The sequence below is a fragment of the Coturnix japonica genome, chromosome 1 (assembly GCF_001577835.2).
Source record: "Coturnix japonica isolate 7356 chromosome 1, Coturnix japonica 2.1, whole genome shotgun sequence".
Taxonomy (NCBI): domain Eukaryota; kingdom Metazoa; phylum Chordata; class Aves; order Galliformes; family Phasianidae; genus Coturnix; species Coturnix japonica.
Window position 1 is genome coordinate 69,846,783 of NC_029516.1, and position 125,116 is coordinate 69,971,898.

General features: G+C 40.5%; 6 protein-coding genes across 23 annotated transcripts in view; 1 reads left to right on the plus strand and 5 right to left on the minus strand.

Moving 5' to 3' along the window:
• Positions 1–14,614: 14,614 nt before the first annotated feature.
• Positions 14,615–33,930, minus strand: CASP2 (caspase 2). 2 transcript variants are annotated; one of them, XR_004308696.1, is made up of 11 exons: positions 33,672–33,930; positions 30,648–30,815; positions 27,948–28,023; positions 26,413–26,501; positions 24,913–25,089; positions 21,471–21,599; positions 20,929–21,019; positions 20,754–20,815; positions 17,330–17,479; positions 17,127–17,236; positions 14,615–16,554 (listed from the first exon to the last, which is right to left on the minus strand). XR_004308696.1 is itself a non-coding variant. In XM_015873712.2 (10 exons), exons 1-10 carry the CDS (start codon positions 33,819–33,821, stop codon positions 16,420–16,422), a joined length of 1,275 nt encoding a protein of 424 aa, XP_015729198.1. In that variant the 5' UTR covers positions 33,822–33,930; the 3' UTR covers positions 14,615–16,419. The 2 variants fall into 2 exon arrangements, 1 of the variants encoding a protein (XP_015729198.1); XM_015873712.2 differs by lacking the exon at positions 20,754–20,815.
• Positions 33,911–82,126, plus strand: LOC107319060 (rap1 GTPase-activating protein 1-like). 14 transcript variants are annotated; one of them, XM_015873596.1, is made up of 23 exons: positions 33,916–34,016; positions 42,276–42,377; positions 43,963–44,108; positions 53,745–53,838; positions 54,318–54,353; positions 54,564–54,648; positions 57,281–57,328; positions 57,977–58,015; positions 58,121–58,306; positions 67,377–67,480; positions 68,483–68,561; positions 68,876–68,929; positions 69,013–69,096; positions 69,340–69,440; positions 69,920–70,049; positions 70,307–70,462; positions 73,761–73,832; positions 74,023–74,109; positions 74,733–74,867; positions 76,332–76,478; positions 77,677–77,780; positions 79,963–80,079; positions 81,364–82,126. In XM_015873596.1, exons 6-23 carry the CDS (start codon positions 54,571–54,573, stop codon positions 81,371–81,373), a joined length of 1,731 nt encoding a protein of 576 aa, XP_015729082.1. In that variant the 5' UTR covers positions 33,916–34,016; positions 42,276–42,377; positions 43,963–44,108; positions 53,745–53,838; positions 54,318–54,353; positions 54,564–54,570; the 3' UTR covers positions 81,374–82,126. The 14 variants fall into 14 exon arrangements, 12 of the variants coding, with proteins under 12 accessions (XP_015729121.1, XP_015729082.1, XP_015729075.1 ...); XM_015873589.1 differs by having other exon boundaries at positions 43,999–44,108; XM_015873642.1 differs by having other exon boundaries at positions 43,999–44,108; positions 79,966–80,079.
• TMEM139 (transmembrane protein 139) lies at positions 34,849–39,314 on the minus strand. Of its 3 annotated transcripts, none has more exons than XM_015873775.2 (4): positions 39,229–39,314; positions 38,830–38,933; positions 37,702–38,010; positions 34,849–36,518 (listed from the first exon to the last, which is right to left on the minus strand). In XM_015873775.2, the coding sequence occupies exons 3-4, from the start codon at positions 37,947–37,949 to the stop codon at positions 36,110–36,112; spliced, it is 657 nt and encodes a 218-aa protein (XP_015729261.1). In that variant the 5' UTR covers positions 37,950–38,010; positions 38,830–38,933; positions 39,229–39,314; the 3' UTR covers positions 34,849–36,109. The 3 variants fall into 3 exon arrangements, with proteins under 3 accessions (XP_015729261.1, XP_015729244.1, XP_015729252.1); XM_015873758.2 differs by lacking the exon at positions 39,229–39,314 and adding an exon at positions 39,136–39,214; XM_015873766.2 differs by lacking the exon at positions 39,229–39,314 and having other exon boundaries at positions 38,830–39,129.
• Positions 82,127–84,833: 2,707 nt separating the features above from the next.
• Positions 84,834–93,926, minus strand: GSTK1 (glutathione S-transferase kappa 1). Of its 2 annotated transcripts, XM_015873737.2 has the most exons (8): positions 93,778–93,923; positions 93,350–93,431; positions 92,496–92,624; positions 89,989–90,089; positions 88,949–88,984; positions 88,069–88,185; positions 87,473–87,566; positions 84,834–86,277 (listed from the first exon to the last, which is right to left on the minus strand). In XM_015873737.2, exons 1-8 carry the CDS (start codon positions 93,841–93,843, stop codon positions 86,228–86,230), a joined length of 675 nt encoding a protein of 224 aa, XP_015729223.1. In that variant the 5' UTR covers positions 93,844–93,923; the 3' UTR covers positions 84,834–86,227. The 2 variants fall into 2 exon arrangements, with proteins under 2 accessions (XP_015729223.1, XP_015729232.1); XM_015873746.2 differs by lacking the exon at positions 92,496–92,624 and having other exon boundaries at positions 93,778–93,926.
• Positions 93,859–111,825, minus strand: LOC107319140 (antigen WC1.1-like). The gene is made up of 16 exons (XM_015873785.2): positions 111,759–111,825; positions 109,082–109,396; positions 106,723–107,031; positions 105,628–105,942; positions 104,619–104,930; positions 103,854–104,171; positions 102,808–103,122; positions 100,245–100,559; positions 99,622–99,684; positions 99,221–99,535; positions 98,987–99,022; positions 98,473–98,610; positions 97,606–97,701; positions 96,752–96,820; positions 95,694–95,846; positions 93,859–95,270 (listed from the first exon to the last, which is right to left on the minus strand). The coding sequence occupies exons 1-16, from the start codon at positions 111,823–111,825 to the stop codon at positions 95,164–95,166; spliced, it is 3,243 nt and encodes a 1,080-aa protein (XP_015729271.1). The 3' UTR covers positions 93,859–95,163.
• A 12,678-nt stretch (positions 111,826–124,503) lies between these two features.
• LOC107319155 (taste receptor type 2 member 40-like) overlaps positions 124,504–125,116 on the minus strand; it is a 1,321-nt gene continuing 708 nt past the window's right edge. The window contains exon 2 of the mRNA XM_015873803.2: positions 124,504–125,116. Within this exon, the coding sequence (XP_015729289.2) occupies positions 124,789–125,116 (328 nt within the window). The 3' untranslated portion in view covers positions 124,504–124,788.

The following is a 125,116-nucleotide window of genomic DNA, read 5'->3' on the forward strand; positions in this document are numbered from 1 at the left end:
AGGAGAGAGGTACAGTTGTTTAGTACGACTATATGGACTGTGTGGATTGAAGTGGTCCCCTGGCACACTCGACCACAGAAATTTAAATGCAGTCTATGGTGGGAACACTCAGGTGGGCATAGGCAGGCATTCGATGAGCAGCACTGCTCAGCAAGGCCCTCGTCTAGAACTGCAGCAAACTGTAATTATCAGTTCCTGCCTCAGAGCTTGCGTATAGAAGCTCTCAAGACGCACACCCAGCAGGCACAGGCTCACAGTCAATGCCCTAGTCACCGCAGCCACAGCCCCTACAAACGGGACTCACACACAAGCAAGGCCAACTCTGCGGATTATATCCAGTGTCGACCTGGCACGTATGAGTGCATCGTGGAGTTCGATACACCAAGATTGTACTATAGCTTTGGTTACAACGGCCGGCGGAAATAGCCTCTACCTGGTAAGACAACACTTCTATGGCAGCAGATGCAGGATACCTGAGCCTTCGCGATCACACGGTAAATAGTATCTAGTGAGAGGATTCAGGGAGAATCTTTGTGTTGCGCATGGGGGGAGGACTACTCCAGTGTATACACCAACCATGGCCACCGTTACATGTTTAGGCGACAAGTTCGTGCTAAGCAGCTTGTATACAGACACTCATAGTGGATCTTCAGGATCACCAAGCTGGGTATCGATATTGTGGGTATGGACCCTTTGGGATACGAGTTGCGATGGGCCCTTTCGTTAAGGACACTCACATACTGGTGCTCTTGTACAGTGTGACTCAGTCCTTATTTGCGACAGAGACGTTTGCTACTCGGTCCATCACACCGGATTGGTGTCGAGGTCTAGTCGCTCCTCTCATCATGGCATGATTTAGCAGCACGCTATCATGTGTGTGGGGTTGCTCAGGTAAAGACCAGTCAAGCAAGGTCAATTGCCAAGCACAAGCTCAAAGATATGGATTCACAGACGAGCAACTCCCACTACAAACTCCTTTGGGGCATTCCAGCCAAGGATACTCACTCGCGGCTTCAGCTGTAACATGTTCTGGCTACCATATTTGTGACGGGCACTAATTGGGACCATGCATCTGATTATCCCCCAAACAGATATTGGCACTAGGTTCGCTAGGAGTGGATACACGTTGCACTACATAATTGGGGGCAAATCAAGCGGTAGTTGATTAGCATAAACGCAGCTCTTACATTGCCTCTTTAGGGCCCCTCACTATGAGCCCTGCATGTCGAAGTCCACGTGGCGTTAGGTGGAGGCTTCTGACCAGGTAGATTTCACCGCACACGTGGCTGAAATGAAGTTACACCTCCATTAAAGCTGCTGCTGTGCCAGACATGCTAGAATCCAGTTCTGAGATGGAGTCAAAAGAAAGCTAGGGTGGTATGCACATGATATTGAATCAAGCTTCTTGTTTCCATCCCATTTGGCTCAAATGTAGGGCCAAGTTGCTCGTAGCAGTCTCATATCTAATTAGAGCCTCGAGGGACCGAGACTGGTATTCAGTATACTTGGTGTGAACCATCGCCCAGGGGTTTTGGTACCCCCCCGTGGAGGGTGTGGAGAGCCCTAGCTCAGTGCCCCAGACAACGAGTGGTTATCGTATGCATCCATGGGGTCGAACACTAATTTGGCGTCCCAAGAATCCGCTCCATACAATGTTAATTTTGGAACAGGGTAATGCTCCTCTGAGCACTTCCATGAATAGATCTACCGCATGTATTTTAAATCTATGAATCGACGCATACATGGAATGAACACTCTGAATGCGTCGTGGGGCAATAGAATTCGCAAAGCCAGCAGAAATTACCATAGTACTCTCAGGGGTCATCGATTCTGACACGAAAGGCGCACAAGTTATCACACGATTGATCACGCAAAATGCTAAGGAGATGCGTGGATAATTGAAAGGATGGCGTGGGTTTAGTGCCAATGTCTATAAAGGCGCAGCAAAGGTGAACGCAGGAGCCCCTCTGTGCACCCCAAACATGCTCAAGGGAAAATACTGGACAGTTGTTTCTTTATGAAGCCAGGTCCAAAATGACAGCTGGCACCAGTTCGCCTCCACTCACCATACCTTCTACCGAACATGGGGCCGAGGCGGGTGATGCAAGCAGGATTCTCTTATTGGAGCCGTACTCAGGACAAAAAGATTGAGCCTGGACTTAAGTGTCTTGCATTTCCAAAAACTTTAAATTTATATGACCATAAGGGACAAACCTTTATAATAACTGGACTAAAACAGAGACCGCAAATCCATCGAGTAAACGGACCTTTTCTGGGAGTATTTTGTTCCTGAGTTGAGAATATCTTTCGCTTTGGTAGATTTGGAGTAGAGAGGGGAATTGCTATTCGTTTGGTTCTTACTCTAATTACTTTTTACTATTATCGCAGGAACAAGGATCTTAGTGAGGTGGCCCTCTCTATCAGGTAACACGGAAGAAGATAATTTCTCATGGGTCCTGAGCAGCAGCAGGCTTTTGAGCAGATAAAACAAGAAAATAGCCCGTGCCGTGGCCTTGGGGCAGTACGGCGGTGGACAGGAATGTGGAAGAACATCCTCTACACTGCTGCTGGAAGAAGGGTCCCCTGGAGTTTGTGGCAAAGAGCCTCAGGAGAGACCCGAGGCCGACCCTATAGGATTTTGGAGTCGAGCAATAAAGGTCTGAGGAGCGCTACACTCCAACTGAGAAGGAGAATCTTAGCCGTGTATGAGGGGGTGTGGCTGCTTCTGAAGTAGTTGGGACAGAGGTTTCAGCTTCTTTCTAGACCTCGCTTGCCGTAATAAACTGGATGTTTAAAGGACAGGTTCCCTCCACCATTCATGCTACTGATGCCACTTGGGAGTAAGTGGATTTCATTAATTACTCAACGAGCTCGAATGGGAAAACTCAGCCGTCCTGAATTCTAGAGTAGGATCATGGACTGGCCTGAGAGTAAAAGAATTGAAACCCCACTACAGAGAGGTATCACGTGCTAAAGAGGCACCACCATCAAATGAGCTACCAGAAAACGAAAGAAATTTGCCCTGTTCACAGACGGATAATGTCGTTATTGTAGGGAAGCATCGCAGATGGAAACTGCTGTTATGGGAGCCCCACACGGACAGTTTGCAGAAGCCACCGAAGGTAAAGGAGAATCAAGTCAATTCGCAGAGGTAAAGGTGTTCAGCTGGCTTTAGATGTTGGCTGAACGGGAGGAGTGGCAATGCTTCATCTTTATACTGATTCATGGATGGTGAAGATGCTTTATGGGGTGGTTGCAACAGTGGGAAAATTGATAATTGGCAACGAAAGGGTAAACCTGTTTGGGCTGCTGAACTGTGGAAGACATTGCTGCCCGAATAAGGAACATTGTTGTAAAAGGTGCGCCATGTAGATGCTCATGTGCCTAAAAGTAAGGCTACTGAAGAACATAAATAAACATCAGGTTGATCGAGGCTGCCAAAATTGAGGGTGGCTCAAATAGACTTGGACTGGCAGAACAGAGGTGAATTATTCCTAGCTCGGTGGGCCCATGAGACTTCAGGTCATCAAGGAAGGGATGCAACATATAAGTGGGCCAGAGACCGAGGGGTGGACTTAACTATGGAGCTATTGCTCAAGGTTTTCGATGATTGTGAAACACTGCGCCATAATTAAACAAGCCAAGAGGATGAACCTATTTGGGGGGAAGGGCGATGGCAAAAGTATAATATGGAGAGGCATGGCAGGTTTGATTATATCACCTTGCCACGATCTCGCAATGGTAAGCGTTATGTACTCACCATGGTGGAGGCAACCACTGGGTGGCTCGAAACATACGCAGTACCCCATGCTACCCCCGAAACAATATTAGGGTTGGAAAAGCAAATCCTGTGGCGGCATGGCACTCCGGAAAGAATTGAATCAGATAATGGGACCCATTTTAAAAATTCCCTTGTAACCACTTGGGCCAAAAATCATGGCATTGAGTGGAATATACCATATTCCCTATCATGCACCAGCTTCTGGTAAGATTGAACGATTCCAATGGGTTATTGAAAACTATGTTGAAAGCAATGGGTGGCGGAACGTATAAAAATTGGGAGAACCATTTAGCAGAGCCACCTGGTTGGTCAACACTCGAGGATCTAGTAATCGTAATGGTCCTAACCAATCCAGCTCCCTACGTACCGTGGAGGGAGATAAGGTTCCTGTAGTACACATAAAGAGTGTGTTGGGAAAAACAGTTTGGGTCCTTCCAGCGTCTGGAAAGGGCAAACCTCTCCGGGGTACTGTCCTTTTGCCCAGGGACTGGGTGCACATGGTGGGTGATGGACAAAAATGGGAATGTTCAATGTGTACCACAAGGGAATTTGAATGTTGGGGGAGTGCAGCCAATGATTCTCCTGTAGATATATAGGTAGAGTCTCAGAAAATATTTCAATTGTTACAGATAGTTTCAATTAGGTATAGGACTTAAGATAGAGTGGATCAATGTTAAGGAAACACTTTTCTCTATATACCTTAATTAGGCATTTCTGTAAGCAAGTTTTCCATCTGGACTCTATATCCTGCACTGGCCATGCATGTGTAGAGCACACATGGAAGAAGTATAAGTCAAAAGGAAATCTGCTGTGGTGGCTGGGAAAGGATGAGTGCACTTGATGTGGGGGACGCCCTACCAGCGCTGCCTTTTCCCCTCTACCGCTGACATGTTTTCCTTTTTCTGGCAGTTTTGCCTTTCTCAAATTAATAAATAGTAAATTAGGTTATAGGTTTTTGTTCTCAACTTAGGGATTTGTATGGAATAAATATAGATTGTTGAGAAAAAATAAGGTTTGCTGATTATTCACAATTATACATATGAGTGTGTATGTATGTATAAATATAAATGTAATGATGTAGAAATAAGGGGTGGAATGTCATGGTTTAATAATTTTGTAATTTTTGCTATCAGTATTCCACATCATAACATCATATAAAGCATGAATAATTTTTACTGAATCTGCAACTTATCAGAAGAAGACTACATCTCCCAGGGAACAACACGATAGGTCACGGGCTGGACTCTATATTAACTCTGTCGAAGAACAGACTGACGTCTTTCGGGTTCTGGCGTTCAGGGGAGTGTGTGGGAGCCTTCAGCCGTTCGCCTAGATTCACAGTAGGCCTCGTCGGTTCAGGACTCATTCTCTCTCTATTTTGCTTGATTCGTTAGCTCAATTTTCAATTCATATTGTATTATATTGTGTTTATCCTGTATTTCGATTAGTATTTAGTAAATAAGTGTGCCTCTTAGAATCGTTGCCGCTGTTTTCTTTTCCTAATTAACTTTTTCCTTTCGGCCTAGGGCCCCTCCGGGGCCCACGGCCCCCTGTCACGGACGCAGGTGGATTTTTTAGTTCAAAACCGTGACACTTTGTTTAACACATTATACTAAAAATCACGATACATACTTGCTGTGATGATGTCAGGTTTTTTAAGGTATTGGAAGTTAGGTGGTTGAATAGAATATAAACACAAAGGGCTATAGGAAATAGCACATCAAGAGTTAATAAGCAAGTTATACTCAGTGAGGATCTTGCTACTGAGAAAATATGAACTCCCTTTCTTTCCCAGGACCAACATTTTGGAATGAAATAGTAATTCATTAACTGCCTGACCCCTGGGCTTCTGTTTCCTAAGATCCTTCCAATATAACAGAGTGGGTCAGGGCTCACAAAGACAGACCCAATAGGGTCATTTAGGAAGTTGCTGGTACTGTCTCACAAACTTAAACTGTCTTGATTTACACTTCAAGAGTGGTGTTTCTTTGATACAGCTACACCCATGGGTAGCTCCATAGCCTACTGGTTAGTATTAGAGCGTTTTCCCACAGTGATGGAACAATAAAGATAAAGAAGGATGATGTGGAGTGGCTCAAGATTAGTGACTGAGGGTGAAAGATAGTAACTCTTGCAGACATTGACTGTGAACTTGTGGTAAAGGTCTATTAGTCAGGTTGCAATATCCCACATTAACTGGGCTGTAAGCAGTAAAGGCTGCCTGCCACAATGTACGCCTGAGTAATCAAGAGCCAGTATGCAAAAGACCTTGAACTTTCCTGTCTCCCTTAATCTCACTTTTCCAGACAGTCTTAATGTCTGGTCATTTATCTTTTGACATAAGGGCAGTATTCATAAGGTACGTATATAAAGTTATATAAAAGTTAAAAGAAAAAAAGGAAACTCTTTAGGGGGTCACAGGAGTAAGAGCACTCCAGACAACTTTTGAATGCCAGAGAAGAGACAGTCATAAAAAGAGAGAACACACAGCAGTTCAAGCTGCAACCTTCATAAATTACTTACAATTGTGAGCGGTATAAAAGGATAATCATGCTCTCCTTCCTGCACTAGTTCTGGTATGCCTGGCCTAAGCATTCTGGAAGGTAAATTGATAGAAAAACATTCATGATTTTGTGGTTAACTTCTACTTCTCTGTGTCAAGCTCTAAATGAGTTCACCACAGGTCAGGGAAGCAGCATTCAGAATCTCCTGCATGTGCCAGTCAATAGATCATCTCAGCTATAATGTACACCCTCACATGAAGAATTAACACATGTGCTTGGGCAAGAGGAGAACTTTACCTAGCTCTTGCTTAATCTTTCCAGTGGAAAGATTTTAATATCTATGGAAGAGATATGGTATATGCATATGTTGCAGGAACAGCTGGCGGAAAATCGGTGCCACTCCTATATTCAACTTACATCACCTGTATCATTATCAAATACAAAAGCATAATGTGCTATCACAGCAGTTAAGTCTGGGTTCCCAGGTTACTTAAATCACTTTATGATTGGTAAGCTTCTCAGTGGTAAATGAAAACAGTTTAAATAAGGAGATTCAGATAAGGTAGTGTCCGACATTAATAGTCTATGCCTGTCCTCTATCTGCACTAACACGACAACAGAGTTATTGTTGCATCATGCAGGTATTTGGAAGATGTTCTATCAATACTAACAGGAGAAATGTCAGCAGCATCTTCTCACTGCTTCAATAAATCAAACATTAACACTAACATTTATTTTTATTCAGTTTACCTCTGGTTTTTGTACAGATCACCCAAGCTGTTTGCTGTGATTCGTACGGATTCACAACTGTGGCCAAGGATTTTGTATTTGCTTTGCAATATTAAAACATTATTTCTTATATACTATACCTTGTATGCCACCTGCTGTACAACTTGGGCAGAAATCTCTGCATTTCAGTTTCCCTATTCCCTGTGGAGCTGCAGGTCTATGTGGTGGTTGCAAAAGCTTAAATCTTATAGCACTATAAGCAAGGATGTGTAGCCTGTGAGAAGAGGATGAAGGAGCAGCATTTGTTCACCCAGGAAAAGGAGTGAATGAAGCTGTCTGACAGTACTGAGGAGATAAAGCCAGACTCTTCTCAGACAGGCACCAGGAATGCTCTAGAGGTAACAACCGTGGCTTTCAACAACAGAGATCTATGACTGAGTGAGGAGTTGGACTGGGTACTTCAACAGGCTCCTTCTCATCTTACATCCGTCCATCTTCCATATATGACAATTTCCTATTCCCATGTTTTAAACAGCTACGGCAGATATGAACACCTCTCCTGTGCAGAGACAGGCAGAGCACTGCTTGATTTGTGGAAGAGATTCAGCTGGGCTGGATAGTACAGCTACAGACAGCACCTCATGGTTTGCCTCTAGGCCCTAGCATTGTGGTGAAGTAAATCTACATTCAGACCAGCCTGCTCCTAGTCCAGAATCAGTGAATACCATGTGTATTCCAGCTTCCTAAAGTTCCAAAAAATTAAGTCCATGTTATTTTAAGAAAAAGCTGGCTGTTACAAGGCCTGCTCTCATTTCTGCCTTCCTTAGCCATCCTTGTTGGCTGTCACATCACAGTGGAAATGTGGTTACTCGCAGAGCTTCTGAAACCAACAAATCCCTTAACTAGAAGAGATCTAGGCACAATCCGCCTGCACAACTGTTGGTCTTTTTTTTCTCCCAGTGACCAGCTGACATATAGTGAAGAGGAACTCTACTATGTCTGCATCGCAGATGAATGCCTTTGAACTGCTCAGTCATTCGTACTACATAGCCAAGAAAAGACTTTTCCGGCAGCAAATTTCTGACAAGGTAAGATTTGTGATCCCATTAATGGGAAGTGGGGAGAGAAATTCATGTTGATTTTCATACACGTGTATAGCAATTCACAGTAAACTTTGAAACAAGGGGAAGTAGAAGGCAATGCAGACGTGGTGGATAAGTAGTAAGCAAGCCCTTAACTTCTGCAGATACCGAATACCAGTTTCACTTACAGAAAGGCTGCAAATTGATTTCTTTCATCTGTTAGTTTCAGCTGAGGCTACTTTGTAAGGCAACATGTACTTCCAGTATACAAGAGGTGACTTCCTCCCAGCCCTTGCCAAGATTGAATATGAGAAGTTAAAAATTATTCCCTAATAACAGTAGGTGATGCTCCTGAGTGCCTGTACTTTCACTCACACAGCAAGTAACTGAAAACTTCCTTTTTTTCTTAACTACTGTCATGGTCAGGAGCCTATGCCTTGCCCTGTAGAGTATAAACCTGTATTCATCTGCCTCGTTTGCCATCTCTAGCTTTCGAATTAGCAGTAGAAATCTGCATAGATCTCGTGACCTCATTTGTCCAGGTCTCCTTGTCCTTCTAGGATTACTTTGTGTATGATTGATAATAACTTCAAAAAGAAAAAGAGGAGGAGAGACTGCCAAGGATCCCCCCGCTGCCTTGGGACAGCACAGGGAAATAATCACATGGGATATTTTTGGAACAGAATCCAATGGCAGTGACCTGACGAAGGCACAGAAAAAAAAACACAGCTGTGAAACCTAACACTTAGCTTCATATGTACAGAGAGAAGGAGCATCAGAGAAACAAACAGGAGATGAAGCAGAAGAGTAAGAAAAAGGTATTTGAGGATAACAAGGAAATGGTGAAAGAGCAAATGAAAAAGAGGTAATAAAAGACACAGAAAATAAATTTCTTAAAGAGAACATGGGAGAGAAACAGTTAAAAGACAGCAGGTATGTAAGAAACTGATTAAAGTGGCCATGTTATATAAACAAGCTGAGATGCTTTTATCACAGAAGGGGCTGAAGGGCTGGAAATGGCCAGCTGACTCATCAGATCTCTTATTTAGGCAATTTGTGGCCTCAAAGGCTAAGCAGCCATGGCTCAGTCTACCATCTCACCACTTCTCAAGGTACAAAGACTTTATAAGCAACTTCAGTGTTGGATTGTGACAGTGCAATAAGTTTTCTAAAACAAACAGCTATCATTCCTGCAGTCTTTAAAGCCAGGCAATGATCTACCCTTTCTTTGACTAAATGCCAGCATACCCAGAGAGCAGTGGCTTTTATATATGAAAACTAATGTTTGTAGCTAAAACTAATGTCATGTAACTAACATGACTGACTATATGGAGCGAATATTGATAATGATGATGCTTGATAAGAGTAAGTTCCCAAAGCTAGTATTTTAAGGCATAAATTGCTAAGACACTCAAGTCACAAAAGTATCTGGGATCCACTCGAGGCACCTGCATCCAGAATTACAGCCTCATATTCACTTGCTACTGAATCACTGTAACTGAACTTCATTTCTCTTGTTTCAAGAAATACTTTATTCTTCATCAAGGTTAGAGATTCAGCATCTACCTATCACTAAACCCTGATTAGATCCAGTAGTTATCTGCTCATCTTCCTGAGATGTGGAAAAGCTCAAATACATGATCATTATTAAAGAACTCCTACATTTATAGCCTCTATTTAATGAAACAGGTAGCAGCATAGTTGCCTTCTGATCCTAAAGTTTATCTGGGATTTGAGTGACTTGAATTCAACTAAAGAGCAAAACGTTTTGAGTTTAACCATGCAGACACTTAAAGGTCAAACAACTACCATTTGCTACAAATTCCTGTCCTCTTCAGAATCCATAAAAACTCTCATTGGGAAACATTTAAGACAAATTTATGAGTAAATGAAGACCATGGAATACATTGACCTGATTTCTTTCCTGAATAGATGCTTAATAACCTGCATATATTCCGCCAAAGAAGACTTGCCTTTTCCCAAGTTATGCAGATTATGCTCTTTGAATTAAGGAAATCTAATACTAGTCATGCCTTCCCACAAGCCTGCAGGAAAACTGGTACTAATCTCAACACTGACTAATCTAGTTCTAAATTCAAGAATAAATAATTGGAATGTCTAAAGACTCGTCAGTTTGTTACAGCTACAGAAGAATTACAGCCATTTTCCCCAAGTAGTATACTCCTAGTTTTTGCATCTTTTGCAAACTTGTTCTACTACCACTTTTGTAGAGTTTTGTTGCCATTTCCATACATTTCAGTACTCCATGCAATATGATCAGGTCCAGAGCCAACTCAGTTTGAATTTTTCATCTCAGCACTTGTTCTCCTTCCAGAAATCTTACAACATTCTATACTGTGCAAACAAGCCCGTGAAATACAATTATGTTGTACATTAGGCCCACAGTCCCAGTGTTCTAGTACTAATGTAAATTCATCCTGACACTGGGGATGCTACTTTGTGTTGATTAACAGAAACACAGAACAGACATAAAATATTTCACAGCTCAGGCCTTCCACTGCAATGACCGATTCTTTCAGCAGTATTTGCCAAGTAAGTAGCATTTTCAGTTGTGCGAAATACCAAGAGGTGGGGTGCTTGTGTTGTGTCTACATAGACCACTGAGAAACTTACCTTCATTATCTAACTCGGGATTTGAAGTCAAGCTGTCAGTTATACAAGGCCTTATGGTCACACTAAAGATCATAAAAGTCTTCACCTGCATGTATTAGTTCATATACAGGAGAAATACTCAGTCTTTGCCTCTATATTCTGTTTCCACAAGCAACTGTACAAACCCCTTAGTAAACCAGTTGTGTCATCTTCTTTATAGAAGACCTCCATGTTTCTTTGTAGTAGCCCAAAGAAGATAGAGATTTCATGTTTTCACACCTCCAATACAGTCTTGTCTACTAACATGGCTAGAAACTCTTTGCATGCTCTGACACAAACAGGCCACCATTTTCAGAGGCTGGGATTCCATTCATGCTGTTCAGTAAGCAACTTGCAGCATTTGTTGCAAATTCTTATTTCAAATACCAGATGAAGTGGTTTCTTAGATACAGTACAAACTGCTCCCTCAGCTTGTTCAGAGAATGAGGAATCACGAGGAGGTGAAATGAATCTTAGTTCTCAACGCTGACATAGTCAAATCAGGAAGTGAAGCAAACATCTCCAAATAAATATCCTTGAAACAAAGCAGTGCAAAACCCCACTAAGACATGCCTAGAAGACGCAAATAAGGGCATACTCTCATAGCATGCATTAACATTCAGCAGGGCAGAATTCTAAGAGTCTCTTCTGAAAGCTGTAACAACAGGTAGTGAGAAGTTTGAGACAAGGAAACCAATTCACAACAAGCAACTGCATTTCCATAGAGCTTTGCAGATCAGATGTCCCTACAAACTCAGCCCTAACTCTTTCTAACACATTTTTTCCTGATCTAGTGAATTCAGTCGCATATTTTTTTTCATTCATGGGGATTAAAGATGATTCCCATTTTCTTAATGATCAAAAGAGAAAATGGCCTCATTCTGTCTTGGAGGAAGGCAGTTCTGGGGCACGCGCTCATGCAGAACTTCCACAAAATCTTCCTAATACAAGCAGAGAAGGATATTTGTAGGTAAGAAAAGTGTTGACCCCTTCAGAAGAGAACAAATTATAGTGTAGGGAATACTCTGTCCTTCTGCAGGTATCGTACTCACCAGAGTTTGTTGGTATCGCAATACTTTTGTTGGAGAGGCCTCTCTAGTCATATCCCCAGAGACAACCTTTGCGGAGCAAGGGGCGTTCAGGGCAACGTCTTCCCTTCTGCTCTCCACTGCAAAATCATGGAGTGAAGCAGACACAAGGCTTCAGCTAAAATCCCACAGTGCACCCTGGGAGAAAAGGTTACTGGTGAGGGAAAGACAGAGAAGGGAGAGTGTAACCAGAGACTCCCTGCCCCCTCCTGTTCAATCTGCGCTTGGAAATGGCAGGCACTTCCCTGCTTTAATATCTCCCTGCTGCCCTGGCACTGGGACAGCTTAGTAAATTAACAGGAGGTAAGGTTTCCCTTCCCTTTCTCAGGCAGTATCACCCTTCTCTGCATTTAGAAGGGATCTACAGTGGGACCATAGAAAGAACGGGGGCTGATGACAGAGAGAGACTTTGGAAGAGAGGATGGAAATAGAAATGAGCAGAGTTAGAGAGAAAAAAAATCTTCCTGCAACTCGAGCAAAATTACTCTATAACTTACTTCAGAGGCAACTTTGAGAAGTGTCATCACCTGAGAGGGCAACTTCTCCCAGCAGTACTTTGAAGGCTATTCCTTACATGATTACATCAGGTCCTTAACATTTAACATAATCTGACTTCAAGTATACAAATTATTGCTGATTTCTGGACTACGGTATCTCACCAAATATAAACCATTTTCCTCCCAGTATTCCTACCGCCAAGAATCCTCATCACTGACATTACCAGCACTTACTATCATCATTTCAACTACTAAAATTCTCCATTTTCATTCTAAGATTTACTGCTCACAGAGGCCACCTCTCCTACCCAGCTGCCAAAACCTTTCCACTTGAGCCCAAAACAACAGGTTGCTGCTCTTTCCACAGACACCTGCTGCTTCTTTACCTCTGCTATCTGTAAAGCTTTTCATGGAAATGTATAAATTCTATACAACTAGATGAAGAAGACAGCAGCTTAGGATAACATCGTGACCCCCCCAGGCTGTTTTTCCCATTGAAGATATGCTTTGTAAAACTATTTCAAAGGTGAAAGCAGCTACTTCATTAAGGTTATCCAGTCAAGGACCTTTCCAATGAAGAAAGTGAAGACACAAACAGAAACACAGGCTTAACTGACAGAGAAGGCATAATGGAGATGAAGATAAGGCCAGAAGTCTCTTCTCACTAAACTGATTGGCCATTACGAAACTACACATTTAACTTTTGGAGAGTCAGCCTGGTAATACTGAAACAAAGTACAGGATGAAAAAAACTCTCTAACTTCAATGTGATGTTAGAAAAAATTCTTCAAGTAAAACTGGCAGTAGCAGCAGTGGTTGGCCTAATAACATTGTGTATGATTTAGTATTTGTTCCTAGTGAAAGCTACCTCCTCCAAGACTAATCCTGCAACTTCATTCTTTTCCTTCAAAAGAAGGGCATTTTCTGTATGTATACTCTAATGACATCATCACTTTGTAATGAAAATAATCTATCATGTGACAATATTTACTTTGCTTGTATTTCAATTTAGTGTACATCCTAAGTCTGAAGATCAGTAACTATTTTTACAGTCAGACCCTCTGCGTACCATCACTTTTTATAACAGCAAATGAAAACAAAAGCACTTCACAATTGCTACAACCATATTCCTATAGTGAGTTGCTCCACTAATTAGAATGATTATTATGTAACTCAGATTTGTAACTACATCTTGTGAATATCCCATTCACTGTTTTCACTCCTCTTTCATCAAAACAAAAAACACTTTTGACCTTATTCGTTTGGTTTTGGGCCAAAATATGAATGATATGAACTCTCTTGCTATTCCCACCATTAAAAGCATTAATTAAACTGTGTCAGTAGCTTAAATTTACTTATCTAAAAATACAAACATCTTTTTTACTACTAGTAACAGTTTCCTGCTACTGTAGAATTCTTGTATCAGCATTAGGTACTATTGAAAAACCAGTATATTTATTCATGAAAAGAGAGATGTCACAGCTGAGAGTAAAACAACAGCTTCTAGTGGATCTGAATATTGGGGTTTACTCTGGAACTAGTGAGAACACTTCTTACTTCATGTGCTCATTGGCTTCCACCCTGCATCACAAAGGTATGTGTATGGTGACAATAATGAAAAGATGATAGTGGTAAATAGCCAAAAGGTTATTTACAGGAAAAACTCACCCATATGGAAGCCTTTGGTCTGTGGGGAACCGCTGAGGCAGTCTCCATTAAGGAGCAATCACCAAGAGATGCTGCCTTAGTGGTGGTCAGCCCTTAAATGAGGTCTAGAGGAGGTGGAGTTAAGCTCCACCCCTTCCTGGAACACAGCTGAAATACTCTCACCTGTGCTCCCACAGCTGACTCAACACTTGCCTCAGATGGTTAATCAGAGGTTCAGGCTGTGATTATCAATTTCCCATACAGTACATTACCTAGATCTCAACTCCCAGAAGTAAGATCTCATTGCTGATTTCTAAGGGTGGGCCAGCTGCACTGCTACGTGCAGTAACCTGTCTTGGACACAAGAGATCAAGGTCTCTGGTAATAGTTTCCATGTAGCAATCTGATTCTCTGATATTCCCCTACATTCAACATCTTTCCTTGCTGTATCTTCATCTCCTTTCTGGGTTCTTCTCCCCACAAGCAGCCCATACTGGTTGCAGCAGGATTCTGCCCAAGAGTTCCAAAATGCCCCTGGAAGGTATTACCTTCAGAAATTATACAGAATTCTCCTCACAGAAGTTCTGTTTCTACATAGATGTCATAATCCTCCAAATGGATGATACTGCGCAGATTAAGCAAACAAGAATTCTTTATTTTAACACCTCCAGGCAGTAAAATACAAGTATATAAAAAGTAAATACCAAAGTGGCAGTGAAAACGCAAGTTGATGCAATCCTACTGAAATCTAGGCTTTCAGAGCAGACTACTTCATCAATCTACACAACTGTAAAATATTGCACCATTTCAAAGATGGAGCACTAGGGAAGGAAGTGTTTGTACTCCAGGGAGGTACAACAACCCCTGCAGTGGTTTCTTCAGAGTAAGGCAACAATTGGCAGGATTTTTTTTTTGTTGTTTTGTTTTATTTATCACATACTGTGTGTTAGATAAGTGCAAGATGTATTTTAATGCTGCATCTTTGTCAGCTGGAGAAAACATAGCTTTAATGTTCCTGTTTGGAACAACAGAAAAGCACATACCTAATTTTCCAGCCTCCCTCCACATCCCTTTGTGCTTCCTATTCATAATTCTATCCTGGAAGAAAGATAAAGAACAAACAAACGAACTTACACATTAAGAGTACTATGCCACCTTATTGCTTTAGAATGAAGAGGACGAGAATTCCAGTATACAGACCTAGTATATCAGAACTTAGGCTACCATAGAAGAGAATAATGCCCATCTCCCTGCACCACATCACATGGGAGTAACTGCAACTTGTAGGCAAGTATGAAGAGAACGCATGTGAAATTTCCAAACAAAGTGATGGATTATGCCACATTACTGAACAACCAGTCAAAATGACATCTGGCAAACAATATTTGCTAAACAGACAGCTTTAAATGATCATGGCTGAAGAAAAAAAACTCACCACATATCAGAGTAATAATGTGAAATTCTTCCCTTTTGAATGAAAGAGAAACAGACTGCCAGTGAAAAATAATCCAAGCAGCATGTTTAGACTATAAAGAACTGCCTTAAATACTTCCATTAAACAGAAGATACAGAAGCCCTCTCTACAGGGTTGCAGGATTTCAGGGATTCAGTTGTAGAGTCCAGTTTATAGACTCTTGAAGAGCTGGTGAAGTGTCTGAATACCATGCCTGTTGTGATGCACAGATACTACAGCAAACAAAATACCAGAAGTAATATTATATACAGTTGTTCAAGCCTAGACTAAGGGGGGCCAATCTAGAATTTCCTGATTCAAAACTGTTTCAGGAGCACCGATCTATGTGAAAAACAATGAGTTTCCATTTGTTTTTCAAATAACCTGGGATGTCTTGCAGTTCTCTTGATAACTTAGCTATAAAAAAAAAAGAAGTGCAAAAATGGACTTTAAGTGATCAAGGTGGACAGTAAATGTCAACTACTTAAAACAATATCCCATTTTAGAGAGTAGGATTCTCCTTCACTGTACAAAGGATCTGTCTGTTATGCAAGAAAAACTGAGCAGGAAGTGCTTAAAAAATAAAAGTATAAAATAAGGAGCATTTTATGAATCATATTCCTCTCAGAAAGGCTTATCTCTTCCAAAATTTGTATGGATAGCTTATTTCTCTTTTCACTTTTCTAAGAAACGTCCTTATGCCTCTTCCCAAAAGATATTTGCACTTTTTTCCAGTGCTGATCTCTTTTCAACAACATCCATACATATGGAATAAATGAGGATATTAGTATTTTAAACCCTGAACTGAATTAGATTACAAAGAGCTGCCACCGTATTTTAGTAAAAGACATCAAGAACTGGACTGGCTAAACATGAAAGAGCATTCCTTGCTTGGCATCTGATGTCACACCTGTGAGAACAGAAATGTACACCTCCATACTCAGTTCAGCTTTGGCAGTATCTCTCTTCCAATGGAGCTGGTAGGGTTATTTTCCCGGCACGTAGCCAGGAAACAGGTAAAGGTCCCGACAGAGTGTACTACAATATTCTGACATCTCCTTGCAGCGATGGAATTCTGTGCCTGGGGCATAACCTTCTCGTTGCTTGATTTGCCTGTTCACCTAAACATAAGATTAAAGAAGTACAATGATTGAAAGGATTAAGAAGACAAAGCGACATTGCTTTTCTTACTTAAAAATTATTGTTTATCTTATTAATTAGTTGCCAGCATACTGCCTTTCTAAACTACAGGGGAGATAAAGAAGTAAGGTGCAGCTCTAATTACTGTGTGCACACTGCAGTCTTCACTCTCCTCTCATTTCCTTAATCTTCCCCATACATGAGTAAAAGTGTTTGTGCTGTTACGTGCTGTGCCAGGTCAGGCCAAATCCACCTGAGAAAATAAACTATTTCTATACTAGAAAAGTGATTCTTGGAAAGTTAGATTAATCTTCTAGATTCACAACATGGCCAACACAAGTGCAATGGAAAAAGCCAAAGGAACCTAGCATTTTTTACTTCTATTAAATTCATGTGGAACTGTATATAATTATCTATCTAAATAAGGAAAGAAGTAATAATTTTGCTATGAATAGGGCAACATTTACTTAAAGTGTATATCAACCCTAGAAACTTAAAGAAATTGAAGGCTCTTCAGAAACCAGGCAAGTGTGTGAAAGACATTACAGCTGACCTTCACCAACATGTCAGCCACGTGAGTATCTCGGGAGTCCTCTGCAAACACAGTGGTGAGTGCTTCGATATACCAGGATCCACGCTTAGTGTTGCGCATGGCTGCAGTGCCTGAGAAGAAAGAGTATACATGATAAAGTTCCAGGGGAAGATGGACATATAGAAACTCTTAAGACCCTAAGAATTAGTGCTTCATTCCAGTACCTTTCAAACACGCATATCCACAGATCATATCGGAGCGTGTAGGCAAACGCAGCTTGAGATTTTCTTCCTTGTTTGCATCACTTTCCTCACAGCCTGGGGAATCTGACCGTTCTTTGCCATCTCTTTGATCCACTCCGCGGTCTGTCTCATCTGGTGGATATTGCAGCAATAAATAAGAGAGGGGGGGGAAAAAAATCCTGAATTACTGTTTTCCTTACTTTTGCACTCCAGTCAGCAATGCCACAACTGTTGTCAAGACGACAATTCCTGCATAAGCTGTTAGCTTTCTCAGCCTTTTTAAAAACTCATCTGAAAGCTCTTCTGCACAAACTAATATAACTACCAGCAATTGCTGAACCTGCTCAGCATAATGTGACGGCTAGTCTACATGCCAATTGAGAACTATAATTTTAGTTGCTAAGGTGTTATGGTGTTCTTGGAGTTATGCTAACTCCAAGAAAATACCAACCATATACCTCACCTTCAAAATTCTGACTATCAGAATACACACATACACATATATATATAATATAATATCACATACTTCAATCAAAATCATTTGATCAAAAATAATTTCACTCCAAACATGAGAGAAAGAGATCTATAGTACATGGAGATCTAGTTTAAAACCTGGAGAATACTCAACATCCTTTCCAGGAATCAATAGTATGTACTATGATGATTCTGGATAGTCTCAATTTGTTGTTTAATTGACACAGATCTTCCATCGTAATCTACACTAACAAGAATAGCAGTAACACTAACAGTCCAGCTATGTTGCAATAAAATAAAACTATATTTTACAGGCTTTCTACATAATTTTGCCCTTTTGGTCTTGTACTATAAGACAAAAATCTACTGTTCTACTTCCTAGCAGCATGGAACAGATTCTAGTTTTAGGAAGCCTAAGTATTCACTCCAGTGTTCTTCCTGTTATGATGACAGTAGGTCTCTGTTGTTGTGTTGTGCCTAAGAAATGTACCTGGATTTCTGAAATGGGTAGCAGCATTGCTTGCATACTGTAACTATGAATAGAAGAATGACAGTTCATAAGGCAACAAGATGGGTTCATCTCCTCAGAAATGAAAGCAATAATGGGAGGAGTGTGGTCATCTAACAGGTTACATGTATCCTATGATTCCATACCACAGTTCAAAATTTAATGGTGTTTAATTAATTGATTATGTTCCTTCCTCCTCTCTTCAAGGTAGGAATGGATTGTTTTTCTATTTTTAACCACACTTTTTCCTCTCCTGCCTTTTATCACACCTCTCCAAACCCTTCCAGTATCTGTCATGTTAAAACCTTAGACCACTGTTTACAGTGTATATAGATATAATAAGATTCACATAATTTCATAGTCAAGGTATATTATTCATACTATCATAGCATATAAAGTCAAAGCTTTTCTGATTAAAGATTCAGAATTAGATGTCTTCCTCATGCATTTGTCTCCAAACACCATTCCTGTCAACAATGTAACTAAAAAATGTAAGGCATTAACCCTGTCAAGATATTACTTTCCATATCAAGCTCTAATTTGTATCATCAATAACTGCCATCCATACATCCACATCATTAGAATTTCCCTGAAGCTCCTAGACCTTCTTTTCTCAATGGAGAATAACTGTAAACTGCCCATTTGTTAGTATTTACAGCAGTTCTTCATTTTGCTGAGTCAACTCCCATATGAAACACAGATGCTAAATGACTTTAAAGCCCCATTTTATGTCACAGTGAAATCTGACAAGCTGTCTTTTCCCACTGCTTTCTGTCACCATTAGCTTTCGATCTTTGACTTTAAGTGGGCTATTTCAATTCTCTAGCAGACACATGGCAAAGGTCTTTTGGAAATGAAGTAGATCACATACATTCTTCATATCTAAAGATTTAAAAAATTTAAAGCATGTCAATAATAGTAAAAAGACAAGGCTTACTATGTAAACTTAGGGAGAAAGAGTAAAACATGCCCTTCTCACTTAGCTTCAGCTGGCTCCAGCTAACTTGCATGGTTACACAGAGTCACTGATCTAATCTAATTTAAGTTGTCTACACCACTTATACAGCTGTTTAAATATATGTATTTTTAAAAAGAGCATTGGCTAATCTTTGAACACCGGTAGGAAAAGGTTCACTTTTTTGTTGACTGCTCCGTTGATTCATAACTTGCATTCCCTTCAGTTACTAATGAAGCTTTATGAACCAGGTTAAAAATGCATATTTAGTTAAAGGAAGACTTCTTTTTTCCTTCAAGTTGTTCAAGTATCAATCCTTCACCTATTGTAATATCCCATTTCTACAGCATGCTGCATAGCAAGCTTCTCACTCTTTCCCTCATAAAACCCTTATGGAAAGAGCATGAGAAGCATGGATGTTAACTTGCACAGACACTTTACAGTCAGATAAACCTTATTATCTAATTAGGTCAGCAGTCAGTTCTGGCTTATTAAGCTCATTTTCATGCTCTCACTAGTCTACGCATTCATGTTAGTTGAAGAATATTTTAAGGTTCAATAACATAAGGAATATCATCACATTACATTCATACTGGTAAAGATGCACATTACAGTATTCCCAAGCGCTTAAAGGATCAAATATTTGTGATGCCCACAATACTTTATGTAGACTTTGCATTCTTTGCTGCATTAGGATTAAACATGAGTAGGTAACAGGTGAATGAAACATGCTCTTGATTATAGGACAAACTATAAACCATCTAAAAATGGGGAAAAAAAGAGAAAGCAAATGCAAGAAACAGAAGAAAAGTAGAGGAAAAAGAATACATGCTAGAAAACAGAGCTTCTCTAGCACAAAATAAAAAAAAAATAATGAAAGCTATCCAGGACAAAACTACTCTTTGGAGAAATCCTAGTTTCACATATGAAAGTCCATATGAAGGAAGAAATTTGGTCATTTGCATATCTGAAGGGCAGGTTGTTATAGGCATGTTTAGTTACAATAGGAGGAAAAATGAATATCAGAATTAAGAAGAAAGCGATAGGAACGTAGATTGGAAAAATAACAAGTTTATGAGAATTAAAAGTCTGATAGTTGCATGTGAAAAAGGTTGAAAATAGGAGGCTGGTTAAAGAAAAAGAAAACAAAGAACAAATAGCAGCTAACTCTGATAGCTCATGAGACAACATCAGAGGAAACAACACATCCAGGATCAAGGGAGAGACACACACTCAGGCAAGGCTCAAATGCTAGTGTACCGCTTCATGCTGTGCTGTAATTTGAGACACTATAAGCCCCTTTCCCCTACTGTAGGTATAACAAGAGGAAGTCTTAATATATGAGTCGTATAACTCATATATAATAATTCATATATAATATATATGAATATATAGAGCTTTACGTCTCTGAGGTGCTCTGTGGTCTGCAAGTCAATGCACACACTTCATGCAGAGCAGAAGACACTTACAGAGCAACAGATGCAGTGGCAGCAGCAGGGCAGAGGGAGGTGAATATGGATCCCACTTACACCTGAGAGAAGCAAAGAGGAGAGTTGACAGCAAGTTGAATGTGAGGGTGTGCACATGTGTAAAATGAGCCTTAATGGGATGACAAATCACAGCTTCTAGTATTTAGGCACTCACCTCCCCGGCAGGCCTGAATAAAGAACATTTTGGGCTTATTCTGGAGATTGGGGCAGTTTGCATTGTCAAAGAGCCTGAAAGCTTCCTGCAACTAAGAAAAGAAAAAAAAAAATAAATCCAAATATTCTTTACTGCAGACCTCTGTTATCCAAACCCAGACTCACTTTGCTTCCTCATGTTTTGGTTATTACCTCACTACTCTTTCCCCTTTATCTACAAACTTACTGTGTGACAAACGTTCTCCCACCTCCCCACTCTGGGCTCCTATTAGCTTGAGGTCACGTGTTCTACCCGGTATGTGTATATGAAGAGAGAATGCAGCAATAACTTCTCATCTAACAAATACCTATGCAATTCCTTATCTTAAAGACTTTTTATAGCTATCGCTGCCATTTTCTTTACACAAGCTCTTATTTTTGCTTTTTGTTTAAAAAGAGGAACTCCTCAGTCTCTCTATCTCCTTCTGTTGTTTTTTTTGTTCCTCTTTCCATTTTCACTTTCCAAGATGTAACTTACAACACATCAGGACACAGTAAATATACCTGTAGGAGTTTGCCATCAGTGCCGTAAACCCCACCCTCTACACCGTGGGAAAGTAAAGCTACAATACAGGAATCTACATCCTGATGATCTGGCAGCTTAGAGAATCTCTTCAATGCACTCTCCATTTCCTGTAAGAGAGAAAAATTATTTTATGTTTCCCAGAGTTATATGGGGAAAATGGGAAAAAAAGGGAAAAAAACTGATCACAGAATGGCTTAGGTTCTAAGCTATGCTTCTCCTATTACAGAATAAACCCTACATGCCTACATACCTGTTCCATAATATAGAGGAAAATGTATTTACTCTTTCATGTATCATTCAGTTTTAAATATAACATTGTTTAGCAGGAATCACTTGGACTTAGCCCCACTAATACCTACTGTTCAGAGAAAAAGAAGGACTGATGAGGGACGTGGAGGTTGGGTGCTCTCTTGGGCAGAGCGACCACAAAATGGTAGAGTTCTCTATTCTTGGTGAAGTCAGGAGGGGGCCAGCAAACTGCTACCTTGGAATTCAAGAAGATGGACTTGGAACTACTCAGGACACTGTTAAGGAGGGTCCTTTGGGATTGAGTCCTGAAGGGCCCAGGAAGACTGGACACCCCTCAAGAAAGAAGTCTTAAAGGTGCAGGAGCAGGCTGCCCCTTGTGCCCTAAGATGAGCTGGTGCGGAAGATCGGTATGGATGAACAGGGAACTTTTTTTGAGGCTCCAGGTGAAAAAGTACCTCTTTTGGAAGAAGAGACAGACAGCTTAGGGAAGAGTACAAAGAAGCTGTGATTCATCCAAAGGTGCTGAGGGAGCTGGCAGTTGAGACTGCCAAGCCACTTTCCACCATCTATCAGTATTCATGATCAACCAGAGAGGTCCCAGAGGATTGGAGGCTTGCCAATGTGACTCCCACCTACAAGAAGGGTCATAAAGAGGATCCACGAAACTACGGTGATTGTCCCTCTCTACTCTGCTCTTGTGAGGCCCCATCTGTTGTACTGTGTCCAGGTGTGGACCCTCAGTACAAAAAAATATGGAGATTTTGGAAAGGGTCCAGAGGAGGCTATGAAGATGATCAGGGTTGGAGCACCTCCCCTATGAGGACAGGCTGAGGGAGTTGGGTTTGTTCAGCCTGGAGAAGAGAAGGTTGCGGGGTGACCTCATTGCAGCCTTTCAATACCTGAAGGGAACTTACTCCCAGGAGGGGAGTAAACTCTTGGAAAGGGCTGACAATAGCAGGACTAGGGGAAATGGTTTTAAGTTAAAAGAGGGAAGATTTAGGTTGGATGTTAGGCCCTGCCAGGCAGGGGGGTTGGAACTACATGATCCTTGAGGTCCCTTCCAACCCGGGTCATTCTGTGATTCTGTGATTCTGTGAAGGTTACAGATCATCTTGAGTGAGACCACATGGCATGTGCAGGACAATTTGAGAATCAGGTCCAGCCAGCATGGGTTCACTAAAGGCAAGTCCTGCAACCTGATCTCCTTCTATGATAGTGTGATCTTCCTGGTGGGTGAGGGAAAGGCTACTGACATCATCTGCGTAGATTTCAGCAAAGCTTTTGATGCTGTCTCCCACAGTATTGTACCGGAGAAGCTGGCAAGCTGGCAACCCATGGCTTGGACAGGTGCACTCTTTGCTGGGTGAAGAACTGGCTGGATGGCCAGGCCAGGTGGTGAATGGAGTTAAATCTAACTGGTGGCTGGTTATGAGTGGTGCTCCCCAGAGGTTAGTACTGGGATCGGTCCTGCTAATGCCTTTACTGATGATCTAGATGAGGGGATTGAGCGCACCCTCAGTAAGTCTGCAGATGTTACTAAACTGGGAGGAAGTGTTGATCTGACTGGGGATGGGAAGGTCCTACAGAGTGATTTGGACAGGCTGGATAGCTGGGCTGAGGCCAGTGGGATGAACTTCAACAAGACCAAGTGCCATATCCTGCACTTTGGCCATAACAACCCCAAGTAATGTTACAGGCTTGGGGCAGAATGGCTGGAAGATCGTGGGGGAGAAATGGGTCTGGGGGTGTTGGTCAATGCTCAGCTAATTGTGAGCCAGCAGTATGCCCAGATTGCTAAGAAGGACAATAGGATCCTGGCTTTTATCAGAAACTGTGTTGCCAGCAAGAACACTGAAGTAATCATTCCTCTGTACCCAGCTCTGGTGTGGTTGCACCTTGAGTACTGTGTTCAGTTTTGGGCCCCTCACTACAAGAAAGACACTGAGGCCCAGGTGCGCATCCAGAGAAGGGCAATGAAGCTGGTGAGGGGTCTGGAGCATAAGTCTTATGAGGAGTGGCTGAGGAAACTGGGATTGTTTAATCTGGAGAAGACTTGGGGGAGGACCTTACAGCTCTTTACCTGAAAAGAGGATGTGATGAGGTGGGAACTGGCATCTTCTCCCCTGAAACTAGCAATTGGATGAGAGGCAATGGCCTCAAGTTGCGCCAGGGAGGTTCAGGTTGGGTATTAGGAAAAATTTCTTCTCTGAAAGAGCAGTCAGGCACTGGAATGGGCTGTCCAGGGAGCTGGTGGAGCCACCATACCTGGAGGTTTTAGGTATTGTACTACAGAACATGGCTTGGTGTAGAAATATTGGTGGTAGGAGGACAGTTAGACTTGATGATCTTGGAGGTCTCTTCCAACCTTGGTGACTATGTGATTCTGTGACTTCTTCCATATTGGTCAATGGTGGGGGACACAACAAATATTGGAGTTGGCATATGTGGATTTAACAAAGGAGACAGCAACTACTGCTTTACAGAGGTTTTATACTAACACTGGAGTTTGGCTGGGATATTGAAGCACTTTAACAGATGCTTACACTGGTACTTCAGACACTGAAAGCCTTATCATAATGTAGTGAAAGTTGCCTGCTTGAATAAAACACTTTTTAGCAGGTTTTGTATCACTTGGTTTCACAGTGATTTAGAGGGAATAAGAGCAAATGAAGTTGGAAAAGGCAGCAAGTGCATACCTAGAGAAAAAAAGAATGCCTTAATTCAGTCAGTCATAAAATATCAATTTTCTTAAGGAAAGCACAGCCACTTCTCTAGCAAAGCAGACTGAAAGAGTGAAAATTGCTCCAACAGTTAAAGGATAAGAAAACTTAAATTTGCAAAAACTAGGTCAAATTTGTAAAGAATAACATTTAGAATAGTAAAATACTTTAAAAGGCTATCTGGATTAACTGGAGCCTGTTCATTTGCAGCTTTAACACACATGCCAGGTATGTTCTAGATCTTACCCCATCTACTATGAGGGGTTAGTATAGACTAGTATCTCTTCTGGTCCTTTGTGACCCTACTTTATGTCAAGCGTTCTTTGCTTTTCAAGCTTCTTTGTGTTTTTTTGGTAAGCTGTGGCACATTTTCTATTTATAAGTGACCATTTCCATCTCACCATTCCACTCAGCCATACCGGCTCAAATGTGGTAGTAGGATTCACCTTACCTCTGCACTTTGATCATGAAAGACAGTCACTCGATATCCAAGATGCTTGAAAAGCAGTTCTAGGGAAGCACAGTCCACATCTCCACCTGAACGATACTCCAAGTCCTTTTCACTGTTGAAATGGATATTGCTGAGAATAAGTGCTAAGCCTCGGGGCTCTGATGTCAGCTTGTATGCCTGAGAAGAAGATTCAAAATTGGTACATTTAGACTATGTGAGGAAATAACAGAGTCTGTGTATAACACCAGTCCCCATACACCAACTTAATTACTAATGACATGTAGGATTTCTAGCTTGAGAAGGCACAAAAACAGAAGAGGTAAAATATGTATTGGTTTGTTGTTTTGTTGTTTTTTATTTTAATACAGCAAATGTTTATATTGCAAAAGATCTCAAAGGCAACTGTTTCTGCAAACTTCCACAATCAATGATCCTACAACACTATTAACAGGATGTTGTAATAGCTTGCCTTATTTCCTGTTTTATAAGGAAGACATATTCAGCATTTCAAATTGAGAGTTAGCTCTTGCTCATGCTTTTCTCCTTCCACACATACCCCATTAGGGCCAAACAAGTTTTTTGTAATACTCACCAAAGGTCCTAGGAAAACATTACACAAAATTCAGCTTACATTTCCTAATTGTGGTTGGGAGTAAGAAGAAATATAAACCAGCCTGTGAGTGAGTGCAACTGCAGCAGCAGGCATCAATAAATCACTGATCTTCAAAGTAATGAGGATGACAAGAAAAGTTAATAGGGAAAAAAACTAATGTAAGAAGTGTGTCTTCAAAACCACTTTGCCCCTTCCACTCTACCAACGAAAAACTAATAATAAATTGGTAATAACATCCCCGTGAATTGGAAGTGAAATTTAATATTGAAGAAGCATATCAAATACTGTGTAACCAGACACAGATATAAAAAGAAATTAAGCTAGACTCATGCTGATGTTGGCAAATTAGGTCTCCTAACAGTTACAAAAAAAACAAACAAACAAACCCAACACATGGAAAATGTTTTACTGAATGCAGAGCCTGTTACAGATGAGTTAAGAATTAAGTTGTAGTGTAATCCTACTAACATGACTGCACTATCACAAAAAATTCTTTATTTTCTTTGAGCCTACAGCACCACAACCTATGCTTTACAAATGGAACAAACAGAAAAATAATTATGACTATCTACATAACTTCAGAAGATAAATAAAAGGATTAGAAATTCAGCTTCTTCTGCTCACTACTGCACAGAATCCTGATCTTATTTCTGCACCTAAGGAGACATTTCCTGATACAGCAGACAATTAAAAGAGCCAGGATTGTGCCTGTGAGCTGAAAAATAGTTCTAATATTGTATTTATTTGTAAAGTCATACATAAATGCCAAAACACTAACATGTACCTATAATGAATTATTTGCTTTTACTCAGTTGTAGGTAGTGTCTATCAGTTGAAATATCTAAATATTTCACCTGTGAAGGAGATTTTCTCTATTAACTACTTACTAAGTGCTGGTGATCACGATAGAATTCTGGAGTACAGTGCTTCACTGGAGGAATCGGAGGTCCATCTCCACTGTCCAAAGAATGTTCCACTGGTTTTGTGCAAAAGAAAAATATAAATATAATTTTAAAAATTCTAGCTACAAACCCTTTGTATTAAGGTAGTTATTTGCAAATTCATAAGTATGTAGTCTAAGGCATATTCATGTCTTATACAACTCGTACGTCTGAATGTTCTTCTTGATCAAGGACATCATACATACAATCAAAAAACGAATATAAAAATACACCTTTCCAATATATTTCTAATTGGCAACAGATTATAATTTTCTGCCCATTTTGTAGAGTAACATAAAGCCTAGAAAATTTAGTTTTATTGAGTATAAAAACAGAACGCATATTGAAAATTAGAGGAGTGCTTTTCTGCCTTTTTGTACATCCATTCGCCAGTTATGCCGTGGAACTATTACTAGAAACATTCAAATAGAGTAGTGCTTTTCCATTCATAAAAGATTTCCATTCTCACTGTATACAATTCCAGATCTCCTTTTATGCTCAACATTAGTGATGAAACTAGATATTTCTAACTTCCGTAAAGTATAATGCTCTTTTTGTGTTGTTCGTCGCTGAACAACTCTTATTTCTGGTCAGGAGCAGTCAAGGTGAATGAGAATCAATTAATTAACATTAAGAGATGTGATGCTCAATCCCTTGTGCTGCAGAAACTGAGTTAATAACATTCATGGTCTCTTTTGAAATCCTTTTTAGGCATTTTGAGCATTTCTTCCAGCTGGAGAAACACATGGTCTCTAAAAAACCTATAACCTTCATACCTAAAAAAGCAACCAACAACCAAAAAAGGTTTTTGAACCTATACATGTGATCTTTAATACCAGACAGAGCTAATAGTAGTAAGCAGCACAACGCTAAAGATGTGGTTAAGGTAAATGAGTACTGTCCAGGTGTTACCAAAGATAACATAAAAACTAATAAGGAGATTCATTCCAACAACCAACTCCCTAACCCATATCACAAATGCTTGCAGATAAAGCTGATTTGCTGAATTCAATGGAAGATACATCTATCCATTTCAGCTGACATCACATAGATAATGCCTCATACTTGATATCATTTGTTAAGAAAAAAGCCTAAGTTGGAATACTGATAATTATTAGCATATTTCCACAGTTCTAGTTCACTTGCCCTCCATTGTACACCTTAAACAAAGAAGAAATTCTTTGAATATCTAAAAGTTTACAGCTGACCCATTCTATTTAAACAATGAGATTTCTCTACGCGAATAAATAAAGCTAAATAATTAGGTTCTCTCTTCCACTATGCTACTTAAATGCCATTTTCTAGACTAATTATGATTCTTGTATCTGATCCTAATAGTTCATTCTCAAGTTTGTGTTCTTAGGATGAGCTAAGTGGCATCAAGCTTATTTCTAAAATTGAAATAACAGAGCATTAAGAAACTAGAGGCAACCAACCAGACAGTTGATAATCAAGTTTTCATGATGTATTGTGTGACTCACCAATCAAGCGCGGTCTCTTTGAATTACACGATTCACTCACAGGAAATGGAAGATTTGATCCATAACGCTGTTCAAGCTACAAGACATGCAATAAATCAATGAAAAAATTGGCAAAAAACGCCTATTTTTTTCCCCTCTATAGTACAAAGCTGTAGGTGTCATGGTGCAATGACACAGATATTTACATACATGACATACTGTAATACGTAAGTCACTCCAAAAGTAATGCCTCCTATTTGTTTCCACGGAAAATACAACAAATACAAAGAGCACAAAAGCACTTCTTGATAAATTCTCAGCTACAAAATACTGTTTTTCAACACAGCCACCATCACTAGATGTGCATTTTCACCAACGATGAACAAGAGCCTGCATGCTCTGATTCTAAAATTCTGCACCAGTGGAGCTGATCCACTGTTTTACAGTGCTATGATTGCATTGTTGCTGAAATGCACCACCAATCATCTCACTGTGCTCACATGTACTGTACCGTCTCCAGTAACGATCAGCAAGTGTTGATGAATGTCAATGGGTGCCATTTTTTCCACACTGAGGAATTCAGTTCCTCAATGCTTCATATGTGTTTTCATGTCAACATGCCATTTTGTCTGACTGCTCCTCTGCTGCCATCTGTCACATGGCAAAAAAATGTAATGGAATATTGGTGGGAAGGTTCGGCCTCTACTGTCATACCATCATCAGCCTCTGCTGTTGTTGGACATCATAATAAAATAGGAGGCATTATTTTTGTAGCAACCCTTGTATATTCTTTATATATTATATACAATTTAACATAAAACACAATACTATGGCTTAAATCCAAATAGGAGAGTTCATGATATGATAACAGCAATTTTCCTTCCTGTTAATGCCAGTTTCCTTCCTTCATTTACTCATCTCTACCTTTACTCAAACCCCTTGCTGGGACATTCTGTGTTAAGGTATCATATCCTCCTTATTTTTGTCAAGACTTATTTCATCCAATAACTTCTCCTACTGGTTCCTTTCAACATTTCTTTGTTTTACACTAATATTTTCTACATTTTAATAAGGCAACATCTCTGCTCAAAAATAGCATTTCAGTCTTTCTTCCTTAGTATAAAATGCTTAGTAGGCTTCCCATCTTTCACAATGCACTGAGAATACTGAATTTTTATTAAATTCTTCTTTCTATCCAATGTTAACAACTGCAGATAATGAGTAGAATTCTACTGAGAGAACAGGAAATTAAAAGATTTTAGAAAAATATGTATTATTGCAGCTTTTACATTCTTGATGATACATCAGTGGGAGTGTGTTAGATGTAGGAATGCCCACAAACATCACGTAATACAATAAGAAATGCAAAATACTGCACATGGGGAGGAATAATCTCATTTGCTGAGAGCTGACTGTCTGGAAAGTAGTTTTGAAGAAAATGTCTTAGGGACCCTGGTAAGTACCAAATTGAACATGTGCCTGCCATGTGCCTTTGTGGCAAAGAAAGCTAATGGTATCTTGGGCTGCGTTATAAGCCTTGCCAGCAGATTAGATCAAATGAGGTGAAGCTTCCCTTCTATTTAATCCCAGTGAGGCCACACCTGGAGCGCGTCCAATTCAGGGCTTCCCAGAAAAAGAGTGACATATTGGAAAGAGCCTAAAGAAGGGATTCAAATGTGACTAAAGTACTTGAGCACCTCTCATATGAGGAAAGGTTGAGAAAACTGGGACTGCTTAGCCTGGAATACAGAAGAATGGGGAGCTTACCAATGAGCACAAACACTGAAAGGAGCCAGGCTCCTTTCAGCGATGCCCAGTGTCATGTTTTATGATTTTTCTTATTGGTATTCCACATTGTAACACCATGTAGAGCACTGGGAGTTAAAGAGTTAATGCTCCAGTTCCTTTCCAGGTTCCTGGTTCTCAGAAGAGAAGAACTACATACCCCAAAGGACTTTGTGATTCCATTTTCTGTTCAGAGGGAAAAATAAAACTGCTTGCAAGGCACAAGACTACTCTACCTTTTACTGCTTGTCTCAGTAATGCATGCTCCCTAGCCCTCTTGTCTTCGGCTTTAGAGTAGTTTTGGACACCCTCTCTCTCATTTATTTGGTTTATTAGCTTCAATCCCAATTTACTTATATTTCCAATATTATAATTAGTTAATTAACTTCCCTGCTCAGATCATTGCCGCTGTTTCTTTTTTTCCTTATTCCTTTCCCTCTTTGCACCTGTTGTCCTCCTTTCTCGGCAAGGAGACCTGGAGATAACTCCATAACACCCACACATAAGAAGAGGTAATGCACACAAACTAGAACACTAGAGATTTGGTCTGAACAACTGGACACAATTGTGTGACTGACTGAGTGCTGGCAGAGGTTTCCCACAGGGGCTGTGCAGTCCCCATCCTTAGAAATATGAAAAAGGACCATTTTCCCAAATGATCTTGGGAAACCCAAATAGCCCTGTTTGAGAAAGGTGTTGGACCAGATGGCCTCCAGAGGATTCCTGCCAACCTTAACCATTCTCTGCTTCTCTGTAAAAATTCTCTTCAACACAAATTCATTTTATTCTTTTACCCTAAGGCTACTACAGGTTTCAACTTGCAACTAAATGCCATTGTTTCTAACAATTTGTTTTCTAAGCATATGAAAAACACGTATCTGTGTCCAAACCCAATCCCTAATGCAGTCCACATTTTAATTTTTAAAAATGTTTTACCCTTGCAATCCCATGTCTCAAGCTGGATTCTGTCTTCAAGATCATTTCTGCCAGATGCTGCTGTTTGGTTTCTTGTAGAGCTTCACAAAAGGCTGAAAAGGCATTAGGGCCTCTCTTGGGCAACAAATTAAGGAATTCCACATTTTGGCTGAAGCTTCCAGGCTTGGCCTAGGTACAAAGAAAAAACAAAATCCACACTCTATTACCCCGATACAATTTATTTTCAGCTAAGCTTCAGAACAACTCAATCGTTTTCCTTCATGTAAATGTTCCATCACCATATTTAGCTTTGCTAGATCACATTTAATGGTTTTTCCTAGTTGATATCACTGCCATCCCTCTGTTCCTACCAGCTCAAGGGAAAGAGTATATGACAACAAAGCAAGCCAGCAATTCACACATTACCAAAGACAGTAAGACACCCTTTTCCCTTTAATCTCTTACTCCCAGTTACTATCTGAATAGTACCTATTTACCCTAACCAAACACACAAAGTCCAGAATCCATTTTCACTACTGCTCAATGTATTAACAGTCTCAAGGATTAACACACAAACTCCTTGGAAAGTGTCATGGAAAACACTCAGTTGCCACAGTGAATTCCAAAAATATACCATGTACATATAATATGTTTCATGAAGCAACACCTAGTGATATATTAGAAAAGGTTAAAACCAAAAATCAAATTTTTATTTCCAAAAAGCAGTCATAGGACATTTGCAAACAAACAGTCTAATTTGTAAAAGCTTTCCCTGTTAAGAAAACTGAGACATCACATACTAAAATATTAGGTACTGAAAATAGGTTTTACAAGTCCCACGGAATTCATTTCACTTCTTTTGAATTGCCACTTCGATCCAAGATTTATTCTATGGAATGGTTGGTGAGTTACATAAAATGAAGTACTAACACTACTTCAGCAATCACGGGAGAAAATAAAAAGCCTTAAGTTGCATGCGTATATTAGTCTGCTACAGAAGACATTCACACTATCATGTTTCCATTTATAAAATTAATCCTGTTTGTTCTTAAAAGCACTTTGGCTTTTGTCTCATCACATTGTTTGGAATGAGAATGCAAATCTTTTTGATCCAATGCTTATGAACCTCTTCTGACATTTCAAGCTATGTTCATTCATGACAGGCTAATAGCATTTAGTTTTCTATCAACAGTGCCCTTGACTTCAGATTCCTGTCATTTTCCTTATTTAATAAAATTCATAATAAAATCTAGATTTGTGGAAGTAAAAAAACTCTTTTCGCCTCCTCTTATAAATGTCTTATTCCTTTTGAGGATCCTTTCCTGATCTCACAGAAACGACACATTTGCATGATAAGCTCTGATTTCAACTCTTCTTTTGAATTCCCAATCTTTAGGTCTTACTAGTGAATTAGAATATATATGCAGAACCTGATATGCAGAATATCTGATACCTTTGACAAACATCCTAATCAAAGCGATATCTTCACTACTGTGTAGTAATCAACCCAAAGCATTGAGGTATCTCTATCTGACTGTTCAAACTGCAGCTGTGGGCTGCATGCAGCCTGGTACAGCCCATTCTGTGGCTGCACCACCATGGCACTGGCTCTTCTCTACCAAGTGGCCCAGCCCCAAGTACACATCCACTGCTCAGCAACAGCAGTGCAACTGGCATGGAGGTCTGGGTTGAAAACAGGGCATGGGACCAGGGCAAACTGCAGTGCTAACTCAAGTTATGGCAAATAATTGTATGCAGTTTGATACATGAGTAATGTGAACAGAGAAAAACATGCAGCCCTGCTTTCAATTTTGATAAAGGAACAGGTTCCAAGATTACAGAAAAAAATCATCATTTTTAAAATATATTTGCAATATATTTTTCAAGAAAGCAAGAAAGCCTGCATCTGTCATGACTTGGCATATTATGTTATCTTTTGACATACACTCAGTCAAAAATAGTCAAAAAGTTATTTTTTCATTCCTTTCAAAAACTTGTTAGTGTCAGGTTCATGCCATCTGCACTTGAATCAACCAAAAAAATTCTCATTCTGTTTTTCAGAATCTGTTCTTTGGACAGAACCCTCAATCTTACTTTACAAATAGTGTATCAAGTGCTTACACTTGCCTTAAGATGCGCACCTTCAGTCATTTCCTGTACAGTCTGCTTTCTCTTTGAAGACCTATCGCTCCAGCCTGAGCAGTTTTCAGTGTGTTACTGTATGTCTATGGCCAATCCAAAACTTTTTCCATTTACCTCTCTGCCTTACAGAGAGATCTCAATAAACTTGAAAGCTGGGCAATCACCAACCACATGAAGTTTAAGAAAAGCAAGTGCTGGATTCAGTACTGGGAATAAGGCAATCACAGATCTATTTACAGATTGCAGAATGAAAGGCTGGAGCACAGTCCTCCAGAGAAGCATCTGGAAGTTCTGCCTGATGGGAAGTTGAATCTGTGTCAGTGTTGTGCCCTGGCATCCAGAACACCAACCATATCCTGGGGTGCATCAGGCCCAGCACTGCCAGCTGGGCAAGGGAAGGGATTGTCCTGCTCTGTTTTGCATGGCTTCACCTCCAGCACTGCGTGCCACAAAATAAGGACATGATAGTATTAGAGAATCCAAAGGAGGGCTGTAAAGATGGTGAAGGACCTGGAGGGCAAGATGTATGAGGAAAAGCTGAGTCCCTTGGTTTGTTTAGCATTCAGAGAAGAGGCCAAGGGGAGGCCTCATGGCAGCCTACAGCTCCTCGCAAGGGAAGAAGAGGGGCAGGCACTGATCTATGAGGAACCCACCTGGCTCTTGAAGAGCAGCCTGCAATCAAAGCAGTGATTTATGAAATCAGACAAAACCCATATGGCCAAAAGCAGCTTCCAGTTCTCCTGCAAGCTGCAAAAAAAGCCCCATCCCGCTGCATATATTGTCCAAACACAATGACACTAAACACACAGGTAAGAAAAACATGAGTTTAACTATACTGCCAATGCCAAGAGTGACACCGAGCTTAGGCAGAAATAAAAGCGCAGTCGAATTTAACACACATACCTGTATCATTTCCACCATCTCAATGGTGATGATGTCCTTCTCTATCATATACTCCATCAACTCCTTTAAAACCAGCTCTCTGGCCAGCATCACCCGGTTCTTCTTTAGAGCCTCCTGATGGTATCGCTGCATGCCGCATGTTCCCAACATCCTGCCACCATCAATCCGCTCTCCCGCTCACCCCCCGAACCGTCTTCCCCGCGGCCCGGAGGCTTCCGCCTTTGCACGCATGCTCACCGCAGGACTCCAAGGCTGATAGGAGCTGAGAGAGAGGCGGCTGCCCGCCCTTTCCTGCCTGGGAGCGGCGGCGGGGAATGAGGGCGGTTCGACCTTTAGAGGTGGAAGGTGCGTTTTTCCGTTTCGCGCGCGGAAGCTTTATAGGAGCTGGAAAGCTTTAATCGCCGCCATGGATTGAGAAAAACAGAGAGGTTGTGGGTGACTCATCATTGGAGTGTCCAAGGCCAGGCTGGATGGGGACCCTGGGCAGCCTGGTCTTGTGTTAAATGTGGAGTTCAGTGGCCCTGCCTGTGGTGGGGAGCTTGGAGATTCATCAGTAAACATGCAAGAAATTACAGGCTTTACAGAAAACACTCTACCAGCAAACTTGCCTCTTGTATGACTGTTACAATATAGGTATCATAACTGCTGCATCTCTACTGGTAATGAAGTGATTTAGCTGAAAGTTTAGACTTGCAACTCCTTCTTTTCATTTTCTAAGACTATGTTATTAATTAAGCATAATGGTGATACCATAAGATCAGGGATATATGATACCATAATATCAGGGAACTCTGTGAGACTCAAGGTGGAGTGTTAGAAAGCAGACGTTCTTAATAGTAGGGCTGGATGCATGGGAGGTAATCCCCCTATCATGCATGGCTTACACAAAATATCTTCAGCTTATATACATAACTGATGTTATGCAGAAATCATAAACATAGGCAGAAGTTTTTCAAGATGCATGTTATGTATGCAGAAGTTTCCCAGAAGTATGTTACATATTCAGTGACCAATTCCAAGCAGGACCTCCTATTTCCTCAGTACAAAGACTCACACAGAGCTTATTTATCTCCTTGGTTCAGAGACATAGTTCTGTTGTCTAAACAAATTGCGGGACAGAAGTATCCACCAACAAACATAGGCAAGCTTAATATTGTTAAAACCAGTATCAATGTCACTAGGTATTTCTTATGTATTCCTGTTTATTTATAAACAATATACAACCTTTTCAACTATGAAGAATCAAGCAATAAGAAATAATTTATTTGCTTTTAGCTTATGATATGAGTTAAAAGTGATGTAGTCATAGGAAACGATGCTGTGATGATGGTTATTCTCAATCGTAAATAGATTCGGATGACCATTTTTCTCTATTTTTTAAAAACTTCAACATTCATCAGATCTGAGTGTCTCTTTGCATACTGCAAACCACTTTAGTTCTGCAGATCCTAGTAGTTTAACTGGCCCATTTTAAAACACTGTTTAGCACCGTTAATTGATAGAGCTCAAACCTGACTCAAAAGGAGAGCTGTACTGATGAAGGCCATCTGTGCTTTGTGGCTCCTATTTGCCTTGACAGAGAGGCTGGTCCTTTCCAGGTTCTGGAAAAAAACCTCCATGTTTTTTGTTACAACAAACTCAAGTTGTTGACCTTTTTATGTGTGCCATGATGACAGGAAAGTATCTTCATCAGTCTGTTTGAGCCTGCACTGTAACATAAATAAACTCTCTTGTAGAACTGTAAAAATTGGTGCTCCGGACAGAGGATATGTATATGTTCTCCCTTTCTCAGAGGGAGAAAAAAATGCTATTATCTTCCTCCAGTCAACAGTCTGGAGGCTGTGTAGGATAAAAACCTTCTGAACAGCATATGTGATTTCTTAATGCCATTCCTGCTGTGAGATTTTCAACCTCAAGCTGGTTAGCAGTGAAGTGGTAGGTACTAGGTGGTGCTTGCTTTCAGATGAGCACAGCCACTCTCTTCTTAGTCACAGCACAACTAAAGCAATGGTGGGAATACAGCAGAGGGGTCGCAACAGAAAGCACAGAACGTTGTGCCAACACTTTTATAATCATGGAACTGCAGACTCAGTCTCTTAGTGGTTGATGTGGTGATGTGGTTGATGACCGCAGATGCTGCTGTTTGTAATGCTTCTGTTTCTCTCCTTTCCGATGCAGGTTGTCTTTCTTTACAATTCACTTTCCTCCCCACAAAAGGTGTATTTCCAGTTGCTGCTGTATATCACACAATGTTCTTCTCAGTGGCTTTGTTTATCTTATGCAAGGTGAGGCATCGTGGTATTGCAGTGAGTTCTATTTTGTGCAAAAAGGGCACTAGCGAATTAGATGCTAGTTCAGCTTTGCTTCAATGAACGGAAAGCCAAACTTAATGTATCAAGGTGAAGGTTTGGTCCTGCATTCATAGAAAGTGGAATTAATCATAATATGGAGGGCTGGAAAACATCATCAAAGACTTCATCATTGATGGCACTCTCATAAGCAGGTGGTGGAGTGAGTGGTTCCACTGGCTCAAACCTATCTGCATTGCCTTTCATTTCATTGATGTCTGAAACAAAGCATTGCTGGTTTCGGGGCAGAACCAGTTGCAAGTGCATCCTGGAGTCTCTGTCTGTCTCGGACGCGCTCCTTGTGTTTGATGCTACTAAGACCCCAGGAATTACCTCCGCAGTCTCTCCTTGGGCAATTGATTCAATAACTACATTATAAGGGGGAGGCTCGCTCAGCGGTGAAGGCACTGATCCTGGATTGGATGCTATTGTCCATATTGCTGGCACTGACATGGTCATCACCTCCTCGTATGTAGGTGCTTCATAGGCAGCATTAATCCTATGAACAGAAGCAGAATGTCAGTTACTGTGGTCATTCATTTTTATTTTAATACAGAGACATGTAGTTGGATAACATAGAATAGGGACTGTGCTACAATCAGTATTTTTAAATAAGTTGGTAGTAGTTTTCTTCTAATATGTTTTAAAGCTAGCAAAGCCAAAGTTTCTTTCTCTATATGCCTTCTAAAAATATATATGTAATAACATTCTTGCACTCCCACAGTACCATGTGTCTGATAACGGTGAGCAACTTATGGAGCTGAGTAATGGCTGTCTGGGTTATACGGTCAAGGAAGCAAAGGTACAAATCAAGTTGAACTCTTCAGCCCCAGTAGATGAATTGGGATAAATTAAATGATACTGAGTAGCCTGCAAAGGGCTGACAATAGCAGGACACGGGGAAATGTTTTTAAGTTAAAAGAGGGAAGATTTAGGTTGGATGTTAGGGGGAAGTTCTTCACTAGGAGAGTGGTGAGGCCCTGGAACAGGCTGCCCAGGGAGGTTGTGGATGCCCCGTCCTTGGAGGTGTTCAAGGCCAGGTTGGACGGGGCCCTGGGCAACCTGATCTAGTAAAGGTGTATGTTTGGTGGCCCTGCCAGGCAGGGGGGTTGGAACTACATGATCCTTGAGGTCCCTTCCAACCCAGGTCATTCTGTGATTCTGTGAAGCCCAAAAAGATGTGGAAGTATTCAGAACCTCTCAAAGTCTAGGACTACTAGTGTCAAATGTTGGGTTTTTTTTTAAGACTGGAAACACACCCAGTTACAGGTTCTTTTTTAACAGTTTGCCAGGGAACAGTTGCTTTGGAGATAAGGTTTATAGAAGTAAATCCACCTGAGGTTCAGTATTACCTTGGCATTTTTTCTTTTTCCTTGTCTGACTCATTGTTTGGCAGGACTCAATTACTCAATGGAAGGTAAAACTGAGCCTGTTTTTTTAACCTTCATAACCTTGGAAATTATTCATAGATCAATTTGAAGGGGGGAGAAAATAATAGTGGACGAGATAAAGGAGATCCATGGCACAGGTTTTTGCAATCTGTGCCATATTAATACAGGAAAACCCTTTTGTCTTTTGGAATGGTTTTTGTGTTTAATTTCCTAGAGGAAGGGTGGCAAGGCAATATGTGAAATGGCCGTGGTTGAGGAGAGAGAGTTCAAATAAGAAGAAAAAGTGCTTACCCTTCTTGGCTTTGATTGTTTGGAGTTCTCTCATTTGTGTCATGTCGATGCTGATTCTTCAGGTAACACTCAACAAATACACTCAGCAAATAGCCGATCAGGCACACTCCACCTACCCCTAAGAAGAAGTAGCCTACTGGATTAATGTTGGATGAAATAGCAAGCATGGTGACCCCGATGAGAAGAGCAGCAGTGAAAAGAAGCAACAGGGCTTGACGGATGTTCTTCCAGTGTGCTTCTAACCACATGGTATATTGGATGGTGGGAGCAGGTATTTGAGAACAGAGAAGGAGTTGAAAGGATAGACATCTGTGGAAGATTTAAAAAAGATGAGAATAAACCACGAGTCTTTTTCAGCTTGAGACATGAGCTTGCAAACATGTTATCAGTATCATGATCAAAATACCACGTATACGCAAGTTCAATCCATCATGAGAACATGCAGCTATAGATATGCATAGTTATCCTGGGAGATCTATGCATAAATATATGCTTGTGTAAATGTACTAGAGTATACTATGAAAATGCTTCTTGAATTAATAGGAATGCTTGGACTTGTAGTTGCAAGACATAAAAGGCATAAATAGACCATCAGCACTTACTGGCAGGCTTATCTAAAAAGTTAGTTACCTATTCCAGAAGTCTGCGATGAAACTTTGAGGCTGTACACTTTATATTAAAAGTGATAGGCAAGTTTTATTCTAGCACATCAGTGAACATTCAGCTACTAGTTCAGATCATGGTAAAAAACGTAGCCATATGAATGGAGCTCTCTGCCTCAGTGAATTATTTTCTATGCAGCATTATAATCTCTGTAGCATTTTAGCAGTAACATCACATGAGGTTCTAGATGTAGCTGCAGTATGTCTGGTTTTGCAAAATACATTTTAGTATAAGCCCATCTCTTTTTTTCTTTGATTATGCTTTGTCGCACCGCTCTGTTCCTAAACACAGGTGCCCTTCCTGTCCTTAGTTCCAAACCCCACTCCTCTGGGAAATAAAGCAGTCACTTATCACAGTCTTAACCTGTGTTTACACTAACATATATTCTACATATAAGCACATTCTTTCTAAACGGATTACTTTCGTGCTACCTTTTTCTACTGTTGACTTTAAGAACACACTTACCTGAGGGAGGATTTGGTAGGTTGTAGCAGTCATGTTTTAACTTCTCTCTTCATCACAAAGAAATGGATGCAAGCTCTTCTGTCCCTGCTTCTTCCCCTTCTGACCTGAGGACACAACAGCAATAAAAACTCTCCCTTCCTCCTTCTGAGTTTTCCTTTAGGGCGATTTATGTTGAAAGTAAAAGCTGGAAGCGGGTGGATATTAGAAGGTACAGATCATAGGAAGATTGTACAAGTTTTGTACAGGGACATAGAACCTCAGTTTTCTAGATTCTGAGTCAAAAACTATTTCTAGCTGATCACATACCTTCTGCTCTTTTCCAGCTCTTCCAGGTCTGTCCCACAAAAGCAGGAAATTCACTAGAAAAGAGGGCGGAGTGAACAGTGGGGCAGTGCTTACCTGTGTTTGGTCTGCTGTACTTTTATGAGAGAAACCTCTGCCCTGAAATCTACATTCTCTACATGCAGGAGCAGGATCTTGGATCTCTGCCTCACAAAGCAGGAAGGACAGCAGGCCCAACCCACATCACATGTCCCGTATATAAACCTATTTACAAGTTCTGTAAAATGTAAATCTGTACATTTTTCTATCCTAATTGGGCACTGTGTGTGACTTATTGTTTTATGACCTCTTTGATTTTACAAATCAAAGGGAAAAAAGGAAGGGTATAGGTTATTACAGTTATTACTTTGCAGAGGGCTAGGTTAAAATCCCTTTTACTCCCAGGGTATATCTAGGAATGGAGAATACACATATTTACCACAGCAGGTTCTGAATTAATTCTTGAAGTCTGTTATCATCTATACCTTAATTATATGTCTGAAAAGCATTGACAGTTTTCAAATACTAAAAATAAATGACCTGTATGAGCTGACCGGTTTGTCTGTAATATGAGTTTGCCCTACTACTGATTGCTTATTGATTAATATTCATTGTTGGCCCTCACAGTTCAAAAGGCAAATTGAAGAATTGGATGTGAACTGTCACCGAGGTGATTTGAGTGTTGGAGAGCTCACCAGCTTAAGAAAGGTTAAGGAGCTGAGTTTTATAGCCTGGAGTATAGGAGGCTTTAGAAGGTTTGGAGTGTCTATTCAACATTTACCAGTACTTTGTAGGTGATTGCAGAGAGGATGATGGTACTCATCACATGGATGAATGTTACAGGCAAGAGGTGATAGGGAAGGAGTGTCCTGGACGTGGGAAACAAAGTTTTCAATGTGAGAACAATTAAGTGTTGCTGTTACTTGCCCAGGGAAGCAGTTGAATCATCTTGGCCTGAAATATTCAAGACTCACCCAAGTTTAAGACCTTGCTTTCTGAGGGAGTTTGAGCCAGTGATCTTCCCTTCCAGCCTTGACTTGTTTATATTTCTATGTTTCTAATGTTCTTTTCCCTTATAACTTGGATTTTGGCTGCTGTCAGATAAAGGATTTTCATCTCTCTCTGTTTGTTACCCATTCTTAAGTTTTGAGAGTTTCAGTGGAGATGCAAGACTTAACACCCATGTAAAGAGGAAGAAGTCAGGAGGGAGAGAAGTTGAGGAGGAAATTAAGACGCGCTTCAGGCATCTCTAAGCATTCTGTGTACAGAACCATTGTCATAAATAAGCCAGAAGAACTAATTTCAAAGAAAATATTTCCACTTTTTAAAGCAGTGAGTTAAAGTGTGATTTGGTGAGGCAGCTGAATAAAACTGTTAGGTACCACCTGTTAGGTGGAAAATTGTAGCCCTTTCTCCTTTTGCCTGCCAGCTGTCAAAGCACATATTCCTTGCAGGTATCCTAGCACTCAGTTGAACCTTTGCTGAGCCAGCTCTGCTGTCTAAGCTTTCCAGAAAGTATATATGTTTTTCCAGAGTGGCTTGTTTGCCAGTTTAGTGGGCTGAATCTGATAAGCAAAGGATCATCTAACTGCCAGATCCCTGTTCAAAGGAAAATGCACTGGAGTGGTGAAAGGGAAGGAGAGGAGAATAGAAATATTTTCTAGGTCTACAGTGTGTGCCATTTGGTCAACCCAGCCCAAAACACTGGAGTAGAAGGAAGTTTTTTATTTGACTGAGTTAACACCAAAGCCCTGCAGAAAGGTGTAGAATCTAAGACTCCTCAGCAAAGCCTATTCATTATGTCAAGGGTTGTCAGCTCCGATCGAAGCCTTTAGGCAACTTCCAGCTCCAGTATGGGCACTGACTATTGTTGAATCCTAACTTGAATTACTTATCCTTCTAGTCTCCTTCTGCAGAGAGCTCGGGCACTGCAATCTTCAGCGTGATCTGCTGCTGGGAGGAGGCATGTAGAAACAGCTTTGGGGCAGGACCTTTTTGCTAAGTTAGGAGAAAGTTTCCTTAGGAGAAAGGAAAAAAAAAAAACTTAATTATTTGACAGACAGCTACTTCTGTGATTGGAAAGATTCTGTTTGTGGGTAGGTAAAAAGTAAATAGTTTTTGCTGAAAATATTTGGAGTAGTTTTTATTGGTGCTCCATTTGTTGAAGTATTTATAGGTGGTAGTTATGAAATACCACTGTGAAAAATGCTAGAAATTATAGGTATTTCTGTTACATCTGTAAGTGAATTAGTTCAACATTTCTATCAATGTGATACAGACTGCTTTGTGAATCTAACACTGCAAAGCCATGTGAACTTCTGTGAAATAACAATATAATTTCTGGCAACACAATGCTCCTTTTTGATGCCCTTTTGCATTTCATAATGACTTCTGAAGTTCCTGTGTTTATCTTCCATTTTGATTCTCTCCTCAGTCTAGTTCAGACTGCCATATCTTACAGCATTTCAGTGTCTGTAACAAAGAAAAATCGATCACGTAGCCCATCAAGATGTCTGTGGTGATGCCAAGATGTAGAGAAGCCAGATTAGCTTGGAAAAGTCTTGAGAGCTATTGCTATACAGTATTTATGAAACAAGGCATAGTAATCATGGAGGGTAAACAAAGACATTTATACTGCCACCATAAACAGTCTCCCTTTCATGTGCAGTAGAGATACTTGTTAAAGAAAACTTTATATTCTCTATTGTTGAAGCATGCTCTGGGAGATCAGACAACATATTGCTTTAGTTAAGACCCCAGAATTTGTTCTTCAGTCATTCTGTCAGTATCTCGTTGCTGATCTTTGTTCATCATTCATTCTCTAAGAAGCACTTCACCTTTTACCTTTCCCCTGTTTCATCTCACTATCAACTCTACCTCCTGCTCAGGCTGCTACTAATTAACTTAGTACCTGCAGTAACCCCTCTTATCAGGCAGGTATGCAGAGAAGCTTGTTTTATTCCCAAAGGCTTGTGACGTAGATACCACGGCACCATTAATCTTTGTAATCACCAAGTCTGTACCTTTTTCCTGAAGCAATTTCTGAGGTTCTGCACAAGTACTGGGAACAAAGTGGTACTGACCCACCTTTGCCTATCTTGTCTACCTTTTCCTTTGACCTCCAGGTTCTGCTTAGTCATCTTTGTGAAGCATGACGTCAGTTTTTCTGCTGAGGCTTCTCCATGTCAGGAGCATGAATCTGTGGAACAACCAATGACCTATGATGGGTATGTTTCTGGTACTCTGATATCCTGAGTATTAGCAAGCAAAACCCTGACAAAGTCACCCTTGTGTCTGGATGTTCAAAATTGTGTTTGATTTTGACAATTGCAGTTATACTTGAATGTTCCTGGCTGAATTAACATTTGTTTCTTGGGAACTGGCAGATTCATTCTGTCTTCTGGCTTGTTCCAGTTCTTGTCCAACAAAGGGTGAAATTCATTCTAAGCATGCTCACTTTATGGTTTTTGGTGGGCATGGCTGTCTTCTACCTGCAGTGACTTCTTTCTACCAGTCAGGGTAGAGATGTATTCAAAGTAGGACTGATATTGTAAGGGGAGCTTCTCTTGCTGCTACTAATTCCTCATCTGTCTCAGAAATACCTGAAAATCTTAAATTTGCAGAGAATAAGACAGAGAACTTATTGTGTTGTGCAGGACTAGAAGATTTCTCTGTTCTGAAAGAGAGGAGTTATATAAGAATTTTCAGGGCTACCTACACATTTAAAATTCCTGAATGTTTGAAATTAAGGAAGAAATCCCTCATTTTCAGCCATGAGAACTGTGGAAAAGTAACAAACATTGGTCAAGGCTGTGATATTTGATTTTATCTCCTATTTCAGACTTATAAAATTCACTTATGTCACATTTTTTTATCTTTTTCCCTGAAAAAAAAAAAAGCCAAAAAACCAACCAAACAAACCCCAAAGACTATAAACTTGATTTATTTATTTTTTTTCCCCAAAATTCTTCAGCCTCCATCAGATCTTTAAAACTGAGATTTCATTAGAAGTAGTAAAAAAATTCTGCAGCTGCTTTTGCTTATTGACAGAGCCCAACCTGGCCTTTGCTGTTTACTTTGTGCTGGAGGACTTTGTAGGATCTCTGCATGTGCAGTAGTTCTATTGCTGAAAGATGTACTTAATTACTCACATGTAAGATGTGAGTTGTCAGTATGCAGTCTACTGAGGTATGTCCTCCTGATCTCCATAGCACTACTAAATAGAATATAAGAGTTACTTCACTTCTTGTGCTGAGAGCTCCTAATTTGGATCACAAAGAGTAATGAACATAAGTATGACTAAAGGCAGGGAGGAAGGATGTGGGTTAAACTCTGTCTTCTGGAATACTGAAAAAGAATGAAGTGGAATACCCAGTATGAAAAAGAAGTGAGGAAAAATAGTTTAAATGAAATGAGGAAATCAGTTGAGAATAGTTAAAAGAGCACAAGAAGATCACAGAATCACAGAGTTGTAGGGGTTGGAAGGGACCTCTAGAGATCATCAAACCCAACCTGCCTTCTAAAGCAGGTTCCCTACAGCAGGCTGCACAGGTGGGTGTCCAGATGGGTCTTGAATATCTCCAGAGAAAGAGTCTCTACAACCTCCTTGGGCAGCCTGTTCCAGTGCTCTGTCACTCTCACTATGGAGTTCTTTTGCATTGGTGTAGAACTTCCTAAGCTCCAGTTTTTGGCCATTTCCCCTTGTCCTGTCCCCACAGACCACTGAAAAGAGGTTGACCGTGTCCCTTTGACTCACACTTAAGCTATTTATAAACATTAATAAAATCCTTTCTTGGTCTTCTTTTCTCAAAGCTGAACAGACCCAGATCACCCTGCCTTTCCTCACAGGGGAGATGCTCCAGGCCCTTTATCATCTTTGTGACCCTCTACTGGACTCTCTCCAGGAGACTCATGACTTCTTTGTACCAGGGAGCCCAGAATTGGACACATTAATCCAGGTGAGGCTTGATCAGGCCAAAGTAAAGGGGGAGGATTGTCTCCATTGGCCTCTTGGCCATGATCCTTTTAATATGCCCCAGGATCTCATTGGCCTTCTTGGCCACTAGGGCATACTACCAGGTCCTTCTCATATACTGACTTACTAGAATTTATTAAGTGATGCTGGAAATAAGAGAGAATAAACCTTCCAGATGCTGAGCAGCTTTATTACAGAACAGTGTTTGCCTTCCTTTTCTGCAAACATAAAAGACAAAGGAGGTGTTATGCAGTGAGATAACTTAACATAGTTGCTTCATAGCTCCCATGCCTTTGTCTGCTTCGCTACTCTTAGTCTTATGTTCTTGCTGCTTATGTTGCCAGTACAGAAGGTTGCCTTCCCAACATGCTCTGAATTGCTACAAGTCAAAAAGGTAACCAAGTAAAAACAACAACAAATATATTCTTTCCCATTGGATTTGGGGAACAGTAGGAAGTAGTAACACAGCCAAAAGAGAGGACAAAGGGCAACAAATCAAGAGAGTAGGACTAGAGAAAGTAAGTTGTTGAGAAAAGAAATAAGAAAAAAATCAAATTCATAAAATATGTTTTAATAAAGGCTACTTTTGCTTTGTTAGATATTCTCTATTCAAAGGCAACTCCAGCCTTGCCGTAGAGGCAGCAGACCTCAGAGAGGGGAAGCTGGAAGCTTTGTTTTTTCTGCCTCTGGAAAAGTGGGTGTTACATTTCAGATTCACACGTGCATTCACATGTCAGTGAAAGGGCATTTTCTTTGATACATTACTGAAGTAAGTACACACCTGAGCTGAAAAGAATGTGGCTTTTATTTTGTCAAGGTTCAGTGAGATCTGAATTGTCAGTTTACTTAGTGGTAAGTACAGGTTTTATCCAGCTCTGACATGAATTTTCTTTCCTAATGGATGCTGCCAAATTAGCAAGAGTACATCATAATGAATTTCTGGTTTGTGCCATGACCACGTTGTATGGGAAACTGGTGATCACAGCCTGAAACCTCTGATTAACCAGCTGAGGCAAGCAATGAGTCAGCTGCGGGAGCACAGGTGAAGGTAATTCAGCTGTACTACTGGAAGGGGTGGAGCTTGACTCCACCTCTCCCAGATCTCACTTAAAGGCTGACTGCCACTAAGGCAGGATCTCTTTCTCTGGAGATCACTCCTTTGTGGATTCAAGGTGAGCATTTTCTGCACTGGTGAGCATTTTCTCTTTATCCTTCTATCGTGATAATCTTTTGTATGAAACATCTGGTTTAACCTCTATACACTTGTCAACTGTACGCCGTGCTCTACAGTATTGCAGTTTGTAAGGCATCTGAATTGTTATCCTGCAAAAAACATTTTCATGTTTTCCTCTGGTAAGTCAAACAAGAGATGTGGGATCTAACTGAAAGTATCACATCTAAATTTTTTTGTATTGTTGGAGTTCAATATTTATTATATATATTATAGCTCTGCATCTTCATCAGTTATTTCAGTGCATTTCTCAGTACTTAATATTCTTTAAAAAGGGAGGATCTTACTCTTCCTTGGTTACATTATAGTCAGAGCAACTCTGCTTGCTGTTAGAAGACTGTTGGATTTTCACTGTTCTCAGTTTTATGTATTACTATAGAATTGCTGGCATTCATTTCAGATCTGTTTACAGCTGTTTAGAATTTGTTGGGTGTTCCATGTTCCAGTCACCGTATCACTTCCTGTCTAAGAACTGCTGGTGTTTTTTATCCCATGCAAGTTTCAGTGCAGACAGTTAAGTAGAGGATTTTTTGTTTCATTGTTTGTTTTGACAGTTCAGTTCACTGCAGTCTAGGAATTCTGCTGGATTCATGTTATCCACAGTGCTCTATGCAGACTGATGTATCAGTGGTGCAATGTTGTTTGTCCTATTAGTACTAACTGGGTCATAAGGTGTTTAAAAAGCAGGTCCACAGAATCATTATTTTTTAAGTTTAATATGGAAATACTGTTATGGGAGATATGTTGTTTAACTGTACTTCAAAGTCTGGAACATCCATCCCTTCTTGCGATTGAATAAAGGTACTTTGTATTGTATGATTTTTGTCTATTAAGGAATAGTGGAAAGGGAAGCAAGGAGGCTATTCTTGTAGCTGAAGAACTGAACTGTGATTTAATGGATTTAACTGGAATTCAATTTCTCATTCTGACAAACATCTTGGATGTGTGACTAAGCACATATGTTCCTTACAGGTCTCTTAGATAACAAATATTTTTAGGATGGGGACTGACTCTTATTTTATGCCTTGAGAATAGTGTCAAGACCAAGCTGTCATATGGCCTCTCTCAACGAAAAAGAAAGAATAAATGTATGTGACTAAGCCGCATGATTTCACAATGCATCAAGAGTTGATGGCATAAGAAATAAGCACCATGTAAATCCCCCCAATGACTACATTTAAAAGTGGACTAGTGTAGCTCGAGGTGTATTCCATGTTGGCTTTCCCTGATATTTTTAGGGCATAGTAATTTGCTGCTGCTTCCAGCCAGCTCATGCATTGCAGTGGGTTGTGCTGGCCTCACAAATAAGCAGCAGCTCATGCTTTTAAAGGGCCAGCTGCATCTTCCTCATGTCCTAGAAACCCGCCAAAAGGAGGGAAACTTCTAGCTCATACTGCCTCCCTCCACACCTGACCTCCCTTCCTCCCCATTCTGTGTATTTTTCCAGCAGACCTTCTGCCAGTTTGGAAACTTGTAGGTACGTGCATAGCAAAAAAACTTGGCATATGCACCCTGTCATTCTGTTTGGATTAGGCTGCTTATTCCCCAGATGTGAATAACATTTTATAGAGTCATAGAATGGCTTGGGTTGGAAAGGACCTTAAAGGTCGTATAGTTCCAACCTTCCTGCTATGGGCAGGATTGCCACTCCTTGGATCAGCCTGTCCAGGGCTCCATGCAACCTGGCCTTGAACTCCTCCAGGGATGGGGCATCCACAGCTTCTCTGGGCAGCCTGTTCCACCACCCTCTGAGAAAAAAAATTCTTCCTAACATCTAATCAGAGTCTCCCCTCTTTTGGTTTAAAGCATTCCTCTCTGTCCTATTACTATCTGCTTGTGTAAAAAGTCAGTCTCTCTACTGTTTATAAGTTCATTTCAGGTAGTAGAATGCCACAATGAGGTCTCCTTGGAGCCTTCTCCAAACAAAATAAGCCTGGCTGCCTCAACTTTTCTTCATGGAAGAGGTTCTCCATCCCTCTGATAATCTTTGTGGCCCTTTACCTGTTCCAACATATCTACATGTTTCTGGTGTTGTAGACTGCAGACCTGGGGCCTCATAAGGACAAAGCAGAGGGGAACAATCACTTCCCTGTCCCTGCTGGCCATGCCTCTTTTGGTGCATCCAAGGATGCAACCAATTGGTCTTCTGGGCTGCAAGTCCATACCGCTGACTCATGTCCAGCTAAATTTCATTGCTGTAAACTGCTGAACATGTTGACCCAAGCAAGATAAGGTCTATATTTTTACCTTTATGCTCTTCAGTCTATCCTCACTCTATAGACCTGCCTCTCTGCTGTCAAGAATACTGATTGGTCCCGTTTAAACATGATCCTGGCAATTCTTTCTCATTTCTGCCTTAATTCCACATATAATTTGCAGATACTGTCTTTTTATATCCACATGTTACTGCTTTTGAGGAACTTGTCTGATAGCCTAATAAAAATAATTTGTTAAGATTATTAGTTAAACTGATTTATGAAGTTAGTTGTGTAATAAAGCATAGGACCAACTCCTTTCATTTAGATGTGATTATTAGATGTATAATGCACTACTCTTGGTGAAATATGGACTTATGAATCATATCTTTTGTTTTCATCTCCTTTTCCTGTTGTTGAGCACCTGAGATGTGTCTTCAGGACATGAATTCCTGAATGCTACTAACTTTCTCTGATTTTCAGAGATATATCACATGTGCCAAGAAAAGTTACCTGCTGAATTATTAATAAATTTGATAACTTCTGATACAAACTGATGAAGAACTTCAACTTGGTTATAACTTGGTACACCTAATAACTGTTGTTATTCTTGAGAGAACCACAAAAAATGAGCTTCCTATGTTAAAATAACCTCACTGATTTTTACAGGGCATCACTGTGAGTCTGGTGTTAGAAGTGCAGGGTGCAGTATGTGGGTCCACAGAGCTGCCCATGCACTACTTAGGCAGATGCCAGTTTGGTCCCTTCGTCTAGGACCAGTCCTTTCAGCTTCAGAGAGCAGCTGTTTGTAGGTCTGCCTGCTCTGTCATCAGTGATCTCTCATTTCAACTATGACAGCAGCGACCTGCTTGCTCTCCATTCATCTGCAGGTGGGGGCAGTGTAAGGGAAAGAGAGGGAGGGAGGAAGCGAGAGAGGGAGGATGCTGCAACCTATGTGAATAATTTATAGTGCGAGGAAAGGAGAGTGTATGTGGGAGCAGCTGGGTTCCCTGTCTCCATCCGCTTGCCAGCTGGGGATGAGAGAACCTTGCTCAGGTAGGGGATGAACAGCTTAGCTGCTTTTATTCTCTTCTTGCATATGATACAAATTAAATATATTTTGCAACTAGAAGGAATGCGAGTAAAAACAGCTAGAGGGGGGTAGTTTCAGATATCTGCTGCTTGCTGTGCATTGTGTAATGGATGGACCTTGAGGCAGTTTCAGCCCCAGGAGGGAAAGCGTCTGCTTTTTAAACATTTAAGCATTGTGCTATACCGCATTGTGCAGCGGGAGAGAGGCGATGGGGAGGGAGGAGATAGGGAGAGCAATTGTGTATGTAGGGAATTATATAAACTGAAGAGATAGAGGGGCATGAAAGAGGGTCTATCAAGACTCAAAGAGATCCCACTCTCATTCTGTCAACCTTTGGCATAGAATGATGAATGCAAGCGGGTTGTGGGAGGTGCTGTCTGTTTATATCTAGCATGGTATTTAGAAGCTGTGCACATACGTCTGTGAAAAACAGCTGGTGTGAAAACATACGTGTTTCTGTCTATGAACTTGTGATGACCGAGTGTAATATTGTAGTAATAAATACGGGGGGGGGAAGAGTTTCTGCTCTGCAGAGTTTACTATTAAAGAATATGCTGGCACTGCGTAGCTTCTGTGAAGCTTCTAACGTTCCTACAGTGACTCACATAATTGATAAAACTGCAGAGATCAGGTTCGATGTTTCAGCTAATCCAGACTTTTCCTATGTGAGCAGGATAAAATGCTAATGCAGTTATAAAAAAGGTCTGTAAATTAAACCGAGGAAAACATGTAGCAAAAGCTGTAGAAGCTGGTTATTGAAATACATACATTAGTATACCTACAAGGATGCCTAAAAGAATAGGAGCTTGTGTGCTAGTCTCTTTAAAAACAAAGCAAAACACACAAAAACCTCAACTAAATTATAGAATGCAGAATGACTCATGCAAATTAGATAAAAATATGCATTATATAATGAGAGTATAAATATACAGAATTCATGTAAAAATGTAACTGTCAGTATCAGCTGAGTCTACTTAATACAACTGAAGGCTTATATTCAGTGATACTGTTATATCAGCTGCATAAACAACAACAATTGTTAGCTTGATTGTAAGCTGAGAAGTAAGGGGTAGGAGGGGTTGTGATTTGCTTGCATGTGGAAGTGTGATTCATGTGATTATTGTTAAAGAATGCTACTTGGAACAGCAATTGGAGCATTTAATAACTGCTGTTTTGCTCCTGGATTTTGAGGGCTTTGTGCATAACTGCAGTTGTACAGGAGGTTAGGTAAACCTGTGAGGTAGTTAAATGATAGCTGAGCCTATAGTATTCTCTGTGTAAGCAAAGTTGGTTTTAAGCTTCTGAAAGATGTCAGAAAGAGCTGGGCCTCTCTATATACTTTGCTTTCACCCTGTTTAGTCTTGCTGTTGCTGCTGCTAATGGCCATGCCATCAGGGAAGGCAGTAATTAGTACTGGCAGACTACACATGCAACTTATGTTCTCATCCTGAGCTTTTATTAGGAGTGGCAATCTGTCCGTGCCACAAATAAATGCAAATTCTTGTGTTTATGGGGTTTCTGAAGCCCAAATTTGAGCTCCTCTATGAAAAACAAATCTCTATATTACTTGATATACGTCAGCTCCTAAGACCAAATGCTAGTGAGGTTGATATCCTGCTGGCATTCCTGTGAAGCAAATAGGAAGTTGTGGAGGGTTTCCATGTTGCTTGCTTTTCCCACTGCGTACAGAAAGGAACCTGGTGAATAGTTCTTACCTGACAGAAGTATTGAGTAAGGGATTCTTCAGCTGTCCCTGTTTAATACTGCTTGTTTTACAGTCACTGACAACCTGGAGTCAGCCTCTTGGATTCAGCTGTCCTGCAAGGGAGATATGGATCCCCTAGAAAGGTGGGATCTAGGTAGAATGATTTTACTGATTTTTTTTCCACAGCAAAGGAAAGGCAGGAGACATCACTCCATCCCATTTTCTTCTCTTTCTCTGTACCTCCTCCTTCTCCTCTTCTGCCTATTTCACATCTCTCTTCCCAGGAGCTTCCTGCCCCACAGCTGGGGCCTCATCCCAGCTGTGAGGTGCTCTTTGCTGTCTCTCCTTTGAAGCCTGGCTTGGGAAATCATGGGAGGGAGGGAGCCTGTGCCCTTTTCATTTCTGAGGTGGGAGGAGAGGAAGCTCCTGAGGAGGACAGAGGGGAGCCGCCTTAACCATTCCGGCATGTTTACCCGAAAGAGCGGTTCTGGTTCTCCTGTTGGAGCCAATGGAGGGTATGTACTGGCACTGAATGGCTCTCCCTCGGGCACTTTGCATTGCACCCTGCAGGCTGGGGATGGGGTTGGGGAACAACTGAGAAAGCCTCAGGGTGAAAGACTGGGGTGGGACCCTGCCCCACAATGGCTGTTTTGCAGTGGGAGCAGGCAGAAGAGCTCTTCTGTGAGCCAAATCTGTGACTGCTGTGGTGCCATTGTGCCTTATGTCCTTCTTTGTCTCTAGGAAGGTGAGAGGGGTTGGCCAAGGTGCTCCTGTTCATGAATGGAAACAGGGTGAGACTTGACCACGTAGATTAAAGGCTTTATTCAACCCATTGAAGCCTTTTTTTTTTTTTTTAAATTTTTTTTAGAACAAATAGAGTTTGTTATTGATCTGGCTTAGGTATAATAGATAGCAATTATTTCTATAGATCATAATGGGGATCCCAGGACTGAAGTAGCAGAGGATGCTGCAAGGCAGGAATAAAGGCCATTTGAATAGTTGTGTGTGTGGAGGTAGTAGCTTAGAAGTCTGCAAAGGTTCTTCTCACACCATTTCAGAACTGAGAGTATTTAGCAGTGGAATAGAATCATTTGAGTTAGAAGGGACCTTTAAAACCATCTACTCTAACTCCCCTGCAATGAACAGGAGCATCTGCAGATAGATCAGGTTACTCAGAGCCCTGTCCAACCTGACCTTGGCTGTCTACAGGCATGAGGCATCCATGACTTCTCTGGGCAATTGGTTCCAGTGCTTCACTAGCTTTGTTATAAAAAAAAAAAACCTTTTTTTCCTTATGTCCAGTCTAAATCTCCCCTTTTTTAGTTTGAAGCCCCAGCCCTCTCAGCGTGTCCCTGTAGAGAAGGTATTCCCTCCCTTGGATCGTGTTTGTGGCCCTCCTCTGGACATGCTCCAACAGGCCCATGTCTGTCCTATACTGAGGACTCCACATCTAGACGTAGCACTTTAGCTGAAGTCTCACCAGCACAGTATAGAGGGGATGGATCATGTCCCTTGGCCTGCTGACCGCATGTTTTTTTGTTGCAGCCCAAGATATGGTTGGCTTTTTGGGATGCAAGGGCACATTACAAGCTCATGTCCAGCTTACCATCCATCAGTACCCCCAGCATTTTTTCAGCAGAGCTGTGCTCTATCCTTTTGTCCACCAGGTTGTATTGGTGTTTGGGGTTACTGTGACCTGAGTGGGAGGCCTACGCTTAGTTCAGATACTTCCTTGAAGTCAATGCATTGGTTGTTGTTGCTAAGAAAATCCTGTTCTAGTCTTCAGTCTCTGCTTCCCCCCTTACTGCCTTTTCATAAAATTAAAGTTTCTGCAAAAATGCATTTGGGTGAACAAATTGTGTACTCATTAGCTCTCCCAACCTGCAGAATTGTTCTTTTTCAGAAGCAGTGTTCTGCTCCCTGACAGTGATATTTGTGCTTTATAATCACACACACGGGCTTTGTTTTGGAGACTACAGTGCAAGTAATTTCTGTCTCAATGTCCAAAATTCACTTGGATGTTTAAACAGTACTAACGATAGCCCTGAAGTTTTGAGATATTCTCTGAAAGGTAACATCAATTCTAAATCATTCTTCTGGATTTTTAAGTTCCTCTGTACGTTCCGGGGATATTTAGAGAATTGATAACATCTCTAAGTGTATGGTAGGGCCTGCGAACATGGCATCTGCTGCATTTTGTCATTAGAACTGTACAAGGATTGAATGGTAAGGAACAGTTGCTCTGTATAATGCTTCAGTCAGCCTAAAATATGGAGGTGAATTTATGGCAAGAGAACAGAGCAGGACTGACCTCATGCACAATTTGCCAAATTTCTGTGTAATAGGTATGTAATTTACTCCTTACTGAATGATTCAGGAGTCAAAACAGTGGCATGCAGAAGAAAAACTCTCTAGAGTCCAGCAAGGCTCCATGGCATCCATTTGCATATAAGATCTACTGTTAGATTTCTCTGGTTGTAATTAGTTCCTTAAAATGAGAACATTTCAGATTTAGCTCTTAGCTTTTAGGTATTACAGAACACAACCTTTGGTTTTCCAAAGCAAGTAATGAAAATGTTAGGTATACTGTCTTGGATATGTATATTGTTAGTCCCAGACATGCTCCAACTGTATGGACAGAAGTGATAAATAAAGCACGTGTATGTATAATATTAATATTTAATAATATTACTAATACTAATTTCACTATTAATTGAATTTTATTAATTTAAATACATTTGTCATCTAACTATTACAGTATTTGGGTATGTTGAGGCTAACTCCTCAGTCGTTCCTCCTATATGAATTTAATATTTACATGCATAATGTAGCTCTCTCATTTTAGTGTTAGGAAAAAAAAAAGTGGGATGGAAGGTTTGCATTACTCTGTATAGATCAAGCCTATTTTCTAGTTACAAGTGGTCTACCAAAATATATTGTCAGAGAATTGATGAGCATAGAGATTCTTGGAGCTCATAATGAGAGCATAATGTTGTAATTACATAAAGATGTAGTTCTTACATACAGTAGTACAGACACCTGTTTCAAAGAGAGAGTCTTTGTCGCTTCCAGATACTGATCTCTTAACAGTAGTAAGGGTCATGCATCTAAGACCTGGGGGATAATAATTCATGGTCATGATGCATGATTACGTAATGAACATTTCTGTGATTGAATTACAAAGTGGTTTGGTCTTGTATTGCATTAGAAACCTAGGGCTTGTTTCCTGCTACATCTCTGCTAACATCACTTTGCCTGATAGCTTCCCCTAGACAAGAAATGGTCTGGAAAGAAGCTGAAAACAACAGAAGGCAAGGAAAGCATCGCTGACAAGTGCTTGTGTCTTGTGTTTGACAAGAGTTAGAAGTATTTATTTTTCCTTTTGTCTCTCACAGGAGGTCTGAGGAGGGAGTGTGTTGCGTCAGTAATGTTATAGACTCTCCTATCCAAGGCATTCCATCTGCTCTTGCTTTTGCTGCTCCCAACAAGGTAAAGGCAGTTTACATTCCTTTGTCTTAGGATTGGAATGTGCATTGAAGTGCTGAGCAGAAGAAGTGACAGAAGGCAAGCTTGTGTGCATGCTTGTATTACAGCAATAATTGTCCACTGCTGTATACAAATCCTCAACTTGTTTGTTTAATCATTCTTTATTGTATATTGTGTCAAGCCTGTAGTTTAGCCCATATGAATTCTGGACACCTGTCCTATTGGGTTGCAGGTCAAGCTTTTGGAATGTAAGCTGAGAACTATTTAGAGTTATATTGTCCTTGCTATCAGTAAAGGAAGAAAGATTCCTTCTTGTCTTCAGTAAGAAAATAAATAGTTGTTGTACGTTAATGTGGAAAGAGATGCTGAGTTAGTATCTGTTTTGCCACAGAATTCACTGTATTCACTTTTGCAAGTGTTAAAATCTTTTCCCTGTTGTTTTTTTCTTTTTTCTTTTTTCTTTTTTTTTTTCTTTTTCACAGACTGTGGACTTGTTTGAGATGATTGAAAAAATGCAGGTAATGAGAAATTATTCTGTCAGACTTTGGATGTTTTCGGGTTGTTTTTTTTTTTTTGTTTTTTTTTTAGCCAAACAAATAATCTGCTGTTTTTTTTGTCTTGTTACTTCAATCCCAACACCTTTCAATTTAGACTTGAAGAATACCTAGTTTTCCAGGTCCAAGTTTCTACATGAAGTCTCAAAACTGTTTTCCTGTGTTCATTTCTAGAACTTGCATGATGGAAGAGCTATACACAAACCGATCCATTCTTTTCAGAATTATGATTTTGAGAGAAAATCAAAGTTGCATAAAGGTATTACTGTCACAGTGTTCAAAATCTTCAAGAAACTTTCTGCTGGGTAGCAGGTGCTAATGATAGGTGATTAATAGGATTGTTTAGTTTAAGAAGTAACTGCTGTAGTCCTGATCTTTAACTTGCACAAGCAAGGAAGACTGGCTTAGTTCTTTTATTAAAAAACATGCATTCAGATGTATATACTACAATGCAAAATGAAAAAATAAAAGGGAAAAACATCTTTCCTTCTGCCAAATGAAGAGGTAGTAACATAATAATAATAGTTTATATAGGTAGCAACTGAACTTTTAGAGCAATTTTTTTTTTTTTTTTTTCAGATTATGTGTTCTCGCAGCATCCTCATAGACTACCAATATTTTATCTGATTTTTAAAATTTCTTTAAAATACTATGGTTAACTTTAATCTAACATAAGAAAGGTTAATATGTAATTCCGGTCTTTTAGTATGTACTAAAATAAGGTTTTGTGCTACTCAACCTGAGCTACATTGAATCTTCGCCTAACTCTATAGAAGTGATTGTTAAATCTGAATTTACATCTTCTTTCCAGGATAAGAGGAGCTCCTCCTTTAACTACAGGCAGTCTAGCATGGAATGTGCTGGCATGTTCTATCTCTTCTCTCTGCAGGAACTCTAATACACTGACTTATAGCAGCTCAGGATATTTTCCCTCAGGCTGAGATACTGGTCATCACTAGGTTCTGCTTTGAAACTGGAAACCTTTTGCAGTTATCAGATCTGTCAAAAATGCCAAGGAAGAGAAGAGAGACCATGCAATGTTACAGTTTTTCAGACTCCATTTCCACATGCAAAAATCCTCCAGTGCATAGAGATCTTGTCTCCATGCTTTCCAGTTTGTTCCAAAAAACTGTGGCTCCTTTGTACTTCTGTGTCTCAACCTTATTGTGACAGAGCATAGGTTTTTCTTGCACTGAAATTCTGCTTCTGAGACACCTGCTTCAGAGCCTTCCTCCTGATTCTCAGCACAGTATGCTGACAAGTAAAACTCCAGATCACATTAACAGAACACCCATTTGCACTTCAAATACTCCATGTATGCTTTCGTGACCTGCCCAAATACAAAACGGCTATTACTACCTCCAGAAAAGGTTAGGTTTACATCAGCAGCATCAATTCAATTTTGATTTCACAACTCATTTTCTGGTCATTTTTCTTTTTTTTTTTTCTTTCTTTTTAATGTATAACAGATATATTTTTTCTTTCAGAAGTAGCAAAGGAAAAAGAAGCATCCTGATTATTATTAATACTCAATGTTAATATTGCTATTGCTCAATGTTAACATTGATGCTCTACTGGCAGGTCTTTTCATCTTGTAGGACTGGAACACTGTCCGCAAACTTTTGCCCTTAAGTATCTTACGTTTTCACTGTAAGTTAAGTAGAAAAGTTATTTCAAATTTATATATTTCTATCAGATACTTGTACAAGATTGTTTTGCTGTAAAATGCTTACACAGACGTAACTGTTATGAATGAGATTCTCCTTATTGTCAGAATGAAGTCAGAAGCTGCTTATCCCGCCTAGAATCCCTGACTAACCATTACATTAAGCCGTCACTGTATGTGTATAAAAATATAGTCAAGCATCATGTTACTGTATAAGAGTTACAGGATACTGATATCAGTAGTTAAATTCTTACATACGTTCTATCAGAGAAAGCGACAATCCTGGTCTTTGGCTTCCTATCTGTCTGCGCAAATTATGTGTCTTGTCTCTCTATACTTATGTCCACTTGGACTGTTATCAGCATTATATGGCAACCTATTAGATTCCATTTTTTTTAAACTTCTTTTGTTCTCAACCTTTGCTTAGACAGCGCTGAGAGCTCTTGTGACTCATTGCTGTTACTGTGTGTTTCTGCTGCAGAAGCGTGTTGGAAGTGAGGAAACTCTTGCCACAGTGAGAAGGCAGAGAATGAAATAGCCTTCAGTAAGAAAGGCATCTACTGACAGGAAGAAACCAGGCATCCAGTTGCAGGACTGGATATGCAGGAGATATGCAGGACTGTGCCATAAAGCTCTTAGCACTAATCAGATGTAAGCATGGAAAGTGACTTATTTTCTCATATGCCTCCAAGAGACAGATTTGTTCTGATATGTGAATGGAAGGAAGGCATATAAACTTTCTAAAGTCTTTCCTAGTCCTCAAAAAGTTGTTTCTTCTCTTGAACTTTCTCTGAACTTTTTTGCTCTGCCTGGTGGTATGGTGTCTTCAGGGGAGGTGGAAGTCTAACACTGTGAGGAAAAAGTCTGAAATAGTATCCTTTCATTTTCTATCAATAAATCTTTATTTATTGTTTGAGTAAGGAGTAGCTTAAAGAGACCAGAAAATTATATAACAGAATCACTTTGGGATAATTATTTTGATTTCTGCCAGCTTTCTGCTTTTAAAGAACTGTAAGGCTTTTCAGTTTTAATGCCAAACTAGAAATAGCCTGGCCAAGTTCCATCTTCACTCTTCCTGCTTATTCCAGACTTCCATATCTGCATAAAACAGAAGATCATAGAGAACAAAAATGTGCAAGTTGAGAATATGGAGAAGAACACAGAGGGTAAATGAAACAAACATGTTAAAACACAGGATTCACTGTCTGTGACTTTCTGTTTCCAGGGGAGTCGTCTGGATGAACAAAGATGTTCCCTTCCAGCTCCTCTCAAGGTCAGGCTAAATCATTATTGCCTCTTAAGTTGTAATGACAGATGATTACTGACCAGGCTTGTACTGCATTTTTCTGTGTGGAGCGAATAGGGAGCTTAAAAACACTTATTTCTTTTAGATGTGAAATTTGTTACTGTGTACATGAAAGACAGTATTTTCCTTTTTCTGATTTGAGTTATTCCAGTAAGTGTTTAATATTATTAAAAATCCTAGCTTTGACAAAATAATTTTTTTTTTCCAATTTAAGAACTGTAATAATATTTATGAAAACACATTTATTTCAATTGCCTGTTTGAAGATTCTGATGCTACAAGAAAACTGATGTGCTTCCCACAATTTTAGGCCAGTAAAAACATGTTTTTATTCTTAAATTTTCAACTTTTCCTCACTTTTTTTTTTTTTCCCTTCTAGCTCAAGCATGGTATCTTTAAAATTAGCCTTAATGGATTTTTGTTCTCAAAGTTTTATATTACAATGCTGAGACCTGGGAACGGAAGTCCAACCTAAAATTCTAAAAATAAAACTCTAAAGGTGGAGTAGGGCAGAGCAGAAGCTGATAACACAGCTTGTGCCATCATGAGAGGAAAAGAATTTAAAAGATCTCCCACGCTTTTGCTATTTTTTGCTAACATTCTCTTCTGATTTCAGACAGAAGAAGAGTATATCCCTTACCCCAGCATCCATGAGGTGAGTTTCTACTACTCTTCTCTGATTTTTCCCTTGAACTTTCAGCCTACTGGCCTTTTCAGCTATTGACCTTCCAGTTTTCATGTTCTCTGTCCTTCCAAATAGGTATTACAGAAAGGGTGGCCATATCCCCTCATTATCTTACCCCAGTTTGGAGGCTACTGGATTGAAGGGACAAGCCACAACCTCTCCAGTCCAACTCTGTCTGATGTACCTTTTCCCTGGAGTGTTAAAGTGAAACTGGAGAGTGACCCCACAGCCAAGCTATACCGCAAGCATTTCCTAGGAAAGGTAAGTGTAATTTTCAGAGCCTTCTTTGACCTGCCAGACTTAACACTGAACTGTATCTCAGGCTTTTCCTGGTAGATTTAGAAATAACTGCACAGACACCTAGTATTCCTTGAACTAAGTAAATGAAGTTCATACAGCTGCATGGCCAGCAGTGTGTTAAGTTGATCCTGCCCCACGTGATCTGTGCATCTTCCTGTGTGTTTTAACAGAAGTGAAATATTGGTACCAAAAAATACTTATATTTGGTTAAGAAGCTCCTCTGAGGCTCAATGGACAGATGAGAGAAAAAATGTGAAATAGTACTGGAAATGGATGTGGTATGAGTTTTAGAGGTGACTTCTACACTAAGAGCATAATTTCATTTCCAGTGAACAAAGTGGTCCATTTTCCTCAAAACAGATAAATGAGTGTGATGACCAGACATTTCTGGTAGGCACTGGCTGTTTTAGGGAGCTAATTGATTCCCAGAGTGGATTTCAGGATGATTTTAACTATTAAGACAAGGGAACAAAACCATGGTCTTTTTTGAGAGACAGTTTATAAGCTGATAAGAAAGCACTGCATACACTATGTTCAGTGATCTGTCTGAATGCTTAGTAAGTTTAAAATGGAGAAGAGGAGCTTTGGACAGTGCTGGGAACTTGTTCTGAAATAGTCTGACTTGCCTGAGCAGTCTTGTACAGTATGCGACTAGAAGTTGATGTTAATATCATTTATTAGTAAAGCACCCTTTCTGAAGGCTTTCTTTCCGAACTGACGGATCTGCTGTACAACATAATGGACATAAATTCCTCAACATTCTGGAATCCTTCCATTTGCCAACTGTAATTATTTTTCTGTCATGATAGATTTAAGGTTCTCCTTGAAGGTTTCTAATTTCAGCTGTAATGTTTTTCAGTACAATTGTAGAATTCATTGCTGACCTAATATCATAGAATCACAGAAAGCTGAGGTTGGAAGGGACCTCTGGAGGTCATCTTGTCCATCCCTCTGCTCGAGCAATGCTGTATCATCACTGTTTCTTCTAAGTAGGAATGGGGCAGAGTGTACCCTCAGCAAGTATGCAGATGACACAAAATGAGGGAGTGATGAATTCACCAGTGGGCTATGTTGCCATCCAGTGGGACCTCAACAGGCTGTAGAGGTGAGCTAAAAATAATCTCGTGAAGGTCAACAAGGAGATATGCAGAGTCCTGCACCTGGAAAGGTTCGATCCCTGGCACCAGGACAAACTACAAGTTACCTAGATGAAAAGCAGCTCTGCAGAAAAGGACCAGTGGGTCCTGGTGGCCATCAAGTGTAAATGCTTGCTGTTAAGAAGGTTAATGGTATCAGGGGCTACATTAAACAAAATATTGCCAGCAGCTGAAGAGACGTTTTCCTTCTCCTCCAGTCATCACTGATGAGGCCATGTATGGAGTACTGTGTCTAGTGCTGGATCTCCCAGTATAAGAAAGGAATGGATGTACTGGAAGGGGTCCTATGTAGGGCCACAAAAATGGTTAAGGAACTGGAGCCTCTCTCCTGGGAGGAAATCTCAGAAAGCTAAGTCTATTCAGTCTGGAGAAGGCTTTGGGGGATCTTAACAATTGATCTTTTCTTCACAGTATAAGAGGGCATAAGGTAGGGTGCGAAGAGGGCAGGGCCTTTTTTCAGTGGTACCCAGTGCTGGGACAAGAGGCAGTGAACTCTAACTGCAACACGAGAAATTCTGTCTAAACATCAGGAAGCACTTCTTTACTGTGGAGATGACAGAGCACTGGTACAAGTTGTCCAGAGATGTTGTGGAATCTTCTCCTTGGAGATATCAAAAGTCAATTGGACATGGTCCTGAGGCGCCTGCTCTGAGTGAATCAGCTTGAGTAGGAGTTGTACCAGGTAGACTCAAAGTCCTTGCCAGCCTCAGCCATGTGGTGAAGTGAATATGAAGGAGTTCCCTTTCCATCAAACTCTCTATGTTTTTGAAGTACTCAACCATCAGTGATTAAGTACTAAATAAAGACTCCTCTCTCCATTCTTCTCAAGTGCCCAGCTTTTTGTCCTTTGACTTAATTGATATGAATATGTGTCTATATCCCACTAGGCTTGCAAGCTAGTGAGCAAGCACATATCAGAAAAGAAGGTGCAAAGGACTCTTGTCATGAGATACTCTATCCATGGGTAGAAAACTTCATATCATGGGTTGAAAACACTCCTTAGAAATTATTTAAAGTGTGAAAGCTCTTTTTTTAATGTAAGTCATGCATAAAAACATGACAGTTCCCATGATTTAAAAGGCTTTGGTAAAGAGAAACTGAGAGCTTTTCCGCAAGGGAGTTATTTTATCAGTTCAAAGCTGCTTGCTTTTCTTACTGATAGCATGGAAGGTTATTTCTGAAAGGTAAAGTAAGGTCTCTTGCAAGCTTGAATAACCTTGAGCGATTCTTAGCCCAAGAAAAGAGGCTTTTAAGTATGACGGGAAAGGCAAAGACAGCAGTTTAGAAAATATTTGGGCAATACTGGAGATTGGAGTATATGCAGTAGAATCATAGAATGGCTTGGGGAGGAACCCTAAATATCATCTCATCTAACTCCCCTACTATGGGTAAGGCTGCCTTCCACCAGATCAGGATGCTCAGGGCCCCATCCAACTTGGTTCTGAGCACCTCCAGAGGTGGAGAGTCCACAAGTTCTTTGAGCAACCTGTTCCAGCACCTCTGAGTAAAAAATTTCCTCTGAATCTTTAATTTAAATTTCCCTACTTTTAGTTTAAAGTCATTCCACCTTCTTCTGTCACTGTCAGACCATGTGAAAAGTTGGTCTCCTGCCTGTGTATAAGCTCTCACCAGCTATTGGAATGCTACAGTGAGATCTCCCTGGGGCCTTCTCTTCCTCAGGATGAACAAGCACAGCTTCATCAACCTTTCTTTATAGGAGAAGTGCTGCAGTCCTTTGTGGCCTTTCTCTTGGCTTTCTCCGGCAACTCCACATCTTATATTGGGGGACCTACTCCTGAGTGCAGTAGGGTAGAGCAGGGGTGGGTAATCACCTCCTCCCCCTATTGGCCATATCTCTTTTGATACAGGCCAGGATACAGTTGACTTTTTGGGCTCTGAGTCACACTCCTGGCTCATGTACAGCTTTTTGTCCACAGGGACACTTACGTCCTTCGCCACAGGGCTGCTCCCAATGAGTCCTTCTTCTGGTCTGTATGCATGTCTGAGAATGCTCTTATCCAAGTCAACCCCAACACCTTACACTTGGCTGTGTTCAGTCTCAATAGATTCTCATGGGCCCACTTTCCAAGCCTGTCCTGGTCCCTCTGGATGGTATCACTTCCTTCTATTGTATCCACTCCACCATTCAGCATGGTGTCATCAGCAGACTTATTGAGGGTATGCTCAATATCACTATCCAGGTCATTGATAAAGAAGTTGAGGGGCACCTGTCACTAGATGGACCTCTGGAGGACATAACTTGTCACTGGATTCCACTTGGACGTAGGTCTAATGACCACAACTATCTGTCTGTGACCTTCCAACCAATTCTTTATCCACCAAATAGTCCACCTTTCAAATTCATCTCTCTCTAATATATGGACAAGGATGTGGTGTGGGACCATATCAAAGGTGTCCAGGTAGATTATATCAGTTGCCCTTCCCTTGTCCATCACTGCTATTGCTCATTCACAGAAGGCCATAGAGGGCCACCATGTTATCTGCACCTTGCCTTTTCTGATTCCATCTCTGCATGTCTGGACAGCATCCCTATATTCTTCCCAGGCCACTCATCTCCACTTCCACTGCCTGTACATTTCCTTCTTTTCCCTTAGTTTGATCAGCAGGTCCTTACTCAGCCATGTCTGTTTCCTGTATCTTCTGCTTGATTTCTTATACTAGGAGATGGAGAGCTCTTGTTCTTGGTATTCTTAGTGCTCTTTAAACTGTCCACAGAGAGGTACCACCTTTGTTCTGTTCTTGTGTCCCTAAGGACAGTTTTTCAGAGGATCTCATCCAATAGCTCCTCAAACAGCCAGAATTTTTATCTTCTGAAGCTCAATATTCTGACCCTGTTCTTTACTAGGCCCATATTCCTTGAGGTCACTAACTCACAGCATGGTTGCTACTGTCCAGACTGCCTCCTATCTGAATCTCTTTAATGATCTCCGTATTGGTGTGAGCCGAGTCTTTACCTCTTGTTGGTCTGTCCAGGTATCGAGCAGACTATGAAGTTGTCCTCAGCAGACTCCAAGAGTCTCTTGGATTGTTTGCAGCCTGCCACTTGCTTTCCCAGTGGACAGCTGGGTGGTTGAAATTCCCCATCAGGCTGAGCAGCTCTGAGCATGACATCTCTAGTAATTGGTGCAAGAAAGCTTCATCAGCAGGCTCCCCTTGATCAAGCACGCTGACCACCAGATAGATCAAGATAGATCAAGACCCTGACCACCAGATGCCCTTTATTGATCTGGTTCCTAATTTTAACCCACAAGCTCTCAACCTGATTGTGGCTGTTTCTCAGAGGCAGCTCTTTGCAGTCTATCCACTTCTTAACACAGAGGGCAACTCCCTTGCCCCTCCTTCCCTGTCTATCTCTTCTAAAAAGCTTGTAGCCCTCAATCATAGTATTCCAGTTGTGTGATTCATCCCACCATGTTTCTGTGATAGCAGTCAGGTCATAGTTTTCTAATTGCATCATAGTATACTGGCTTTATCAGAACTGGTAGCCACTTGTTGGTGTCCCACATTTGGACCCCCAGTAGATAGCAGAGCTAGCTCAAGAGATTGTCTGGACAGCAATTGGGATCCTCAGTGCATCTCAGTGAGAAGTCCCTATGACAGACATAAAACAACAGTCTGTATACATGTTTGTGCTATGGGTACACATATCCAAAGTCGCTGAAATTGACAGAAAAACAACTCAGTGTACCATGGATGCTATGAAACAACCACACAAGAAAATGTTAAGATGTTCCAGCCATTACTGAGCTCTAAATCTGTGGTTTATATGATGAGTTCAGTAATGTTCATTTTTTGTATAGGAAGAAGGCTATAAAACCTTGTGTACAGTACTGTGGGAAGTACTAAATGCCCACCTTGTTTTCAAAGACTAAAATGAAGAGAAGTATCTGGAAGCCAGGAAGGATTTAATAAAGACATATATAGAAAATGCCCATCAGGATCTTAGAGTGCAGTTTCACATGCACTTCAAGCTGGCAGTACTGGTGAAAAATCATTCTTGCCTTGTGTTCATATCTGGTCAGGTATTTCTCTGTTATACTGTACTTTCTTTGTAGTGATTTAAAGTATTGTTACTGCTGTACTGTGAACCATGTTGAGGAACTTACTCAAAATTAGCTTCTTGACTAGAGAAAAGAAGTTGTTAGTGTGAAATTTTATCTGAACTGAGAGGAAAGAGACTGAGGTTCAGCTATCTTTGTCCTTCTGTCTCATCACGTAATCATTGTGCCACCAAAGCTGCTTTTCCTCCTTCTTCAGGGATGAAATAATCCCAGTATTTTACCAGATGACCAGAAGTTGCAAAGATTTGAAGTAAGCTTTATTGAAATTCCCATTTCTCTTAGAGAAAAATTAATGGGCCCATTTTGAATCCTGTAAAGGATGTTCTCTGGATTCATATACTCCTACAGCTAAAAAGAACTGCTGAAGCAGACCAGGTCTTGGGGAAGGCTAGTTTGTTCACTTGTGGTGCAATTGATGTTACTGAGTGGACAAAATAATTCTATTTCATCAAAAAGAATCCTAGATGGCTAAGAACATGGCAGATATCTTAACAACTCAATAACTTCTTGGGCAAACTACCAATATTCCTTGTGTCTTCTGTTTTCCCTTGGCCTTACAGAAGATATTAATTGCTTTTGCAGAGTCCAGACTTCCTTTCCAACTGCCTTTAATGTTACAGAAACTGCTTCAGTGACTGATCAGATTTGCACCTACCTCTACAAATATAAATAGGTCAATTTTGGTTATTTTGTCACCATTGAGTCGCAGTCTTGAGCACTATCCATAAAGCATTTTGATAGTTCATCTCTTAACTTTGGGACAGCTAATAATAAATGTTATTGTGTGTTGAAGGACTCTGCCTTCTGCTGCCTAAGTGTTTTTACAGAGAAAGAAAATTGCAGAAGGAAAAAAGAGGATGTTAGAGTTTTTGTTCATACTTTTGACCTAGGCATACGCTCAGGATCAGGCTAGGCATCCACTACAGCTTTGGTAACAATTCAATTATTTTGAGACTTTCATTAATACTGGTGCTTGTTACTCTGGAAAAGATCGTACCCCGTTGTGCAGCTCTGTCTGTTTATGGTCAGCTGAATAGCTAATAGCCTGGTTCCCATAGCAACTGAGATCCTAATATGTCAGGCCTGCTGAGGTCTGGCCCTGAATTCTCATCAAAAAAGAATTTGGTTTTCTAGTCTTTGCATCTCGTTCTGATTTCTGGCTGCAGCTAACTTCAGACTTCTGTTCGTATTCCTTTTTCTTCATGTCTTCTGCTTCTGAATTTTGTCAGCGTTGTGCCGTCTTTTCCTTAACAGCTTGTCTTGGGCATACACTCCAGCATCTGACTTGTTCAGTTTATGGACTTCCCTGATATTGGTCTTCATCTCAGTCATTTGAGTATGCTCTTGTTTTGCTCCTTGAATCTTTTTTGTGTGTGTGTGTGTCAAGGAGGAAGTGAGGGCAATGATATCTCTCGTACTTTAAAAAATTTCACTAGCTTCATTTTTACTTCCAGGTTCAGGGGAGTAACTGTAGTATTAATTAGTTATTTTTTTTCAAAGATGGAACAGATTTATGTCTGTTGACTTCAAGATGCATACGCTCATGTAGATATCAGAGCATAAAACTAGCATGTTACTATCTTTTATTTCACAGCTAGTCAGTACTATCACTAATACAAAAATTTGTTTTGATTTTTTTTTCCACAGCAAAAGATCTCACAGCTGTATTCGGAAAGGTTACAATCCAACAGATACAGAACCGACTTTTCATATTTTCTAGGCAGAAGGCTTAAGGAGCTATCAGACTAGCCAGCTGTACAGCAACTCACTTTGATCAAACGATACGTTGCTCCCATTGAGTTCTTATTAACTAGTTGTGTCCAGAGTAGTCCTTTCACAGTATACGTTCCGGATCATGGCAGTTCTGACTGTACAGTTGGCACTTAACTGACTCAATGCATAAAATGTCTGTGTCATGTGCATGTTTGTATTTACACAGTATTTCCTGTGATGCAACCCCTGAATCTTTCAATCCTGGTTACTGACTGCACAATACCTAGCTGTCTTCTCAGGTTGCCAGTGACTCCTTTACTTGAATTCGAGATAACTGCTATTCTAGAGATCAAATTACCTATTCATAATTGGCAGGGAAGGGGTATTTTATCTCTCTCCTTCATTTAATTTGACCATGTAAAACACTTTGCATCTAGGCAATTTGGATCTGTGGGAATTTGGGAGTCAAACTCCCTATTGTTAAGGTATGTGCTTTTTGTTCTCTGTGAGCATTTGATAGCTCACTGAGTAGTCAGAGCATGTTTTTCTTTGTAACCAATGATGGGAAATCCAGCTGGATATCTTGAGGTACTTCATCTGGGAAAATCTCAAAATTTCTCTGCACAAATCGATCTACCAAAATCAGCTCTTGGTTTTCTGTTGCCTGAGCAGTCCCCCGGTCAGCAGATTGCTGTATGACTCTGCTGATTTCCATGGCCCCAAGGCATCAGGGAGCACTGATAATTCTGTCCACTGTACTGTAGCTGAGATTATTTTTGTTTGGAGTTTCTTTATTTGATTTTACTATGTTTTATTCATTCTTACTTTGCTTTACTGAGGACACTCACCTTACCTTCTAGCCTAGAAATACCACTTTAATCTCACCATATCCTTCTGGGTTGGAGACCTAATAGTGAAGTGTACTACTACTACCCCTTTCAACAAAAGTTCTCATTAACAGGGAAAGATTATTATACTGTTCTGATTAAATCCAAGGATAATTGGATCACCTGCATGACGTTCTCACTGATCTCTCTGTCCTGCTAACACCTCAAACACAATAATTTGTGACCATTTGTTGAAGTGTTAATTCGGTCTATTTATTTGATCAGATTTTTGTAGAATCATAGAATCCTTAGAGTTGGAAGGGATCTTTAAAGGCCATTTAGTCCAGCTCCTCTGCAGTGAACAGAGACATGCAGAGTTTGGTCATGTTGCCCAGGGACTGATCCATATGTAGTGGTCAACTCCAGAACTGTCTACTGAGTGGTTTTCCTGTTGATGATTAAACTCTTCTAGGAAGATGAGAAAGATCTATCTATTTCTGGATGATTCCACCTATACAGAATCCAATTTGTGCTAGAAATTTCCATTCATTTCACTTGTCTGTAGATTTTAACCTCTGTTGATACAACCAGGCCTATGGCCATATACCTGGAAGAAATATATGGCTGCAGTCACTTCTGTAATAGACCCTGTAAAAATGTTTGCATTGTGGTTCAGTGCTAGACAGAAGAAGCTGAATTACATTCTGTTTGTGGTACACTCCACTAAAGCTGAAGCAATGCTAGTGTTAGTTGGTTTTAGAACATCCTCCACCTGCAAAGTAGTTTCCTGGAATTCTGGCTGCATCCACACTGAGATGTACATGCTCATAGAGAGCAACAATAGGGTATGTTGTATTTGATGTGTTGATCATGCCATTACTGTTTGTATGGAATATTTCCATATCTGCATCCAGTTATGCTTAGTGTTATGTAGAGTTTGAATGGGAACAGGGAAAAATCTGTCATATATAGGAATTTCTTTACAAGAAAATGGAGTCCTTCAAAATCTGCTGTTGAATGTTCTCATTCAGCTTCTTCTCAGAAATACTCTACTGGTAGTGGATGAACTTTTATACTCGTGCATTGATTACCAAGGAGGCTGCAAGACAATTGTTAGCATGTCTTCAAGCATGCCACAGCTACTTAAATTAAAAACAAGGCAGTCCTGAGGGACAGTTTGTATTGTAAAAACTTTGTTATACCTCTCTGGGAAGCATGTTGGGAATAATGTATCTTGAATTCCTGTTTTCAGGAGCACCAGAACTTTTATTCCAGCGATGTGTCCTTGGGCTATTTGATACTTTCTGTGAAGTATGAACAGTCTGAGAAACAGGAAAATCTGCGCTTGTTGCTGAGGTAAAAGTGTCTTCTGTAGTAGTATGTGTTACTGTCCCTGTCTCTCATCTTACCTTGAGCTTTCTCTGTATGGATATGGGCGTGAATCTCATGTCCCTCTCTTAGAGAGGCCTGTAAAGAAACCTTTGAACCTTCATTTCTTGCCTTCCTCTGACTTTCTCCTAGCAAGTTCCTTCAGGATGCTGAAGTGTTTGCGAGCACATCCTTACAGTTCTTCTGAGAAAAATATTTTTTCTTCCTTCAGAAAGAAACTGCTGTTAATTCTGTGTGAACACTCTCAAAGGAGGGAATATACCTTTCCTAGCTGAGAGCAGACTAGCTTGGGCCTATCTATGGGCTTTGTACTTGAGACTAGATCCCACTTGACAGTGAATTAGGACATCCCTTAGCTTACCAGGACAGCCTCAGATGTGCCAATGTGTACCCCTTTATGGCTTTAACAAAGCCCAGAGAGCTGCTGAAACTGGCCTTGAACACCTCCAGATACTGGGCATCCACAATTTCTCTGGCAAGCCTATGCCAGTGTCACAAGAATTTCCTCCTTACGTATAATCTAAATTTTGACTCTTTCAGTCTGAAGCCATTACTTCTAAATGTTCTTCATGTACATGCCCATTAAATACTGGAAGGCCACAATGTGATTTTCCTGGAACCTTTGCTTCTCCAGGCTGAACAACTCCAAGCCTCTCATCCTGTGTTCATAGGACAGGTGCTCCAGCCTTCTGATCATTTTCATGACTCACCTCTTGACCTGCTTTAACAGGCCCATGGCTTTCTTGTGCCTCCCTGTTTTGTCTTTCCCTGCCTTCCCACAATAAGTGATGAGTAGTAAGTACCCCTCTTTTTTCAGTGACTTTATGCAGTAAGCTTAAAATAATACCTCTGGAATTAACTGTATTAAGAAGAATCTGAAGGAATGGCCACAGTTTTTTTTTTTAAAGAGCCAGTGCTGCATCTGCCTCTTTCAGCATTTACTTTAATGTGGTTTTTATTTTATTTCAGGACACGAACTGGTACTAAACATGATCTGATCCCCATTTCCTGTCTGAATGAGTTTCCTAATGCTGTCCAGATGGCAAAGGTGAGATTCTTGTTTGTCCTCTCACTCTTACACCACAAGTCTATTTTTATCTCTTTTTAATTCTCATCCTTCTAGTTATTTTCATGTTACTGTCCTCCTACTTCTGTCTTTCCTACTTTTTCTCACCAGTACTGTCAATCACTTCCCCTTTCATTCTTCCATTTAGTTCCTCTTTTCTCTTTTCTAAGGTCACCTTAGATTTTTATCTTGAAAGGACTCTTGTCAGATAGTTATGTGTGTCCATGTTGTTGTGCTTGCAGCAAGCTAGAGCACACGATAACCACGCTTTTGTTTCCTTCTCTGACTCTCAACAGCTACTGTGTGAAGATGTGAATGTTGAACGCTTCTTTCCTGTCCTCTACCCCAAGGTATAAATTTCTGATTCTGTATACGTTTCATCAAGAGCTGGTTAATGAAATGCAACTGATAAAGTGTATTTTCATTTTCACAGGCTTCACAGCTTATTGTTGCATTTGATGAACATGTCATAAGCAATAACTTTAAATTTGGGGTAATCTACCAGAAACCTGGACAGGTAAGCTCACTCAGATCCTACCACCCTCAAGACAAAACAGAGTCAGTTTTCTTAGCTTCAGTGTAGTAACAAGATCTGAAGTGTCCTGTGGAAAGTATGGTGTACTGGAAAATAGAGACTTCTTAAGTAGAAAGGACACAATCTTGCCTTATATCAACTGATTTGTTTCCTTTGTGTGGGTCCTCAAACTGTGCTTTTGTGTAATCTTTGTACCGTTTTTGCTTTTCTCATTTCCTTTTGAAGACAACTGAAGAGGAAGTCTTCAGTAACACAGAAGAGAGTCTGGGTTTCCTGGAGTTCTTGGATTTCCTTGGTGACAAAATTCAGCTGCAGGATTTCCGTGGGTGTGTAACAAGCATGCTTTAGAAGTCAGGATGGGTTAAGGAATGCAGAAGGTTCAGTGATTTCATCTCTGATGGGAGAAATATCTCTTGGCCAGACTAAAGGCTTTAAGCAAGGACTGATGGGAGAGGGAGATACCATCAGGAATACTGCAGTCAAGCTAAAGGAATGTAAGGTATCAGAGGCTGGCAAGGCTTATGGCAGCATCTGCCACTCCATTGGGCCCTTCAGGTTCAGGAGCACATTTGAAATGCTGGTATACTAATGCATGCAATTTGAGGAAATGGGAGCTTTGGTCCTTTCCCAGAGCTATGATATCATTGGTATTAGTGAGACTTGGTGGAATGAGTCCTAAATATGGAGTGCTGGAGTGCTTTGATATTATTGATGCATAAGTTAGTGTTACTGATATATTCTTTATTCTTTCCACTTTTTCATCTGTGTCCTGCCCCAACCTATTGTGTGGCATGGATTTATTCAGGTTCCGGGGAGGTTTGGATGTCATTAGAGGTCAAACGGGCACCGAATCAGTTTATACAAATTTCCGGGGCAAAGAGATCATGTTTCATGTATCTACAAAACTGCCCTTCGCAGAAGGAGATTCCCAACAGGTATTTGTGAGGAGAACTAAGGAATTCAAGAGTGTGGGTTAGAGGGGAGGGGTATTTCCTGAAGAGCTAATTAAGGAGAACACCTAACTGCATGATATTGGGAAGTATGACAGGAGAAATGGTAAAAGTGGTGATGGGGGTTCTGGTAGAGAAGATGGGCTGGAGATGCTAAACCGACTATGTTTTAGGCCCCATTGTACTGTTCTGCTCCTTTTCACATCCATGTTGTTTTGTTTTTTTTACTTTTTACTCTCCAGCTTCAGCGGAAGCGTCACATTGGGAATGACATTGTAGCCATCATCTTCCAGGATGAAAGCACACCTTTTGTGCCTGATATGATTGCTTCTAATTTCCTACATGCGTATGTGGTAGTTCAGCTCACTCACAGCAGTAGTGGGGAGACCCTCTACAAGGTAAACAGAGCCAGCAGATTCTTCTGTGGTGATGTACTGACTTTGACCCTTAAAGCAAAAACCTGTTCTTGGGCTTCAGGGGAGAGGTACAGGTTTGGCCAGCTGTCATCCAAACACCATTGCTTGCTCTGTCAGTAAGTGCTAACCACGTTCGTAGTGAAAAGCAACAAGTAAACCTAGAGATCCAGTATTTGTCACCAGCTCTCCTTCCCCTTTACCTACACTTTGATTTCTGACTAGGAATCTCCTTGCTGCAATACTATTCCGTATTCTGTTTGCAGAGATCCTCTCTGATTGATATGATTTCTACTATTAGTAAACTGTGCTCCTGCTTAGTGAGCTGTTTACTTGCATGTTTTCCAGTGTAGCTGATGGATTTATAAAGCTTGGGATTTAATGCAAGACAAATTCAGATAAGTTTTATATTCAGATAAAATTTCAGTTAACATATCAAAGAGAACAAGGAGCAAGTGATCACATTTTGGGTGATCTATTTCTTGCATTGTATGAGTCAAGAAAAGCTCATTCACGTAACTTTACATGACGCTTTGTAACAGCCATGCCTTTGTTGCTGGTTCTATATAGCACAATGCTGAGAGCTTGCTTATCCTGAGACTGTATGTCAAATAGAGCTGGCTGGCCTATTCTCTGGAATTCTAACCAGCTGCATCTTCTTTTGTGGATCCTGGATCTGAAAGATAAGTGCTACATCTTAGGGCCCTCCATTTTACAGCAGCCCTACTAGAACAAAAATTCTGTATCCACAGCCTCTTGCCAGAGCAATTTATTGAATGGCTCTATATTGATATCTCTATGACTTTAAATTTGACTTTCAATCATGATGAGAGATCAGAACACATATTATTTTGCATTCTGTGATGGATTTTTGTTTATAGAAACATAAAGTGCTATGTCTAATTAGACGTAAAAATTCTAATTTGGGGATAATGAATCCTTAAGCCTTTTATGTCTACAAGAGCAGCAAGAATGTCAAAACTGTAACAGGATTTCCATCTCAGCTTCCACAAAAAGAGTTGCAGTGGAATAACAACAGGCTTTTGCTTTGTATGTTGTGGACATCTAAGTCTGTCGTGACAAAATGGCTGACTGATGATCAGTGGCTTGGGGTTCTAATCTCTTGCTGGTTATCTTACAGGGCACATAAATTCACTGAATTTTTAAAGGAAAAAGGCTTGGGAAGCTTGTAATTTGCCTTTCTTTTCCCAGTATTGTTTTTGCCTACATGCAGTGGCACTCTTTTTGGTGGAGTAGTAAGGTTGCCTATATCACTTCATTAAAAAAACAGTCACTCCAAGTATGACTCTGTGGCCAGTTTTATGTAAGGGCTTTTCCAAAGGAATTTTAAATAATTCTTCCTTGAGAGCATTATAGGCTCTAGTGCCTACTGCTAAAATTTAATTTTTGATTATATTAATTTATTTGAATCAGTTTTTACAAACAGAAAATTAAGAACACAAAGCAGGATTTTAGTTTGTTGGGAAGGAAGGAGAGGCCTTGCAAGTAAGGTAGCTGGCCTGTATCATGAGAAATCTGACCTAAAGGGTCTCTTAGTCTCATTACATTCATACAACTTTGTGATGTACTCTGTGACATGTACGGCGGGGTGTTATTTTGGGGCAGTTGCTGTTATGATGCACTGGTGTTGTTCTCTGTTGTTTGAAATGGAAAAGAATGATACTGTTCCTTGTTCCACCTCAAACATGAAGAAAAAAGTAACTGAAATATCTGGTAAGATAGCTACAAATACATGGTAAGTATTGTGAAGAGCAAAGTGACAGTACTTGAAAAATGGACATGCTTTACTATTTTTTTTTTTTTTTTGGCATTGGTGTGTGAGGTAGGAGCATGTTAAAAAAAGAAGGTGCATAGATGCACTTATCTCTTGCTGGGAAACTGCTTATGCTGCTTTTGTGTGCTTATTTCATGTTGCTAAGAGAGGCAGTGTCACTGTGCTGGGATACTCTCTGATATTCCCCTTAGTGTACAGTATATCTCTACTGAGAAGTCTGGTTGAAAAAAAAAAAAAAAAAGATAAATAGTTAATATTAACATTTGGTTTGTCTGGAGGAGGTAGATCTTGCAGGCTGAATAGAAGCATCTTTTTTCTCCTCTAAATACACTGGTTATTATTAAATAAATTTACTATTAAGAATACTTTAAGGTTTGGCAAGGTTTTTTGCTTTTACTTTAAGATTGAGTTTCTGGGAGGTAAAACAGCATTAGAGAATGAAATTGCCAAGCCATTCATCGTATTTGAAAGGTCATGGCAGACTGGTGAAGTTCCCACTTATTGGAAAAGGGGAAACATAACCCCCATTTTCAAGAAGGGAATAAAAGAATTTCCAGGGAACTACAGGCCAGCCACTGACACCTCTGTACCTGTCAGGATCTTGGAGCAGGTCCACCTGAAGGCCCTACGAAGGCACATGGAAAATAAAGATGAGGTGACTGGTGACAACCAACATGGCTTCACCAAGGGCAAATTGTGACTGACATACTTGGAGACCTTTTATAATAGAATTACAGCATCAGTGGATAAAGGAAGAACAATCTATCTGACTCATACAAAATGTTTTCCACATGACATCCTGCTTTCCAAACTCTTGTGAGACCCCACCTTGAAAACTGCATCCAGTTCTGTTGCCCCCAACACAGGAAGAACACTGAGCTGCTGGAGAGGGTCCAGAGGAGGGCCACAAAGATGAGGGATGGAGGGCTAAAGCACCTCCATTATGAGGACAGGCTGAGAGAGTTGTGACTCTTCAGCCTGGAGAAGAGAAGGCTCTGGGGAGACCCAGTAGTAGCCTTCCAGTACCTTCAGGTCTGGAAGGGGACCTGCAAGGAAACCGGGGAGGGACTTCTTACAAGGGCAGGTAGCGACAGGATGAGAGGAAATGGCTTTAAATTGGAAGAGGGTAGATTTAGACTAGGTATTAGGAAGACATTCTTTACTGTGAGGGTGGTGAGATGCTGTAACAGCCCAGGCTGGATGGCGCACTGAGCAACCTGGACTACAGGGATAGCAGGGGGCTTGGAACTAGGTGATCTTAAGGGTCCCTTCCAACTCAAGTGATTCTGTAATTCTATGATCCATTCATTGAGGTCAGGAACTGACATGTACTTTTGGAAAATGTAAACAAGTCAGAAGGAATTGGAGGTACAACAGTATTTCTGGTATATACATTGCAACATATGTGCATGCAAACACAGATGTTTGAAATCTCTAAGTGTCTCAGTTATATTATGATATTGATTTCATTCCCTTGTACTGTTTCAGGTTTCAGTCACAGCTCGAGACGATGTACCCTTCTTTGGACCTTCTCTACCAAATCCAGCCATATTTAGAAAGGTTTGTTTCTCTGGTGTAATGATAGATGGCAGGGAAAAATACTACACACCCTTTTATTCACAGTCACTGTTGTATTGTCAGTCTGGCTGCATGGCTTTGGAGGCCTAAAGAGTAGTAAGGTAGAGCTTTTATCACCTGATGTTTCTATTGCTGTCTTCATCTCCAGTTGGGTTTTCATCTTCTTTTGTAGAGTACAGAGTTTCGTGAATTCCTTCTGGTCAAGCTCATCAATGCTGAATACAGTTGCTATCGAGCAGAAAAATTTGCTAAATTAAAGGTGGGATGATTACCTGTTTGTTTCCATTAAAAAATATAGTACTATATTGCTGCCAGATTAAGAAAATACACGATAATTGTTTACTCTCATTTACTTCTAATTTTCTGATGTTCAAATGTGATTATTCTTAGCCACGTGAATCCTTCCTTTGTATTTCACAGCTGGCGTGGTAGGGTATGAATGTTCTAATGTCATTGCGTAATCCTCAAGTAAGAGTTTGAATGTGATGCATAGATACTTCTGGAGGAAATTCTGTGTTAGTTAAGACTCAGTACTGCATTTCAGGGTACATACTGTTCAGAGTTTTGTTCAAAGTCCCAAAATTCTGTTCCAAGCTCTGCTGCCTGCCTGATCTAAGAAAAAACTGCCCTCAACCCATGGTTCATTTTCATCACCTTTAAAACCTGATGTCCATTATGACTTGATTTAAAAGGACTTTAAAGGGGCTATCTACAATTATTATTAATTGTATTAATTGTAATTAAAATCAGTTCATGTTGTATAAATTAATTTTCATGATTTTTTTTTTTTATTTTTTAAATGAGGAAGAGAAATACTGCAGTAACAGCACCCTCCCATGCTCTCCCCATAATAGCTGTATTTCATTCCCAATGTTGATTTAGGAGAGAACCCGAAGTGCCCTCTTGGAGAGCCTTTTTGAGGAGCTGCAGCTCCGCAGCCGCTGTATGATGGGACTGCCCATAGAAGAAGATGACAAGACAGAGAATGGCAGTGGGGGCTTCTTTGAGAATTTCAAGGTGGGTCACAGTTGATTGAAGCAGTTCCTTACCAGTTGTCTACTTTTTTTTCTTTCTTTTTGAGGGTCATTATGTCCCATCAAGAATATCAACCCTAGTGATAAGCCGTGCAGAGGATGAGATGGAAAGGAAGACTTTTTTCCAGTTTGCATAGATCTTTCTGTAGAACTAAAGCTTGGTCCTTGATGGAATCCTATATTGTCCCTAGGGCATCAGACTCTTTATGTGTCGTGCTGGTGTCTAGTGTCAGATGGGGTTTCATTCTTTAACTTGCTGGGAAGGGTGTAAGTGCTTACAAGAGGAACTGCAATGAATAGTAGGAAGTAATTTTGTCACGGTAGACTTCTTCCAGTTCATTTTCATTATGACTGAAAAAGTTGCAGTGCAAGAGTTTCCAACACAACTTAGCATGTATTGTTTAGAAAATAATGATGCTTTACTTTCCCTCTAGAAGCCAGAATTAATTTCCTGTTGTTCTGCAGAGAATATTCTCACTTTTAAAAGTCAGGATCAGGTGACAACTTACTTGTAAAAGTGTAAGAATCACAACAGTAGATGAAAGCAAAGTTTTTAAACAAACAGGAGGAATTAATTTTGATCTTCATATATAGGAAAAATCTTGCATCACGTTCCCTTCTCTTGCTTTCCCATTTCTGTGTCACCAATTTCTTTGTCTGTCTGAACAGAGAGACTTACTAAAAAAGCTTTTCTTTAGATGAACTCCCCTTTGTTTTGTCTGGTGGGCTGATTGGTGTTATTAAGGATGGTGAAGTTAAGCCAGTCACGTGTAACTACTAAGCATATGTGTAGCCCTAGTCAGATCTGGGACAGTTTGGTGAGTTGTATTAGCATGTACAGTCAGTCTACCCTCCACTTCCTACTAACTAGCAATTTCGTAACCACAAACATCTTAAAATAATTATTCAAAAATGTCCTTTTTTTTTACTTGCAGCAGGTACTATGATTTACCAGTCATTGTACACAAACAGCCTTTTTAAAGGGTTGGGAAAGACTGGAAAAAAATATCAGAAAATGGCTTTTACAAACACTGCATATTTTCAAATGGCTGCTCTCGCCTTCATGCACAATCTTACAATCTTCAGTTCAGTTTTGTGTTTTGTAGCTTATACTGTGCAAAACTGCATCAGATGATGTTGTCTTATTCAGGAAGCTGGGATACTGTAAGGGAATCTCTATTGAAGTAGAATAAATGAGATAAAAGCAAAGAATATATCTGAGGAAGAGTTCTTTACTGGCAGTGAGTTCCATGAATCAGCCAGAAAAGCAACAACAAAAAGGGTTATATGTAAGATGCTGCCTTTGAGGAGTTAGGATTTCTGTGTTTCTGGTGTTGGTCTGTCCCAGCTTTCTAGCCTTGCCGTGGTGATTTTCGTAGTGCCCTACTGTGTGCATGTCTGTATGTGTATCTGTGTTTGTCTGTTTCCCTGCCTCCCTTCTGTTCAGCGAGTGATCAGAGGCCGCAGCCAGAGCCTGGATACCATGGGGATATCCATGAGAAAGCAGCAGCCAGCCACCATGCCCAGCCGCCCGACGACAGCTGGCCTTGCTCTGAGCCAGAGTGTTGCCGAGGGCCCTAAGGCCATTGCTGCGGTAAGGTATTAGGGTGGACCATAAAAAGAAATCTGGCATACCTTTGTGACCCACCTGTACATGCTGTTTCTTTTTCACTAATAGTTTGTCCTGTTGTCTTTCTGTTCATCTCTTTCTGTTGTATCTTTCCATTTCACAAGTAGCAAAAACATGTATTGCAGTCTTTTTTATTTGTGCCTATCTCTAGCGCAATTCATCTGTAAACTAGAGCTAAGGTAGATGCAGACTGGAAGAAGAAAACAAAACATGACTCTACATCAAACATTTATCTCTGTTGTCCTGTATTAGATCCTGTGGGTTGTCATAACTTAAAATAAAATGCTTGTGCTGTGGTTTCACCAGAATGGTACTGTATTACCTACTGTATGGCTAGATTAGGACACTATTTGTTCCATTTTTTTGGTCAGTTTCACCAGTCAATTTCAATTACTTTTTTTTTTTCTCTAAAACAAATAGATGGGCAATGTTTATTCAAAATGCTCCTTTGCTGTAGGTAGAATTTTCAGATCTGGAACAAACAGCAGAGTTAATAGTGTTTGGAATGAGAAAAAGAGTGAATATTCCTATACGCTATCAAAGTCTTTCTTATTTGATAGCGATATTAAAGATAAGAGCATTATAAATCTATGGGGAACATGCTACCAGAAAAATATCCAGGTTTCTAGTATTGGAAATATTGCTATCTTAGCTGAAGCACGTGCAGCTTATTATGGGCTCTGCATTAGTAATGTAAGTAGGGGCAAACTGAAGAAAAAATAACTCTAAGTTAGCTAAGAAAGTAATTTTCAGGATGGGAATTTCAATGCTACCTCTTACTCAATTATATGCATTCTTTATGTTACCACTGCAAAGTTACAGAATAGTATTGACTTGGGCTTGCTTCTTCTTTCTCCCCTTTAACTTCTAGTTTTAACTACCTTTTAATGATTTTGCCTCCTTTCCTAATCTCTTTTCTCTGTATTTCTATCTGTATATCTTGCTGTGTGTCTTGTATCTCCCTGTCTCTCACCACTAGTTTGAATGTTTTTCTCTTTTTCAGGGACAGGAAGTATTCTTTCTTGCATTGTTGGAGCTTGGTTGTGCTACTACATAGCATAGCAAAGTGAAAGAGAGAATCTGGATTAATGTTGCAAGCTCCCTTTCCAGCTCTTCTGGTTCACCACAGTTTTCCTGTCTCTAACACTTTCCTTTTTTCTAGTCTTTTGCCTTGCCTGGTAGGAGCCCATCACGTACTCGAACCAGCCGTTTCCATGGGCGGCGGAGTAGTGCCATTGGCATTGAGAACATACAGGAGGAAAAGAGGTATGAGCAGAGAATAAACAGGAGGGATCTGAGGGAAGGAAAATAGAAGGGCATGGATACACACAGAAAGGGGGTAGACAGGAATGAGAACTGAACTGGAAATGGTTGGAATGGAAACTAAGTCCTGATTATCATCTGATATAGAGATGGATGAATGAAAGAAAGCAACAATAAAAAAAAGACATTTGGAAACAGGGAGAATCAATATTTAAGTAAAAAGGCACAAGGCTTTGATCTGAGGGAGAATCTGTTCTTGTTCGGTTTTGTTCTCATGTTGAGAAGTTAAAGTAGACAAAACTTCAAATATATTATAGAGATCACTTTGAAAGTAATGACTCCTATTTCCATGGAAACTACAACAGATACAAAGATAGAGTAACACTATTTGGTAGAGCAAATTCTTAGGATCCAGGAGCAGTTTAGTCTACTGGTCACCAGAGATGACATTTAACTCATAAAGATTGTCTCAGCTTTTTTTTGACACAGCACTTTTAAAGAGTGCACAGGTTCTCAAAAGCTGTGTGAGCACTCTGCACCTCATACTCAGTTTTCCCAGTTGCAAGAAATCCTAGAAATAATTTAATTAAAGATTGTAAGTGGCAAAAGCCATCTTTAATATGGAAACCAGTGATTTCACAACAGGAAGAACTGTTATATTTTTCTTTCTTTCAGTTTATTATCTTGGAACTTAATGAGATACCTATTACATTATTTTAATAGAAATAGTATAGATTTTTTTTTGAGGAAAATAAAATCTTTTGAGTCATTTTCTCTGTAACAATCTAAGCCAATGGAGTAGTCACAGCTCCTCAGCACTTTAAAACATTCTGCAGCCATGTCTCTCAGTCTGTTACTTTACGTACCATATCGTTCCTATCATTCCTGAATTACTCAGGTTGGAAAAGACCTCAAAGATCATCAAGTCCAACCACAGCCTAACTCATAGTACTTAACAGCCCTCCACTAAATCATGTCTGAGCACCACATCCAAACAGCTCTTAAACACATCCAGGGATGGCGACTCAACCACCTCCCTGGGGAGCCTATTCCAGTACTTAAATACCCTTTCTGTAAAGAAGAGTTTCCTAACTTCCAACCTAAACTTACCTTGGCGCAACTTGAGGCCATTTCCCCTCATCCTGTCACCTGTCATCAGTGAGAAGAGACTTGCCCTGCTCTCACTGTAAGCACCTTTCAGATACTGGAAGAGAGTCTGCCTGGTTCTGCTGTGAGCTAGCTCATGGAACAGTCTGATGAGTACCAGAACTGATGGAAGCAACACTCAGCAAAAGTGGCTGGAGTGCAGGCTCTTTATCTGGCAACAGTGAACTCAACAAGTCATGTATGACTTCATCCTGAAGTTGTAGCTTAATGAAATGCAGCCTTGGATGACTGAGCTGAGCTAATCCATCCCGCTTGTAAGTCATAGGAGTTTCAAGGTTGTTTTAATTTTCAGGATTATCTTATTGGAATCATTTTCAGTTTCACAAGGAGTTGTGTTAGCACAAAAGAAGGCATGATGGAACAGTGAGGTGGAGAGTGCAGTTAAGACAGCTGACCAAGAGAGTACATGAGGAACTGCAAAGTGCATTACTGATAACAGCAACAAGTGTAACAAAAACCTGAGGTGAAAAATGAGAGTTCTCCATTCCTGTTTAAGCAACATTCCTCAATTTTAAGTTCCCCATGTAGACAGCTTTCTTCAGAAGTATCTTGACAAGTACCAGAAAAAAAGAAAATACTGGTACTGTCCTGAAATAGAAGCATTAGCTGACTTCAGTGAATTGCAATTAGTATAAAAGCTCTCTAATGAAACCCAGATCTTCTCAAGACCTATGAAAAGTGTGTGTGAGTGTGTGTATGTGTGTGGAGGGGGAGGAGAGAAGTGGGCAGTGAAAGAAAAAGTTGAAGAATTAAGGTAAAATACCAAAATTAATTTAGTCTTTTATGTAAATTATGTAAATTTAAAATGAGGAAAAAATTTGACCATTTATAATACACTGCCCTTAACAGCTTGTAAGAAGTCTGTCCTTTTCAGTACAAAGTTGCTTCCTCTCCTGTGTGTGTGAGAGATCCAGCTTTGTAATGTGGCCTGGAAGGAAATATTAGAATAGTGTGAATGGTGGACTTGAAAATGGTGAACCTTGGCCCTGGGTTATAGCTGATTTCTCTTTCTTCCAAGCAGAGACATTGCAGAGAGGATACAGAAGGTGGTAGACAGTCCAGAAACTTTGCTTGACCTTAAATCTGATGGATCATCCAGTCCCAGCTCCCCAGAGTTCCCCAGCAGGAAGAACAAGTGAGTTGAAAACGATTTTAATATTTGGAAGATGTTCATTGCGTTTGGTGATGATAAGAAAGAGTAGTGCATGTCTTGCTCTCTTGAGTGCTATACCAATGTTATCCACATAAGGCACATTATGTGGTGTAGGGCTCTCTAGAGTTTTGTCACAGTGAAGGTGCAGAGTTATGGTGAATATGTTTCTATGATCATTGTTTTTGGGTTGGATGGGTGTCATAATTTTTTCAAGGGAGGATAAGAAAAGCACAACTAGAAGATACAGAACATTTAAGGTGCTAGCAGAGATGCTGCTAGAGAGAATGCAGAACGTGCAAATGCTTATTAGTCTGCAGCATCCTTCTTCCAACATTGCTTTATCATTCCACTTCCTCCTCCTCTTTGTCCTTTCTGGGACATTGTTAGCAAACTGCAAGTTCCTGTCTAGACAGGTGGGGGAGTCTTACTCTGATTAGGCAGCTGAGGTAAACTTGTGTAACCAGCAAGATTTTTCCCTCGTATGAAAGTATCTTATAGCTGGGCTGCCCTGTAGATATGTACATGTCCTGGGAAAACAAGCAAACAAAAAAAAAACCCACTTGGTTCCTCACTTCTGCATTTGATTTTGGGCTCCTCCCAGTTCCCAAGTAGCATTCTCTGTTCATAAGTTGAGGTGAGCTGGTTGTTTCAAATCAATATCACCTGCTTTCAGAGAGCAAACATTGCAGAAGTCTTCATTAGTAGTATTTGCATGAATATTGTTTGTTGGCAGGAGGAATCATGTGCACAGTTTGCATATGAGGTATGATGCAGCGTGGAGTTTTGCACTATTTGTGATTAGACAGTTTTTCACAGTTAGGGACCAGCCCACATGCAGTTATACCTTCAGCAGCGTGCCTGGGATAGGGAATTAAGGATGTGTAATTTCACCACGTAAATTCTTGTGTAGTAGAGATAAACCAAGTTACTTTCACTTACTAATTTCTAAAGCACTCTTCTGCAGTAGTCAACCTGCAGCATTTTAAACTGCATTGTTCACTTGGACAATTGGTGTCTGCTCTCCAACATATGGGGACAGTTATCCTTAGTTTTTCCTGCTCCATTGTCCAGGTAGCCTTCTGAATAATCCTTTCTCCCAAGGGACACAGTGAAAGAATGAACTCAGCCTAAGTAGCAAGGTAGCAAAACTCCCCAGGATCGGGACTCTTTCCAAATTTCATCTGAAAAATCAAACACTGTACTGCGTTATGTCCAAATCCTAGGAAAAGAACACATGTTTTTTGTGTATGTGTTTTCCCTCCTCAGACACATCTGAGTGGGGACATCAAGCCAATTGGGAGCGGACTGGATGCTACTAATTGCTTACCTCACTGAAGATACTGGCAAGACTTTTTGGGTGAAATGAGAGTGCTGGCTAAGAGGAGCATGCACTTAGAGGACCTCAAGGACTGTGGAAAGACCAAGTGACACCCCATAATGCTTCATTGGCAGTCCCTGGTGCAGGAATCATGGAGAAGGACAGAAAGATCCTATTGGGGTGTTTTGACTCTAGGCCCTTCCCACTGTCCAATCAGCAGTCACTGAACCAGACCAGACTCTACAAATGCTGGGGGAAAAGAGGCTACCTAGAGCACCTCTTCTTCTCTTCCCTTAGACTTATTCAAGAACAGAATTAAGTCAAAAGCAGAACACATTTCCACCTCTGTCTCTAGTAAGCGCTAGAGATGGATGACATAGTTTAGGAATGTAATGCAAAGAAAGAGGATGAAGAAACTTGCTGAGGAAGGATGCTGAGAAGGTGATACTTAGTGAAAAATTAGGTCCCAGCTCATTTTCTTGATTGGCTCTGACAAGGGAGAAGTATGTTAGCCTTCATTTCTTCCAAAACATATTTCCTAGCCTCTTGAGGAAATATCTTTGGCCTATATTGGCCTTGCCTTTACTGTTCTCCCTATTGCATGCTGGCATGTAATATGCCTGGGGCTTTAGGTTTCAGTACTGCTTGTAGGTCGTGACCGGCCATGTTTTGCAGTGTTTCTGAAGGAATAAATATATTTAATATATTGAAGTTGTCTTATCTTTATTGCCTCTTTTAGCCTTTTGAGTTACTTAACATACTTCAGCACTTCTCTATGGTGTTTCATCGTTAAGCGTTACACACATAGTACATTTCAAGGCATATAAGCACGTAAGCTTCATGGTCTGTTCTAGAAAGTTACAAGCAGTGGTTCCCAAACTCTAAGTTAGGAGAAGCTGACATTAAAGGTCTCGCATTGACAGATATGAAACACGCTCCAGGCTGCCTTAATACACAAAGTATTAAGGCATCTTGACTTGAATATGTTCCTGTCTGCAAGCAGGACTTGTCTTATTAATAAGCTATTATGATTAAGTGTCAAGCTCTTGCACAGACATTTAATAAGACACAGAAAAAAATAATGAAGATCTTGGTAATTAGTTTCTACCTCCTCTCTGCTTCCTTAAGCTCTTGTAATTAACCATTTAATAACACTGGTTAATGTGCAAATGTTTTCCTGATTCCTGGTGTTAAAACTATCCAGAAACACAGCAAGTAATGCCTTGTAAATTCAGTGATGTGAAAATTGCTTTCAGCACTTAACTTGTACTGATTGGAAATTCACATAAGATCAAACACAATAGGCTGATAGTGGCTACATAGTGCCTTTCCTTTAGTATGGCAAAAGAAGGCAATGAGAGTGCCTTCTAATAAGATTTAGGGACAACACAATAATAGCAAGCTTATTTAAATTAAATCATAATAAAGAAATTAGCTCACCCCCTTCCCATGACATGGGATAGCTAAAAAGGAGTGCAGTCTATCCAGAGAGATACTGCTCCCTCAGCTGCTAACCCTTAAATGAGGGTGAGGAGGGGTGGATCCAGGCTCCACCCCTTCCAGTCATTCAGGTGCACTGCTTGCACCTGAGCTCCCTGGGTTAGCTACACTTTCTCACCTGGTGCTCAGCCATTGTTTCAGGCTGTGACTTGGCAATTCTGCTGCACTCCACCCCTTCGCAGCATGGACCAACAACTGAGCAAGTCAGGGGTAAGTTCCTGCTGTTTTGGTGATCCAAAGTACAGTGTACATCATGGTACACATAAAATACCTGCTGCAATACTGGTTATCAAGGCACTGAAGGTGATTGTTGACAGTCTTTTTGTGGTTCCATAGGGCCGATAGTTGATGTTCCTTCAGGAGGCATATCTTCAAGGACCAGTAGCACTTCAGGTCTGTGCTCACCTGTTCCTGAAAATTCACCACTGGTTGCAATGTTTCCTCAAGGATACTGGAGCATGCTGGAGTGATGTTGCTCCCACCAGTGGTCCAGTGAACTTAACAGCCTCGATGGGATTAGTACAGATGTTTAACAGGTTTGAGGAGGGGTAAGTCTGCCTTCCATAATAAGGTGCAGGCCTTGTTTCTGTCTTGAGTCAACACCTCCTCTTGCACTGGGACATGTCCTGGCCTTTGTTACCATACCCCTTGGCCTGATATCTGTCACTGGATCACCATGCCAGGTACTAACAGGGGGGAGGGTTCTAATTTGCCACATGGATCTAATCTGGCCACATGCTCCTTCACAAGAATGTGAACTGTTTGCTCCTTTTGTCTCTGCAGCACAACATTTAGACCAAGCAAGTGCACAAGTTGGTTCCCTGTGAAAGGTGAGTAGCTCATGTTTACTTGTTGCATGAAATACCAATGGAAGCAGTAAATAAGCGTAAATGAAAATTGGCTGTCGTCAAGTAAAAGCATTCACTGGCCTTGTGATTAACTGTAGTTCTCTTGCTCTCCATGTCTCCCAGAGGTCTCTCAGGATGTTTGCACATAACACAGGAATGATGCAGCACTGTTTTTAATATCTGATAAGCCTATCCAGCCCATAAAAAAATCCTAGTGTGATCATTCCACAAATCAAGTCACCTCTGCTATCTATGTGCCCTACATAAAGCACAGTGGAACTGATCCCAGTGATCTGCTCTGAACTTTGTATTACATTGGCTGAGGTTCTCTCTACTTCTCCCTTCTACTCCCTCATGCAACTGTTTCATTCCTGCAACTTTCATTGCCAGGAGGACTTGCTGGATCCTCCAGCTGAGTTGGTAGTACAAGGTCCAGCAGGAGTGGTGATGTTTTGTTGTGCCATATCTCCTCTTAGTTCTTCCATGCAGAGATTTTATTTCTCTCATTACGTTGCATAAAGGCACACAAACAAACACGTACGTTTGTGCATGGACTTCTGACTTAAGCCAAGAGACGTGGTTAAAATGGACCAGCACTGTGATATTTTTCACACTATGTGAAATCAACTCACCTAACCAAGAGACTAAAGGTATGTTATGTAGTGGAGTGCATTTGTTGATTGCCTCTTTAAATATCATGATCAAATGGAGGGTAGCTGTCTCATCACAGTCATTCTTGTCTGCTGCTTTTGAGCCCCTACAACATCCTACACTGACAGCAATTCTTAATTCAAACTCTTTATCTTTTCCCCTGATCCAAATAAAAGAGTGATAATTCAAATTTAATGTTGTAATACAGCTAAGCATGAAATCCTAGAAACTATACTACTTATGAAATTGCACTATTGAGAACTCAAAGCTATCCTTATTGCATAGTATGAAGGCCACTCAGGAGTAACATAAAACAGTCTAAGTAAGAAGGCTGTAATCTGAAAGGCATCACACTCGTGTTCTGTGAAATGTCTAAGGTGAACAGAAGCAGACGATTACAGAAAGCAAAAGGCCTTAAATCCTGGAATTTAACAAAGTATTTAATTCCTGGTTCAAACATGGCATTGATAAGTGATGATAGGCGGGTTCCTTAAACCCTGAAGCAAAATGTGGGAGGCCTGGGAGAGGGAGCAGAGGGAGGAGAAGACAAATACAATGAGAGCATATATTCATAAAGATCAGGCATTCAGATTGCACAGATATATTCAGTATCAGCATTTTTGGCTTGACTGCACGATGCTGTCCCTGCTAGAACCTGCTTTATTTTTCAAACTAGTTTTTTTTGTGTGCACAAAAGTAGATCGATTCACAAAGTGAAAAAAGCACCAAGGGAACTTATGGGAAAGCTGGAGAAAGACTTCAGTACTTGTTGGACTCTTTATGGTCAGAACTTCTCTAGAAAAGAAGTTATAGACAAAACAGGTGTGGCAGTGAAACGCAGTCTGGAGCCAGAGGCCAAATTCAGTGTTTTTTAGTATGAAATGAAAGCCCCATTCCAAGTGTTTCAGTCTAGAAGGAGAAGTAGCTCCTTCTACGTTATTCTAGAATAAGCAAGGTAAGGAAAAAGTTGACTTTGGATTTAGTTAATTTTCTCAGCAGTGGGTAAATGGTGTAAATTGTAGTACATCAGGCTCTAAGTATTTCATCTCTGCTGATTTCAAGTGCATCTGACAGCCCTGAAGATAATCTGGGAAAACACACAACAGTCTGTAAGATCTGTTTCGTAAGATCCATCTCCCAAACCAACACAGTTTTGCCACACAGGCTGCTTCTTAAGTCAAGCTCTTTCATAAGATAAAACATCACGAGAACCCAGCTTTCACCATCAAATTAATTCAAGACATTTATTGCATTTTTCCCAACTTCTCACCAAAGCTCATTACCTCCACAAAGTGCATTTTACCCATTTCTGAGACAGCACTGTGAATCAAGTCACTGACAGCGGCCTGGCCTAAAGCAAGATCTTAGCCACTCTTTTTACCAGCAATTAGAATTAGTTTTATAATGTATTAATCAGAATTAGTTTTATAACACTGATAAAAAGTAGCACGGTTCAGGGGTATAATGGTCAAAAACCTCTCCAACATGGCTTGAAGGCACTTATAAAAGCCTATGGTGATTATGTGGATGTTAACTTCCCTATCATTCTGCAAAATTAACTTTCATTAGAAACCTCTGCAAAGGCTAGAGCCGGTGTCTATGAATGCACATGTGTGGTGATCTCCAATGTCAGACACATGAGTGCACATATAAATACTGTCCATTAGATGGAGCAGTTATTTTTGAAGTACTTCAAAATAGCAGTTAAAAAAAGAGAAAGTCATCTCTCTATAGAATTGGATGCATAATCACTGAAGATCAACTGTATATGTATGTGCTGTCTCTTCATTCTTAGGTATCTCCCCAAAACATTTCACATTTTGGAGCTTGGAGCTGAAGGAACTGGTCCCAGCCACTTTTCACCTGCAAGACAAATCAGCACGTAAGAGAAAGTTAAAATTTAATACAGAGAAACAATTATCTAGTCACATTTCTGCAGCTGAATGTCCATTCCTACTCTTCCTTTGAAGGGTAAATACTGATGATGGAATACAAATATTTATCCTGTCTGGAATGCTTCAGGCAGCTTCCAATATCCTTTATTGCACAGTTACAAATGAAGCAACATTGAAATTCTGCAAGTCATGAGCACTCTCTGCTATGCTGAATCCACTTGTTTTAAGAACTACTTCTTTACAGTGGTTGGAGGTAAGGAAGAGGAAAAGGGTAGAAGGCTGGGGATTCAGAGAAACAACCTGGAGTGGAAACCAGTGGAAGCAGGATGTTAGGATTCCAGTTAGGATTAGAAACTATCAAAATGGCTGTTTAAAACTTCATATTCCTCACTCTCATTTTCATTAAGAATATTTTTATATAATCCAAACCCATTCAAAAAAAGAAAACAAGCATCCAAAAGTTTCTTTCAGTTTAATCTATGACCAAATTTAATTTGCATTAATAATAATCTGCTGCTGACATTTTTTCCACAAATGCATTGGACTTCATTACATGCACAGCTCTTCCTGGTCACTGTTCTCCTATTCCCCAAGTGCAGCCAATAAGGTCAGAAGTCAATTCCCTCTAACTCAGGTGACCAAGTTAATGCATGTTTTATTAACAGGGAAATGAAAATAAATACATTCCCATTCCAAGGGGATGGTCAATCAATGGATTTCTGTTTAAACTTTTGTGTATTAAAGTACCAATGAGCCATGGATTCAAGAGCTGTGATAGCATGTTGTTTATTAAGAAGGAAGAGATTTAAGGTAAAAATGTCAGAACAGCAGAAAGTCAGTGTCACCCATAGCCTTAATCTTATCAAAGATGTAACGCCAAGTATCAAATAGTTAAATATGAACATTTGGAAAACTAAACAAATTTAATAGTAATTTAAGAATGGCATGCAGCACACAAAATCTTGAAACATATCAAGGAGAAAGGATGGAGAACGCTAATTATTTCTTGCTTGGAAAAAGGACTACATATTTGTTCACTCTAAATGTACTGAAATACATTCCGGACAGCAGTTTCACCCCTTGAGAAGTATACTCAACATTATTTAATATTTGAAAAAAACAAATAGTATTTTGTTTAGTGGTATTATTAGATACGCACTCACCTATATTGCTGGCTAGCAGCTCTAAACGATCAGAGCCAAAAAAGAGCTGAGGTTTTCCATCAATATGTGCCACAATAGCAGGCATCCCGAATGCCTATTGACAGCATGGAGATTAAATGATGAGTGTTATGAAACAAACTTTTGTAGGCACATGTTCAGTCTTCAGGAATCAAATCTGAAAATGTTGACTTTTTTTTTCTCCCTCCCCTTCATTTGAACTTCATTCTGGAAGATGAGTCTAATGGAACTATCAGAAAGTAAAGGAATCTTCAAAGACTGTATGCCCCTCCTGAATGAGCAAGAAAAGCAATGTAGTAAACCCACAGTTTTATGTCACACAGTGACAGATGGCATCTCTTGATTCTGGCCCTGTAGCTGCCCATCCTTGTCAACCAGCCAGAATGGGCTAAATGGGTTTCCCAGATGACAATGCAATAAATTACCAGCAAGTTAGCATTTAGTTGCTCAGAAAGCAAAAGAGAGATGGTCTGTATAGTGCTTTCTAACCATCATCTTCATTGGTCCTTGCTTCCTAACCTTCTTAATAGGGAAGATATGCATAGCTGTGACACCAAAAGGCATTGGAAGCATCTCACCCCATATTTTATCGCTTCCTCAGTTGTCTCCTTCAGACGATCCTTCACTTCAGAGGTGGAAATCATTTGAAGTAGCTTCTGGGTGAGCTCAGAGGACAGCCCAGCCTTTTCTGCTACCTGACAAGTGACAGTGAAATTAGGCGTGCTCTAATAAAAAATATTCTAATTCCTAGCATGTATTAATTAAGCAGGATTCTGAGGCTACACTGCTTCCATAGGAAGTTACAAGAAGTTACTGCTAACTAAGAACTGAGTTAAAAAGAAAGTAAATAATACCACAGGCACACTTGGAACTGTATCAAGTAAACAACAGACTATTTCTCAATCACTTTGTAACATAAATTCACCTCTGCATACTCTGATGAAGAGACTGGGACCTGTTGTGGCTTTGGATGGCCTATTTCTACAAGAGAGGAAGGTCTAATATTTGCTGTAGGGGCAGGAAAAATAAACAAACAGACACAAGCAAATGAGGAGATGTCTACATCCCTGCCTTGCTGAACATGGATACAAAGACTGCCAAGGAGCATCTAAATTACTTCGAGTTCTAAGTATGAAGCTCCACAAATAGGCATCAGCCAGACTCTGGGGAAACAGCTGGACTGCGAGTGTCCAGTTTCAAATAGCGATGTCAGATAGGAGAGACCGCATCTCTTCGGCACAGACAATTCTTTTTTTCCTCATGTTCCATGAACTTAACAATAAAAGAACGTAGAAAGGAGATCCCTTAAAAAGGAACACATAAAGCTAGATGCCGTTACAGCCTTAACTGTAAAAAACAAAATCTCACTTGCAAAAGACACTATAGCGAACAATTACAATTTCTGATTTCTAATCTATACCAGAAATGCAGAGACAATAACAAAAAGAAGAGACTTACAGCCAAAATACTCTCTGGTTTACTGATATCTTCATGCTGTTGAAAGAAGAAAATAAGAAATTCAGTGAAGCTGAACAAGAGCTCAGTTCTGGACTTGAAAGCAAGTTTTCTATGAAAACAAATAAAAACCAATGCTAGTTGTCCCCACTGGAGTTTTTTCAGGCAAAGTTTTAAGTTACCTAATCAAATATTGTTCGGACATGAACTGCTGATTCACTCGGCCTATAGGACTCACAATTCATGCTGAAAATAAGGAACAGCAAATTAAGACAACTAGAAGCAAATCCTTTTCTTGCAGTGACTCCTGAATTACTGCTGTGGTTTACTCTGGCAAGCATCTCAGCTACATACATCGGCTCACCCCTGCCCCCTACAGTGGGGATAAGGGAGAGAAGTGGAAAAAGGTAAAACTTGTGGGTTGAGACAAAAACACCTTAATAGGGCAGAAAAGGAAGGGGAAAATTATAAATACATACATACATATGCATGTGTGTGTGTGCATGCATGAAGGTGATGTGCAATTCAATTGCTCATCATCTGCCAAATACTGTCCAGCCAAACCCTGAGCAGCAGCCTTCCTCCAGCCAAAAAACCCTATTTTTATCATTACACACAGAATCATAGAATGACCAAGGTTGGAAAAGACCTCCAATATCATGATATGGAATATATCACTTCAGCCAGTTTACATCAGCTGTCCTGGTTCTGTCCCCACCCTGCTCTTTGAGCAATCCCAGCTCCTCACAGGCAGAGCTGTACAAGAAGCTGAATCATCCTTGGCTCTGTGCAGCACTACTTGGCAACAGCTAAAACATTTTCTTAACACTGTTTTTCTTTTAAATCCAAAACATGGCATCGTATCAGCCCCCATGAAAATGAACTCTAGCCTAGCTGGAATCAAGGCAAACACTTATGACCTCATGTTTCCTTCCATGACTTCTAATTGATAGACTTTTCTTTTACTCATATTCAACACATAATGAAATGAGTCTGGAATGGTGACAGAAAGGATCAAGGCAATGGCTTCATAAAATACTGACCTGTGACCAAAAACGTAACCAGAACTCTCTAGATAAGGGTTCCAAGTACTTTGGTTGTGTCATATCCATGGCTGTGATAAAACGCATGGCTCCAAGTGTGTCTGGAATTAATGGAGACAAAGAAACATGCTGAAACATGGCACAGGGTCATGAACAGGTAAGAGTCTTAAGAAGTATTACTTAAATAAAGTATAATCTTCTTTGTAACTATTTCCAAATAGTAAAACTTACGTTGAATCAACAGTATCTTCAATGCTAATTTGGAGGTTTATTTCCCCAGAACTTCCTTTAATGGTTAAAAACCACACAGATTTAATACTGCTAATAGATACATGGAGAGGCTATGGACAGAGAATCAATCTTCACAGAATCACAGGGGTTGGAAAGAACCACATGAAATCATTGAGTCCAACCTCCCTGCTAAAGCAGGTACCCTACAATAGGTCTCACAGGCAGGCACCCAGATGGGTCTTGAATATATCCAGAGAAGGAGGTGTCACAACTTTTCTGGGCAGCCATTCCAATGCTGCCATCACCCCTACTGTAAGGAATTTCTTGTGCATGTTAGTAGTATGGTACTTACTATGTTCAAGTATTACTTAACATACTAGTCCTTGTCCTATTGCTACACACCACTGAGAAGAGTCTGGCCTCATCCATTTGCCTCCCACCTCCCTTTAGATACTTATAAACATTTATCAGATCCCCTCTCAGTCTTTTCCCCAGGCTGAACATACTCAGGTTACTCAGCCCTTCTTCAAATGGGAGACACTCCAGGCCATTAATTATTTTTGTTGGCCTTTGCTGGACTCTTTCTAGGAGACCCGTCTTTTTTTTTTTGAACTGGGGAGCCCAGAACTGGACACAGTGGCCTAAATGTGGCCTCACCAGGGCAAAGTAGAGGGGGAAGATAATCTCCCTTCACCTGCTGGCCATGTTCTTTCTAATGCACTCCAGGATACCATTGGCCTTCTTGGCCACAAGGGCACGCTGCTGGCTCATGGTCAACCTGTTGTCTACCAGAACACCCAGGTCCTTCTCTGCAGAGCTCCTCTCTGGCAGGTCATCCCCTAACCTGTACTGATGTGTGCAGTTATTCCTCCCCAGGTGCAAGACTCTATGCTTGCACCTGTTAAACCTCATCATCACAGAATCACCAAGGTTGGAAAAATCACTAAAAGATCATCCAGTCCAACCATTCAGCCATTACCAACAGCTGCCACTAAACCATGTCCCTCAACACAACATCCAGTCATTCCTTGAACACCCCCAATCATAGAAGGCCATCAAATTAGTCAAACATGATATCCCCTTGGTGAATCCACATTGATTACATCTGATAACCTTTTTCTCTTCCAATTGCTCAGAGATGGAATTCAGAACAAGCTGTTCCATCACCTCCTTTGCATGGGGGACTTAGCCTTCCTCGCTGAATCCCTACAGGACCTGACAACATTCCTATATTCTTCCTAGGTGGGCAGTCCCTTTTTCTGCATTTCATAGAACTTCTTTCCTTTTAGTTTATCCATGAGTTCCTTGCTCATCCACACAGGCCTCCTGCCACCTTTCCCTGATTTCTTACTCTTAGGGATTTGCCAGTTTTGAGTTTGGAATAAGTGGTGTTTAAGCTCTCAAGGCCTTCCTTACTTCTAGCACTCTAGCCCATGGAATACCTCCAAGTAGGTCAAAGTTGGCTCTCCTGAAGTCCAGGGTAGCAATTCTACTCAATGCTTTGCTTTTTCCACACAAGATCATGAACTCCCTCATCTTATGACTGCTGCATCCCAAGCATCCCTCAGATGCCACATCCTCAACCAGCTCTTTCTTCTTAGTAAAAACAAGGTCAAGTAATACACTCCCATTCATTGGCTCCTCCACCACCTCCATCAGAAAGTTATTACCAATGCACTGCAGGAACTAGGACCTCGTGTGCCTGCCCTTGTTGCTTATCCAACAAACATCAGGGTGGTTGAAGTCCCCCATGAGAACCATTGCTGGGGATCACAAGGCTACTTCCAGCTGTTTGTAAAAGGCCTCTTCCACTTCCACCTCCTGATCAAGCGGCTTGTAGTACACATCCACAATAGCATCACCAATGTTAGCTCACCCCTTGACTCTTACCCACAAGCTCTCCACTTGTTCATCGTCCCCCCCACAGCTGGAGCTCAATACATTCTAGTTGCTCTCTCACATAAAGGGCAACTTCACCACCTCACCTCACCAGTCTGCCTTCCCTTAAAAGGACAGAGCCATCCATTACAGCATTCCAGTCACAAGAGCTGTCCCACTGTCTGTGACCTCACACAGATCTCTAGTCCTCCCTGGTTATTTCCCACACTACGTGCATTGCTATATAGACACTTTTGGCAAGCAGAGGGTGCAGTTATCTCTAAGTAATTACAAGATCCAATTGGACAACTGAGAGGCTTTTCATTATTTCTTAGCCTTTCCTGCAATGGAGGATTTGAACAATGATTAACAAGTATTAAGCTCACTTATTTACTTACTTGTACCAATGATACGTTGGAATACATCAGGTGAAACTGTTAAAGGCACCTGATAATATTTTGCCATCCTTTTGATATCCTTCAGCAGGTATTCCGCACGCTTTGGCAACATTGCTGGAGGCTTGTTACCTTTCAGAAAGAGTTCTACTATAAGCAGAAGATTTCAACTATGCTATAAAGACACCGGACAAAATAAAACGTGACAAATTTAGCCTCACCTACACACACACCCGAGAAGTGCAATTTTATACAGTATTAGTAAAACATATACAGATTTTTCCATGATTTAAACACAATTTATTTTGGTTTTGCAAAGACTGGTAGTATAAATTAGTACAACCAGTTTTAAATGAAGGTAAAAACACCCTGGCAGTGATTTGTGTTGATGACTTTTAAAGTACAAAACGATGCACGGGTAAACAGGTGGAGGATTGTTCATGTCATGGTTTATATATTTAAGGGAATCCTAATAGGGCCCCAAGTGCTATTTTATGATGTTCTTTGATCCTTCACATATGTAACAAACTGTTAAGAGTTCCACAGATTTATTCTGGTTTTAATTCAACCCCAAACTTGCAGAAAATCACTCTGTGTAGAACTATTGTTATTCTATTTTAGGACTGAGGAACTTCGGCATTTACACATTCCACAGACAGCGTAAGTGCTGGGGGTACACAGCACTAACAGCACAAAACTCCTTGCAGCCAACTAGGTCACTGCTGAACTCCACGAGCCTATATTTACTTTGGTATTGCTGACAAAATATGGGTTAAAGGTTGGATCTGAGAGTTCAGCACTCACTGTGCTGGCCCACAGAAGTATCTAAAGAATGCCAGTCTCCCCACATTAGCTACCGGTTGCCTGCATGATGCCACCAAGGAAAGCAGGTCGAAAGCGTAAATCAACATTCCATATGTGCTGGTATCGGCAGAGAACCTGCAACACAGAAAGGCAAGCCAGGTTAATAGAGATGTCTGCAAGTAGAAAATAAGCCTTCGGCTGGGACGTGCCTCCTTAAGCACCTCCGGTTTTCAACACGTTATGAAGAAACTTAAAGGACCCCGACAAATGGGATTAAAAACAACAATCCGAACACGTCACGGGCAAAACAAAGCATGAAGCAGGGATCCCGTGTAACAGTGACTCCGGAGCAGCGGGGGAAGCCCCAAAGGGCAGGGAAGCGAGACGCCCTTCAGCTGACTCCGGCCCTCGGTCGGAGCAGCGGCTGTAGGGAACCCCGTGGGCCCCGGGAGCGGTCTCCCCCCACACCTCCTCCCCTCACCTCGAACCCCATCCAGGAGTAAGGAGACACAACATCGTAAAAGAGCTCCACGAGCACACGACCCATCTTAGCCCCTTCCCGTTCCCGTTCCCTGCGGTGCCGTGTCGACACGCCCCCACTACCCAGCGCACCCCAGCCCGGGCAGGCGGGCGCTGATGGGGAGGCCCTTCCGCTCACGTAAGTCGGCCCTGGTGGGGAGGGAGATGAGGTGGGAGGAGAGGAAACTCCTGGGGAGGACACAGGGGAGCTGCCTTATTCATTCCGGCATGGTTACCCGAAAGAGCGGTGCCGGTTCTCCTGTTGGAGCCGACGGAGAGTACGTACCGGCACTGAGCGGCTCTCCCTCGGGCAGTTTGCATTTCTATTTGAAAGAAGTAACTGATTGTTTTGTGTGTGTGCATGTGACAAAAAGAGGTTATTATTCCCTTCCTAACTCTTCACAACAACTGTATTCTGATACAGAAGGAGTTTACGCAGCATCAGTAGTTTTCTTGCAGTTCGTTTCCCATTCCTAGTAATCTCCAGTTCTGTGGATTTGGGGGAGAAACTATAAAAGGTTTAGGGCTGGTTTGGCCCAGATCTGTGACTAAAGGGATGGAGGGACCCACCGACCAGTTTTCCAGGAGAGGGGGAAGGGGGTAGGGGAAAGGGTAGGGAGATGGACCTAAAACAAAACAGCAGCAACGAGCTAAGGGTGAAAAACAATTCATTAAATATGAGAGTGGAATATGAGATAATATAATACAATATAATTGGAACTGAAGCTAATAAATCAAATTAAATGAGAGAGTGCCCAAAATTGAAGGTCTTACTCTAATGCAGGAGGTGAGATGGCTTGGGAGCACACACTGAGAAGTAAAAGAAAGGGAGCATCTTGTGACTTGTGTGAGGTTTTATCTTTCCCTCTAAATGGAAAATGGAAACAGAACAGTGAAAGTCTTCTGGGATTTGTAGTTCTTCTCTTCTGAGAACCAGGTACCTGGAAATATCGATGCTGCATGGAACTGGAGCATGAACTCTTTAACTCCCCGTGCGCTACATGATGTTATGATGTGGAACGCCGAAAACAAAAATCATAAAGCCCTGACAGAAACATACCTTTGTGAAGAGATCTTTTTAAACAGTTTTTAATAAGAAAACACCATATGTTGAAAAATTACCTGAGTATAGAAAAAGAAAGAAAGCAAAATTGTCCAAGCAGTCAAGGGAAGTTTGAGAAACTGTCACAATTATGTTTGTATTTCTTCTATGTATGTTAATACTTCTCTGCAAATAAACCAAACTTATGAAAGCTAATCATAAATGCAAGCTTTTCTGGTCCTCCAATTAGCATTTTTTGAACAGGGATGTATTCCTAAACTGTTCAGTACTGCTCAGCAGTGTCCATCATTGTCCCAGCTCTTCGATGTCATCATACCCCGTGTCTTCAAGAGCAGGGGATAAATCTCTCTGAGCTTCAGATGTTCTGTGTCTTGACACATTAGGGCTCCGGTCTGAAAACATGAAGGGAAGAGCACTGAGATAAATGCACATTCAGCACGTGTTACATCTGCATGGTTGTGCAGCTGGGCTGTCTCTTGCCTCCTCCAGAAAGACTTGAGAAAAGCTTCTCCTCCTGAATAAACATTTTTAATGACCTCTAATGATAATCATTTATAATGAAAGCAATTATTCAGTGTGCCAAAAGAGCCCAATTCCATGTTTAACCACCTCAAGTTTTTAAAAAGCTTTTTTTTTTTTTTTTTCCTCTCTTTATCTGCAAATCTCATAGATCTAGCCTTGTCCTTCCCAAGAGAATGCCATAATTTGGATCCTCCCAAGGCTACCACAGGAGAATGATCAACCCATTGTTGGTGTCTGAAATCTTACTAAGAGGATGTAACTCATTTTACTGATTGAGGGTGGTTTTTTCACACCTTTCCATGAATCCTTGTTTCTGTCACATTCTTCTGAGACCCCAATGACTTCTTGCTTATTCTGCCCAGAAAGAGAAGCATCTTCAGGTCCAGGAGCATCTGTTACATCATCATAACCACCGTCCAGGTTGTTTTTGGGCAATGGTAAGACTTCTGAAACAGTATAGGTATTAATTGTAACAGGGATACGTCTTCCACCAGAGAGAGCACTAGCTTGTGATCCAAAAATAAGGCCTGCAATAGTGACAGTACTATGATAATGAATGGTAAGAAACTAAGGTTTCTCCAGGGAATTCTGCATCACAGATATAGCTGTGTATCTGTGTATCACAGTGATATAGCTCCAGTAATTGTCATACATTGTTGTAACAAGTAGGAAGCAAAAACCAACACAGAAGATGAACACGACGAACATCTGGAAGACTGCAGTTAGTGGAAGAATTTTGTCAGAGTAGTGTTCCTCACTTTGTTTCATGATTGCCCAATAAGAAATGGCTCTGTTTCTATCTCAGTGAAGCACCTATTTCCTTGTGTTTTCATTACTTTAAACACTCTCTGTTAAACTTCAGTGAAAAAGTCTAGCTAAGTAGCTGCCATGTGCTGTTGCCTCTGGATGTTTGGATGCAAACTTGGGCCAAACCTCTGGAGAAAACTATTTGCAGTTCTTTTTCCCCATCTCTCATTTTCCACTGCATTTAGAGAGGGGAATCATTGAAACCAATCACAGATGCTAATGAGGGAAAGCTGCCTTAAAACAGAGTCCTGATCTAAGAGCTTTCCACAGCAGGTTTGAGTGTGCAAATGAAGACCAGAAAGTGCTGAATAAAGCCAGCTACACGTTTACTTCGGAGCTCAGTGACCTGTACTTAACTGGAAGCCAAGCCCCAGTGAACCTTAGTTTCCAGTGTTTTATATTTTATACATGCACACACAATACATATATAATCAATACACGAAATTAAAATTTAATCAAAGTGCCCCTATTTCATTTTTTTCACCCACCAATTCAATTGGAAATTAGAAGTCTCTTTCATTGTAGGATCCCTATCTTGCATTACCTTGAGTTGCTCCGGGACCATTTCCTTCATCATTGTCTCCACCATAGAACTGTTCATTTGTGGAAGCCTCTGAATAAGAAAGTAGGCAAATGAGAAAATGTGATATCGGAGCAAACTCTCCTAAGCTGCTGAACTGCATAATGTGAAAAACAGGTTGCAGATCCACGAAGCTATATATCTAAGTCAAGTAGTATGGGGTTGAGTATGACTGATAGTGTGCATTATGTACATTCTGTTTATTGCTCTCTAATATAGCTGTTTATCAAGGCAGCTATAGTGATGTAACAGGGAACATACCTAAATATGGTTCTGAAGGACCTTTGATGTAAAGTAACAAATTATATTGCTACTGATTGGTGGCTAAGTTAATATAGATATAAGGTATAAACAACGACAAAACAAAACCCATGCTGGTTCATAGAACATAAAGATCAACCAGAAAAAAATGCATGGTATAATATATAGGAAAGTGACTTTAATCATTTGAGTGACTTCAGTTATAAAAGGACTGGCTGTAAACACTGGAATAGACTCCCCAGGGAGGTGGTTGAGTCACCATCCCTGGATGTGTTTAAGAGCTGTTTGGATGTGGTGCTCAGAGATATGATTTAGCAGAGGGTTGTTAGAGTTAGGGTACTATGGTTAGGCTGCGGTTGGACTTGATGATCTTTGAGGTCTTTTCCAACCTGAGTAATTCTATAATTCTATGACTGGTAGGCTAAGTAAATGAGTTAAGGAAGCCAGTCAACAGTATTATTTTCTTGATAAATGTGTGAGCTGCACAGTTTCAGATTGGGCCACCAGAAGAAATCAGCTTCAGTTTGTTTCTCTTGATGAGAACAAAACACACATACCTGAGAGGCCGGACATCCCTTGCTGTTCCTTCATCACTTTATAATCAATTTCCTCATAGACAGCCTCATTGAAGGAGTCATAGGATAGCCTGGAGCCTGAAGGTAAAATGCATGATCATTCACAGTCTCTATCCATACTCAGGCCATGGTCATGAAAAGGGGGGATCTAACAGGGTCTACACGATCTGGTCACTACCCAGAAAGTCACTAAGAGGTGCTGGCTAAGAATAAGCATGGAGAAAAAGTTTATTTTGACAAAGACACCTTAGATATTGGGTGAGGAAGCAAGTGGGTTTACAAATCCATTCAATTTATTCTGTCTCTTTGCAGATCTAAGTTTCTTTGTGTTTTGCTTTATCTTCTAATAACTCCTTTATTCAAGAGACTGAAAGTTTTCCAGATGTTTATGGCACTTCAGGGAAAGATCTCATGCAGATCCACAGTCTGAACTGGAGATATTACTACTTATTTGTCTGAGATCTAATGTGCTACTAGCTGTGAGATTTCCAGTTGCTGTACTGATTTGATACCCTGTCCTTACCTGCATTTCTGCTGTTTCTCACTGCAAAACTGTTTCTCCAGATTGACCTCACTTTCCACTCTTAAGCCAGTTCCCCTGTCTCCTTGTCTCTGTTTCTCTCCACATAGGCAGCTCACTTCAAGTCCCCTACAGAGGAAGACCAGACCCAAGGCTCCCAGTGGCTGTCCTGACTGCTGTCAGTTTCCAGTTGTACTAGTTGACAGGGAATGAGTGAAAATCTCAGTGCAGCAGCAGGTGTCATTTACCTCAGCCAACCATCTCCCCTGCTACCCTAGGCAGCTAAAATCTTGCCAGCCATTTCAAGGAAGCATTTTATACCAACAAACCTCTCTGCTGTGCCCGGGCTCTTTGGATCTGTCCAGCGAAAATAGCAAGAATCAGGCAGAGAAGGGCTCCCAGGATAATGCAGAGGATGACAGGCGCTGAAACTCTCGTGTTGTTTGCCTCCGGGCGGCGGGGTGAAGCTAAATGAAAGTGAAGAGGAAACACACAGAGAAGAACCCAGTAGCCCAAAGGCTGCTCCTCTGAAGCCTCCTTGTGTGCTCACAGTAGCAGAGTGAGGTCATCTGCTGAATAATTTCTGCTCAAGGAGAAAGAATTTAGCAGCTAGAAATAGCGCCATTCAACTCTCCTTTACAAGAGGCTGTGGGAGCTGGAATATCACAGAATCACAGAATTGCAGGGGTTGGAATGGACCTCAAGAGATCATTGAGTCCAACCCCCCTGCCAAAGCAGGTTGATATACTTCTGACTTACTTGATATGCGGTATCAATGACAATAAAAGTTCCTAATTTGATGGGTTGAAAAAAAAAAAAAAAGGAGAAGAAGGAATGTTTTACCTGCTCTAGTGGGAGATGCTGTTGTTTCTGTCGCACCTACAAAATGAATATGAGTCCAGATTAAGGAAGAGGTAACTGTTTAGGAAGAATATATTCATATAATTTGTGAGGTTCCTTCGGTCAGAATTATAAGGATGCTAATCACCGGGATGGGCAGATGGCCGGTAGGATAATATTCCTATATCCATCTCCCTCCCCAGTTTATGTGATGAACCAAAGGACCATTTTACTAACCTGAGCAAACCACAGCAGCATCCTCCTTGTGATCACAGTTTTTGCCAAGCAAAGGCTTGGAAGGACAATCCCAGAGTGACAGTTCTGTTCCTTTACAGTGGACCTTCTCCAGCCAGATGGGACCTGTCCCCTTCCCAAAGGCAGCTTCACTTAGAGCAGACACAGCAGAACCACAGCCCAGCTGCCTGCATACAACATTAGCATCAGCCACATCCCAGGAATCATCACAGACTGTTCCCCAGGAACCCTGATTCCAAATCTCTACTCTTCCTGAGCACTCATCCTCTCCTCCTACAACACGTAACTTCTCCCTGTCTTCAGAATAAAAGAAAGATCTGCATTGCCTGAAGAGCAGTAAGGTCCATAGAGACTAATAAGGAAAAACAAAAGGGTAGAAGTACCTGAGCAGCTTGTAGAGTTTGGACACTCAGTAAATGTGGCTGGAGTCACTGTTTTTTTTCTTCCTGCAGAAATCAAACACTCTGATGACTTTGCTTTCTTTTCTCTCAAAGTGCCTTTCAAGAGATCTGAATGTTATCTAAAAATTGTTTTATTTCAGTGGGAACCCACAGATATGAAATACTGTCCTAAAAGCAGGCACCAGAAACGATAATTTAGAACCGAACTAACATACACTTGCACATGGTTATGTGCATGCATATGTATTTATATGTATATAAGCAATGCTTTGCCTCCATACATACAGAAATACATACATGTCCCTACTCTTCTTGAATAGTCTCATTTTAACTGAAATCTCACAGACTAATTGGATTTCACAGATCTTTAATGTACAGATAAGCAGTGGCAGCATCCTGTCAGGGGTTTCCCTTGGATTTTAACACCGATATCATTTTAATTTACTCATTTTCAGCAGAGATGTAGACAAAGTGTTTGTGCCAATTTCATGAAACTGAATAATATAAACTGGAAACAAATAAACATGAGGAAAGCATCACATTTTCCACGTATGCAAGTGTGGATGTGTGTTTGGGAGGTACCACATGGGTGCATTTGTATTTACCAGCGCAAGAAATATGGGTCTCTTCTGCTCGGGTACCACATGACTGAGGATTCCAGGGGTCTGACTGACATTGCCAGAGAGAGCTGTGTTGCTCAGTGCACTCAATGTGATCCAGCCACGTGGGCCCAGAACCTCTGCCGTATTTGAAATCTCTTTCAATTTCCCCACCATCTCCACAGTCCAAGTGTTTGCATACAGTTATTGCAGTGAGTTGAGACATACGGTTGGAGCAAATGCTACCCCATGTCCCATTGTAGAAAACTTCTAACCGTCCAGCACAGTCACTGCCATTCATCAGCCTCAGAGCCAGGAACTCTGAAAGTAAGGATATAAAAATGAAATCAGAGGGCAAGACTCAACACACATTTCATTGTCCTGTTTCCAAAGACCAACAGTTCAGTAAGTATTACTATTCAAACAATAGAAGCCACTTCCTTATTGATTTTGTCTGTTGTCCCAGTCCAAGAATCCACAGGACTGGCTGGTACTTTATCATTCAACTGATCTCCACTTTATATTACTTATTGCCAGTTAACAGAATTTTAACAGTTGTTTTAGGTAATAATAATAAAAAAAAACAGAAAACATTAACAATTAAACAAATACATAGAGAAACACCTTAGATCCCCTTCCCCAGTCCTGACTAATTGTCATTTAACCACATCCTCCTTCATCCACCTTCTTCTATTGTCTCCACCCAAAACAGCTCAGAAAAGTGAGGAATGGGTGCTGCAGCGAGTCCATAACAGGCTGATGTTGATACTTTTCCATTCTTCTTCTCTTTCCCTTCTTCAGCATGGAGTCCCTCCCCTGTAGAATGCCATCCTTCGTGAATGGATTCAGTTGAGGTGTCCCACAGGCTGCAGTATTGCTTCAATATAGCTTCTTACCACAAAATGGAGTCCTTCTGGAATGGAGTGCTCCAGCATGTGTTCCTTGAGCTGCAGCTCCTCCCAGACCACCCGCTCCCACATGGAGCTCATCTCTATGAGCTGCGGCTCCAGCCCAGGTCGTACGCCTGCAGGGGTTCTCCATGAGCTGTGACCACCACATCCACTACTGCACCCTGAGCTCCTCCACAGGCTGTGGGATGCCTACATAACATCAGTTCACGAAGGATGGCAATCAATTAAATTAATCTTTCTTAAATTGAGTGTCTTTTCCCACTATGGTAATTGGTGAACAATCTCCCTGTATTTTTTCTCAACCCATGAGCTTTCTTTTTCTCTTATTTTCTCCTTCTGTTCTGATGACCTGGGGGAGTAATAGAGTGGCTGTGTGGTACTTAGCTACCTACTGTTAACAACCACATCCCTGCCATCCCTACAAATCTCTTTGCTGAGGGGAATGGCAATGCAGAAAGTTGGCACTGCACTTACTCATTTTTCTCTGCTCCAGTATGACTCCTTCACAAGCTGCAGTCCCTTCAGAGGTTGTACCTGGTCCAATGTCTGCCCTCCACAGGTTTCAACCCTTTCAAAAGTTTATCTGTTCCAGGCCACATCCCCCTCTAGAAGCATATCCCCTACAGCAAGGACCGTCACCTTCTAAGTCATGTCTCCAACAATGTCCCTCAGATGTCTGTGAAGTACTAAGGCCTGAACAGTAGGCCTTGAACCAAAGTTGACCTCTAGATGAATCTCACAACTCAGCATTATATATCATCAGTATCCAATCATTAGCAAAATATATAATCAGCAAAAAGTATGATCATTAGCAAAATATGTATCTTGGACAAAACATCTCATTAGCAAGAGATGTAGCTTAGATAAAGCATTATGAGAATGTATTAACCTTTCCTTGTTTAGAAGCATAGTGTCAAGGCCTACTAGTACACAAACTTCCTTGGTTCCTCCTTGAGCCCTGGCCAGGCTTGAGGTGGAATCCAAAGGGAGAATGAAACCAGATGTTTCCACCTAATTGTCACGTAAACTTGTTTATTCAACAATATAAAAGCTGGACCCTCTTGTAGTGAAGTTGGAGACCTCACCTACAAGTGGATGCACTGTGTAGGACCTCCCAGTTGCTGGGAAAGGCTCTCCAAATCCTCACTGCAACTGGGGCTCCCTAGCAACTGTGGATCTGGATGATGGTAAAGTATTAGGGCAATTGGTGATGTATCTTTCTTAATCACTATTGTTATTACTCATGCAGTAATAGTTCTGCACACTGCATTCATTGTACTTATGATCTCATTGCTTTAAACTTAAGTAAAGATAAACGCACTTCTTTAACTTGGTGTCTGTGACCTTTGTACTGCCCCTATCTACTACTAAACAATCTGGCACTTAACAGTTGATGACCTCCTTCCACACAACATGCAACCAGAGCCTCTTGGTATAGTAACAGTCCAATTCATCTCCCAGATTCCTCAGCATACACTTTTGCATGTACATGTGTGAATGCAAAATAAGGACTTCAGTACACCCCTTTGTGTTGATGGGCCATGACTGCAGACGGGATAGAATAACAAGCTGTCCAAGCAAGACTCCACCAATTCTCAGCTTCCCCATTCATGTTCTCTTTCAACCCACAGGCTATGAAATGTATTCTTTGAACATACCTGAGCATAGGACTCCAGCATCCTCTTTGTGTTGGCAATTGTGAAGACCACATGCCCTAGAGGGACATGCCCAGAGATTGGATTCAGACCCAGTGCAGTTCACATCATCCAGCCAGATTTGCCCTGAGCCTTCTCCATAATGAGCAGAGTCTAATGCCTTGATGGCATATCCACATCCCAGCTGTCTGCAAACAACATTTGCATCTGATAGATCCCAGTTATCATCACAGATAGTGCCCCAGACACCATCATGATAAAGCTCCACTCTCCCAGCACAGCGTTTTGTTCCATTCACCAGCCTGATCTGCCGGCTCTCTGCAGGAAGAAAATGCAATGGACAATACTGAGTATATTGATAATGCTCTTGTCAATTTAAAGCACATTTGAGGCATCATGTTCTTGTTAGATTCCAGTTCATTTATTATGACTTCTTAGGCAGAACTCCTGTGATGCTAAAACAACACCAGGGCAAAGGACTACTCCTGCAATAGGTAAATGTTTAAGGAATTCCTGTTGGTAATCACCAATGTAGTAGTCTAGTCATGGTAAGTATATTCAGGCATCACCTTAAATTAGAAAGTCTGAGAAGCTGTTTTCTAATTAAACACATTTAAATCAAAAACAGGTTCTGCAACAGATGTGTTACAAAATAAGAGATATGTAGCAATAGTTCTTGTTTATGTGCATATTTAGAAAGGCTGCTTGTGCCTATACATATATAGAAGACTCACAAAACCAAACCTGTTCAGGTCTTTAATGTCAGTTAAAATGTGTGATAGTCACTGACAAATTAGTGCTTTTATGACTTCTGTATCCTGTTATTTCTTTATGATTCTGTGAGCTAAATTCTTTAAGAATTTCAGATGAAGAAAGCAATGTGTGAATTACACTTTCTTCTCTGTCTATCATTTATCTCTTAGCATATACAAGTAGGTGACTATCACAAACTCTGATCCATGCCTCTTTAAGATCTGGTGAGACCAGAGCTCAAAGTTGGCTAGAGACAACCACAGAAAGCATTCTGTTCTTTTCACACAGTAACTCACCAGAGCAAATCACACCAACATCTTCAGCAACTCCTGCTGACAGCACCTGAGAATGGGAGGTCTTGCAGAGCATTAGCTGAGTCTCATTTCCATCACACTGGACACTTCTTAAGCCCACAGGACCGATGCCTCGTTCAGATCTTGGAAGGTAATAGGCTCTCTTGGCTATTCCACACTGAAGCTGTCTGCATACCACATGAGCATCATTCATGTTCCAGTCGTCATCTAGGACTCTGCCCCACATGTCACCGAGGGAGATTTCAACACGCCCATCACAGCGGCTCTGACCATCTGAGAGTCTGAGTGATTCAGCAAGACCTGGGCTCAAAAGGTTTGGAAAATACATTGAATAGAATCTACTGCTGTTATCACAGTAGAAATAATGTGCAGGAGAGAGAAGGAAGTCAGATTTATAGGATGGTAAAGAGTATTTCACATCAATGATTAAGGAGACAGCCTGTAGTAAGGCTTTGCTTGCTTCTATGACCAAAAGATTTTGCAATAGGAAGAAAGAAAGGTGTACCCAGCTAAAAGGCAAGATCCTGTGAGGGAGGAATCAGGCATATCTAAATAATGTGAATTCTTCTAGAGTGAAATCCTTCTAAATGAAGTTTTTAAGCTGAAACTGGGGACAGAAGGGTGATGGGTGGGTAGTGAAGGAATGACATCAAATATAAGCTGACACACATGACTTGGTAAAGTGAGATCACCAAGACTGCTTTGGTCTGAAGTTTCAAAACCCATAAAAACCCATTCCTGACTTACCTGAGCAAACAACAGTGGCTACTTCTTTGGCTGAACAGGTTGGATTGCCCAAAGTCACTTGAGCACAATCCCACAGGCAGGACTCTGTCCCGTTACAGTGAAAAGCATCTCTCCATACAGGCCCATTCCCATCCACAAAACTGTCTCCTGTCTGGATTGACTTTGCATAGCCACAGTTCAGCTGATAGCAGAGAACGTTGGCAGCCTGCAAATTCCAGTGGGAGCGGCAGAGTCTTCCCCATGTATCTCCATGGCGGATTTCCACTCTGCCAGAGCATGTGGTGCCATTCACTAATCTGTACCCTGGGCACCCTGAATATAAGAGAAAATGAATACCAAGATGTCACAATGGTAACTTCTCATGAGCATGAAAAAAAAGTGGCTTAGAAATGGAAATGAATTTTCCTTAGCTATGAGAAAGTGCAAAAATGCCTCCACTGGTCACAAGAATTTACATACATGTAACTAGATTTCAGTCCCTCTGATTTACTAAGAAGAATGATTAGAAATCAGAAGCTGGTCTGCAATTTTTAATCTTGAGGCACTGGATTTCAAGGCTCTGAGTGAACCTTAACAACTCTGACCAGATATATTTGGGTCTCTCATCTCAGACCATTGGTCCAAGGCCTCAATTAAGCCTGAACCTGGCCTTCAGTTCTTGCCTTAACTATGTAGTTGGTGTAACTATCCTGTCTTCTGCTGTTCCTGACTGTTCTCTCCAGTTCAGCCCTCTGTGTTCAGATGCTTCGGACTATACCATGGTGGATGCACTCATATTGTCTCACCATCTAGACTCAGCTTGTTCCTCCAAGGAACAGCCCTTCCCTAACTCTTGCCTTTGCAGAGCATGAGCAGCCTTGTGGTGAGAGTGAAGTGCAGTCCTGGAAATACCTGTAGCAGCAGGCTAAATACAGAGCTTGGCTGTACAGATACCCTTTGGTTTTTGGGTCCATATCTGTCTCAAATAAACATTTTTTCATTTCCTATCTTAGCCCTTTCTATTGCTCACCTGAGCACACCACACGAGCAACATTTCCAGCAGGGCATTTGTTCTGGTCTAGTACACTCACAGAACAGTCTCTGGAGTACGAGCCATTCTTCTTACAGCTGAAAGTACCGTTCCAGAAAGACCCATTTCCTTTTCCAAAAGATTTTCCATCTGGTACTGATAGTGCAACTCCACAGTCCAGATGCTGGCAGAGATCATTGGCAGCTGGAAAATTCCACAAGTAGTCACAGAGTGTTCCCCATGAGCCTCCATGAAGAAGCTCAACTCTCCCTGAACATGCGGTACTGCCATTTGCCAACCTGTATCCACCATAGCCTGTAGGAATAATAAAGAACTTAAATATTTGTATTGTTATTCAGTGCTATTGCAGAGAAAATTGTAAGAGAGATCTAGTTTACTAACACTAGTATAGCATCTCTGCCTCGTTTTTAGTTTTAAGCTGAGAAAACAGTTTTCTATGTCTAATCAGCAATATATATATATATATATATATATATATATATATATATACATATATACATATATATATAAAGTAGGTGTAACGTTAGCTGTATTTAAAGCCCAAACTGTATGAAATTCTTTAATAATGATACCTCATAGTTACAGCCATATTCACCCAGGCCTCCAATAACTTTTATTTCTTTATAAATAAATGTTTGTAACTTATATCTCCTATGATTTTTCAGAGGTATGTAGTTGTCCCTCTCCCAGTTTTATAATTAACTGAAGTACCAAAGTTTAACATACACAATAACAGCAGAAAATGCATTTTACCATGTTCCTGATTATCTGCTCTGGTCATTTCCCCTTTTATGCATATGAGAAAGACAAGGAAGGAATTCCCAACACTACAGAGCTCATGCCTCTAATATCATAAGAGGAAATTACAGATCTTTTGAGGTCTCCATCCCTGGTGACAAAGTGAAGTTGTCAAAAAGGATGTGTTAAATGCAGACCCTCAGTAGAATGTAAGAGACTGTGCAAGAGGCCTAGAACTCCAAGGACCATAGAAATATGCAGAAGTTCAGAGTAGTGGGCTGCCACGAAGAAAACTTGGGATACATGTAAACTACATCTATCAGTCCAAAGTCTCACCTGAACATAGAACATAAGCATCATGAGAGCATGCCTTACTACGATGTAACATCCTGGGACAGTGTGCAAGGTGAGTCTCATTCCCCACACAGTGGAACTCTTCTTGCCAAAGCAATTCACGTCTGTCTCTAAAGTGAACTCCTCTCGAGACATCCACAGCCTGGCCACACCTTAGCTCATTGCATATAACAGAGGCAGCATTGAAATTAATGTATGAGTAACAGACTGTAGTCCAAGTTTCTTCTCGCTTTATTTTCAGGTGTCCTGAGCAAGCAGTGCCTCCTCCAGACAGACGCAGACCTGAGAAACCTGGGTGGAAGGAAAGAGGGGAGCATAAAACAACAAAATCAGTATTGAGTGTTGATTACACTGGTCTAATTTAATTTCTCTCATGCATTCACAGGCAAGACACATGGCATGCATGTCTCTGAGGACCAGTGACTTTTAAATAGTAGTTGTGGCAATATTTGTATGCTGCTGGCAAGATTAAAATGAGAGAAAATAACAGTTTGTGGGAACATTTGTGTTTTTAGTATGTGAAAATACTAAATCTTGAACAAGTGCTTGGGAAGCCCTAGAATAAGGGGAATTCTGAACATCTGCAATATTTGAACAATAGTAATTCACAAATAAATAAATCAATACATAAGTATTTACAAGCATATGTCCCCAACTCTTCACTATTCAAAGGAATAGGATACTGAAATGCCTCAAAAAGAAGAAAAAAGTGCTTTTATATGCTTTTCTTCTCAGCAGACATTATTTGGAAATAGTAATGGATTTATTTTTGTGCAGCACAGACAATCATTACAATGAATTTATAGCTGAGCAGGAGCATGGAAAATGTTATTCAGATGAGTACTGATGGTAATGGCAAGGGAAATCTTGAGTTTATCAATAGTGACTCCACAAAGCCTGGGAGAGTTTGTGGCCTTGAATCAATGGAGAGGCTAGTAGGGCTGATCTCGTGGTGGGAGTTTGTTACAAACCACCCATTAAAGCAAGGAATTGGATGAAATCTTCTATAAACAAAAGAAGAAATTCTCCAGGTCACACATCTTCATGCTGTCATTGGCAAAGCTGCACTTCACATACTGTTTTAGTTTTCAGTCCATCACTTCAAGGATATTGGTTTGCGCAAGCACGTGCAAAGAAGAGAAATGAAGCTCAGTGAAGGGAATGGCAGATTTATGAGGAGTAACTAAGGGAACAGGGATTGTTTAGTCAGGAGAAAAAGAGGCTGAGGGGAGACCTCGTTGCTCTCTACAACTAAAAGAAGTCTCTTATCATATGACTAGTGATATGACACAAAGGAATCAGCTCCAGTTGCACCAGCGAATGTTTAGGCTGAAGGTTAGGAAGAATTTCTTCACAGATAGTGTGGAAAAGCATTGGAATGGGCTGCCGAGGGAAACGATGGACTCCTCATCCTTGCATTTATTTAAGAAACGTGGACATGATGTCTATTCAGGAGCAAAGAAGAACTGGTTGGAGTTATGGAAATCTTTGGTAGCCTTTAGAATCAGAATCATAGAATCACCAAGGTTAGAAAAGACCTAAAAGATCATCCAGTCCAACCATTCACCTATTACCAATAGCTCCCACTAAACCATGTCCCTCAACACAACATCCAGTCTTTCCTTGAACACCCGCAGGGTCGGTGACTCCACCTCCTCCCTGGGCAGTCCATTCCAGTGCCTGACCACCCTTAGTCACCCTGAAATAGTGAATTTCCAGATATTAAACGGAGCAGGAAAGAAGAAAAAGTGCAAACAGTTCAGGAGAGAGAATCTGACTTAAATAAATCCATGGGCTGCAATGTGCTATATCTAAACTGGACAAAGTTCTTTCAAGTCTGCTCTCTCTAAAATGAGTCCATTTTCAAAAGGTTGTAGATATTATGCCCCTAACAACAGGAAAAAGGCAAATGCTGCACTCATCTTCAGAAAAGAATAAAAAGACAACCTGGATAACTATAGGCTGGTCAGAGAAATTCATGGGGTGAATTTTCCAGGACCATATTTCTAAGCAGGTGAAGATGAAGGTAAACAAGTAGAGTGAGCATGGATTTTCCAAGAGTAAACCATGCCTATGTGACCTGACTGCTTTCTCTGTCTATTTCTGTCCTGTATCACTGCTGCGCAAAGGCAAAGCAGACATACACAAGTGGTAAGCAGCAGTCTCATTGGTGGTGTGACTTGTTTGGGTTCAGAGGCCATGGAGAAAGCATTACCTCTGTGCTGACCATATTACTAGGCTTTATCCATCTAGGACAAAGGTTGATCTCAGCTCCTTTGCACTGTGGGATCTTTATTATTAAAGGGGCGTCTTTATTATTAAAGGTTATATAACTTCTTACCTGAGCAGATGACTCCAACATCAAAATAATGAGGGCAGGTAAAGCCACCCCAGCCTGTATGTGGGCAGTTCCAGAGAGCAGATTCATTACCACGGCACTCTACTCGATACAACCATGTAGGTCCAGATCCTTCTCCAAAAGGAGCTCTGTTAAGGGCCTGAACAGCAGATCCACATCCTACTTGCTTGCAAACAACCTCAGCATCTTCTCTATTCCAGTCACCATCACACACAGTTCCCCACTGATCCTCGTGTTTTACTTCCACTCTCCCAGAGCATGGGCCAGTTCCATTTACCAGCTTCAATTCATCACCCCCTTCACAGACAGAGATAGAACAATGTTACGAAGAATGACAGTCTTATCATTACTATCTTTTGCAGATGATTAACGAGACTATTATTACTCTTAAATCTTATTAAGAGTCATCTTTCTAAACAGTCCCACATAAAGTTCTCATTTATTTGTTTTGTTTCCAGGATGTTATGTTGGTATTTACAAGTTTGAGATAACAAAACTGATAAAACAAGTTTTTTCTAACGATGTGCAAGCTGTCTCTTCTCCTGACCTATCAGAGATGGGGAATGCCAAGTAATGTCCCTGGCCTATATCTCGTAAGGGCTACAATGGAAGCTTCTCCTTTCTTTTTATTGTTCTTCCTCGATTTATTCCTCTCAGACAAACTACAGATAAGAACTTTGACCCCAAACTGGAACTGTTTCATAACCTAGCTTACAATAGAAAACTAAATCCAGTGTTTATAAGTAAGATTTGATCTGATTGTCAGTACCCTTAGTTCACTAATAAAACTTATTGGCCTTGACTTACCCCAGCTGGGATCTCCATCCATGTACCCTGTCCATATCCTCAGGACTCCATTTAAGAGTGTCTACAACTTTGGTCACTGCCTGAGATGCACTGTAAGTGTGCTTGCATCCAACTTATACACAGCTGGCTTGGCCACAGGCTCTACAATATACATACTGACCCACAGATTGCTACCATCACTGGACATTACCCTGATTTGTATAGTGACTTCCCAGTTTGACATTGAATGTACCCCTTCACCATGAACGCGCCTGATGATCTGGGCTCTTGGTTGAAGCTTACTACTGCCTTGCTTGCCTCTCTTGGGTACTGTGAGCCTGGGCCCTTGCTGGTGAGACCTACGTTCTGCTGGCCATATTATCATGGGAGAAGATGGCCCTTGCTATACCCCTTAAGGATGCTTGTAGGAGTTCTCAAAAAGTGACAGTTGAAAGTAGTCTAGAAGGACACCTCTCAGAGTTAATCAATTGTTTTATCAGATTTGCAACAAAAAACAACTAAATTGTAATAAGAGCCTCAGGTTTTGCTGAAAGAGTTCTCAAAACTGTATGGATTGAAAAGCATCACATTCTCTGTCTTCTTCAAAGCAGAGATGTTCCTGCAGATCACACTTGCTGTCATTTGACACTGTGAAGCAGAAATCAATCATTTTGCTTTTTATTTTAAAACAAATCTAATTCCTCTCAATTCCCCGTGTCAGTGCTATTGCAGAAATTGATAAAGCTACTTCCAGCAGCAACTAATTATAATCTCTTTCCAAAGAAAAATGCTTGCAGTAGTTGACTAAAATGCAATTCTGCCTCCATCTGCATATAGTCTGATTGTCTCCTGGTTCAGAGTCAGACAATATGGCAGCGATACAGAATCGTTCTTGTACACAGGCAATGGTTTTACTTCTGTGCTAATACTGCTGTGCTTCCCCACAATTTCCTGACTGTCATTTAGTTTCAGAAACATGAAGAGTTTCAGGGAGGTTATTCAAGTGGATGACAAGTAGCAACATCTAAAAATATTTTAGTGTGAACTCTTTTCTCAAATTTCCTGGGGAAAATTCACTCCAATACGTAGCACAAAGAACTACAGAAAGCTTTCGTACTTGAGAGATATTTTAAAACATACATTTAACAAAGAAAGCATTTTAAAGTTAAAATCATAATTCATTACTAAAGGAACCAGATAACATATTTCCATTAGTCACATTCAGGACTAAAACAAACAGATCCTCAATTGATTAATCTGTTCTTCTGCACCTGAAGACTAGGGCTCTGCTACATTAAAGAAAGCATCAACCATAAAGTCTGACTTTCATCACACAGGGATGCAACCCTCAGGCACAATGCCATATTACCAGCTCTGTGTGTATAAAGACAAAAACATGGACCCCAAAAGCTGGTTTTTATTGTTAGTTTCAAATATATGTGCATAGCCCTACAACAGCATGGAGGTAAGTAGTGTCAAAATTCAAACAGCCAGGAACAATTGAGTGGAAGACACTACCCAGTCAAACACCACTACACACAGCAACATTCAGACTGGGTTTGATTAAAAACCTAGAGTTATTCACTCCACCTACACAAAGCTCAACAAGGGAGGCAAGACTGTAGTAAAACGTACCCAGTAGGCTTCCATTACAGTTCAGCTGTTCACTAACTAATATCTCATCAAAATGTAGAACGCTTACAAATGCTTACTCTTCTTTCAATATCCTTGGTGATCCTGGCAGAATTAAAGCCAAATGTATTTAAACACCTTCTCAACATTTTGTCTTACAGACTAATGGAAAAACAACTAGTTCATACTGAATTTACATTCTCTTCCTAGCTGAGTAACTTACGCAAATTAATGTACTTACCTTGGGAAACCTGAATGGTGAGAAGGATCCACAACACTAAAGCTGAAAGACATTCTTTCATTGCCATCCTTACTGTGGACAGATGAAAATTCTGTTAGGCACTATATAGACCAAACTCTCTGCACGCATTGCTCTCCACCTCACAAATAACTACAAAGGAGGAAATATATAGGTTCACCTCCTAGCATGAGCTATATGGAGGAACCAATAGAAATACTGTTCACCTTTTTAGACATTATCAACAGATAATCTGAAAGAACCAAAGCCTCCAATAACATTTGAAAGTTGTGCCTGTGACCATATATGCGGAACGTCTGCATTCCGAACATCACCATCGAAATCATCATTTCACTATTGGCATTAACATGTGATACAAGCGGAGCAATACGTAAAATGGTTATTTCTCAACTGATAAAGCAATAGGAAGTGCAGAACTTTGGTCTCACTTTGGAATGAAAAAGTGAAAGAGAATTCCTACATTTGTAATTTAATCAATCTCCTTGGGAGCAACTGCACTCTCATTATAAAATCCAAACAAAAGGGACTTATTGCCATTGGTAATGTTGTGAATAATAAATGACACTCTGAGGTGAAGATTGTTCAGGCTTTCCTTATTTGATTAAAACCCGAGAACAGTATGGGTAGAAGCTTTTGAAAGACCGTCCTACTTAGGACACAAGTAACAGAACTTCCTGTCTTTTCTGGATGGGGGCATGCCGCAGATGTCTGTACCATATCCTTTGGCTCTATATCTGAGACTGCATACCTATATTGGGTACCAAAGCAGGGAGGAGGGGCGAGTTCCTGATTTCCCATAGGGACATGATTGAGGTCCCCTTAGCAGTCAGTACAGGAGTCTTGATTGTGATAGCTGAAGACCATGTATTACCAGGGGGACCACTTATCTCCCAACCTCCAATAATCTCCCCCAAGGTGCAAGTAGACCACATCACTTTAGTCCTGCTTGCATCCTCCAAGACTATTCTACTTTATGGGTTCCTGGTTTTAAGTTCACAGGGGCAGGGAGCAGACATACTATAAAGGACATCACTACAACTCTTACCTCAGTTCTTAAGAAAATTTGCTCTAATTTATTCCAAAATCCTGCCATCTTGGATGAGGATTTAATAATGACAACATTGTCTCTTATAGGCCCTCACTCTCCAGTAATCCGTACAGCACTCAACCATGGGGAACCCAGGAATTTCAGGGTTTCACCAAGAAGTTCCTCCTTTGGGGTATTACAGGGTCCCAACAACTAGCCAACACACTGTCCTTCTAAGAACATGTCCTGAGTACATACACTGCTGTCATGACTGCCTGATTCACCAAGTGTAACACAAATGAGAGCACACCAATGACAGCAGGGTAGCAAGATCCCAAGCTTCTGCAAGTGTGGGTTCCCTCAAAAGCAACAGCCATAGGGGAAAACAAAACAAAAAACAAACTCACCTGTTTAACTTCAGAAAGCCTCATGTACGCTGAAACCTCCAGCAAAACACCCTTGTCTTCACTGCCAGCCCTTAAATTAGGTCTGCAAAGGGGTGGATCCTGTCTCCACTCCTTTCAGTCACTCAGATGCATTGCATCCAATTGACCTCCTCTTTCTTCCTATCAGGTGCTCAATAACTGTTTCAAGCTGTTAAATAGCATTTCCATTACATATACATAGTAATGTTTTATGGAAGACTTTGAGGATATATTCTCACTGGATCTGGCATATTTCTCTCTATATAATACTTTCATATTTCTATATAATTGATCAGAGTTACTACAGGGTTAGCTTGACTATATTGAGAAAATATTGACATAAAATGGCTGCTAAATACTTACCAGGAGAAACTGACTGCCACCCTGGAATCCAGGCATAGGAGCTAGGATTCTGGCCTAGGAGTTTGGCTTGGGCCAATTCTGAATGTATCTGTTCTTGTGGATTCTGAAGACTGCTAGTCTACAGGCCTTATGTACTCTTGGGAGGCTTTTCCATGCTGCCCCCCAGCACCTACCTCACCTTTCTTTGATTTCCTGATTTCTGGCTACTGTTTTTCCCTTTGTACACATAGGCACAGCTTGCAATTTCACATGCAGGGCATTTATGTCAGAAATTAAGTATCTGAGCAGAGCCTTGAGCCAGCACATGTCCCATAAGATGCTCTCCTATCTCAACATTTCTATTTGCAGTGTTAATATATAGCTCCAACACCTCTGAACCCAGTTCTATTTATGTGAATATTATGCCAGTGTTTTGGTTGCTGCTCCTTAAAATTTAGAATTGAAATATATACTGCTTGCTACAACGTAACTAGGGTGTAAACAGCTCGTCTGATTATTTTTATACCTTCTACCACATGATGACGCAATGTTCTCCTCAAATGGTGGGAGCCAGATCTCTCTAGAACCGTTTTCTACACTTTTGACTCCAGAGGTACAGAGTTTTCAGACTGAAATTGGGAAAGCATAGCAACTTGTCACTAATTTGCCATTCTCCACCCAGACAATCTTGGCAGTATTTCAGTGACTATCATCCTGGAGCTGCTGATGCTGTACCTTTGATATTCACCTCCATCAGCCTCCTCATCAGGTGAAAGGTAGGCAGATGGAGGGGCTACTGTCCTAATTGTGGCAATTGCTGTTCTGCAGCATTCAGAAAAAGCCATCGTACTCTCTTCGTACCAGACAGGGTTCTCAGAGCTTCTGGTAAATTTCCAAATAACCAGACTTACAGGTAAAGAACTAACCAACTAGACAAACAAAAATTAACCCAGTTTATATATATGTCCTATTGTGCTATTAATTGGATTGAATTGGAGTACAGATGTTTTTGTTCAGAAGGCTGTACGAAATAATAAAAACCTCCAGGTCTTTAGAAATTTGCTTCACGCATCTGTGAAATTGGATGAGAAAGATAAACACATATAAACACATATCTTGTGGTTCTCAGTTAACACAGGCTTCTACAAATCTGGATTTTGGGCTCTAACAGTCTGTGTGTCTTTGAGCTGTTGTTATCTTTAAATAAAAGAGAGATGTTTCCTAAGAGAACGGGCTAATATACTCAACACTAAAGTAAAGCTGGAGGCATGTGAAGGAAAATGAGCAGTTAGGAAGGAAACACCCTTCTACCTTACTCAGGTTGTGCTGGAGACATTTTCAGTTTCACAGAAACTAAATGTATCCTGTGGTTAAGTTAAACCTGAGCTTTGGCTTTGAGAAGGGTTAATCTCTGTACCTCAAACTGACAATGGCAACATCTAAAATGATGTTATCTGGAGTTATTTGCTTTTGTGAATCCTTACTAATGTCTTTTTCAAAAACTTCCAAAAGCAAGTCATAAACTCTGCTGCTCTTTTCATATCTCTTATAGCTCTCCCTAGGGTTAGGGGCTAAGATGGTTACTGCCTCTTTTACGTTACCTACCTCTTCCTCTCCTTCTCCCGTTCTTGTCATGTCCTTACTTGCTGTAGTTTTCTGCATCTTCTTCTTCCTCCTTCCCCTTTTCAGTTGGAGTTTCTTTACTAACTAAGCAAGCTGACTTTCACAGCCATTGTTTTGTCTTGTTTGTAAGAGCAACTGATAACAGCATAAGTTCATTTTCTGGTTCAGCCACAGGGCCTGTTGCAGAAGTTGGAGCAGCCATAGGGCCTGCTGCATTATCATCATATCCAGAGACCTTCTCTTCCCCCCGAGTCAGCTGAATAGTATTGAACAGGGCTTGGAAGGCCTGGGCCAGGCCCCAGCAGCCTGCAGTGATTTGTACCTCTCCAGGATTGCAAAAGTGACAGCATTTTTCTTTCAAATATTTCATTTTTTATTTTTTTTTTTCAGGATTCTGCACTTGTTTAAGAATGCAAGTTCCAAAACACTAGAGGTGTCGACTGTTTTAGGTACCTACTCATTCCATCCCATGCTCCTTGCCTCAGCACAGATACTTGTGGGGACATTCTTAAATAATTGATTAATCTTAAACAAGACCCGGAAGACATTCATAGAAATAGGAACATGCTGGTTTGAACATCACAAGGATGTTCAAAATTCTCAATAACTTGGAAGAGAAGAAGAAAGAGAAAGAGGGGGTGAAGAAGTGTCTTTCCTACCATTGGTTGTCCCCCCCCAAGGAGAAAAGATGGTTCCAAAAATATAGACATAACAGCAATTCCAAGTACATAACACCAGATCAGACTCCTGGCCAGTAATTTCGTCATATCATAAGCCAGTGTTACAGAGTACAACAAAGTGATACATTTAACCTAAAACCCAGAGATGATATACAGCACAGTAGAGAGCCTATATGGCAAGGAAGGTGCAACAAAGCACAATTCTGGGAACAAACATAACAACTCTAGGAATAGATATTCAACACTGTGATCAACAACTATTAAAATACTGTGATGTATATAACAATTTTGTTTTAACATGCTCTGATCAGATCTGTTGTTATCTCAACCCTTTGGGTCCCAGATTAGGTTAAAAAAATGGAAAGGGTAAAACTCATAAAAGCATACAGAATGAGTGATGTACAATGCAATTGATTATTACCCACTGACTGATGCCCAGCCAGTTTCGAAGCAGAAGGTGCTTCTCTTGGTGCCATATGGTATGGAATATTCCTTGGACCAGTTTGGGTCAGTTGTCTTGGTTTTGTCCCCTCTCATTTTCTTGTGAACTCCAGTGTCTTTGCTAGGAAAGCAGTACAAGATGTCGAAAGTTCTTCACCTAGTGTAAGCACTGCTCAACAAGAACTAAAACCGTGTTACCTACATTCTTCTTATCCTAAACCCAAAACACAGCACCACATCATCTACTATGAAGAAATTTAGCTTTATCTCAGACAAAACCAATACATACTGCTACTTCAGGTAACTATAAGATGTTACAATATACTTGTTTCAGAAAATCAGGAAATTTACATAAAATACGCTCAATCTCTTGAAGGTGCTGTTCAGACAGATGTCTTCCTTAGTGTGAAGAAGGAACGGGAAAGAACATTAACATGACCAACCACCACCACAGATGCCAGCAGTCTTGAAAGTAATATAAAAAGAAATCTTCCTCTAAGATGATGCTTTCCGTCCTTCCTGTTTGTTTGAAAGGGTTGAAATGTTGACAGCACTGATATGTGTGGAAGCCTCCATTTTTGGTGAGCTGCACGGATCATGTACCAGAATCTTAAACTGAATGCTGTGAATCTCCTACAAATTATTCACCATGCTAAGACCAAGTCTTTAAGTCGTCCAGAAAGTTTATGCACATATTTCTCCCTGCCCTTGACTTGCCAAACATATGTAGAAGAGCAGTAGAGACTCTAATATGGGGCTGCTGATGCTGGCCATGCTGGAGATCAAGTTAAACACATATTCTTTCATGTTTCTGCTCACTTGGAACAGTCTTCTGTGAGGTAGAAGTATGAAATCATCACTCCCTGTAGTGTTGGAGGCAAAGCTGTCTTCACAACTCACACATGGATAAAGGGAGATATTTAGAAGTTCACTGGGAGTAAAAGGAAAAATTGTTGTTAAAATATGCTGTGGCATGGATTAATTGACAAAAATAGATAAGTATATTAAAATTAAAACAGGAGCATGCCCACATGCACACACAGGCAAAACCAAAACAAATGTTTTTCCAGTTCTTGATGCAGGATTTGAATGCATCCTCAGCAACTTCAGTGATGGTAGTAAACTGGGAGGTACTGTTGACTTTCAAGAGGGATGAAAGGCCTATCTACGTGGATCAGAGCGCTGGGCAATCAGAAGCTGTATGAAGTGCAACAAGGGCAAATACCAGATGTTACGAGTACATGTAAATGCCAGTCACAAGTACAGTTAGGGATCTGGGTGTGCTGGTGACAGCAGGCTCAGCAGGAGGCAGCAGTATGTCTTGGTAGCCAGGAGGGCAAACCACATTTTGGGGTACATTAAACACAGCACAGCCAGCTGGTCAAAAGAGGTGATTCTCCTGCTATATTTAGTGTTGGTGCAGCCTCACCTTGAATATTGTGCGCAGCTTCACTATGTCTTGGAATTATAATTCATGTTTTCACTAGATTTAATAAATATTTTATGACCCCTTACAATTGTTTTCTTTGTAGTTACTAGCTTATACTGACATAACAGTTAATATATATATATATTTTATTTCCATCTCTGTAATGAACTGCTTATTTACCTCAGTTATATTTGTTGCCGTATGTGAATCATAACCTAGAGGGATGTATTTATCTATTTTATGGGACAAAATAAGTTTCATGAAGTCCAATTCAGGTTAAAAAAGAAGAAACAAACAAACAAACAAAAAAAACAGGAAGATGTCAAGAAGCAAAAGTTGATGTGTATATTTGCCCTTGTGGAAGTAATCACAGTGCAAACTATGTGGTTATTATATTTTTATATTACATACTATATCTATATTATAACTACACATATTTTCAACACATGCTCTTACTTTATTTTCTATCTTTCATGTAGGTATTTTAAGTATATAGGCATTAAACATATTAAAATCAGTATCTTAGTGCTGCTCTTAAGTTAATGAGCCCATAACACTGGGGAAGCCTCAAAGATACAAGACTATTTTCTATCTCTCCTCACTCATTAGAAGACTGATTTGTTTACAGATGTGTGTGTAATCACAAAGATGCAAACTACAGCCAACAGCTGTTTGCATGTCCTATTTGTATAATTTATCTTATTCAATGGTCAACCGATATATCACCTTTCTGTAGAATTCCATCTTGCACCCAGAAAGAACAGGAAATAAATTACTACAAGCTGTGCCGGTTAATTTTTATCTGTGTATGTGTTTTGTAAATGGCAGCTGGACAGTCTGTGATGAACTGAATATCTTACACCCTGGGATATAGCAGAACTATCTAAAATCAATATCCAGTGCTCTTATAAGAAACTGATTTGGTAACACAAGGTGACAGGATCCCCACAAGGGAGCAGTAGACTGTATAAGAACAGAGGACACCTAGGATTGTTCTGTTGAAAAATGTAGGCCAAGAGTGTGTAACTCAAAGATGAATATGACATCACACTCCCAGGAAGAAATTTAAATCTCTACCTGCAGAATTTCACATGTTGTGGTGTTTTGTTTTGTTTTGCTTTTCTCATGGTTTCTACTGGATTCTTGTCCAGCAAATGTTTCTTTAAAATTAGTCAAACATGGATAGAGAAGGGGCTGGAAACAAGGACTCCATTCTCCTCACTTAATGCTTAATGGTAAATATGTTCTCTGTTATTTCCAATTAGTATTATACTATGAAGGATCCCTACTAAGTGAGTGAAGAGAACCTACTCCTTGGTCAACTCACTCCACAGTTAGTAAATATCCCGAGGCTAAGAAAACTCTGAGCATGTTTTCTTCCTTCATGTTATCATGCTGAAGAAGACATTAAATCGTGGTTGTCTCCCATGAAGAAGTATTCAAGATAGTAGATAAGGAAAGGGAAGAGAATCACATTTCTCTCTTACTAAACATGAGATTGGTAGAAATGTTTCTAGGACAAATGCCTCTGTAGCCTTCTCCTAAATGTGTAGCTATCTGAAATATCTGAAACCCCGCTATCTCTGAGCTATTGGTGTAATCAGAGTGCAAGCACAGTTCTTAGTTGGTTTTCTTAGCCCATTAGTAGAGATGAGCTACAGTAGATAACAGCAGTCATAGTCGTCCTCTTATTTTCAAATTCTCATTCACTGTTCTCATGCAAACTTGTACAAATCATAATAAATCCACACAGATACCATGTGCCTGTACATTTGAATATTAAACTCTGAAAAATTTAATTCATAACAGTGTTACTTGACAAAAGAAATCAAAGGACTACTTTTATTTTATCATTCATGTAAGTTTTTCCAACAAATTCCAAAGTTAAAATTGGATAATTTAATTGAGTTAGGAAATTACTGAGTTAGGAAATTGTCTTCAAAGTGTTTGAAATGATAAATAAACATGGGGTGAAATTATAACAGCAGTTACAGTAAGGAATTATTAAAAGCAAGTAATTATGCAGTTACATGATAACTGTATAAAGGATTTTCAAAACAATTTGAAAGATTGTCTTTCATTCACTTATAAATTAAAATACTGCATACATTAAGAAGTGAGCGTAGGGCTTCAAGTCATCCACTTCACTGTTGAGAACTGTCTGTGTTCAATGAGCACAAGAGCATGTAAAATTTTGCCTCGTTTATGGTGTGACTCAAAGACTGAATTACTCTGCTAAAAATCCTGAACAAAGAAATACCTGTGATTTCATCAGAATTACAGTCTTTTAATCTTATTTATTTATTTATTTGTTTGTTTGTTTGTTTGCTTGCTTTCAGATAAGCAGAGAAAATCCATAGGCATCTAAAACTTTTCTATCATTCAATGTCGTTCTCTTGTTTTTGCATTTCCTAAGAAAGGCTATATTGTTATTCAAGTATTTGGGACATTTATGAACATGCTACCTTTGCTGCTACACTTCCAGAAGATGACCCAGCTTTGCCATAACAGAACCAATCTACTGAGAAGTGACACGAGCTACAAATAAAAAGTGCCCTAATTCTCCTGTGTCTGTTTGGATGGAAAGAGTCAGACAGTGAAGAATTTGACGATCCTGTCTGTCCTGGAGCTGGAGCGTGCAGTTAGCTCTGACATTACTAGGGAAGAAGCACATAATCAGATGATAAGCAAAAATAATACAGAGCTCTGAAAAAAGCTGAAGCTCCAGCAATTAACACTTTCCCTTCTGATTTCTCATCTATTGTATTCATAATCAGCCATACAATAATCTTTTTTGCTCTGGCCCTTTTGCTATCTCTGTCCTACACTTATTATGTGTCTTGTTTGTTTTCTTTCTCAGCTTTCCTACTTTCTTTTAGAGTGTGTTATGTCATGCCTTACTCTTATGCAGTATGATCTTAGGCTTTGTTCAAACCATGTTGGGAAATAACTGGGTAAAGAATCAGAAGGACATCTGGAGGACCTGATGTGAACTGCTCCTAAGCTTTATATGCTTTATACGCTTTAAATGCTTTACATGCCATCACTATGAACTGCCCATAGTGTAATTTAGATTCATTCAACATAAAACTTTGCAAGAACTTGAAGATAAGTTCTTTACCAAGAGAGTGGTGAGGTGCTGGAAAAGGCTGCCCAGAGAAGTAATGAATGCCCTGTCCCTGGAGGTGTTCAAGGCCAGGCTGGATGGGGCCCTGGGCAGCCTGGTCTAGTATTAAATGTGGAGGCTGGCAGCCCTGCCTGCGTCAGGGGGAGTTGGAACTTGATGGTCTTTGAGGGCCCTTCCAACCCAAGCCATTCTATGATTCTATGGTAACTGAAATTAAAATTTTCCTAAGCTTAGTATAGTATTCAAGATGTCAAAAAAGAAAGGAGCTCTGCTTCACAGAATGGAGGAAAATAATTAAAAACTAAGCATATAACCATTTTAACCCCTCTTCACACAGGAAAAGTACTATTTTAAGATGTTTTCCTCCATAAGTAAAAAGCCAGGAGATGAATCCAAAGAGAACACATGAACTAACTAGATAAACAGTAAAACAAGGATCCACAAATTAAGCCACATGAAAATGAAAGAAAACCAAATGTCAATGAAGAAAATATGCATTTTCATAAGATGTATATTTTGATATAAATAGTTGTCCAGGTTAATGTTGAAACTTTGCCTTCCATTTTTACATGCACTGGTAGAGGTACAAAGAACCATCATGTAAGATGGGTGTAGGTGTGTACACATGCAAGTATGTGCTGGTGTGTACACATAGTGTCTGTTTCAGGAAGGCATGCGAGGAAGGAGCTGTACCAATCGCTGTTGACAGGGTTTCATATTTTCCGACATTTCAATTATGAACACTCCAGCTGTGTTTATGGGCATGCAAATGAGAGAAAGATCTGTAGTGACCTGTCAGTTTCACTGAACATCTTTGCATTTCTTAGCCTGAGCTATTTATTACAATCAAATTACTGTTCTAGTTGAATACACTATGTGGGTATTACCACAGAACTGAAGTTCTGACCATCACTCCTTAATAATTTTGTTCAGTGCTTTTCTGCATCATCAGTATCCAACAGATCCATGTAGTATAACACCAAAAATATCATTCTGTCTTCTACAAAGGAATTTCAAAGCTTATCACAGACTTTGTTAAAATACAGTCATAATGTTGCAGATGTATACCACTTCTTCAGGGAACCAAAATCATATCACATGGTAGTTTATGAGGAATTTGCTGTATCCACTTCTGGGCTCCCCGGTACAAAGAAGTCAGGGATTTCCTGGGAAGAGTCCAGCAGAGGGCCACAAAGATGGTAAAGGACCTGGAGCATCTCCCCTATGATGAAAGGCTGAGCAACCTGGGTCTGTTCAGCCTTGAGAGAAGACCAAGAGGGGTTTTATTAATATTTATAAATATCTTAAGTGTGGGAGTCAAAGGGACATGGACAACCACTTTTCAGCAGTCTGTGGGGACAGGACAAGGGGAAACAGCCATAAACTGGAGCATAGGAAGTTCTGCACCAATATGCAAAGGAACTTCTTCACAGTAAGGGTGACAGAGCACTGGAACAGGCTGCCCAGGGGGGTTGTGGATTCTCCTTCTCTGAAGATATTCAAGACCCGTTTGGACACCTACATGTGCAGCCTGCTGCAGGAAGCCTGCTTTGGCAGGCAGGTTGAACTTGATGATCTCTGGAGGTCCCTTTCAACCCCTACAATTCTGTGATTCTGCTCCTTAGGCCAAAAGAAAGATTTCTAATTAAACTAGCACCTTACAGAAATCACAGAATCACAGAATTGTAGGGGTTGGAATACAGAAAAGTCTCCTTCATGGAAGAGAACTTTGTTCCAAGTGCTAGCATTCCTTTTTTATAACTACACTGCAGCAGTTTCTCAGAATACCTTGGATTTCTTTTTTTCATTCTCAATGAAAATAACTACAACACTACATGATTTATATAATCTAATTAAGGTAGCGTTACAATAGGATGAGCTGTGAACTTATCTTGTTTCCCAGTTTTAATTACTGTATACAGCTGGCAGTACCCCTAAGTAGCATAGGTGTGTATGGAATAGCTGGGACATTTCAGAAGCTTCTGATAAGATGAATTTCAAACTTCCTTCAGCTTGCAAATTGGTAAGTTCAAGATGAAGGAAATGAAACCAACTTCTAGCTTATAAACCAGCCTTAGATAAGAGAGAAAAACACCTATTATTAGATAAAATGCATGACTTGAAACAATCATTGAGTTTGGTAACTACTTTGTTCCTACTAGTAAATGTATTTTTTCCCCTTGTACAAATGCATTTCAATCTCATTTAATCATTTGTCAAAAAGAAAGAAGGATTTAGTAAACTATTTGTGAAACACATTTTGAATAGGTGTTATTAATATGGCAATTAGGTTAACTGGTTAGTTACAGAAAGAAAGGTAGACTAGAAGGTAGTTTTTTAGAAACTTGCCTTCCTGTGATTCTATCTACTTGCCCTCTTAGGTTCCAAGATGCATATTGATGTACAGATAATATTTTTACTTAACACAGTGCAAAGAAAGCTTTGGAGGGAAGAGTTTTGAGTTTGAAAAACAACACAGGAATCTCTTTCAAGTGTCATGTTTACTAAGTAACATGGCTAGTTCATTTATTCATTAGGGGGGCAAGTGAAAAGAAAGGCAACTGATGTGATAGAGCCTGTTCAGGACGTCCTGTTAAGTAGCTACATCACTGATAACTCAGCCTGGAGAAGGACAAAATATCTGTTTTATGGGTTAAATATACTCATACATCTTGCTTGTTCCTGTTCTCAGACATATGAGAAGTTCTCTCCCTAAGGCTGGCAAATGGACAACACAGGAGGAGGGAGAATAGATCAAAACTCCGAAAGTGTGCTTCCATGGGGCTAAGCTATAAAAAACTGTGATTCATTGATGATTTGCTAACAATGGTGTGATTGTCACAGTCCTGATTTCTCACTACCTATGTTAAGCATTGTACAAAACCAGCCTAAAAGCCACTACTGGTACCCGTAAAACCAGTTTATGTTGCAAGAAGATAAACAACAAGCAGAATATTTTTTTAATCTGGATTTTAAAATTTCTTATCTGGATTTAAGTGTTAAAAAAAAATCACATTTCAGTGCAAACTCCAATTAAACACACATAAATTTCTTCAAACAGATTGCATGTGAGACAACACCAATCAGATATTACACAAGAGAATGGACTCAGTCCAGTGTGAATCACAGCAGGAGACACAAGCCACATATGGAATCCAAATTTTCACTCCACCTGAAAAAGTTGAAATGATTCCATTTCTAGTGAAAAAAATTACATGTTGTTTCAGACTCACAAGTATGTGATTTGTCAAGGAAATTGCAATTCACTTCTAAAGCCAAAGGAATCCCTGTGCAGAAAAGTAGTAGAGGACACACTGTCGTGAAGAGATACTTGATGGAGATGTTCTGATTTCTAGAAACATTTGATGATGTTCAGACCCCACTGGGTCTGAATTTGAGGAGCTCATTCTCCACAGCAAAGCACGAAATATAACATTTCAATTCATTTTTCAGAAAAGTTTGAAATTTAGAAGAATCTTTTTCCTGTTACCCCTAATCATACACTTTAAGAGAATTTGCTAAAGCATCTTCCTGGGGGGCAACACAGATACTGATTACTAATTACTGAATCAACTTGGATATTCCACATCTAGGATCAACAAGCAGTCAAAAACACTTGGTAAGCATTTCCCAAAGTGGTTCCTCAGCATGAACATAAACCATAACATGAGATTTAATTACTGTCTGAGTCTTAGCTTTGTTGTTTTCTGCTCAGACAGGCAATCATCTTGTGAAAAAAGGAGTAAACTTAGAAAACTATCCATCATAAGAATCACATTCAAACAAATTAACATCTCAGCTCCTTAATGATGTCATTTCAGGGCTATAATCTACTCTTTTGTGTTTCCATTATTTTGTAGCTACGTTGACTTCAATTTAATTGATCCAGAACTAAACTGGAAAGAGCAGGCTGGTCTTTCAGCTGCATCCAGCTCTGACACAACAGCTTATGTGGTGCAAAATTCTAGTGGGCAGCTCTCGAAATTTGGGGTTGCTCCAGATTAAGACCATAGATTGTCCTGCAGGACAGGCAGCTGCTACAACAACACATACAGCTTCCTCAATGCTTGAAAGTGCGAAAGTGTCAGATAAAATGAGAATCAAAACAATAAAGTTTGCAGCGTACAGGAGGAGGAAAGAGAAGACTGTCTTGATGGCACCAGTAAGAGCTTCTAAGTTGGGATCCCTGAAGCCAGTTGCATTATTTTGCATCTGTCTGGTGTGCCTCCACAGAGATCTAATCAGC

Excerpts from the sequence above, each read along its gene's own strand:
- GSTK1 (XM_015873737.2), bottom strand. The coding sequence starts at position 93,843 with ATGGGTCGTGTGCTCGTGGAGCTCTTTTACGATGTTGTGTCTCCTTAC. Across the intron at positions 88,985-89,988 it reads GGTTACGTTTTTGGTCACAG|CATGAAGATATCAGTAAACC; the intron begins GTCAGTATTTTA and ends TTCTTTCAACAG. Across the intron at positions 86,278-87,472 it reads GCTGCTAGCCAGCAATATAG|GTGAAAAGTGGCTGGGACCA; the intron begins GTGAGTGCGTAT and ends TTTGTCTTGCAG.
- LOC107319060 (XM_015873635.2), top strand. The coding sequence starts at position 54,571 with ATGATGGAAGAGCTATACACAAACCGATCCATTCTTTTCAGAATTATG. Across the intron at positions 68,930-69,012 it reads TTCCTGTCCTCTACCCCAAG|GCTTCACAGCTTATTGTTGC; the intron begins GTATAAATTTCT and ends TCATTTTCACAG. Across the intron at positions 70,463-73,760 it reads GTGGGGAGACCCTCTACAAG|GTTTCAGTCACAGCTCGAGA; the intron begins GTAAACAGAGCC and ends GTACTGTTTCAG.
- TMEM139 (XM_015873775.2), bottom strand. The coding sequence starts at position 37,949 with ATGTGGTTAGAAGCACACTGGAAGAACATCCGTCAAGCCCTGTTGCTT. Across the intron at positions 36,519-37,701 it reads AACAATCAAAGCCAAGAAGG|GATTAATGCTGCCTATGAAG; the intron begins GTAAGCACTTTT and ends TTCTGTTCATAG.
- LOC107319140 (XM_015873785.2), bottom strand. The coding sequence starts at position 111,825 with ATGGCAATGAAAGAATGTCTTTCAGCTTTAGTGTTGTGGATCCTTCTC. Across the intron at positions 107,032-109,081 it reads TGTTGGAGTCATCTGCTCAG|GTTTCTCAGGTCTGCGTCTG; the intron begins GTAAGAAGTTAT and ends CCTTCCACCCAG. Across the intron at positions 97,702-98,472 it reads AGCCCGGGCACAGCAGAGAG|GCTCCAGGCTATCCTATGAC; the intron begins GTTTGTTGGTAT and ends TTTTACCTTCAG.
- CASP2 (XM_015873712.2), bottom strand. The coding sequence starts at position 33,821 with ATGTTGGGAACATGCGGCATGCAGCGATACCATCAGGAGGCTCTAAAG. Across the intron at positions 28,024-30,647 it reads TGAGACATGGGATTGCAAGG|CTTGAACAGCGTTATGGATC; the intron begins GTAAAACATTTT and ends CATGTCTTGTAG. Across the intron at positions 17,237-17,329 it reads TGGATATGCGTGTTTGAAAG|GCACTGCAGCCATGCGCAAC; the intron begins GTACTGGAATGA and ends CTTTCTTCTCAG.